Below are 144,179 nucleotides of genomic sequence, written 5' to 3' on the forward strand. Positions count from 1 at the left end.
ATGTGCGGGGATGCCCTGGGATGTACTGTGGAGGAACTAGGATGTACAGGCTTGTACTGGGTTGTACCGGGTGGAACTAGCAGGGATTTGGGATGTACCAGGATGTACTGGGATGTACTGGAATGTACTGGGAGGTAACTGTTATGTACTGGGAGTGAACTGGGAGGGAACTGGGACGTACTGGTAGGGAACTGGGATGTACTGGGAGGGAACTGGGACGTACTGTGAGGACACTGCGATGTACTGTTATGTACTGGGAGGGAAGTGTTATGTACAGAGGGGAACCGGTGCGTACTGGGATGTACTGGGATGGAACTGTGAAGTACTGGGATGTAGTGGGAGGGAACTGGGAGGGAACTGGTATGTGGTAGGATGTACTGGGTGGGAACTGGGATGTACCAGGATGTACTGGGATGTACTGGGAGGGAACTGGTATGTACTGGGAGGGAACTGGGATGTAGTGGGAGGGAACTGGGAGGGAACTGGTATGTGGTAGGATGTACTGGGTTGGAACTGGGATGTACCAGGATGTACTGGGATGTACTGGGAGGGAACTGGTATGTACTGGGAGGGAACTGGTATGTACTGGGAGGGAACTGGGATGTACTGGGACATACTGGCAGGGAACTGGGATGTACTGGGAGGGGATTGGGACGGACTGGGAGGGAACTGGGATGTACTGGGCTGCACTGGTAGGGAACTGAGATGTACTGGGAGGAAACTGGAATGTCCCAGTTGACACCCACTTCCCTCCCAATGCCTCCCAGTATATCCCAGTTTCCTCCCAGTATATCCCAGTTTCCTCCCAGTACATCCCAGTAAATCCCAGCTCGCTGCCAGTACATGCCAATACATCGCTGTACATTCCAGTTCTGTTCCTGTACATCCCAATACATCCCCGTTCCATGCCAGTACATCCCAGTTCCCTACCAGTTCATCCCCGTACATCCCAATTCCCTCCCGGTTCACTACCACTTCTTTCCCAGTTCCGTCCCATTACATCCCAGTTCCGTCCCATTACATCCCAGTACATCCCAGTTCCCTCCCAGTACATCCCAGGTCCCTCCCAGTACATCCCAGGTCCCTCCCAGTACTGGGAGGGAACTGGGATGTACTGGGAGGCACTACAATGTGCGAGGATGCCCTGGGATGTACTGTGGAGGAACTAGGATGTACAGGCTTGTACTGGGTTGTACCGGGTGGAACTGGCAGGGATTTGGGATGTACCAGGATCTACTGGGATGTACTGGGAGGTAACTGTTATGTACTGGGAGTGAACTGGGAGGTAACTGGGACGTACTGGTAGGGAACTGGGATGTACTGTGAGGGAACTGGGACGTACTGTGAGGACACTGGGATGTACTGTTATGTACTGGGAGGGAAGTGTTATGTACTGAGGGGAACTGGGACGTACTGGGATGTACTGGGAGGGAACTGTGAAGTACTGGGATGTACTGGGAGTGAACTGGGAGGGAACTGGTATGTAGTAGGATGTACTGGGTGGGAACTGGGATGTACCAGGATGTACTGGGATGTAGTGGGAGGGAACTGGTATGTACTGGGAGGGAACTGGGATGTACTGGGATGTAGTGGGAGGGAACTGGGAGGGAACTGGGATGTACTGGGAGGGAACTGGGATGTACTGGGACATACTGGCAGGGAACTGGGATGTACTGGGAGGGGATTGGGACGGACTGGGAGGGAACTGGGATGTACTGGGCTGCACTGGTAGGGAACTGGGATGTACTGGGAGGAAACTGGAATGTCCCAGTTGACACCCACTTCCCTCCCAATGCCTCCCAGTATATCCAAGTTTCCTCCCAGTATATCCCAGTTTCCTCCCAGTACATCCCAGTAAATCCCAGTTCGCTCCCAGTACATCCCAGTACATCGCAGTACATTCCAGTTCCATTCCTGTACATCCCAATACATCCCCGTTCCATGCCAGTACATCCCAGTTTCCTACCAGTTCATCCCCGTACATCCCAATTCCCTCCCGGTTCACTACCACTTCTTTCCCAGTGTCTCCCAATACATCCCAGTTCCGTCCCATTACATCCCAGTACATCCCAGTTCCCTCCCAGTACGTCCCAGTTCCCTCCCAGTACATCCCAGGTCCCTCCCAGTACTGGGAGGGACCTGGGATGTACTGGGAGGCACTACAATGTGCGGGGATGCCCTGGGATGTACTGTGGAGGAACTAGGATGTACAGGCTTGTACTGGGTTGTACCGGGTGGAACTGGCAGGGATTTGGGATGTACCAGGATCTACTGGGATGTACTGGGATGTACTGGGAGGTAACTGTTATGTACTGGGAGTGAACTGGGAGGGAACTGGGACGTACTGGTAGGGAACTGGGATGTACTGTGAGGGAACTGGGACGTACTGTGAGGACACTGGGATGTACTGTTATGTACTGGGAGGGAAGTGTTATGTACTGAGGGGAACTGGTGCGTACTGGGATGTACTGGGATGGAACTGTGAAGTACTGGGATGTACTGGGAGTGAACTGAGAGGGAACTGGTATGTAGTAGGATGTACTGGGTGGGAACTGGGATGTACCAGGATGTACTGGGATGTACTGGGAGGGAACTGGTATGTACTGGGAGGGAACTGGGATGTAGTGGGAGGGAACTGGGAGGGAACTGGGATGTACTGGGAGGGAACTGGTATGTACTGGGAGGGAACTGGGATGTACTGGGACATACTGGCAGGGAACTGGGATGTACTGGGAGGGGATTGGGATGTACTGGGAGGGAACTTGGATGTATTGGGAGGGAAGTGTTATGTACCAAGGGGGAACTGGGACGTACTGGGATGTAGTGGGAGTGAACTGTGAAGTACTGGGATGTACTGTGAGGGAACTGGGATGTACTGGGAGGGAACTTTAAAGTACTGGGATGTACTTAGAGGAAACTGGGAGGCAACTGGCATGTACTGGGATGTACTGGAATGGAACTGGGAGTGAACTGTGTGTGAACTGGGAGGGAACTGGGATGTACTGTGAGGGAACTGGGATGTACTGGGAGGGACTGGGAGGGATCTGGGATGTACTGGGCTGCACTGGTAGGGAACTGGGATGTACTGGGAGGAAACTGGAATGTCCCAGTTGACACCCACTTCCCTCCCAGTGCCTCCCAGTATATCCCAGTTTCCTCCCAGTACATCCCAGTAAATCCCAGTTTGCTCCCAGTACATCCCAGTACATCGCAGTACATTCCAGTTCCGTTCCTGTACATCCCAATACATCCCCGTTCCATGCCAGTACATCCCAGTTCCCTACCAGTTCATCCCCGTACATCCCAATTCCCTCCCGGTTCGCTACCACTTCTTTCCCATTGCCTCCAAATACATCCCAGTTCCGTCCCATTACATCCCAGTACATCCCAGCTCCCTCCCAGTACTGGGAGGGAACTGGGATGTACTGGGAGGCACTACAATGTGCGGGGATGCCCTGGGATGTACTGTGGAGGAACTAGGATGTACAGGCTTGTACTGGGTTGTACCGGGTGGAACTGGCAGGGATTTGGGGTGTACCAGGATGTACCAGGATGTACTGGGATGTACTGGGAGGTAACTGTTATGTACTGGGAGTGAACTGGGAGAAAACTGGGATGTACTGGGATGGAACTGGGACGTACTGTGAGGACACTGGGATGTACTGGTATGTACTGGGAGGGAAGTGTTATGTACTGAGGGGAACTGGGACGTACTGGGATGTACTGGGAGAGAACTGTGAAGTACTGGGATGTACTGGGAGTGAACTGGGAGGGAACTGGTATGTAGTAGGATGTACTGGGTGGGAACTGGGATGTACCAGGATGTACTGGGATGTAGTGGGAGGGAACTGGTATGTACTGGGAGGGAACTGGGATGTACTGGGATGTAGTGGGAGGGAACTGGGAGGGAACTGGGATGTACTGGGAGCGAACTGGTATGTACTGGGAGGGAACTGGGATGTACTGGGACATACTGGCAGGGAACTGGGATGTACTGGGAGGGGATTGGGACGGACTGGGAGGGAACTGGGATGTACTGGGCTGCACTGGTAGGGAACTGGGATGTACTGGGAGGAAACTGGAATGTCCCAGTTGACACCCACTTCCCTCCCAATGCCTCCCAGTATATCCCAGTTTCCTCCCAGTATATCCCAGTTTCCTCCCAGTACATCCCAGTAACTCCCAGCTCGCTACCAGTACATGCCAATACATCGCTGTACATTCCAGTTCCGTTCCTGTACATCCCAATACATCCCCGTTCCATGCCAGTACATCCCAGTTTCCTACCAGTTCATCCCCGTACATCCCAGTTCCCTCCCGGTTCGCTACCACTTCTTTCCCAGTGCCTCCCAATACATCCCAGTTCCGTCCCATTACATCCCAGTACATCCCAGTTCCCTCCCAGTACATCCCAGGTCCCTCCCAGTACATCCCAGGTCCCTCCCAGTACTGGGAGGGAACTGGGATGTACTGGGAGGCACTACAATGTGCGGGGATGCCCTGGGATGTACTGTGGAGGAACTAGGATGTACAGGCTTGTACTGGGTTGTACCGGGTGGAACTGGCAGGGATTTGGGATGTACCAGGATCTACTGGGATGTACTGGGATGTACTGGGAGGTAACTGTTATGTACTGGGAAGGAACAGGGAGGGAACTGGGATGTACTGGGAGGAAACTGGGATGTACTGTGAGGGAACTGGGACGTACTGTGAGGACACTGGGATGTACTGTTATGTACTGGGAGGGAAGTGTTATGTACTGAGGGGAACTGGGACGTACTGGGATGTACTGGGAGGGAACTGTGAAGTACTGGGATGTACTGGGAGTGAACTGGGAGGGAACTGGTATGTAGTAGGATGTACTGGGTGGGAACTGGGATGTACTGGGATGTACTGGGAGGGAACTGGTATGTACTGGGAGGGAACTGGTATGTACTGGGAGGGAACTGGGATGTACTGGGACATACTGGCAGGGAACTGGGATGTACTGGGAGGGGATTGGGACGGACTGGGAGGGAACTGGGATGTACTGGGCTGCACTGGTAGGGAACTGGGATGTACTGGGAGGAAACTGGAATGTCCCAGTTGACACCCACTTCCCTCCCAGTGCCTCCCAGTATATCCCAGTTTCCTCCCAGTATATCCCAGTTTCCTCCCAGTACATCCCAGTAAATCCCAGTTCGCTCCCAGTACATCCCAGTACATCGCAGTACATTCCAGTTCCGTTCCTGTACATCCCAATACATCCCAGTTCCCTACCAGTTCATCCCCATACATCCCAATTCCCTCCCGGTTCACTACCACTTCTTTCCCAGTTCCGTCCCATTACATCCCAGTTCCGTCCCATTACATCCCAGTACATCCCAGTTCCCTCCCAGTACATCCCGCCAGGCCCCGCGGCCGCCGGCCCCTTCCTCCTCTGCCCGCTCCCGTCGCAGACGGCTCGGTATGTGTCACGAGCGGCAGCCCCGTTCAGCAGCTCTCGGAGGGCGCGCGGCTCTGCCCGGCCGTGACCGGGGCCCGCAGGGGTTTCCCGCTCGCTCCGAGAAGGCGCTGGCCCCGAGCCGGGGCGTCCCGCCCCGCCCGGCCCTCGGCGCCCTCGCGAGCTGAGCGCGGCCCGGCCAGCAGGGGGCGCTGGCGCTCACCGGCTGGGCGCGGGGGCGGTCCGGCGCGGGGGCGGGGCCGGTGGGGGCCGTTCCTTCCGGCCGCCCTTTAAGGGCCGCCCCGCGGGGCTCGGGCTTCCGGTGGCGCGTGCGCGTCGGAGCGGGGGCGGGAGCGGTGCGTGTGGAGGCCGAAGGGCCGGTGCGTGTGGCGGCCGGGTCGCGAGGCGTCCCTGTGCGGTGCCGGGGCCCCTCTGCGGCCCGGCGTGGGAAGCCCGCGGCCGGCGGAGCCTGCTCGGAGCTGGGCGGGGAGCGCCGCGGCGGTCCGGCCGCCGGCAGCCATCCCCTGCGGTGTCCGGCAGCCCCTCGGGACGCCTGGAGGCCTGGCGGTGCCCGAGCCTCGCCTGCGGCAGCCGCCTGAGAGAGCAGCGCGGCCGTGTCCGGGGGCCGGAGAGCGCTGGTGGGTGAGTTCGGGCAGCGGGGGGCGGGTGTGTGTCTCCGGGCGGGGCCGGGGGGCTCCGTGCCCCGCAGAGGAGCCCCGGTCGGGCATCGTTCGCTTCCGAACAATGCAGGTCTGTCCCTGGTTATTTTCTGTGTACAGTGTTTCGGGCCACCTGAAAGCCTTTGGCCGGGTAGGTTTGGTGCGGGGCGATGGCAGGTGTGGACCCTGAAAGATCTCGGGTGGGGGGCGTGGGAGGTATTTCTTGCCTTAAAACTCTGAGCCCACCTCGCGTGTCATGTCGTGTTATCATGTCGTGAGTCTCGTGACTGTGGCAAATGGCTGAGTCGGGCGTTTTCTGATAACTAACTTCTGAACGTGTGCGTGTGTAGGCACGGGGAGATTTGTGCAGGGTGACGGAGCCCCTTGTGCTTCTGTGCTAATGTCTACCTGTTCTAGACCTCCAGTGTTGGAAAGCCTTTGTTTAGTGCCTAGTTGTGGCTGCGTAACTGCTGTTGCGCCTGCAGCTGTGCTCGCAGGGATGCTGGGTGGCTCCGCATCAAACCGGCCGCCGGGCGGCCGGGTTGTGCCGCAGAGCATGCCGGGAGCTGTAGTCCTTGCGGCTGCCGGGCGGCCGGGTTGTGCCGCAGAGCATGCCGGGAGCTGTATTCCTGGCGCAGTGGCTGCCGGCCCTGTCACGTGGTTCGCCGGGCATGGCGGGAGGCGCGGTCTTCCGGCGCTCGGGTGCCGGGCGGCCGTGGCGCGTACGGTACGCGAGGTGTATTTTTGGGGTTGGATTCGTGTTGATTACTGGGGGCTTGCGGGTGCGGCCGCTTCCCGAGAAGCGGTGAGTTCCCCGGGAGCTGACAGAAGGGAAGAGGGAAAGGAGGAGGACGATGACCTTTTCCCTGTGCCCAGGGCGCAGATGATGGCCGCCTCCCCGGCCCACCGGAGGTCCCGCTCAGCCTCCCCTGGCCCCCCTTGCCCCGTGCGCCTGCCCCCAGCTCCGGCACCTCCCCATAAGCGTGCTGCATAGCCTTAGGCCGCCCCCAGGCCCTGTCGTGAAGGCAGCAAGCCGTCCCTCAAGCGCACTGGATTCCCCCTTGGCGCAGGGGCCCTTAGCAGTAGCGTGGGGAGGGAGCGGTGTGTCCAGAAGCCCCTGCGGAAGGAGAGGCTTTGGCCAGGGTCGATCGACGGTAATGACGGTCGCTGTTTCTTCTTTCCCTCTCCCAGAGACCGTGCTGAGGACGTGGTTGTCTGTCCTTCCCCCGGGGATGCCGTTGCCTGCGGCCGTCTCAGGCTCGCGTGGCTTCTCTCTGCCCGTCCTCGCCGTCCTCGCAGCGCAGGGCCGAAAAGGGATAGACAAAGCCCTTCCCGGCTGCGGACAGGAGCTGCCTCGGCTGAAGCTGGAGATGCCAACGAAAGGTAAAGAAGAAGAAACTGAAGGTGCTCTGGCTGCCAGCTGCCTTCCTGCCGCAGGCAAGAGAGAGCCTGTCCATGCAGGTGGGGGAGGAAGGATCCCCCTTCATAGCCCGCAGCGGGCCAGGCCACCAACGTGCACCGTAGGGTCTGTACGCGTAACCCGGAGTTGGGTACGGGCGTGTAGTGCACGAGCAAGCTAGGCTACGTGCCTAGGAAGCCTCATCTGGTAAGAGCTGTAAGACACCCACGTATTCTCTTCAGGTGGAGGACGGCCTAGAGTCTGGAGCTGCAGAAGAGGCAGGGAGGAGAGGAGGGGAAAGAAGCATCTGAACGGCTAAATTGTGCCAGCAGCGCTGAGAGCGAGAGTCGCGGTGAGTCCTGGGCCACTGGGGCCCCGTTGCCTCTCTTGTACGTCCTGGGCCCTCCCTGTCTCTCCCCCGGCCCCCTCTCTTTCCTTACCTGCTGCAAAATTATTTTTTTTTGCGCCCCCCCCGCACCTTCTTTCTCCGTCTCGCTCTGAGTGTCTCCCTGCCTCCCCGTCTTTTCAGTCCTCCCTCTCTCTGTCCTGTAGCCTGTGGCTCCTTTTTCTTTCTCCGCCTCTCTCTGCCTGGCTCTGGCTCCTTTTTTTTTTTTTTTTTTTTTATTCCTCCTGCTCTGTCCTGTAGCCTGTCGGTGTTTTGTTGTTCTCTGGCTCTCTTGATCTGACTCCCTGTGTTACCGAAAAACGCGTTAAAATCGGAAACGACTCCTCAACACCAATTTAGTATTAAAGAGCAGGCATTCTTTATTCGCGGCGCCGGATGCACGGGGGATCGCTCCTCCTGGCGTGCGTACCTCACGCACCTTTCCCGTACAATTTATAGATGAAAATTTCACATACTCATACATAGTCATTATTGTCTTGTCTAGTGATGGGTACAAACTTGCTCGTTCCCTATGTCAGTCACTGCGCAGGCTCGGTTGTCCTCCCAATACAGTGCGGGGAACGGGGACGTACAGTGCGGGGAACGGGGACGTACCAGGATCTACTGGGTTGTACTGGGAGGGAACTGGGACGTACTGGGAGGCTCTACAATGTCCTGGGATGTCCTGGGATGTACCGTGGAGGAACTAGGATGTACAGGCTTGTACTGGGTTGTACCGGGTGGAACTGGCAGGAATTTGGGATGTACCAGGATGTACTGGGATGTACTGGGAGGTAACTGTTATGTACTGGGAAGGAACTGGGAGGGAACTGGGATGTACTGGTATGTACTGGGAGGGAAGTGTTATGTACTGAGGGTAACTGGGACGTACTGGGATGTGCTGGGAGGGAACTGTGAAGTACTGGGATGTACTGGGAGGGAACTGGGATGTACTGGGAGGGAACTGGGATGTACTGGGTGGAAAGTGTTGGGAATTGGGATTTACTGGGAGGGAACTGGGATGTAGTGGGACATACTGGGAGGGAACTGGGATGTACTGGGGTGTACTGGGAGGGGACTGTTATGTACCGAGGGGGAACTGGGATGTACTGGGAGTGAACTGTGAAGTACTGGGATGTACTTAGAGGGAAGTGGGAGGGAACTTGGATGTAGTGGGAGAGAACTGGGATTTACTTGGAGGAAAGTGGCATGTACTGGGCTGTACTGGAATGGAACTGGGAGTGAACTGTGTGTGAACTGTGAGGGAACTGGGATGTACTGGGATGTACTGGGACAGACTGGGAGGGATCTGGGATGTACTGGGATGCACTGGTAGGGAACTGGGATGTACTGGGAGGAATCTGGAATGTCCCAGTTGACACCCACTTCCCTCCCAGTGCCTCCCAGTATATCCCAGTCTCCTCCCAGTACATCCCAGTAAATCCCAGTTTGCTCCCAGTACATCCCAGTACATCGCAGTACATTCCAGTTCCGTGCCTGTACATCCCAATACATCCCTGTTCCATGCCAGTACATCCCAGTTCCCTACCAGTTCATCCCCGTACATCCCAATTCCCTCCCGGTTCACTACCACTTCTTTCCCAGTGCCTCCCAATACATCCCAGTTCCGTCCCATTACATCCCAGTATATCCCAGTTCCCTCCCAGTACATCCCAGGTCCCTCCCAGTACATCCCAGTTCCCTCCCAGTACTGGGAGGGAACTGGGATGTACTGGGAGGCACTACAATGTGCGGGGATGCCCTGGGATGTACCGTGGAGGAACTAGGATGTACAGGCTTGTACTGGGTTGTACCGGGTGGAACTGGCAGGGATTTGGGATGTACCAGGATGTACTGGGATGTACTGGGAGGTAACTGTTATGTACTGGGAAGGAACAGGGAGGGAACTGGGATGTACTGGTAGGGAACTGGAATGTACTGTGAGGGAACTGGGACGTACTGTGAGGACACTGGGATGTACTGTTATGTACTGGGAGGGAAGTGTTATGTACTGAGGGGAACTGGGACGTACTGGGATGTACTGGGAGGGAACTGTGAAGTACTGGGATGTACTGGGAGTAAACTGGGAGGGAACTGGTATGTAGTAGGATGTACTGGGTGGGAACTGGGATGTACCAGGATGTACTGGGATGTACTAGGAGGGAACTGGGAGGGAACTGGTATGTACTGGGAGGGAACTGGTATGTACTGGGAGGGAACTGGGATGTACTGGGAGGGAACTGGGATGTACTGGGGACATACTGGCAGGGAACTGGGATGTAGTGGGAGGGGATTGGGATGTACTGGGAGGGAACTTGGATGTATTGGGAGGGAAGTGTTATGTACCAAGGGGGAACTGGGACGTACTGGGATGTAGTGGGAGTGAACTGTGAAGTACTGGGATGTACTTAGAGGGAACTGGCATGTACTGGGAGGGAACTTTGAAGTACTGGGATGTACTTAGAGGAAACTGGGAGGCAACTGGGATGTAGTGGGACGTACTGGAATGGAACTGGGAGTGAACTGTGTGTGAACTGGGAGGGAACTGGGATGTACTGTGAGGGTACTGGGATGTACTGGGAGGGACTGGGAGGGATCTGGGATGTACTGGGCTGCACTGGTAGGGAACTGGGATGTACTGGGAGGACACTGGAATGTCCCAGTTGACACCCACTTCCCTCCCAGTTTCCTCCCAGTATATCCCAGTTTCCTCCCAGTAAATCCCAGTTTCCTCCCAGTACATCCCAGTAAATCCCAGTTCGCTCCCAGTACATCCCAATACATCGCCGTACATTCCAGTTCCGTTCCTGTACATCCCAATACATCCCCGTTCCATGCCAGTACATCCCAGTTCCCTCCCGGTTCACTACCACTTCTTTCCCAGTGCCTCCCAATACATCCCAGTTCCGTCCCATTACATCCCAGTACATCCCAGTTCCCTCCCAGTACATCCCAGGTCCCTCCCAGTACTGGGAGGGAACTGGGATGTACTGGGAGGCACTACAATGTGCGGGGATGCCCTGGGATGTACTGTGGAGGAACTAGGATGTACAGGCTTGTACTGGGTTGTACCGGGTGGAACTAGCAGGGATTTGAAATGTCCTAGGATCTACTGGGATGTACTGGGATGTACTGGGGGGTAACTGTTGTGTACTGGGAGGGAACTGGGAGGGAACTGGGATGTACTTGGAGGGAAATGGGAGAGAACTGAGATGTACTGGAGGGAACTGGAATGGAATAAGAGGGAACTAGGACGCACTGGTCGGAAACAGGGACGGAACTGGGATGTACTGGGACGTACTGGGAGGGAACTGGGACGTACTGGGTGGGAACTGGGATGTACTGGGAGGGAACTGTTGTGTACTGGGAGTGAACTGGGAGGGAACTGGTATGTAGTAGGATGTACTGGGAGGGAACTGGGATGTATTGGGACGGACTGGGAGGGAACTGGGATGGACTGGGATGCACTGGTGGGGAACTGGGATGTACTGGGAGGAAACTGGAATGTCCCAGTTGACACCCACTTTCCTCCCAGTTTTCTCCCAGTATATCCCAGTTACCTCCCAGTACATCCCAGTAAATCCCAGTTTGCTCCCAGTACATCCCAGTACATTCCAGTTCCGTTCCTGTACATCCCAATACATCCCCGTTCCATGCCAGTACATCCCAGTTCCCTACCAGTTCATCCCCGTACATCCCAATTCCCTCCCGGTTCGCTACCACTTCTTTCCCAGTGCCTCCCAATACATCCCAGTTCCGTCCCATTACATCCCAGTACATCCCAGTTCCCTCCCAGTACGTCCCAGTTCCCTCCCAGTACATCCCAGGTCCCTCCCAGTACTGGGTGGGAACTGGTATGTACCGGGAGGGAACTGGTATGTACCGGGAGGGAACTGGTATGTACCGGGAGGGAACTGGTATGTACTGGGAGGGAACTGGGAGGGACTGGGAGGGATCTGGGATGTACTGGGCTGCACTGGTAGGGAACTGGGATGTACTGGGAGGAAACTGGTATGTACTGGGAGGGAACTGGGATGTACTGGGACATACTGGCAGGGAACTGGGATGTACTGGGAGGGGATTGGGATGTACTGGGAGGGAACTTGGATGTATTGGGAGGGAAGTGTTATGTACCAAGGGGGAACTGGGACGTACTGGGATGTAGTGGGAGTGAACTGTGAAGTACTGGGATGTACTGTGAGGGAACTGGGATGTACTGGGAGGGAACTTTAAAGTACTGGGATGTACTTAGAGGAAACTGGGAGGCAACTGGCATGTACTGGGATGTACTGAAATGGAACTGGGAGTGAACTGTGTGTGAACTGGGAGGGAACTGGGATGTACTGTGAGGGAACTGGGATGTACTGGGATGTACTGGGAGGGACTGGGAGGGATCTGGGATGTACTGGGCTGCACTGGTAGGGAACTGGGATGTACTGGGAGGAAACTGGAATGTCCCAGTTGACACCCACTTCCCTCCCAGGTTCCTCCCAGTATATCCCAGTTTCCTCCCAGTATATCCCAGTTTCCTCCCAGTATATCCCAGTTTCCTCCCAGTACATCCCAGTAAATCCCAGTTCGCTCCCAGTACATCCCAATACATCGCCGTACATTCCAGTTCCGTTCCTGTCCATCCCAATACATCCCCGTTCCATGCCAGTACATCCCAGTTTCCTACCAGTTCATCCCCGTACATCCCAATTCCCTCCCGGTTCACTACCACTTCTTTCCCAGTGCCTCCCAATACATCCCAGTTCCGTCCCATTACATCCCAGTACATCCCAGTTCCCTCCCAGTACGTCCCAGTTCCCTCCCAGTACATCCCAGGTCCCTCCCAGTACTGGGAGGGAACTGGGATGTACTGGGAGGCACTACAATGTGCGGGGATGTCCTGGGATGTACCGTGGAGGAACTAGGATGTACAGGCTTGTACTGGGTTGTACCGGGTGGAACTGGCAGGGATTTGGGATGTACCAGGATGTACTGGGATGTACTGGGAGGTAACTGTTATGTACTGGGAAGGAACAGGGAGGGAACTGGGATGTACTAGTAGGGAACTGGGATGTACTGTGAGGGAACTGGGACGTACTGTGAGGACACTGGGATGTACTGTTATGTACTGGGAGGGAAGTGTTATGTACTGAGGGGAACTGGGACGTACTGGGATGTACTGGGAGGGAACTGTGAAGTACTGGGATGTACTGGGAGTGAACTGGGAGGGAACTGGTATGTAGTAGGATGTACTGGGTGGGAACTGGGATGTACTGGGTGGGAACTGGGATGTACTGGGAGGGAACTGGTATGTACTGGGAGGGAACTGGGATGTACTGGGACATACTGGCAGGGAACTGGGATGTACTGGGAGGGGATTGGGACGGACTGGGAGGGAACTGGGATGTACTGAGCTGCACTGGCAGGGAACTGGGATGTACTGGCAGGAAACTGGAATGTCCCAGTTGACAACCACTTCCCTCCCAATGCCTCCCAGTATATCCCAGTTTCCTCCCAGTATATCCCAGTTTCCTCCCAGTACATCCCAGTAAATCCCAGCTCGCTGCCAGTACATGCCAATACATCGCTGTACATTCCAGTTCTGTTCCTGTACATCCCAATACATCCCCGTTCCATGCCAGTACATCCCAGTTTCCTACCAGTTCATCCCCGTACATCCCAGTTCCCTCCCGGTTCACTACCACTTCTTTCCCAGTGCCTCCCAATACATCCCAGTTCCGTCCCATTACATCTCAGTACATCCCAGTTCCCTCCCAGTACATCCCAGTTCCGTCCCATTACATCCCAGTACATCCCAGTACATCCCAGTTCCCTCCCAGTACGTCCCAGTTCCCTTCCAGTACGTCCCAGTTCCCTCCCAGTACATCCCAGGTCCCTCCCAGTACTGGGAGGGAACTGGGATGTACTGGGAGGCACTACAATGTGCGGGGATGCCCTGGGATGTACTGTGGAGGAACTAGGATGTACAGGCTTGTACTGGGTTGTACCGGGTGGAACTGGCAGGGATTTGGGATGTACCAGGATCTACTGGGATGTACTGGGATGTACTGGGAGGTATCTGTTATGTACTGGGAGTGAACTGGGAGGGAACTGGGATGTACTGGGACGGACTGGGAGGGAACTGGGACGGACTGGGATGCACTGGTAGGGAACTGGGATGTACTGGGAGGAAACTGGAATGTCCCAGTTGACACCCACTTTCCTCCCAGTTTCCTCCCAGTACATCCCAGTAAATCCCAGTTTGCTCCCAGTACATCCCAGTACATTCCAGTTCCGTTCCTGTACATCCCAATACATCCCCGTTCCATGCCAGTACATCCCAGTTCCCTACCAGTTCATCCCCGTACATCCCAATTCCCTCCCGGTTCGCTACCACTTCTTTCCCAGTGCCTCCCAATACATCCCAGTTCCGTCCCATTACATCCCAGTACATCCCAGTTCCCTCCCAGTACGTCCCAGTTCCCTCCCAGTACATCCCAGGTCCCTCCCAGTACCGGGAGGGAACTGGTATGTACCGGGAGGGAACTGGTATGTACCGGGAGGGAACTGGTATGTACCGGGAGGGAACTGGTATGTACTGGGAGGGAACTGGGATGTACTGGGACATACTGGCAGGGAACTGGGATGTACTGGGAGGGGATTGGGACGGACTGGGAGGGAACTGGGATGTACTGGGCTGCACTGGTAGGGAACTGGGATGTACTGGGAGGAAACTGGAATGTCCCAGTTGACACCCACTTCCCTCCCAATGCCTCCCAGTATATCCCAGTTTCCTCCCAGTATATCCCAGTTTCCTCCCAGTACATCCCAGTAAATCCCAGCTCGCTGCCAGTACATCCCAATACATCGCTGTACATTCCAGTTCTGTTCCTGTACATCCCAATACATCCCCGTTCCATGCCAGTACATCCCAGTTTCCTACCAGTTCATCCCCGTACATCCCAATTCCCTCCCGGTTCACTACCACTTCTTTCCCAGTGCCTCCCTATACATCCCAGTTCCGTCCCATTACATCCCAGTACATCCCAGTTCCCTCCCAGTACTGGGAGGGACCTGGGATGTACTGGGAGGGAACTGGGACGTACTGGGAGGGAACTGGGATGTACTGGGAGGCACTACAATGTGCGGGGATGCCCTGGGATGTACCGTGGAGGAACTAGGATGTACAGGCTTGTACTGGGTTGTACCGGGTGGAACTGGCAGGGATTTGAAATGTCCTAGGATCTACTAGGATGTACTGGGAGGTAACTGTTATGTACTGGGAGTGAACTGGGAGGTACTGGGATGTACTGGGAGGGAACTGGGATGTACCGTGAGGACACTGGGATGTACTGGTATGTACTGGGAGGGAAGTGTTATGTACTGAGGGGAACTGGGACGTACTGGGATGTACTGGGAGGGAACTGTGAAGTACTGGGATGTACTGGGAGTGAACTGGGAGGGAACTGGTATGTAGTAGGATGTACTGGGTGGGAACTGGGATGTACCAGGATGTACTGGGATGTACTGGGAGGGAACTGGTATGTAGTGGGAGGGAACTGGGATGTACTGGGACATACTGGCAGGGAACTGGGATGTACTGGGAGGGGATTGGGACGGACTGGGAGGGAACTGGGATGTACTGGGCTGCACTGGTAGGGAACTGGGATGTACTGGGAGGAAACTGGAATGTCCCAGTTGACACCCACTTCCCTCCCAATGCCTCCCAGTATATCCCAGTTTCCTCCCAGTATATCCCAGTTTCCTCCCAGTACATCCCAGTAAATCCCAGCTCGCTCCCAGTACATCCCAGTACATCGCAGTACATTCCAGTTCCGTTCCTGTACATCCCAATACATCCCCGTTCCATGCCAGTACATCCCAGTTTCCTACCAGTTCATCCCCGTACATCCCAATTCCCTCCCGGTTCACTACCACTTCTTTCCCAGTGCCTCCCAATACATCCCAGTTCCGTCCCATTACATCCCAGTACATCCCAGTTCCCTCCCAGTACGTCCCAGTTCCCTCCCAGTACATCCCAGGTCCCTCCCAGTACTGGGAGGGAACTGGGATGTACTGGGAGGCACTACAATGTGCGGGGATGTCCTGGGATGTACCGTGGAGGAACTAGGATGTACAGGCTTGTACTGGGTTGTACCGGGTGGAACTGGCAGGGATTTGGGATGTACCAGGATCTACTGGGATGTACTGGGATGTACTGGGAGGTAACTGTTATGTACTGGGAAGGAACAGGGAGGGAACTGGGATGTACTGTGAGGGAACTGGGACGTACTGTGAGGACACTGGGATGTACTGTTATGTACTGGGAGGGAAGTGTTATGTACTGAGGGGAACTGGGACGTACTGGGATGTACTGGGAGGGAACTGTGAAGTACTGGGATGTACTGGGAGTGAACTGGGAGGGAACTGGTATGTAGTAGGATGTACTGGGTGGGAACTGGGATGTACCAGGATGTACTGAGATGTACTGGGAGGGAACTGGTATGTAGTGGGAGGGAACTGGGATGTACTGGGACATACTGGCAGGGAACTGGGATGTACTGGGAGGGGATTGGGACGGACTGGGAGGGAACTGGGATGTACTGGGCTGCACTGGTAGGGAACTGGGATGTACTGGGAGGAAACTGGAATGTCCCAGTTGACACCCACTTCCCTCCCAATGCCTCCCAGTATATCCCAGTTTCCTCCCAGTATATCCCAGTTTCCTCCCAGTACATCCCAGTAAATCCCAGCTCGCTGCCAGTACATGCCAATACATTGCTGTACATTCCAGTTCCGTTCCTGTACATCCCAATACATCCCCGTTCCATGCCAGTACATCCCAGTTTCCTACCAGTTCATCCCCGTACATCCCAATTCCCTCCCGGTTCACTACCACTTCTTTCCCAGTGCCTCCCAATACATACCAGTTCCGTCCCATTACATCCCAGTACATCCCAGTTCCCTCCCAGTACGTCCCAGTTCCCTCCCAGTACATCCCAGGTCCCTCCCAGTACTGGGAGGGACCTGGGATGTACTGGGAGGCACTACAATGTGCGGGGATGCCCTGGGATGTACTGTGGAGGAACTAGGATGTACAGGCTTGTACTGGGTTGTACCGGGTGGAACTGGCAGGGATTTGAAATGTCCTAGGATCTACTAGGATGTACTGGGAGGTAACTGTTATGTACTGGGAGTGAACAGGGAGGGAACTGGGATGTACTGTGAGGGAACTGGGACGTACCGTGAGGACACTGGGATGTACTGGTATGTACTGGGAGGGAAGTGTTATGTACTGAGGGGAACTGGGACGTACTGGGAGGGAACTGTGAAGTACTGGGATGTACTGGGAGTGAACTGGGAGGGAACTGGTATGTAGTAGGATGTACTGGGTGGGAACTGGGATGTACCAGGATGTACTGGGATGTACTGGGAGGGAACTGGTATGTACTGGGAGGGAACTGGGATGTAGTGGGAGGGAACTGGGAGGGAACTGGGATGTACTGGGAGGGAACTGGTATGTACTGGGAGGGAACTGGGATGTACTGGGACATACTGGCAGGGAACTGGGATGTACTGGGAGGGGATTGGGATGTACTGGGAGGGAACTTGGATGTATTGGGAGGGAAGTGTTATGTACCAAGGGGGAACTGGGACGTACTGGGATGTAGTGGGAGTGAACTGTGAAGTACTGGGATGTACTGTGAGGGAACTGGGATGTACTGGGAGGGAACTTTAAAGTACTGGGATGTACTTAGAGGAAACTGGGAGGCAACTGGCATGTACTGGGATGTACTGGAATGGAACTGGGAGTGAACTGTGTGTGAACTGGGAGGGAACTGGGATGTACTGTGAGGGAACTGGGATGTACTGGGATGTACTGGGAGGGACTGGGAGGGATCTGGGATGTACTGGGCTGCACTGGTAGGGAACTGGGATGTACTGGGAGGAAACTGGAATGTCCCAGTTGACACCCACTTCCCTCCCAGGTTCCTCCCAGTATATCCCAGTTTCCTCCCAGTATATCCCAGTTTCCTCCCAGTACATCCCAGTAAATCCCAGTTCGCTCCCAGTACATCCCAATACATCGCCGTACATTCCAGTTCCGTTCCTGTCCATCCCAATACATCCCCGTTCCATGCCAGTACATCCCAGTTTCCTACCAGTTCATCCCCGTACATCCCAATTCCCTCCCGGTTCACTACCACTTCTTTCCCAGTGCCTCCCAATACATCCCAGATCCGTCCCATTACATCCCAGTACATCCCAGTTCCCTCCCAGTACATCCCAGTTCCCTCCCAGTACTGGGAGGCACTACAATGTGCGGGGATGCCCTGGGATGTACTGTGGAGGAACTAGGATGTACAGGCTTGTACTGGGTTGTACCGGGTGGAACTGGCAGGAATTTGGGATGTACCAGGATGTACTGGGATGTACTGGGAGGTAACTGTTATGTACTGGGAAGGAACTGGTAGGGAACTGGGATGTACTGGTATGTACTGGGAGGGAAGTGTTATGTACTGAGGGTAACTGGGACGTACTGGGATGTGCTGGGAGGGAATTGTGAAGTACTGGGATGTACTGGGAGGGAACTGGGATGTACTGGGTGGAAAGTGTTGGGAATTGGGATTTACTGGGAGGGACCTGGGATGTACTGGGAGGCACTGCAATGTGCGGGGATGTCCTGGGATGTACCGTGGAGGAACTAGGATCTACAGGCTTGTACTGGGTTGTACCGGGTGGAACTGGCAGGGATTTGGGATGTACCAGGATGTACTGGGATGTTCTGGGATGTACTGGGAGGTAACTGTTATGTACTGGGAAGGAACAGGGAGGGAACTGGGATGTACTGTGAGGGAACTGGGACGTACTGTGAGGACACTGGGATGTACTGTTATGTACTGGGAGGGAAGTGTTATGTACTGAGGGGAACTGGGACGTACTGGGATGTACTGGGAGGGAACTGTGAAGTACTGGGATGTACTGGGAGTGAACTGGGAGGGAACTGGTATGTAGTAGGATGTACTGGGTGGGAACTGGGATGTACCAGGATGTACTGGGATGTACTGGGAGGGAACTGGTATGTACTGGGAGGGAACTGGTATGTACTGGGAGGGAACTGGGATGTAGTGGGAGGGAACTGGGATGTACTGGGAGGGAACTGGGATGTACTGGGACATACTGGCAGGGAACTGGGATGTACTGGGAGGGGATTGGGATGTACTGGGAGGGAACTTGGATGTATTGGGAGGGAAGTGTTATGTACCAAGGGGGAACTGGGACGTACTGGGATGTAGTGGGAGTGAACTGTGAAGTACTGGGATGTACTGTGAGGGAACTGGGATGTACTGGGAGGGAACTTTAAAGTACTGGGATGTACTTAGAGGAAACTGGGAGGCAACTGGCATGTACTGGGATGTACTGGAATGGAACTGGGAGTGAACTGTGTGTGAACTGGGAGGGAACTGGGATGTACTGTGAGGGAACTGGGATGTACTGGGATGTACTGGGAGGGACTGGGAGGGATCTGGGATGTACTGGGCTGCACTGGTAGGGAACTGGGATGTACTGGGAGGAAACTGGAATGTCCCAGTTGACACCCACTTCCCTCCCAGGTTCCTCCCAGTATATCCCAGTTTCCTCCCAGTATATCCCAGTTTCCTCCCAGTACATCCCAGTAAATCCCAGTTCGCTCCCAGTACATCCCAATACATCGCAGTACATTCCAGTTCCGTTCCTGTACATCCCAATACATCCCCGTTCCATGCCAGTACATCCCAGTTTCCTACCAGTTCATCCCCGTACATCCCAGTTCCCTCCCGGTTCACTACCACTTCTTTCCCAGTGCCTCCCAATACATCCCAGTTCCGTCCCATTACATCCCAGTACATCCCAGTTCCCTCCCAGTACATCCCAGTTCCCTCCCAGTACTGGGAGGCACTACAATGTGCGGGGATGCCCTGGGATGTACTGTGGAGGAACTAGGATGTACAGGCTTGTACTGGGTTGTACCGGGTGGAACTGGCAGGAATTTGGGATGTACCAGGATGTACTGGGATGTACTGGGAGGTAACTGTTATGTACTGGGAAGGAACTGGTAGGGAACTGGGATGTACTGGTATGTACTGGGAGGGAAGTGTTATGTACTGAGGGTAACTGGGACGTACTGGGATGTGCTGGGAGGGAACTGTGAAGTACTGGGATGTACTGGGAGGGAACTGGGATGTACTGGGTGGAAAGTGTTGGGAATTGGGATTTACTGGGAGGGACCTGGGATGTACTGGGAGGCACTGCAATGTGCGGGGATGTCCTGGGATGTACCGTGGAGGAACTAGGATCTACAGGCTTGTACTGGGTTGTACCGGGTGGAACTGGCAGGGATTTGGGATGTACCAGGATGTACTGGGATGTTCTGGGATGTACTGGGAGGTAACTGTTATGTACTGGGAAGGAACAGGGAGGGAACTGGGATGTACTGTGAGGGAACTGGGACGTACTGTGAGGACACTGGGATGTACTGTTATGTACTGGGAGGGAAGTGTTATGTACTGAGGGGAACTGGGACGTACTGGGATGTACTGGGAGGGAACTGTGAAGTACTGGGATGTACTGGGAGTGAACTGGGAGGGAACTGGTATGTAGTAGGATGTACTGGGTGGGAACTGGGATGTACCAGGATGTACTGGGATGTACTGGGAGGGAACTGGTATGTACTGGGAGGGAACTGGGATGTAGTGGGAGGGAACTGGGAGGGAACTGGGATGTACTGGGAGGGAACTGGGATGTACTGGGAGGGAACTGGGATGTACTGGGACATACTGGCAGGGAACTGGGATGTACTGGGAGGGGATTGGGATGTACTGGGAGGGAACTTGGATGTATTGGGAGGGAAGTGTTATGTACCAAGGGGGAACTGGGACGTACTGGGATGTAGTGGGAGTGAACTGTGAAGTACTGGGATGTACTGTGAGGGAACTGGGATGTACTGGGAGGGAACTTTAAAGTACTGGGATGTACTTAGAGGAAACTGGGAGGCAACTGGCATGTACTGGGATGTACTGGAATGGAACTGGGAGTGAACTGTGTGTGAACTGGGAGGGAACTGGGATGTACTGTGAGGGAACTGGGATGTACTGGGATGTACTGGGAGGGACTGGGAGGGATCTGGGATGTACTGGGCTGCACTGGTAGGGAACTGGGATGTACTGGGAGGAAACTGGAATGTCCCAGTTGACACCCACTTCCCTCCCAGGTTCCTCCCAGTATATCCCAGTTTCCTCCCAGTATATCCCAGTTTCCTCCCAGTACATCCCAGTAAATCCCAGTTCGCTCCCAGTACATCCCAATACATCGCCGTACATTCCAGTTCCGTTCCTGTCCATCCCAATACATCCCCGTTCCATGCCAGTACATCCCAGTTTCCTACCAGTTCATCCCCGTACATCCCAATTCCCTCCCGGTTCACTACCACTTCTTTCCCAGTGCCTCCCAATACATCCCAGTTCCGTCCCATTACATCCCAGTACATCCCAGTTCCCTCCCAGTACATCCCAGGTCCCTCCCAGTACTGGGAGGGAACTGGGATGTACTGGGAGGCACTACAATGTGCGGGGATGTCCTGGGATGTACCGTGGAGGAACTAGGATGTACAGGCTTGTACTGGGTTGTACCGGGTGGAACTGGCAGGGATTTGGGATGTACCAGGATGTACTGGGATGTACTGGGAGGTAACTGTTGTGTACTGGGAGTGAACTGGGAGGGAACTGGGATGTACTGGAAGGCACTACAATGTGCGGGGATGCACAGGGATGTACTGTGGAGGAACTAGGATGTACAGGCTTGTACTGGGTTGTACCGGGTGGAACTGGCAGGGATTTGGGATGTACCAGGATGTACTGGGATGTACTGGGATGTACTGGGAGGTAACTGTTATGTACTGGGAAGGAACAGGGAGGGAACTGGGATGTACTGGTAGGGAACTGGGATGTACTGTGAGGGAACTGGGACGTACTGTGAGGACACTGGGATGTACTGTTATGTACTGGGAGGGAAGTGTTATGTACTGAGGGGAACTGGGACGTACTGGGATGTACTGGGAGGGAACTGTGAAGTACTGGGATGTACTGGGAGTGAACTGGGAGGGAACTGGTATGTAGTAGGATGTACTGGGTGGGAACTGGGATGTACTGGGAGGGAACTGGTATGTACTGGGAGGGAACTGGTATGTACTGGGAGGGAACTGGGATGTACTGGGACATACTGGCAGGGAACTGGGATGTACTGGGAGGGGATTGGGACGGACTGGGAGGGAACTGGGATGTACTGGGCTGCACTGGTAGGGAACTGGGATGTACTGGGAGGAAACTGGAATGTCCCAGTTGACACCCACTTCCCTCCCAGTTTCCTCCCAGTATATCCCAGTTTCCTCCCAGTATATCCCAGTTTCCTCCCAGTACATCCCAGTAAATCCCAGCTCGCTCCCAGTACATGCCAGTACATCGCAGTACATTCCAGTTCCGTTCCTGTACATCCCAATACATCCCCGTTCCATGCCAGTACATCCCAGTTTCCTACCAGTTCATCCCCGTACATCCCAATTCCCTCCCGGTTCACTACCACTTCTTTCCCAGTGCCTCCCAATACATCCCAGTTCCGTCCCATTACATCCCAGTACATCCCAGTTCCCTCCCAGTACGTCCCAGTTCCCTCCCAGTACATCCCAGGTCCCTCCCAGTACTGGGAGGGAACTGGGATGTACTGGGAGGCACTACAATGTGCGGGGATGTCCTGGGATGTACCGTGGAGGAACTAGGATGTACAGGCTTGTACTGGGTTGTACCGGGTGGAACTGGCAGGGATTTGGGATGTACCAGGATGTACTGGGATGTACTGGGAGGTAACTGTTATGTACTGGGAAGGAACAGGGAGGGAACTGGGATGTACTAGTAGGGAACTGGGATGTACTGTGAGGGAACTGGGACGTACTGTGAGGACACTGGGATGTACTGTTATGTACTGGGAGGGAAGTGTTATGTACTGAGGGGAACTGGGACGTACTGGGATGTACTGGGAGGGAACTGTGAAGTACTGGGATGTACTGGGAGTGAACTGGGAGGGAACTGGTATGTAGTAGGATGTACTGGGTGGGAACTGGGATGTACTGGGTGGGAACTGGGATGTACTGGGAGGGAACTGGTATGTACTGGGAGGGAACTGGGATGTACTGGGACATACTGGCAGGGAACTGGGATGTACTGGGAGGGGATTGGGACGGACTGGGAGGGAACTGGGATGTACTGAGCTGCACTGGCAGGGAACTGGGATGTACTGGCAGGAAACTGGAATGTCCCAGTTGACAACCACTTCCCTCCCAATGCCTCCCAGTATATCCCAGTTTCCTCCCAGTATATCCCAGTTTCCTCCCAGTACATCCCAGTAAATCCCAGCTCGCTGCCAGTACATGCCAATACATCGCTGTACATTCCAGTTCTGTTCCTGTACATCCCAATACATCCCCGTTCCATGCCAGTACATCCCAGTTTCCTACCAGTTCATCCCCGTACATCCCAGTTCCCTCCCGGTTCACTACCACTTCTTTCCCAGTGCCTCCCAATACATCCCAGTTCCGTCCCATTACATCTCAGTACATCCCAGTTCCCTCCCAGTACATCCCAGTTCCGTCCCATTACATCCCAGTACATCCCAGTACATCCCAGTTCCCTCCCAGTACGTCCCAGTTCCCTTCCAGTACGTCCCAGTTCCCTCCCAGTACATCCCAGGTCCCTCCCAGTACTGGGAGGGAACTGGGATGTACTGGGAGGCACTACAATGTGCGGGGATGCCCTGGGATGTACTGTGGAGGAACTAGGATGTACAGGCTTTTACTGGGTTGTACCGGGTGGAACTGGCAGGGATTTGGGATGTACCAGGATCTACTGGGATGTACTGGGATGTACTGGGAGGTATCTGTTATGTACTGGGAGTGAACTGGGAGGGAACTGGGATGTACTGGGACGGACTGGGAGGGAACTGGGACGGACTGGGATGCACTGGTAGGGAACTGGGATGTACTGGGAGGAAACTGGAATGTCCCAGTTGACACCCACTTTCCTCCCAGTTTCCTCCCAGTACATCCCAGTAAATCCCAGTTTGCTCCCAGTACATCCCAGTACATTCCAGTTCCGTTCCTGTACATCCCAATACATCCCCGTTCCATGCCAGTACATCCCAGTTCCCTACCAGTTCATCCCCGTACATCCCAATTCCCTCCCGGTTCGCTACCACTTCTTTCCCAGTGCCTCCCAATACATCCCAGTTCCGTCCCATTACATCCCAGTACATCCCAGTTCCCTCCCAGTACGTCCCAGTTCCCTCCCAGTACATCCCAGGTCCCTCCCAGTACTGGGTGGGAACTGGTATGTACCGGGAGGGAACTGGTATGTACCGGGAGGGAACTGGTATGTACCGGGAGGGAACTGGTATGTACTGGGAGGGAACTGGTATGTACTGGGAGGGAACTGGGATGTACTGGGACATACTGGCAGGGAACTGGGATGTACTGGGAGGGGATTGGGACGGACTGGAGGGAACTGGGATGTACTGGGCTGCACTGGTAGGGAACTGGGATGTACTGGGAGGAAACTGGAATGTCCCAGTTGACACCCACTTCCCTCCCAATGCCTCCCAGTATATCCCAGTTTCCTCCCAGTATATCCCAGTTTCCTCCCAGTACATCCCAGTAAATCCCAGCTCGCTGCCAGTACATCCCAATACATCGCTGTACATTCCAGTTCTGTTCCTGTACATCCCAATACATCCCCGTTACATGCCAGTACATCCCACTTTCCTGCCAGTTCATCCCCGTACATCCCAATTCCCTCCCGGTTCACTACCACTTCTTTCCCAGTGCCTCCCTATACATCCCAGTTCCGTCCCATTACATCCCAGTACATCCCAGTTCCCTCCCAGTACTGGGAGGGACCTGGGACGTACTGGGAGGGAACTGGGACGTACTGGGAGGGAACTGGGATGTACTGGGAGGCACTACAATGTGCGGGGATGCCCTGGGATGTACCGTGGAGGAACTAGGATGTACAGGCTTGTACTGGGTTGTACCGGGTGGAACTGGCAGGGATTTGAAATGTCCTAGGATCTACTAGGATGTACTGGGAGGTAACTGTTATGTACTGGGAGTGAACTGGGAGGTACTGGGATGTACTGGGAGGGAACTGGGATGTACCGTGAGGACACTGGGATGTACTGGTATGTACTGGGAGGGAAGTGTTATGTACTGAGGGGAACTGGGACGTACTGGGATGTACTGGGAGGGAACTGTGAAGTACTGGGATGTACTGGGAGTGAACTGGGAGGGAACTGGTATGTAGTAGGATGTACTGGGTGGGAACTGGGATGTACCAGGATGTACTGGGATGTACTGGGAGGGAACTGGTATGTAGTGGGAGGGAACTGGGATGTACTGGGACATACTGGCAGGGAACTGGGATGTACTGGGAGGGGATTGGGACGGACTGGGAGGGAACTGGGATGTACTGGCCTGCACTGGTAGGGAACTGGGATGTACTGGGAGGAAACTGGAATGTCCCAGTTGACACCCACTTCCCTCCCAATGCCTCCCAGTATATCCCAGTTTCCTCCCAGTATATCCCAGTTTCCTCCCAGTACATCCCAGTAAATCCCAGCTCGCTCCCAGTACATCCCAGTACATCGCAGTACATTCCAGTTCCGTTCCTGTACATCCCAATACATCCCCGTTCCATGCCAGTACATCCCAGTTTCCTACCAGTTCATCCCCGTACATCCCAATTCCCTCCCGGTTCACTACCACTTCTTTCCCAGTGCCTCCCAATACATCCCAGTTCCGTCCCATTACATCCCAGTACATCCCAGTTCCCTCCCAGTACGTCCCAGTTCCCTCCCAGTACATCCCAGGTCCCTCCCAGTACTGGGAGGGAACTGGGATGTACTGGGAGGCACTACAATGTGCGGGGATGTCCTGGGATGTACCGTGGAGGAACTAGGATGTACAGGCTTGTACTGGGTTGTACCGGGTGGAACTGGCAGGGATTTGGGATGTACCAGGATCTACTGGGATGTACTGGGATGTACTGGGAGGTAACTGTTATGTACTGGGAAGGAACAGGGAGGGAACTGGGATGTACTGTGAGGGAACTGGGACGTACTGTGAGGACACTGGGATGTACTGTTATGTACTGGGAGGGAAGTGTTATGTACTGAGGGGAACTGGGACGTACTGGGATGTACTGGGAGGGAACTGTGAAGTACTGGGATGTACTGGGAGTGAACTGGGAGGGAACTGGTATGTAGTAGGATGTACTGGGTGGGAACTGGGATGTACCAGGATGTACTGAGATGTACTGGGAGGGAACTGGTATGTAGTGGGAGGGAACTGGGATGTACTGGGACATACTGGCAGGGAACTGGGATGTACTGGGAGGGGATTGGGACGGACTGGGAGGGAACTGGGATGTACTGGGCTGCACTGGTAGGGAACTGGGATGTACTGGGAGGAAACTGGAATGTCCCAGTTGACACCCACTTCCCTCCCAATGCCTCCCAGTATATCCCAGTTTCCTCCCAGTATATCCCAGTTTCCTCCCAGTACATCCCAGTAAATCCCAGCTCGCTCCCAGTACATCCCAGTACATCGCAGTACATTCCAGTTCCGTTCCTGTACATCCCAATACATCCCCGTTCCATGCCAGTACATCCCAGTTTCCTACCAGTTCATCCCCGTACATCCCAATTCCCTCCCGGTTCACTACCACTTCTTTCCCAGTGCCTCCCAATACATCCCAGTTCCGTCCCATTACATCCCAGTACATCCCAGTTCCCTCCCAGTACGTCCCAGTTCCCTCCCAGTACATCCCAGGTCCCTCCCAGTACTGGGAGGGAACTGGGATGTACTGGGAGGCACTACAATGTGCGGGGATGCCCTGGGATGTACTGTGGAGGAACTAGGATGTACAGGCTTGTACTGGGTTGTACCGGGTGGAACTGGCAGGGATTTGAAATGTCCTAGGATCTACTAGGATGTACTGGGAGGTAACTGTTATGTACTGGGAGTGAACAGGGAGGGAACTGGGATGTACTGTGAGGGAACTGGGACGTACCGTGAGGACACTGGGATGTACTGGTATGTACTGGGAGGGAAGTGTTATGTACTGAGGGGAACTGGGACGTACTGGGAGGGAACTGTGAAGTACTGGGATGTACTGGGAGTGAACTGGGAGGGAACTGGTATGTAGTAGGATGTACTGGGTGGGAACTGGGATGTACCAGGATGTACTGGGATGTACTGGGAGGGAACTGGTATGTACTGGGAGGGAACTGGGATGTAGTGGGAGGGAACTGGGAGGGAACTGGGATGTACTGGGAGGGAACTGGTATGTACTGGGAGGGAACTGGGATGTACTGGGACATACTGGCAGGGAACTGGGATGTACTGGGAGGGGATTGGGATGTACTGGGAGGGAACTTGGATGTATTGGGAGGGAAGTGTTATGTACCAAGGGGGAACTGGGACGTACTGGGATGTAGTGGGAGTGAACTGTGAAGTACTGGGATGTACTGTGAGGGAACTGGGATGTACTGGGAGGGAACTTTAAAGTACTGGGATGTACTTAGAGGAAACTGGGAGGCAACTGGCATGTACTGGGATGTACTGGAATGGAACTGGGAGTGAACTGTGTGTGAACTGGGAGGGAACTGGGATGTACTGTGAGGGAACTGGGATGTACTGGGATGTACTGGGAGGGACTGGGAGGGATCTGGGATGTACTGGGCTGCACTGGTAGGGAACTGGGATGTACTGGGAGGAAACTGGAATGTCCCAGTTGACACCCACTTCCCTCCCAGGTTCCTCCCAGTATATCCCAGTTTCCTCCCAGTATATCCCAGTTTCCTCCCAGTACATCCCAGTAAATCCCAGTTCGCTCCCAGTACATCCCAATACATCGCCGTACATTCCAGTTCCGTTCCTGTCCATCCCAATACATCCCCGTTCCATGCCAGTACATCCCAGTTTCCTACCAGTTCATCCCCGTACATCCCAATTCCCTCCCGGTTCACTACCACTTCTTTCCCAGTGCCTCCCAATACATCCCAGATCCGTCCCATTACATCCCAGTACATCCCAGTTCCCTCCCAGTACATCCCAGTTCCCTCCCAGTACTGGGAGGCACTACAATGTGCGGGGATGCCCTGGGATGTACTGTGGAGGAACTAGGATGTACAGGCTTGTACTGGGTTGTACCGGGTGGAACTGGCAGGAATTTGGGATGTACCAGGATGTACTGGGATGTACTGGGAGGTAACTGTTATGTACTGGGAAGGAACTGGTAGGGAACTGGGATGTACTGGTATGTACTGGGAGGGAAGTGTTATGTACTGAGGGTAACTGGGACGTACTGGGATGTGCTGGGAGGGAATTGTGAAGTACTGGGATGTACTGGGAGGGAACTGGGATGTACTGGGTGGAAAGTGTTGGGAATTGGGATTTACTGGGAGGGACCTGGGATGTACTGGGAGGCACTGCAATGTGCGGGGATGTCCTGGGATGTACCGTGGAGGAACTAGGATCTACAGGCTTGTACTGGGTTGTACCGGGTGGAACTGGCAGGGATTTGGGATGTACCAGGATCTACTGGGATGTTCTGGGATGTACTGGGAGGTAACTGTTATGTACTGGGAAGGAACAGGGAGGGAACTGGGATGTACTGTGAGGGAACTGGGACGTACTGTGAGGACACTGGGATGTACTGTTATGTACTGGGAGGGAAGTGTTATGTACTGAGGGGAACTGGGACGTACTGGGATGTACTGGGAGGGAACTGGGATGTACTGGGAGTGAACTGGGAGGGAACTGGTATGTAGTAGGATGTACTGGGTGGGAACTGGGATGTACCAGGATGTACTGGGATGTACTGGGAGGGAACTGGTATGTACTGGGAGGGAACTGGGATGTAGTGGGAGGGAACTGGGATGTACTGGGAGGGAACTGGGATGTACTGGGAGGGAACTGGGATGTACTGGGACATACTGGCAGGGAACTGGGATGTACTGGGAGGGGATTGGGATGTACTGGGAGGGAACTTGGATGTATTGGGAGGGAAGTGTTATGTACCAAGGGGGAACTGGGACGTACTGGGATGTAGTGGGAGTGAACTGTGAAGTACTGGGATGTACTGTGAGGGAACTGGGATGTACTGGGAGGGAACTTTAAAGTACTGGGATGTACTTAGAGGAAACTGGGAGGCAACTGGCATGTACTGGGATGTACTGGAATGGAACTGGGAGTGAACTGTGTGTGAACTGGGAGGGAACTGGGATGTACTGTGAGGGAACTGGGATGTACTGGGATGTACTGGGAGGGACTGGGAGGGATCTGGGATGTACTGGGCTGCACTGGTAGGGAACTGGGATGTACTGGGAGGAAACTGGAATGTCCCAGTTGACACCCACTTCCCTCCCAGGTTCCTCCCAGTATATCCCAGTTTCCTCCCAGTATATCCCAGTTTCCTCCCAGTACATCCCAGTAAATCCCAGTTCGCTCCCAGTACATCCCAATACATCGCAGTACATTCCAGTTCCGTTCCTGTACATCCCAATACATCCCCGTTCCATGCCAGTACATCCCAGTTTCCTACCAGTTCATCCCCGTACATCCCAATTCCCTCCCGGTTCACTACCACTTCTTTCCCAGTGCCTCCCAATACATCCCAGTTCCGTCCCATTACATCCCAGTACATCCCAGTTCCCTCCCAGTACATCCCAGTTCCCTCCCAGTACTGGGAGGCACTACAATGTGCGGGGATGCCCTGGGATGTACTGTGGAGGAACTAGGATGTACAGGCTTGTACTGGGTTGTACCGGGTGGAACTGGCAGGAATTTGGGATGTACCAGGATGTACTGGGATGTACTGGGAGGTAACTGTTATGTACTGGGAAGGAACTGGTAGGGAACTGGGATGTACTGGTATGTACTGGGAGGGAAGTGTTATGTACTGAGGGTAACTGGGACGTACTGGGATGTGCTGGGAGGGAACTGTGAAGTACTGGGATGTACTGGGAGGGAACTGGGATGTACTGGGTGGAAAGTGTTGGGAATTGGGATTTACTGGGAGGGACCTGGGATGTACTGGGAGGCACTGCAATGTGCGGGGATGTCCTGGGATGTACCGTGGAGGAACTAGGATCTACAGGCTTGTACTGGGTTGTACCGGGTGGAACTGGCAGGGATTTGGGATGTACCAGGATGTACTGGGATGTTCTGGGATGTACTGGGAGGTAACTGTTATGTACTGGGAAGGAACAGGGAGGGAACTGGGATGTACTGTGAGGGAACTGGGACGTACTGTGAGGACACTGGGATGTACTGTTATGTACTGGGAGGGAAGTGTTATGTACTGAGGGGAACTGGGACGTACTGGGATGTACTGGGAGGGAACTGTGAAGTACTGGGATGTACTGGGAGTGAACTGGGAGGGAACTGGTATGTAGTAGGATGTACTGGGTGGGAACTGGGATGTACCAGGATGTACTGGGATGTACTGGGAGGGAACTGGTATGTACTGGGAGGGAACTGGGATGTAGTGGGAGGGAACTGGGAGGGAACTGGGATGTACTGGGAGGGAACTGGGATGTACTGGGAGGGAACTGGGATGTACTGGGACATACTGGCAGGGAACTGGGATGTACTGGGAGGGGATTGGGATGTACTGGGAGGGAACTTGGATGTATTGGGAGGGAAGTGTTATGTACCAAGGGGGAACTGGGACGTACTGGGATGTAGTGGGAGTGAACTGTGAAGTACTGGGATGTACTGTGAGGGAACTGGGATGTACTGGGAGGGAACTTTAAAGTACTGGGATGTACTTAGAGGAAACTGGGAGGCAACTGGCATGTACTGGGATGTACTGGAATGGAACTGGGAGTGAACTGTGTGTGAACTGGGAGGGAACTGGGATGTACTGTGAGGGAACTGGGATGTACTGGGATGTACTGGGAGGGACTGGGAGGGATCTGGGATGTACTGGGCTGCACTGGTAGGGAACTGGGATGTACTGGGAGGAAACTGGAATGTCCCAGTTGACACCCACTTCCCTCCCAGGTTCCTCCCAGTATATCCCAGTTTCCTCCCAGTACATCCCAGTAAATCCCAGTTCGCTCCCAGTACATCCCAATACATCGCCGTACATTCCAGTTCCGTTCCTGTCCATCCCAATACATCCCCGTTCCATGCCAGTACATCCCAGTTTCCTACCAGTTCATCCCCGTACATCCCAATTCCCTCCCGGTTCACTACCACTTCTTTCCCAGTGCCTCCCAATACATCCCAGTTCCGTCCCATTACATCCCAGTACATCCCAGTTCCCTCCCAGTACATCCCAGTTCCCTCCCAGTACTGGGAGGGACCTGGGATGTACTGGGAGGCACTACAATGTGCGGGGATGCCCTGGGATGTACTGTGGAGGAACTAGGATGTACAGGCTTGTACTGGGTTGTACCGGGTGGAACTGGCAGGGATTTGGGATGTACCAGGATGTACTGGGATGTACTGGGATGTACTGGGAGGTAACTGTTATGTACTGGGAAGGAACAGGGAGGGAACTGGGATGTACTGGTAGGGAACTGGGATGTACTGTGAGGGAACTGGGACGTACTGTGAGGACACTGGGATGTACTGTTATGTACTGGGAGGGAAGTGTTATGTACTGAGGGGAACTGGGACGTACTGGGATGTACTGGGAGGGAACTGTGAAGTACTGGGATGTACTGGGAGTGAACTGGGAGGGAACTGGTATGTAGTAGGATGTACTGGGTGGGAACTGGGATGTACTGGGAGGGAACTGGTATGTACTGGGAGGGAACTGGGATGTACTGGGACATACTGGCAGGGAACTGGGATGTACTGGGAGGGGATTGGGACGGACTGGGAGGGAACTGGGATGTACTGGGCTGCACTGGTAGGGAACTGGGATGTACTGGGAGGAAACTGGAATGTCCCAGTTGACACCCACTTCCCTCCCAGTTTCCTCCCAGTATATCCCAGTTTCCTCCCAGTATATCCCAGTTTCCTCCCAGTACATCCCAGTAAATCCCAGCTCGCTCCCAGTACATGCCAGTACATCGCAGTACATTCCAGTTCCGTTCCTGTACATCCCAATACATCCCCGTTCCATGCCAGTACATCCCAGTTTCCTACCAGTTCATCCCCGTACATCCCAATTCCCTCCCGGTTCACTACCACTTCTTTCCCAGTGCCTCCCAATACATCCCAGTTCCGTCCCATTACATCCCAGTACATCCCAGTTCCCTCCCAGTACGTCCCAGTTCCCTCCCAGTACATCCCAGGTCCCTCCCAGTACTGGGAGGGAACTGGGATGTACTGGGAGGCACTACAATGTGCGGGGATGTCCTGGGATGTACCGTGGAGGAACTAGGATGTACAGGCTTGTACTGGGTTGTACCGGGTGGAACTGGCAGGGATTTGGGATGTACCAGGATGTACTGGGATGTACTGGGAGGTAACTGTTATGTACTGGGAAGGAACAGGGAGGGAACTGGGATGTACTAGTAGGGAACTGGGATGTACTGTGAGGGAACTGGGACGTACTGTGAGGACACTGTGAAGTACTGTTATGTACTGGGAGGGAAGTGTTATGTACTGAGGGGAACTGGGACGTACTGGGATGTACTGGGAGGGAACTGTGAAGTACTGGGATGTACTGGGAGTGAACTGGGAGGGAACTGGTATGTAGTAGGATGTACTGGGTGGGAACTGGGATGTACTGGGTGGGAACTGGGATGTACTGGGAGGGAACTGGTATGTACTGGGAGGGAACTGGGATGTACTGGGACATACTGGCAGGGAACTGGGATGTACTGGGAGGGGATTGGGACGGACTGGGAGGGAACTGGGATGTACTGAGCTGCACTGGCAGGGAACTGGGATGTACTGGCAGGAAACTGGAATGTCCCAGTTGACAACCACTTCCCTCCCAATGCCTCCCAGTATATCCCAGTTTCCTCCCAGTATATCCCAGTTTCCTCCCAGTACATCCCAGTAAATCCCAGCTCGCTGCCAGTACATGCCAATACATCGCTGTACATTCCAGTTCTGTTCCTGTACATCCCAATACATCCCCGTTCCATGCCAGTACATCCCAGTTTCCTACCAGTTCATCCCCGTACATCCCAGTTCCCTCCCGGTTCACTACCACTTCTTTCCCAGTGCCTCCCAATACATCCCAGTTCCGTCCCATTACATCTCAGTACATCCCAGTTCCCTCCCAGTACATCCCAGTTCCGTCCCATTACATCCCAGTACATCCCAGTACATCCCAGTTCCCTCCCAGTACGTCCCAGTTCCCTCCCAGTACATCCCAGGTCCCTCCCAGTACTGGGAGGGAACTGGGATGTACTGGGAGGCACTACAATGTGCGGGGATGCCCTGGGATGTACTGTGGAGGAACTAGGATGTACAGGCTTTTACTGGGTTGTACCGGGTGGAACTGGCAGGGATTTGGGATGTACCAGGATCTACTGGGATGTACTGGGATGTACTGGGAGGTATCTGTTATGTACTGGGAGTGAACTGGGAGGGAACTGGGATGTACTGGGACGGACTGGGAGGGAACTGGGACGGACTGGGATGCACTGGTAGGGAACTGGGATGTACTGGGAGGAAACTGGAATGTCCCAGTTGACACCCACTTTCCTCCCAGTTTCCTCCCAGTACATCCCAGTAAATCCCAGTTTGCTCCCAGTACATCCCAGTACATTCCAGTTCCGTTCCTGTACATCCCAATACATCCCCGTTCCATGCCAGTACATCCCAGTTCCCTACCAGTTCATCCCCGTACATCCCAATTCCCTCCCGGTTCGCTACCACTTCTTTCCCAGTGCCTCCCAATACATCCCAGTTCCGTCCCATTACATCCCAGTACATCCCAGTTCCCTCCCAGTACGTCCCAGTTCCCTCCCAGTACATCCCAGGTCCCTCCCAGTACTGGGTGGGAACTGGTATGTACCGGGAGGGAACTGGTATGTACCGGGAGGGAACTGGTATGTACTGGGAGGGAACTGGGATGTACTGGGACATACTGGCAGGGAACTGGGATGTACTGGGAGGGGATTGGGACGGACTGGAGGGAACTGGGATGTACTGGGCTGCACTGGTAGGGAACTGGGATGTACTGGGAGGAAACTGGAATGTCCCAGTTGACACCCACTTCCCTCCCAATGCCTCCCAGTATATCCCAGTTTCCTCCCAGTATATCCCAGTTTCCTCCCAGTACATCCCAGTAAATCCCAGCTCGCTGCCAGTACATCCCAATACATCGCTGTACATTCCAGTTCTGTTCCTGTACATCCCAATACATCCCCGTTACATGCCAGTACATCCCACTTTCCTGCCAGTTCATCCCCGTACATCCCAATTCCCTCCCGGTTCACTACCACTTCTTTCCCAGTGCCTCCCTATACATCCCAGTTCCGTCCCATTACATCCCAGTACATCCCAGTTCCCTCCCAGTACTGGGAGGGACCTGGGACGTACTGGGAGGGAACTGGGACGTACTGGGAGGGAACTGGGATGTACTGGGAGGCACTACAATGTGCGGGGATGCCCTGGGATGTACCGTGGAGGAACTAGGATGTACAGGCTTGTACTGGGTTGTACCGGGTGGAACTAGCAGGGATTTGAAATGTCCTAGGATCTACTAGGATGTACTGGGAGGTAACTGTTATGTACTGGGAGTGAACTGGGAGGTACTGGGATGTACTGGGAGGGAACTGGGATGTACCGTGAGGACACTGGGATGTACTGGTATGTACTGGGAGGGAAGTGTTATGTACTGAGGGGAACTGGGACGTACTGGGATGTACTGGGAGGGAACTGTGAAGTACTGGGATGTACTGGGAGTGAACTGGGAGGGAACTGGTATGTAGTAGGATGTACTGGGTGGGAACTGGGATGTACCAGGATGTACTGGGATGTACTGGGAGGGAACTGGTATGTAGTGGGAGGGAACTGGGATGTACTGGGACATACTGGCAGGGAACTGGGATGTACTGGGAGGGGATTGGGACGGACTGGGAGGGAACTGGGATGTACTGGGCTGCACTGGTAGGGAACTGGGATGTACTGGGAGGAAACTGGAATGTCCCAGTTGACACCCACTTCCCTCCCAATGCCTCCCAGTATATCCCAGTTTCCTCCCAGTATATCCCAGTTTCCTCCCAGTACATCCCAGTAAATCCCAGCTCGCTCCCAGTACATCCCAGTACATCGCAGTACATTCCAGTTCCGTTCCTGTACATCCCAATACATCCCCGTTCCATGCCAGTACATCCCAGTTTCCTACCAGTTCATCCCCGTACATCCCAATTCCCTCCCGGTTCACTACCACTTCTTTCCCAGTGCCTCCCAATACATCCCAGTTCCGTCCCATTACATCCCAGTACATCCCAGTTCCCTCCCAGTACGTCCCAGTTCCCTCCCAGTACATCCCAGGTCCCTCCCAGTACTGGGAGGGAACTGGGATGTACTGGGAGGCACTACAATGTGCGGGGATGTCCTGGGATGTACCGTGGAGGAACTAGGATGTACAGGCTTGTACTGGGTTGTACCGGGTGGAACTGGCAGGGATTTGGGATGTACCAGGATCTACTGGGATGTACTGGGATGTACTGGGAGGTAACTGTTATGTACTGGGAAGGAACAGGGAGGGAACTGGGATGTACTGTGAGGGAACTGGGACGTACTGTGAGGACACTGGGATGTACTGTTATGTACTGGGAGGGAAGTGTTATGTACTGAGGGGAACTGGGACGTACTGGGATGTACTGGGAGGGAACTGTGAAGTACTGGGATGTACTGGGAGTGAACTGGGAGGGAACTGGTATGTAGTAGGATGTACTGGGTGGGAACTGGGATGTACCAGGATGTACTGAGATGTACTGGGAGGGAACTGGTATGTAGTGGGAGGGAACTGGGATGTACTGGGACATACTGGCAGGGAACTGGGATGTACTGGGAGGGGATTGGGACGGACTGGGAGGGAACTGGGATGTACTGGGCTGCACTGGTAGGGAACTGGGATGTACTGGGGGGAAACTGGAATGTCCCAGTTGACACCCACTTCCCTCCCAATGCCTCCCAGTATATCCCAGTTTCCTCCCAGTATATCCCAGTTTCCTCCCAGTACATCCCAGTAAATCCCAGCTCGCTGCCAGTACATGCCAATACATTGCTGTACATTCCAGTTCTGTTCCTGTACATCCCAATACATCCCCGTTCCATGCCAGTACATCCCAGTTTCCTACCAGTTCATCCCCGTACATCCCAATTCCCTCCCGGTTCACTACCACTTCTTTCCCAGTGCCTCCCAATACATCCCAGTTCCGTCCCATTACATCCCAGTACATCCCAGTTCCCTCCCAGTACGTCCCAGTTCCCTCCCAGTACATCCCAGGTCCCTCCCAGTACTGGGAGGGACCTGGGATGTACTGGGAGGCACTACAATGTGCGGGGATGCCCTGGGATGTACTGTGGAGGAACTAGGATGTACAGGCTTGTACTGGGTTGTACCGGGTGGAACTGGCAGGGATTTGAAATGTCCTAGGATCTACTAGGATGTACTGGGAGGTAACTGTTATGTACTGGGAGTGAACAGGGAGGGAACTGGGATGTACTGTGAGGGAACTGGGACGTACCGTGAGGACACTGGGATGTACTGGTATGTACTGGGAGGGAAGTGTTATGTACTGAGGGGAACTGGGACGTACTGGGAGGGAACTGTGAAGTACTGGGATGTACTGGGAGTGAACTGGGAGGGAACTGGTATGTAGTAGGATGTACTGGGTGGGAACTGGGATGTACCAGGATGTACTGGGATGTACTGGGAGGGAACTGGTATGTACTGGGAGGGAACTGGGATGTAGTGGGAGGGAACTGGGAGGGAACTGGGATGTACTGGGAGGGAACTGGTATGTACTGGGAGGGAACTGGGATGTACTGGGACATACTGGCAGGGAACTGGGATGTACTGGGAGGGGATTGGGATGTACTGGGAGGGAACTTGGATGTATTGGGAGGGAAGTGTTATGTACCAAGGGGGAACTGGGACGTACTGGGATGTAGTGGGAGTGAACTGTGAAGTACTGGGATGTACTGTGAGGGAACTGGGATGTACTGGGAGGGAACTTTAAAGTACTGGGATGTACTTAGAGGAAACTGGGAGGCAACTGGCATGTACTGGGATGTACTGGAATGGAACTGGGAGTGAACTGTGTGTGAACTGGGAGGGAACTGGGATGTACTGTGAGGGAACTGGGATGTACTGGGATGTACTGGGAGGGACTGGGAGGGATCTGGGATGTACTGGGCTGCACTGGTAGGGAACTGGGATGTACTGGGAGGAAACTGGAATGTCCCAGTTGACACCCACTTCCCTCCCAGGTTCCTCCCAGTATATCCCAGTTTCCTCCCAGTATATCCCAGTTTCCTCCCAGTACATCCCAGTAAATCCCAGTTCGCTCCCAGTACATCCCAATACATCGCCGTACATTCCAGTTCCGTTCCTGTCCATCCCAATACATCCCCGTTCCATGCCAGTACATCCCAGTTTCCTACCAGTTCATCCCCGTACATCCCAATTCCCTCCCGGTTCACTACCACTTCTTTCCCAGTGCCTCCCAATACATCCCAGATCCGTCCCATTACATCCCAGTACATCCCAGTTCCCTCCCAGTACATCCCAGTTCCCTCCCAGTACTGGGAGGCACTACAATGTGCGGGGATGCCCTGGGATGTACTGTGGAGGAACTAGGATGTACAGGCTTGTACTGGGTTGTACCGGGTGGAACTGGCAGGAATTTGGGATGTACCAGGATGTACTGGGATGTACTGGGAGGTAACTGTTATGTACTGGGAAGGAACTGGTAGGGAACTGGGATGTACTGGTATGTACTGGGAGGGAAGTGTTATGTACTGAGGGTAACTGGGACGTACTGGGATGTGCTGGGAGGGAATTGTGAAGTACTGGGATGTACTGGGAGGGAACTGGGATGTACTGGGTGGAAAGTGTTGGGAATTGGGATTTACTGGGAGGGACCTGGGATGTACTGGGAGGCACTGCAATGTGCGGGGATGTCCTGGGATGTACCGTGGAGGAACTAGGATCTACAGGCTTGTACTGGGTTGTACCGGGTGGAACTGGCAGGGATTTGGGATGTACCAGGATCTACTGGGATGTTCTGGGATGTACTGGGAGGTAACTGTTATGTACTGGGAAGGAACAGGGAGGGAACTGGGATGTACTGTGAGGGAACTGGGACGTACTGTGAGGACACTGGGATGTACTGTTATGTACTGGGAGGGAAGTGTTATGTACTGAGGGGAACTGGGACGTACTGGGATGTACTGGGAGGGAACTGGGATGTACTGGGAGTGAACTGGGAGGGAACTGGTATGTAGTAGGATGTACTGGGTGGGAACTGGGATGTACTGGGAGGGAACTGGTATGTACTGGGAGGGAACTGGGATGTAGTGGGAGGGAACTGGGATGTACTGGGAGGGAACTGGGATGTACTGGGAGGGAACTGGGATGTACTGGGACATACTGGCAGGGAACTGGGATGTACTGGGAGGGGATTGGGATGTACTGGGAGGGAACTTGGATGTATTGGGAGGGAAGTGTTATGTACCAAGGGGGAACTGGGACGTACTGGGATGTAGTGGGAGTGAACTGTGAAGTACTGGGATGTACTGTGAGGGAACTGGGATGTACTGGGAGGGAACTTTAAAGTACTGGGATGTACTTAGAGGAAACTGGGAGGCAACTGGCATGTACTGGGATGTACTGGAATGGAACTGGGAGTGAACTGTGTGTGAACTGGGAGGGAACTGGGATGTACTGTGAGGGAACTGGGATGTACTGGGATGTACTGGGAGGGACTGGGAGGGATCTGGGATGTACTGGGCTGCACTGGTAGGGAACTGGGATGTACTGGGAGGAAACTGGAATGTCCCAGTTGACACCCACTTCCCTCCCAGGTTCCTCCCAGTATATCCCAGTTTCCTCCCAGTATATCCCAGTTTCCTCCCAGTACATCCCAGTAAATCCCAGTTCGCTCCCAGTACATCCCAATACATCGCAGTACATTCCAGTTCCGTTCCTGTACATCCCAATACATCCCCGTTCCATGCCAGTACATCCCAGTTTCCTACCAGTTCATCCCCGTACATCCCAATTCCCTCCCGGTTCACTACCACTTCTTTCCCAGTGCCTCCCAATACATCCCAGTTCCGTCCCATTACATCCCAGTACATCCCAGTTCCCTCCCAGTACATCCCAGTTCCCTCCCAGTACTGGGAGGCACTACAATGTGCGGGGATGCCCTGGGATGTACTGTGGAGGAACTAGGATGTACAGGCTTGTACTGGGTTGTACCGGGTGGAACTGGCAGGAATTTGGGATGTACCAGGATGTACTGGGATGTACTGGGAGGTAACTGTTATGTACTGGGAAGGAACTGGTAGGGAACTGGGATGTACTGGTATGTACTGGGAGGGAAGTGTTATGTACTGAGGGTAACTGGGACGTACTGGGATGTGCTGGGAGGGAACTGTGAAGTACTGGGATGTACTGGGAGGGAACTGGGATGTACTGGGTGGAAAGTGTTGGGAATTGGGATTTACTGGGAGGGACCTGGGATGTACTGGGAGGCACTGCAATGTGCGGGGATGTCCTGGGATGTACCGTGGAGGAACTAGGATCTACAGGCTTGTACTGGGTTGTACCGGGTGGAACTGGCAGGGATTTGGGATGTACCAGGATGTACTGGGATGTTCTGGGATGTACTGGGAGGTAACTGTTATGTACTGGGAAGGAACAGGGAGGGAACTGGGATGTACTGTGAGGGAACTGGGACGTACTGTGAGGACACTGGGATGTACTGTTATGTACTGGGAGGGAAGTGTTATGTACTGAGGGGAACTGGGACGTACTGGGATGTACTGGGAGGGAACTGTGAAGTACTGGGATGTACTGGGAGTGAACTGGGAGGGAACTGGTATGTAGTAGGATGTACTGGGTGGGAACTGGGATGTACCAGGATGTACTGGGATGTACTGGGAGGGAACTGGTATGTACTGGGAGGGAACTGGGATGTAGTGGGAGGGAACTGGGAGGGAACTGGGATGTACTGGGAGGGAACTGGGATGTACTGGGAGGGAACTGGGATGTACTGGGACATACTGGCAGGGAACTGGGATGTACTGGGAGGGGATTGGGATGTACTGGGAGGGAACTTGGATGTATTGGGAGGGAAGTGTTATGTACCAAGGGGGAACTGGGACGTACTGGGATGTAGTGGGAGTGAACTGTGAAGTACTGGGATGTACTGTGAGGGAACTGGGATGTACTGGGAGGGAACTTTAAAGTACTGGGATGTACTTAGAGGAAACTGGGAGGCAACTGGCATGTACTGGGATGTACTGGAATGGAACTGGGAGTGAACTGTGTGTGAACTGGGAGGGAACTGGGATGTACTGTGAGGGAACTGGGATGTACTGGGATGTACTGGGAGGGACTGGGAGGGATCTGGGATGTACTGGGCTGCACTGGTAGGGAACTGGGATGTACTGGGAGGAAACTGGAATGTCCCAGTTGACACCCACTTCCCTCCCAGGTTCCTCCCAGTATATCCCAGTTTCCTCCCAGTATATCCCAGTTTCCTCCCAGTACATCCCAGTAAATCCCAGTTCGCTCCCAGTACATCCCAATACATCGCCGTACATTCCAGTTCCGTTCCTGTCCATCCCAATACATCCCCGTTCCATGCCAGTACATCCCAGTTTCCTACCAGTTCATCCCCGTACATCCCAATTCCCTCCCGGTTCACTACCACTTCTTTCCCAGTGCCTCCCAATACATCCCAGTTCCGTCCCATTACATCCCAGTACATCCCAGTTCCCTCCCAGTACATCCCAGTTCCCTCCCAGTACTGGGAGGGAACTGGGATGTACTGGGAGGCACTACAATGTGCGGGGATGTCCTGGGATGTACCGTGGAGGAACTAGGATGTACAGGCTTGTACTGGGTTGTACCGGGTGGAACTGGCAGGGATTTGGGATGTACCAGGATGTACTGGGATGTACTGGGATGTACTGGGAGGTAACTGTTATGTACTGGGAAGGAACAGGGAGGGAACTGGGATGTACTGGTAGGGAACTGGGATGTACTGTGAGGGAACTGGGACGTACTGTGAGGACACTGGGATGTACTGTTATGTACTGGGAGGGAAGTGTTATGTACTGAGGGGAACTGGGACGTACTGGGATGTACTGGGAGGGAACTGTGAAGTACTGGGATGTACTGGGAGTGAACTGGGAGGGAACTGGTATGTAGTAGGATGTACTGGGTGGGAACTGGGATGTACTGGGAGGGAACTGGTATGTACTGGGAGGGAACTGGTATGTACTGGGAGGGAACTGGGATGTACTGGGACATACTGGCAGGGAACTGGGATGTACTGGGAGGGGATTGGGACGGACTGGGAGGGAACTGGGATGTACTGGGCTGCACTGGTAGGGAACTGGGATGTACTGGGAGGAAACTGGAATGTCCCAGTTGACACCCACTTCCCTCCCAGTTTCCTCCCAGTATATCCCAGTTTCCTCCCAGTATATCCCAGTTTCCTCCCAGTACATCCCAGTAAATCCCAGCTCGCTCCCAGTACATGCCAGTACATCGCAGTACATTCCAGTTCCGTTCCTGTACATCCCAATACATCCCCGTTCCATGCCAGTACATCCCAGTTTCCTACCAGTTCATCCCCGTACATCCCAATTCCCTCCCGGTTCACTACCACTTCTTTCCCAGTGCCTCCCAATACATCCCAGTTCCGTCCCATTACATCCCAGTACATCCCAGTTCCCTCCCAGTACGTCCCAGTTCCCTCCCAGTACATCCCAGGTCCCTCCCAGTACTGGGAGGGAACTGGGATGTACTGGGAGGCACTACAATGTGCGGGGATGTCCTGGGATGTACCGTGGAGGAACTAGGATGTACAGGCTTGTACTGGGTTGTACCGGGTGGAACTGGCAGGGATTTGGGATGTACCAGGATGTACTGGGATGTACTGGGAGGTAACTGTTATGTACTGGGAAGGAACAGGGAGGGAACTGGGATGTACTAGTAGGGAACTGGGATGTACTGTGAGGGAACTGGGACGTACTGTGAGGACACTGGGATGTACTGTTATGTACTGGGAGGGAAGTGTTATGTACTGAGGGGAACTGGGACGTACTGGGATGTACTGGGAGGGAACTGTGAAGTACTGGGATGTACTGGGAGTGAACTGGGAGGGAACTGGTATGTAGTAGGATGTACTGGGTGGGAACTGGGATGTACTGGGTGGGAACTGGGATGTACTGGGAGGGAACTGGTATGTACTGGGAGGGAACTGGGATGTACTGGGACATACTGGCAGGGAACTGGGATGTACTGGGAGGGGATTGGGACGGACTGGGAGGGAACTGGGATGTACTGAGCTGCACTGGCAGGGAACTGGGATGTACTGGCAGGAAACTGGAATGTCCCAGTTGACAACCACTTCCCTCCCAATGCCTCCCAGTATATCCCAGTTTCCTCCCAGTATATCCCAGTTTCCTCCCAGTACATCCCAGTAAATCCCAGCTCGCTGCCAGTACATGCCAATACATCGCTGTACATTCCAGTTCTGTTCCTGTACATCCCAATACATCCCCGTTCCATGCCAGTACATCCCAGTTTCCTACCAGTTCATCCCCGTACATCCCAGTTCCCTCCCGGTTCACTACCACTTCTTTCCCAGTGCCTCCCAATACATCCCAGTTCCGTCCCATTACATCTCAGTACATCCCAGTTCCCTCCCAGTACATCCCAGTTCCGTCCCATTACATCCCAGTACATCCCAGTACATCCCAGTTCCCTCCCAGTACGTCCCAGTTCCCTCCCAGTACATCCCAGGTCCCTCCCAGTACTGGGAGGGAACTGGGATGTACTGGGAGGCACTACAATGTGCGGGGATGCCCTGGGATGTACTGTGGAGGAACTAGGATGTACAGGCTTTTACTGGGTTGTACCGGGTGGAACTGGCAGGGATTTGGGATGTACCAGGATCTACTGGGATGTACTGGGATGTACTGGGAGGTATCTGTTATGTACTGGGAGTGAACTGGGAGGGAACTGGGATGTACTGGGACGGACTGGGAGGGAACTGGGACGGACTGGGATGCACTGGTAGGGAACTGGGATGTACTGGGAGGAAACTGGAATGTCCCAGTTGACACCCACTTTCCTCCCAGTTTCCTCCCAGTACATCCCAGTAAATCCCAGTTTGCTCCCAGTACATCCCAGTACATTCCAGTTCCGTTCCTGTACATCCCAATACATCCCCGTTCCATGCCAGTACATCCCAGTTCCCTACCAGTTCATCCCCGTACATCCCAATTCCCTCCCGGTTCGCTACCACTTCTTTCCCAGTGCCTCCCAATACATCCCAGTTCCGTCCCATTACATCCCAGTACATCCCAGTTCCCTCCCAGTACGTCCCAGTTCCCTCCCAGTACATCCCAGGTCCCTCCCAGTACTGGGTGGGAACTGGTATGTACCGGGAGGGAACTGGTATGTACCGGGAGGGAACTGGTATGTACTGGGAGGGAACTGGGATGTACTGGGACATACTGGCAGGGAACTGGGATGTACTGGGAGGGGATTGGGACGGACTGGAGGGAACTGGGATGTACTGGGCTGCACTGGTAGGGAACTGGGATGTACTGGGAGGAAACTGGAATGTCCCAGTTGACACCCACTTCCCTCCCAATGCCTCCCAGTATATCCCAGTTTCCTCCCAGTATATCCCAGTTTCCTCCCAGTACATCCCAGTAAATCCCAGCTCGCTGCCAGTACATCCCAATACATCGCTGTACATTCCAGTTCTGTTCCTGTACATCCCAATACATCCCCGTTACATGCCAGTACATCCCACTTTCCTGCCAGTTCATCCCCGTACATCCCAATTCCCTCCCGGTTCACTACCACTTCTTTCCCAGTGCCTCCCTATACATCCCAGTTCCGTCCCATTACATCCCAGTACATCCCAGTTCCCTCCCAGTACTGGGAGGGACCTGGGACGTACTGGGAGGGAACTGGGACGTACTGGGAGGGAACTGGGATGTACTGGGAGGCACTACAATGTGCGGGGATGCCCTGGGATGTACCGTGGAGGAACTAGGATGTACAGGCTTGTACTGGGTTGTACCGGGTGGAACTAGCAGGGATTTGAAATGTCCTAGGATCTACTAGGATGTACTGGGAGGTAACTGTTATGTACTGGGAGTGAACTGGGAGGTACTGGGATGTACTGGGAGGGAACTGGGATGTACCGTGAGGACACTGGGATGTACTGGTATGTACTGGGAGGGAAGTGTTATGTACTGAGGGGAACTGGGACGTACTGGGATGTACTGGGAGGGAACTGTGAAGTACTGGGATGTACTGGGAGTGAACTGGGAGGGAACTGGTATGTAGTAGGATGTACTGGGTGGGAACTGGGATGTACCAGGATGTACTGGGATGTACTGGGAGGGAACTGGTATGTAGTGGGAGGGAACTGGGATGTACTGGGACATACTGGCAGGGAACTGGGATGTACTGGGAGGGGATTGGGACGGACTGGGAGGGAACTGGGATGTACTGGGCTGCACTGGTAGGGAACTGGGATGTACTGGGAGGAAACTGGAATGTCCCAGTTGACACCCACTTCCCTCCCAATGCCTCCCAGTATATCCCAGTTTCCTCCCAGTATATCCCAGTTTCCTCCCAGTACATCCCAGTAAATCCCAGCTCGCTCCCAGTACATCCCAGTACATCGCAGTACATTCCAGTTCCGTTCCTGTACATCCCAATACATCCCCGTTCCATGCCAGTACATCCCAGTTTCCTACCAGTTCATCCCCGTACATCCCAATTCCCTCCCGGTTCACTACCACTTCTTTCCCAGTGCCTCCCAATACATCCCAGTTCCGTCCCATTACATCCCAGTACATCCCAGTTCCCTCCCAGTACGTCCCAGTTCCCTCCCAGTACATCCCAGGTCCCTCCCAGTACTGGGAGGGAACTGGGATGTACTGGGAGGCACTACAATGTGCGGGGATGTCCTGGGATGTACCGTGGAGGAACTAGGATGTACAGGCTTGTACTGGGTTGTACCGGGTGGAACTGGCAGGGATTTGGGATGTACCAGGATCTACTGGGATGTACTGGGAGGTAACTGTTATGTACTGGGAGGTAACTGTTATGTACTGGGAAGGAACAGGGAGGGAACTGGGATGTACTGTGAGGGAACTGGGACGTACTGTGAGGACACTGGGATGTACTGTTATGTACTGGGAGGGAAGTGTTATGTACTGAGGGGAACTGGGACGTACTGGGATGTACTGGGAGGGAACTGTGAAGTACTGGGATGTACTGGGAGTGAACTGGGAGGGAACTGGTATGTAGTAGGATGTACTGGGTGGGAACTGGGATGTACCAGGATGTACTGGGATGTACTGGGAGGGAACTGGTATGTACTGGGAGGGAACTGGGATGTACTGGGACATACTGGCAGGGAACTGGGATGTACTGGGAGGGGATTGGGACGGACTGGGAGGGAACTGGGATGTACTGGGCTGCACTGGTAGGGAACTGGGATGTACTGGGAGGAAACTGGAATGTCCCAGTTGACACCCACTTCCCTCCCAATGCCTCCCAGTATATCCCAGTTTCCTCCCAGTATATCCCAGTTTCCTCCCAGTACATCCCAGTAAATCCCAGCTCGCTGCCAGTACATGCCAATACATTGCTGTACATTCCAGTTCTGTTCCTGTACATCCCAATACATCCCCGTTCCATGCCAGTACATCCCAGTTTCCTACCAGTTCATCCCCGTACATCCCAATTCCCTCCCGGTTCACTACCACTTCTTTCCCAGTGCCTCCCAATACATCCCAGTTCCGTCCCATTACATCCCAGTACATCCCAGTTCCCTCCCAGTACGTCCCAGTTCCCTCCCAGTACATCCCAGGTCCCTCCCAGTACTGGGAGGGAACTGGGATGTACTGGGAGGCACTACAATGTGCGGGGATGCCCTGGGATGTACCGTGGAGGAACTAGGATGTACAGGCTTGTACTGGGTTGTACCGGGTGGAACTGGCAGGGATTTGAAATGTCCTAGGATCTACTAGGATGTACTGGGAGGTAACTGTTATGTACTGGGAGTGAACAGGGAGGGAACTGGGATGTACTGGGAGGGAACTGGGACGTACCGTGAGGACACTGGGATGTACTGGTATGTACTGGGAGGGAAGTGTTATGTACTGAGGGGAACTGGGACGTACTGGGAGGGAACTGTGAAGTACTGGGATGTACTGGGAGTGAACTGGGAGGGAACTGGTATGTAGTAGGATGTACTGGGTGGGAACTGGGATGTACCAGGATGTACTGGGATGTACTGGGAGGGAACTGGTATGTACTGGGAGGGAACTGGGATGTAGTGGGAGGGAACTGGGAGGGAACTGGGATGTACTGGGAGGGAACTGGTATGTACTGGGAGGGAACTGGGATGTACTGGGACATACTGGCAGGGAACTGGGATGTACTGGGAGGGGATTGGGATGTACTGGGAGGGAACTTGGATGTATTGGGAGGGAAGTGTTATGTACCAAGGGGGAACTGGGACGTACTGGGATGTAGTGGGAGTGAACTGTGAAGTACTGGGATGTACTGGGAGGGAACTGGGATGTACTGGGAGGGAACTTTAAAGTACTGGGATGTACTTAGAGGAAACTGGGAGGCAACTGGCATGTACTGGGATGTACTGGAATGGAACTGGGAGTGAACTGTGTGTGAACTGGGAGGGAACTGGGATGTACTGTGAGGGAACTGGGATGTACTGGGATGTACTGGGAGGGACTGGGAGGGATCTGGGATGTACTGGGCTGCACTGGTAGGGAACTGGGATGTACTGGGAGGAAACTGGAATGTCCCAGTTGACACCCACTTCCCTCCCAGGTTCCTCCCAGTATATCCCAGTTTCCTCCCAGTATATCCCAGTTTCCTCCCAGTACATCCCAGTAAATCCCAGTTCGCTCCCAGTACATCCCAATACATCGCCGTACATTCCAGTTCCGTTCCTGTCCATCCCAATACATCCCCGTTCCATGCCAGTACATCCCAGTTTCCTACCAGTTCATCCCCGTACATCCCAATTCCCTCCCGGTTCACTACCACTTCTTTCCCAGTGCCTCCCAATACATCCCAGATCCGTCCCATTACATCCCAGTACATCCCAGTTCCCTCCAGTACATCCCAGTTCCCTCCCAGTACTGGGAGGCACTACAATGTGCGGGGATGCCCTGGGATGTACTGTGGAGGAACTAGGATGTACAGGCTTGTACTGGGTTGTACCGGGTGGAACTGGCAGGAATTTGGGATGTACCAGGATGTACTGGGATGTACTGGGAGGTAACTGTTATGTACTGGGAAGGAACTGGTAGGGAACTGGGATGTACTGGTATGTACTGGGAGGGAAGTGTTATGTACTGAGGGTAACTGGGACGTACTGGGATGTGCTGGGAGGGAACTGGGACGTACTGGGATGTACTGGGAGGGAACTGGGATGTACTGGGAGGGAACTGGGATGTACTGGGTGGAAAGTGTTGGGAATTGGGATTTACTGGGAGGGACTGGGATGTACTGGGAGGCACTGCAATGTGCGGGGATGTCCTGGGATGTACTGTGGAGGAACTAGGATCTACAGGCTTGTACTGGGTTGTACCGGGTGGAACTGGCAGGGATTTGGGATGTACCAGGATGTACTGGGATGTTCTGGGATGTACTGGGAGGTAACTGTTATGTACTGGGAAGGAACAGGGAGGGAACTGGGATGTACTGTGAGGGAACTGGGACGTACTGTGAGGACACTGGGATGTACTGTTATGTACTGGGAGGGAAGTGTTATGTACTGAGGGGAACTGGGACGTACTGGGATGTACTGGAGGGAACTGTGAAGTACTGGGATGTACTGGGAGTGAACTGGGAGGGAACTGGTATGTAGTAGGATGTACTGGGTGGGAACTGGGATGTACCAGGATGTACTGGGATGTACTGGGAGGGAACTGGTATGTACTGGGAGGGAACTGGGATGTAGTGGGAGGGAACTGGGAGGGAACTGGGATGTACTGGGAGGGAACTGGGATGTACTGGGAGGGAACTGGGATGTACTGGGACATACTGGCAGGGAACTGGGATGTACTGGGAGGGGATTGGATGTACTGGGAGGGAACTTGGATGTATTGGGAGGGAAGTGTTATGTACCAAGGGGGAACTGGGACGTACTGGGATGTAGTGGGAGTGAACTGTGAAGTACTGGGATGTACTGTGAGGGAACTGGGATGTACTGGGAGGGAACTTTAAAGTACTGGGATGTACTTAGAGGAAACTGGGAGGCAACTGGCATGTACTGGGATGTACTGGAATGGAACTGGGAGTGAACTGTGTGTGAACTGGGAGGGAACTGGGATGTACTGTGAGGGAACTGGGATGTACTGGGATGTACTGGGAGGGACTGGGAGGGATCTGGGATGTACTGGGCTGCACTGGTAGGGAACTGGGATGTACTGGGAGGAAACTGGAATGTCCCAGTTGACACCCACTTCCCTCCCAGTTTCCTCCCAGTATATCCCAGTTTCCTCCCAGTATATCCCAGTTTCCTCCCAGTACATCCCAGTAAATCCCAGCTCGCTCCCAGTACATCCCAGTACATCGCAAGTACATTCCAGTTCCGTTCCTGTACATCCCAATACATCCCCGTTCCATGCCAGTACATCCCAGTTTCATACCAGTTCATCCCCGTACATCCCAATTCCCTCCCGGTTCACTACCACTTCTTTCCCAGTGCCTCCCAATACATCCCAGTTCCGTCCCATTACATCCCAGTACATCCCAGTTCCCTCCCAGTACATCCCAGTTCCCTCCCAGTACTGGGAGGGAACTGGGATGTACTGGGAGGCACTACAATGTGCGGGGATGCCCTGGGATGTACTGTGGAGGAACTAGGATGTACAGGCTTTTACTGGGTTGTACCGGGTGGAACTGGCAGGGATTTGGGATGTACCAGGATCTACTGGGATGTACTGGGAGGTAACTGTTATGTACTGGGAAGGAACAGGGAGGGAACTGGGATGTACTGGTAGGGAACTGGGATGTACTGGGAGGGAACTGGGACGTACCGTGAGGACACTGGGATGTACTGGTATGTACTGGGAGGGAAGTGTTATGTACTGAGGGGAACTGGGACGTACTGGGATGTACTGGGAGGGAACTGTGAAGTACTGGGATGTACTGGGAGTGAACTGGGAGGGAACTGGTATGTAGTAGGATGTACTGGGTGGGAACTGGGATGTACCAGGATGTACTGGGATGTACTGGGAGTGAACTGGTATGTACTGGGAGGGAACTGGGATGTACTGGGTTGTAGTGGGAGGGAACTGGGAGGCAACTGGTATGTACTGGGAGGGAACTGGTATGTACTGGGAGGGAACTGGGATGTACTGGGACATACTGGCAGGGAACTGGGATGTACTGGGAGGGGATTGGGACGGACTGGGAGGGAACGGGGATGTACTGGGCTGCACTGGTAGGGAACTGGGATGTACTGGGAGGAAACTGGAATGTCCCAGTTGACACCCACTTCCCTCCCAATGCCTCCCAGTACATCCCAGGTCCCTCCCAGTACATCCCAGGTCCCTCCCAGTACATCCCAGGTCCCTCCCAGTACTGGGAGGGAACTGGGATGTACTGGGAGGCACTACAATGTGCGGGGATGCCCTGGGATGTACCGTGGAGGAACTAGGATGTACAGGCTTGTACTGGGTTGTACCGGGTGGAACTGGCAGGGATTTGGGATGTACCAGGATCTACTGGGATGTACTGGGATGTACTGGGAGGTAACTGTTATGTACTGGGAAGGAACAGGGAGGGAACTGGGATGTACTGGGAGGGAACTGGGATGTACTGGGATGTAATGGGACGGAACTGGGATGTATTGGGAGGCACTGGGAAAGAAGTGGTAGTGAACCGGGAGGGAATTGGGATGTACGGGGATGAACTGGTATGAAACTGGGATGTACTGGCATGGAACGGGGATGTATTGGGATGTACAGGAACGGAACTGGAATGTACTGCGATGTACTGGGATGTACTGGGAGGAAACTGGGATATACTGGGAGGAAACTGGGATATACTGGGAGGCATTGGGAGGGAAGTGGGTGTCAACTGGGACATTCCAGTTTCCTCCAGTACATCCCAGTTCCCTACCAGTGCAGCCCAGTACATCCCAGTTCCCTCCCAGTCCGTCCCAATCCCCTCCCAGTACATCCCAGTTCCCTGCCAGTATGTCCCAGTACATCCCAGTTCCCTCCCAGTACATACCAGTTCCCTCCAGTACATCCCAGTTCCCACCCAGTACATCCTACTACATACCAGTTCCCTCCCAGTTCACTCCCAGTACATCCCAGTACTTCACAGTTCCCTCCCAGTACATCCCAGTACGTCCCAGTTCCCCTCAGTACATAACACTTCCCTCCCAGTACATAACAGTACATCCCAGTGTCCTCACAGTACGTCCCAGTTCCCTCTAAGTACATCCCAGTTCCCTCCCTGTTCCTTCCCAGTACATAACAGTTACCTCCCAGTACATCCCAGTACATCCCAGTAGATCCTGGTACATCCCAAATCCCTGCCAGTTCCACCCGGTACAACCCAGTACAAGCCTGTACATCCTAGTTCCTCCACGGTACATCCCAGGACATCCCCGCACATTGTAGTGCCTCCCAGTACATCCCAGGTCCCTCCCAGTACTGGGAGGGAACTGGGATGTACTGGGAGGGAACTGGGATGTACTGGGATGTAATGGGACGGAACTGGGATGTATTGGGAGGCACTGGGAAAGAAGTGGTAGTGAACCGGGAGGGAATTGGGATGTACGGGGATGAACTGGTATGAAACTGGGATGTACTGGCATGGAACGGGGATGTATTGGGATGTACAGGAACGGAACTGGAATGTACGGCGATGTATTGGGATGTACTGGGAGCGAACTGGGATTTACTGGGATGTACAGGGAGGGAACTGGGATGTACTGGTAGGGAACTGGGATGTACTGTGAGGGAACTGGGACGTACTGTGAGGACACTGGGATGTACTGTTATGTACTGGGAGGGAAGTGTTATGTACTGAGGGGAACTGGGACGTACTGGGATGTACTGGGAGGGAACTGTGAAGTACTGGGATGTACTGGGAGTGAACTGGGAGGGAACTGGTATGTAGTAGGATGTACTGGGTGGGAACTGGGATGTACTGGGATGTACTGGGAGGGAACTGGTATGTACTGGGAGGGAACTGGGATTTACTGGGAGGGAACTGGGATGTACTGGGACATACTGGCAGGGAACTGGGATGTACTGGGAGGGGATTGGGACGGACTGGGAGGGAACTGGGATGTACTGGGCTGCACTGGTAGGGAACTGGGATGTACTGGGAGGAAACTGGAATGTCCCAGTTGACACCCACTTCCCTCCCAATGCCTCCCAGTATATCCCAGTTTCCTCCCAGTATATCCAGTTTCCTCCCAGTACATCCCAGTAAATCCCAGCTCGCTGCCAGTACATGCCAATACATCGCTGTACATTCCAGTTCTGTTCCTGTACATCCCAATACATCCCCGTTCCATGCCAGTACATCCCAGTTCCCTACCAGTTCATCCCCGTACATCCCAATTCCCTCCCGGTTCACTACCACTTCTTTCCCAGTGCCTCCCAATACATCCCAGTTCCGTCCCATTACATCCCAGTACATCCCAGGTCCCTCCCAGTACGTCCCAGTTCCCTCCCAGTACATCCCAGGTCTCTCCCAGTACGTCCCAGTTCCCTCCCAGTACATCCCAGGTCCCTCCCAGTACTGGGAGGGAACTGGGATGTACTGGGAGGCACTACAATGTGCGGGGATGCCCTGGGATGTACTGTGGAGGAACTAGGATGTACAGGCTTGTACTGGGTTGTACCGGGTGGAACTGGCAGGGATTTGGGATGTACCAGGATCTACTGGGATGTACTGAGATGTACTGGGAGGTAACTGTTATGTACTGGGAGTGAACTGGGAGGGAACTGGGACGTACTGGTAGGGAACTGGGATGTACTGGGAGGGAACTGGGACGTACTGTGAGGACACTGGGATGTACTGTTATGTACTGGGAGGGAAGTGTTATGTACAGAGGGGAACCGGTGCGTACTGGGATGTACTGGGATGGAACTGTGAAGTACTGGGATGTACTGGGAGTGAACTGGGAGGGAACTGGTATGTGGTAGGATGTACTGGGTGGGAACTGGGATGTACCAGGATGTACTGGGATGTACTGGTAGGGAACTGGGATGTACTGGGAGGAAACTGGAATGTCCCAGTTGACACCCACTTCCCTCCCAATGCCTCCCAGTATATCCCAGTTTCCTCCCAGTATATCCCAGTTTCCTCCCAGTACATCCCAGTAAATCCCAGCTCGCTGCCAGTACATGCCAATACATCGCTGTACATTCCAGTTCTGTTCCTGTACATCCCAATACATCCCCGTTCCATGCCAGTACATCCCAGTTCCCTACCAGTTCATCCCCGTACATCCCAATTCCCTCCCGGTTCACTACCACTTCTTTCCCAGTTCCGTCCCATTACATCCCAGTTCCGTCCCATTACATCCCAGTACATCCCAGTTCCCTCCCAGTACATCCCAGGTCCCTCCCAGTACATCCCAGGTCCCTCCCAGTACTGGGAGGGAACTGGGATGTACTGGGAGGCACTACAATGTGCGGGGATGCCCTGGGATGTACTGTGGAGGAACTAGGATGTACAGGCTTGTACTGGGTTGTACCGGGTGGAACTGGCAGGGATTTGGGATGTACCAGGATCTACTGGGATGTACTGGGAGGTAACTGTTATGTACTGGGAGGTAACTGTTATGTACTGGGAAGGAACAGGGAGGGAACTGGGATGTACTGGGAGGGAACTGGGACGTACTGTGAGGACACTGGGATGTACTGGTATGTACTGGGAGGGGAGTGTTATGTACTGAGGGGAACTGGGACGTACTGGGATGTACTGGGAGGGAACTGTGAAGTACTGGGATGTACTGGGAGTGAACTGGGAGGGAACTGGTATGTAGTAGGATGTACTGGGTGGGAACTGGGATGTACTGGGATGTACTGGGAGGGAACTGGTATGTACTGGGAGGGAACTGGGATTTACTGGGAGGGAACTGGGATGTACTGGGACATACTGGCAGGGAACTGGGATGTACTGGGAGGGGATTGGGACGGACTGGGAGGGAACTGGGATGTACTGGGCTGCACTGGTAGGGAACTGGGATGTACTGGGAGGAAACTGGAATGTCCCAGTTGACACCCACTTCCCTCCCAATGCCTCCCAGTATATCCCAGTTTCCTCCCAGTATATCCCAGTTTCCTCCCAGTACATCCCAGTAAATCCCAGCTCGCTCCCAGTACATGCCAGTACATCGCAGTACATTCCAGTTCCGTTCCTGTACATCCCAATACATCCCCGTTCCATGCCAGTACATCCCAGTTTCCTACCAGTTCATCCCCGTACATCCCAATTCCCTCCCGGTTCACTACCACTTCTTTCCCAGTGCCTCCCAATACATCCCAGTTCCGTCCCATTACATCCCAGTACATCCCAGTTCCCTCCCAGTACATCCCAGGTCCCTCCCAGTACTGGGAGGGAACTGGGATGTACTGGGAGGCACTACAATGTGCGGGGATGTCCTGGGATGTACCGTGGAGGAACTAGGATGTACAGGCTTGTACTGGGTTGTACCGGGTGGAACTGGCAGGGATTTGGGATGTACCAGGATCTACTGGGATGTACTGGGAGGTAACTGTTATGTACTGGGAAGGAACAGGGAGGTAACTGGGATGTACTGGTAGGGAACTGGGATGTACTGGGAGGGAACTGGGACGTACTGTGAGGACACTGGGATGTACTGGTATGTACTGGGAGGGAAGTGTTATGTACTGAGGGGAACTGGGACGTACTGGGATGTACTGGGAGGGAACTGTGAAGTACTGGGATGTACTGGGAGTGAACTGGGAGGGAACTGGTATGTAGTAGGATGTACTGGGTGGGAACTGGGATGTACCGGGAGGGAACTGGGATGTACTGGGAGGGAACTGGTATGTACTGGGAGGGAACTGGGATGTACTGGGATGTAGTGGGAGGGAACTGGGAGGGAACTGGGATGTACTGGGAGGGAACTGGTATGTACTGGGAGGGAACTGGGATGTACTGGGACATACTGGCAGGGAACTGGGATGTACTGGGAGGGGATTGGGACGGACTGGGAGGGAACTGGGATGTACTGGGCTGCACTGGTAGGGAACTGGGATGTACTGGGAGGAAACTGGAATGTCCCAGTTGACACCCACTTCCCTCCCAATGCCTCCCAGTATATCCCAGTTTCCTCCCAGTATATCCCAGTTTCCTCCCAGTACATCCCAGTAAATCCCAGCTCGCTGCCAGTACATGCCAATACATCGCTGTACATTCCAGTTCTGTTCCTGTACATCCCAATACATCCCCGTTCCATGCCAGTACATCCCAGTTCCCTACCAGTTCATCCCCGTACATCCCAATTCCCTCCCGGTTCACTACCACTTCTTTCCCAGTGCCTCCCAATACATCCCAGTCCCGTCCCATTACATCCCAGTACATCCCAGTTCCCTCCCAGTACGTCCCAGTTCCCTCCCAGTACATCCCAGGTCCCTCCCAGTACTGGGAGGGAACTGGGATGTACTGGGAGGCACTACAATGTGCGGGGATGCCCTGGGATGTACTGTGGAGGAACTAGGATGTACAGGCTTGTACTGGGTTGTACCGGGTGGAACTGGCAGGGATTTGGGATGTACCAGGATCTACTGGGATGTACTGGGAGGTAACTGTTATGTACTGGGAAGGAACAGGGAGGGAACTGGGATGTACTGGTAGGGAACTGGGACGTACTGGGAGGGAACTGGGATGTACTGGTATGTACTGGGAGGGAAGTGTTATGTACTGAGGGGAACTGGGACGTACTGGGATGTGCTGGGAGGGAACTGTGAAGTACTGGGATGTACTGGGAGTGAACTGGGAGGGAACTGGTATGTAGTAGGATGTACTGGGTGGGAACTGGGATGTACCAGGATGTACTGGGATGTACTGGGAGGGAACTGGTATGTACTGGGAGGGAACTGGGATGTACTGGGATGTAGTGGGAGGGAACTGGGAGGGAACTGGTATGTACTGGGAGGGAACTGGTATGTACTGGGAGGGAACTGGGATGTACTGGGACATACTGGCAGGGAACTGGGATGTACTGGGAGGGGATTGGGACGGACTGGGAGGGAACTGGGATGTACTGGGCTGCACTGGTAGGGAACTGGGATGTACTGGGAGGAAACTGGAATGTCCCAGTTGACACCCACTTCCCTCCCAATGCCTCCCAGTATATCCCAGTTTCCTCCCAGTACATCCCAGTAAATCCCAGTTCGCTCCCAGTACATCCCAGTACATCGCAGTACATTCCAGTTCCGTTCCTGTACATCCCAATACATCCCCGTTCCATGCCAGTACATCCCAGTTTCCTACCAGTTCATCCCCGTACATCCCAATTCCCTCCCGGTTCACTACCACTTCTTTCCCAGTGCCTCCCAATACATCCCAGTTCCGTCCCATTACATCCCAGTACATCCCAGTTCCCTCCCAGTACATCCCAGGTCCCTCCCAGTACTGGGAGGGAGCTGGGATGTACTGGGAGGCACTACAATGTGCGGGGATGTCCTGGGATGTACTGTGGAGGAACTAGGATGTACAGGCTTGTACTGGGTTGTACCGGGTGGAACTGGCAGGGATTTGGGATGTACCAGGATCTACTGGGATGTACTGGGATGTACTGGGAGGTAACTGTTATGTACTGGGAAGGAACTGGTAGGGAACTGGGATGTACTGGTAGGGAACTGGGATGTACTGGGAGGGAACTGGGACGTAGTGTGAGGACACTGGGATGTACTGTTATGTACTGGGAGGGAAGTGTTATGTACTGAGGGGAACTGGGACGTACTGGGATGTGCTGGGAGGGAACGTGAAGTACTGGGATGTACTTAGAGGGAACTGGGATGTACTGGGAGGGAACTGTGAAGTACTGGGATGTACTGGGATGGAAGTGGGATGGAACTGGGATGGAACTGGGAGGGAACTGGTATGTAGTAGGATGTACTGGGTGGGAACTGGGATGTACCAGGATGTACTATGATGTACTGGGAGGGAACTGGTATGTACTGGGAGGGAACTGGGATGTAGTGGGATGTACTGGGAGGGAACTGGGATGTACTGTGAGGGAACTGGGATGTACTGGGACATACTGGGAGGGAACTGGATGTACTGGGAGGGAATCGGGATGTACTGGGAGGGAACTGGGATGTATTGGGAGGGAAGTGTTATGTACCAAGGGGGAACTGGGACGTACTGGGATGTAGTGGGAGTGAACTGTGAAGTACTGGGATGTACTGTGAGGGAACTGGGATGTACTGGGAGGGAATTTGAAGTACTGGGATGTACTTAGAGGAAACTGGGAGGCAACTGGCATGTACTGGGATGTACTGGAATGGAACTGGGAGTGAACTGTGTGTGAACTGGGAGGGAACTGGGATGTACTGTGAGGGAACTGGGATGTACTGGGACGGACTGGGAAGGAACTGGGACGGAGTGGGAGGGATCTGGGATGTACTGGGCTGCACTGGTAGGGAACTGGGATGTACTGGGAGGGAACTGGGATGTACTGGGCGTCGCTGGGAGGGAGCTGGGATGTACTGGGATCCATACTGTGTGGCATGTTGGTCATTACTGGGACGCACTGGTCTATACGCGCGGGCTGATGTCTGACCCCTCTGGCCCCACCCACCTTTGCGACAGGCCCCGCCCCCTGGCGAGGGCCTGGTGGGGTGGGGCCGTGCTCGTGTGCTCCCCAGCATCCCCAGTTAGCAACAGGTCCCGCCCCCTGGTGACAGCCTGGGGGTGTTGCTGGTGCTGCCTGGCCCCACCCTCCATAGCAACAGGCCCTGCCCTTGGTGATGGCTCCAGGGGCATTGCCAGCGTCCCTTTGGACACACCCCCTTAGTGACAGGCCCCACCCCCCGGCAACGGCCCGGGGGGCGGTGCCGGCTCTCTCCCCTTAGCGACAGGCCCCACCCCCCGGCAACGGCCCGGGGGGCGGTGCCGGCTCTCTCCCGTTAGCGACAGGCCCCGCCCCCCGGCAACGGCCCGGGGGGCGGTGCCGGCTCTCTCCCCTTAGCGACAGGCCCCGCCCCCCGGCAACGGCCCGGGGGGCGGTGCCGGCTCTCTCCCGTTAGCGACAGGCCCCGCCCCCCGGCAACAGCCCGAGCCTGTGTTTGCTCCGCTCGGGGGGCTCGGTTTGGGTGTTTTCTCTCCCCCCTCCCTCCCGTGCCGGGAACTCCAGGCGGCTCTCGTACGGCTCCCGGGGCCTTCACCCCCCGGGGGGCTCGGCCCGCCCCTTTCGCGGGGCGCTGTGGGAAGGGCGGGGGCGGGGCCCGGGGGTGGAAGAGCCCCGGCTCTGGCCCTGGGCTTCTCTGGCGTCGGTGCTCCCGTGTTCCCTCGGGCGGTCGCAGCTTTGGGGCTGTCTCAGCCCCCCGGGCAGGCGTGCTCTGGCGTTTAGAGAAGCGGAGGCGTTGCCTGAGGTAAGGATTCCAGAGCTTGGCACTCTTTGGCGGCATCTGTACTAGAAAGGTCCCTTGTGGCCTGCTTTGCTTTTTTTCTCCCAGGATGCTGTTTTGGGCGCTGAGGGGGCGGTGAGACGGGTTAGTGGTATGGTGTTCTGTTTGGGGTTTGGTTTTTGCTTTGCTGTTTTTTTTCCCCTCGTGAGATCATTTTATTGTGCTGCTGCAATTCCTGTCTTTACTGAACCCGGAACCTTGGGGGTTTTCACTAGTTGTGCCGTTCACTGTTTCAGGTGTTGCCTTGGCCTCTCAACAGCCGTGGCACAACCTGCAGCGATGCTGCCTCTCCAGGCCCCCGCAGGCCCCGCTTTCTTGTCCAGCCAGGCGGGAAAGCGTGGTTGTTGCAGAAACAGCTACGCCCTGCGACTCCTCCTCAGGTTGTTGGCTCGGCCCCAACAGCGTACAGGCTGCTGAGGTCACCGCCTCCGCGCGGGACGCAGGCGGCCCGGAGAGCTTTACCCCGCGCCATTTCCGTCCCCTCTGGGCAGCAGCGGAGCTGCCGCCGCTTCAGGCAGCCGCTTTCTCGAGGGCGAGGAGCTGGGATGACAACGGGCCGCTGCAGACTCTGGTCAGGGTAAGAGGCTGTTCCCTGGGGAGCCGGCGCAGGGGGAGCGGAGGTACGCACGGGCACTTGTCGGTGCCCCTGGCCGGTAAAGGGAAGGTTAAATTGTTAGAGTGCAAATAAATACATATTATTTAGGGAGGAGTCGTGACTAAATTTAATCACACCTATTACTGAACAAACCAGGCAGTCATTATTCCTAATCTGTAGTTAAAAAAAATAAAGGCAGTCCTTTTTTATGCCATAAATAGAGTTGCGAGTCATTAATAGCTCAATCTAAATACAGCCGTTACTAAATCAACTGCAGGCATTAATGACTCCTGATCAGAAACAAAATAAGGAAATTTTCGAATCTAGAATGAAAATCGACCCGGAAAGCTAAATTGGGAGCGGGTAGTACTGAAATTGTAACAGGGCTGTTAGAAAGTTCAGAGGCAGCGACAGCTCCTGCTTCCAACCCAAGCAGTAAACGAAGCTTTAGGTTCTTAAATGAAGAGAAATAAAGGTGAGCTGTTAAACAGTGGCTGGGGTCAAGCGTAGCTATTAAGAAAATTTGCAGGTACGGGTGATTCCTGAGCAGAACTAACAATTCCAGAAGATTTAGATTTAAAAACTACAGAGCTAATGGAGTGCCACAACCGCCCGGATGTAACTGCAGCCGCTTTGGGGGAATGCCCCAGCCCCCCCAGCCACCGCTATTAATTACTGCCAAGGAGAGCGAAAGTGAAAGTAGAAGCAGTGCAGGTGAAGTGTGAGCAGTACGCTTTTTCCTAAGTCATCTCTTCGTGTCAGGAGAGGAAAGAAAATGGAAAGAAGATGTTTGCAGGGGGTCTGTGCTGGGTTACCTGCGCGTCTCTTCCGTGCGTCCTTGAGGAGACATTTAGCTCCTGTTGGGCGCTCGCAGGTGGAGACAGGGCGAGCTGGAGGCAGGATCGGTGCCGGCACTGATAAAGGGATGGGCAACGAGCGGAGAGAAGAGGGGGCAAGGGCTGAAAAAGGGTCACCGGTTCTGCAGGGAAGGCAGCGGGATGTGACTCGGCAACCGCTCTGACGAGCGCAGGGTCATTCGCTGCGATGAAGTCAGGGTCTGCGGCTGGCCCGGAGAGGCAGCAGAAATCCCAAACTCTTTGCAGGGGTACCGGCCAGATTAGGGCAACACCTGAACAGTAAAACCATTTAGGGGAAGCAGAGCTGGGCTGCACCGCGTGGCCAACCTCCCTCTTCTCCGTGAGTCCCAAAGGGGCAGCTCCAAGAATGTGCTGAGAATTCATCCCTTGCGCTAAAAATGAGACGCAAGTAGCACCCACCCGTGAATTTTATTTTCTCTCTCGCTCTGCGGCTCCTGCCTGCTTGTCTCTCCTCAGTGCTCACCTGCACCTGTGCTCGGATGGGGCAGCTGAGGGAAGGTGCTGCCATCTCCCCAGCCCCGGCGGACCGCCCCTCAGCTGTGTCCTCTGTCAGGGAGCGTCGTCATCTCTCCTGCCTCCCAGAGCGTGTCCTGTAGTGGCAGACGCGCGGGCTTTTCCCTGCACGCGCATACGGGAAGGGAAGGGAAGGGAAGGGAAGCACAGTGAGAGCTGGGCTTGTCAAAGAGTAATGGGGGTGGTGGGAAGCGTAGCTAGAACCGGAGAGCTACAGCGCAAAAGCGAAGCGGACGGGACACAAAAGTAAAATGGTGCACAGGAATGCTGAGGAGAGAACTCCCGCAGCACACAGGAAATCAGTGTCAGAATCTATTGTCTTCTGACTGCCAAATTAAAAATAATGGCACGCTTTGCAACGCTAAGCTCGCTCTAATCGTCTGAACTGTTTCTTTCCAACCCCCACCGCCCCCAGCACACCGCTCAGCCTCCTCAGCCTGAAATGCCTTGTTTTCCTTCTTTTTTTTTTTTTTTATGACAGGGCAACTTCTGTTCCCGAGGTGGTGCCCACAGTACAGCTATCTCTTCGAAGACAGTTTGGTTTAGGTCAGAGAATGTTGAGCCTGGACTGAATCAGCCTCTGTTTCTATTTCTGGAAATCGTCGGTCCTGTGCATCAAGCCCGGAAAAAAGGAAATATGAACCAAAGGACGTGGGGCCTGCAGGGCTAGGAAATTATTTGAGAAGAGGTTCAGTGGGGAAATGACTCTTTGTCTGTGGGGCGTCCAGGCAAGCAACCCAGCTGCTAGAAAGCGGCGCTGTCCCCAGGATGGCCTCGGCGGTCCCGTTGGAGTCGGGGCAACAAGGACAAGGCAGGGTGAAGCATCTGGCCTGCCGCGTGGAACGTGACTGTACAAAGCACGTGTGATGCACTGCAAGTTTACTTGTTTAAACTGTGAGTTAAAGAAGGTGTGCGGTTGCTTTGTAAACAGCCGACGCTCTAAAGCTACACCCATCTAATTGCTAGCTGTATTAAATCTATCGTATTGCTGTTTCTGCATTAAAAAATAAAAAAGAAAAAAACCAACACACCTATGTAAGCACTTCTAAGTACAATGGAAAACCACTGTTTAACGCGTGGCATGTGTGGGTTGTTTTTTTGGGGTGGGAGGGTGGGGTGTATGACAAAAACCTGCGAGAGACACACGCACATACGCACATGTCATGTTTAGCACTCACCTAAACCCAAAAAAGAAAATCCACTCTTTATTTTGCAGCATTAGCATTAGCTTCCAGCGCACAGCCTGAGCGCACACCTCTGCTCTCACCGTCTGCTCCCTCTTCAACCGTGTGTGGCTGTCATCAGCTTGCACAGGCTTTGCTCGTGCAAGTTTCCGCGACAGCTTACGAGAAGGCAGGGAAACCAACCCAGCAAGACGCGTAGTGCCTTCCTCTATGGGCTCCGTCCAGCCTTTGTTAAAATGAGCAGAAAAGAAATCTGCTGCTGCCTTTACCCTGACTGACTCTTACAGAGAGCATCTGACTTGACCCGCAGCAAAGCGATGCCCCAGGCAGCAGCACGTATTGGCGCGGACCGCGGTTTCACCCACCTGTTTTACTGCGCCGGTCCTTTCCCACGGCCGATGCCGCAGATGTGGCGCGCCCCACCCCCAAACCTCTTTACGAGGGTTCCCTGGGCTCTGCAAGTCGCCTGCTGGACCTGTTGCTGATTCAGGCACGGGCAAAGTCAGCTTCTTCGCTGGCCTCGGGCCAGGGCAGCCACGTACTCGAGGGAAACTCAGAATATCTCCAGCGAGATCTCACCGGGAGGCTGGGACCTCGTCAGTAGGGGAGAAAGCCAAGCGACTGACACTGAAAGGGAGCTCTTTGCTAGGCTGTAGATCGTAAAGTTAACAAAGAAAACAAACCTGCCTTTTTAAAAATGCCCTCTTTTGAGTCTGCCACATTTGATACGGATTTTTTAAATTGCAGGGTATATCTCCTACAGGCCTCATGCAAAGGGAAGTGAGTACCTCTGGCTCTCAGGACAAGGGGGTCCCTCAGGAGCCCAGGCGCTCACGCCAGCCGGCATCTGGCACAGCACAGGGCAGGAGCTTTGGCAGTAGTACGTGAGCTGAGAATGAGAGTCAGGCAGCACTGCACGCTTCTCCTGTGAGCCGCCGAGGCTCGCGCGCTGTACCTTCCACAAATAAAAGGCCAGAAGAGTCAGCATTTCTGCTAGTTCCAGCCTCATCCGTACCCTCGTCGGTGTAGCTGTAAGCAAGCGTCCCGTAGCGACTGGGAGCGTGGCAGCTGGGCTTCCTGCGCTGCCTTAGGTTGTGCCCTTGGAGAGACCCTTCTCCGAGCCCCGTGAGCCCCGGGGTGGGTGGGCTGCGGTGCCGTTCAACGCTGAATAGGCACGAAGGCCTGTAAACAAAATGTATTTATATCGCACCCATACCCGGCAGCCAACCGCCGCTTTATTTACGTATTCTGCACCTCCTGCCAACGCTTTTAAACTTAGCCGATATTGCCGCAGTTTTCACTGACGGGGCAGGGGGCTGCCACGCTGCAGGGGGAGTGTCTGGGTGTCTCCCACGGACACAGACGTCCTCAGCTGGGTAGGGACAGGGTGAGAGCTGGAACAACTCTGCTGACATGTAAGGGCCGTCCCAGGGCAAGGCTCCTCGGTCTGGGGGCTGAAAGGCGAGCCGCGCTGGGTGGTTGGTGTGGGAGTTGTGGAGCAAGTAGGGGGAAAAAAAACCAACAAGAAAAAACCATCCAAATGTTTCACAGCAGGTAGAAAGCTAGGCAGAAAGCAAACTGAATGCTGTAAAGACAAAAGCCGAAAGCCGGCTATGGACTGTACGAAAAGAGTCAGTGCCACGGAAGGAGGTTATTTCTTCAACTGACCATAGGAGGCTTTTTGTGAGAAAACACAACACCTCTTCTTTCTGCTACAGCGCGGCACCGCAGCAGTAATGGGCCAGAGCGTGCGAGCGCCTTTGGCAGGATCGGTAACGGCCGGGGCACGGCCGAACGGCCAGCCCACCTTCCGCACAAGGAAAACACCATTCCCCTGGAACGCCACGCAGACCCAGGACAGGTAAGGCGGAGGCCGAGCCCAGGCGCCCCCATTGCCAAGGACCACCTTGGCCTTGCAGCGTCTCACGCTTCAGGGTGTTTTGCAGGCCGTGGCTAAGCTCAGGCCCCCTGCTCGTGGCGGCCCCCGGTCCCCCGGCGCCGGTCGGGCCCCAGCCCCCAGCGCGGTGCGGCGCAGGGCAGTGACCCAGCAGGGCGGCCCCCCGGGCCCCAGCCCCCCCCCCCGCCTGGGGCCAGGGCCCCGCGGCCGCCGGCCCCTTCCTCCTCTGCCCGCTCCCGTCGCAGACGGCTCGGTATGTGTCACGAGCGGCAGCCGCGTTCAGCAGCTCTCGGAGGGCGCGCGGCTCTGCCCGGCCGTGACCGGGGCCCGCAGGGGTTTCCCGCTCGCCCCGAGAAGGCGCTGGCCCCGAGCCGGCGCGTCCCGCCCCGCCCGGCCCTCGGCGCCCTCGCGAGCTGAGCGCGGCCCGGCCAGCAGGGGGCGCTGGCGCTCACCGGCTGGGCGCGGGGGCGGTCCGGCGCGGGGGCGGGGCCGGTGGGGGCCGTTCCTTCCGGCCGCCCTTTAAGGGCCGCCCCGCGGGGCTCGGGCTTCCGGTGGCGCGTGCGCGTCGGAGCGGGGGCGGGAGCGGTGCGTGTGGAGGCCGAAGGGCCGGTGCGTGTGGCGGCCGGGTCGCGAGGCGTCCCTGTGCGGTGCCGGGGCCCCTCTGCGGCCCGGCGTGGGAAGCCCGCGGCCGGCGGAGCCTGCTCGGAGCTGGGCGGGGAGCGCCGCGGCGGTCCGGCCGCCGGCAGCCATCCCCTGCGGTGGCCGGCAGCCCCTCGGGACGCCTGGAGGCCTGGCGGTGCCCGAGCCTCGCCTGCGGCAGCCGCCTGAGAGAGCAGCGCGGCCGTGTCCGGGGGCCGGAGAGCGCTGGTGGGTGAGTTCGGGCAGCGGGGGGCGGGTGTGTGTCTCCGGGCGGGGCCGGGGGGCTCCGTGCCCCGCAGAGGAGCCCCGGTCGGGCATCGTTCGCTTCCGAACAATGCAGGTCTGTCCCTGGTTATTTTCTGTGTACAGTGTTTCGGGCCACCTGAAAGCCTTTGGCCGGGTAGGTTTGGTGCGGGGCGATGGCAGGTGTGGACCCTGAAAGATCTCGGGTGGGGGGCGTGGGAGGTATTTCTTGCCTTAAAACTCTGAGCCCACCTCGTGTGTCATGTCGTGTTATCATGTCGTGAGTCTCGTGACTGTGGCAAATGGCTGAGTCGGGCGTTTTCTGATAACTAACTTCTGAACGTGTGCGTGTGTAGGCACGGGGAGATTTGTGCAGGGTGACGGAGCCCCTTGTGCTTCTGTGCTAATGTCTACCTGTTCTAGACCTCCAGTGTTGGAAAGCCTTTGTTTAGTGCCTAGTTGTGGCTGCGTAACTGCTGTTGCGCCTGCAGCTGTGCTCGCAGGGATGCTGGGTGGCTCCGCATCAAACCGGCCGCCGGGCGGCCGGGTTGTGCCGCAGAGCATGCCGGGAGCTGTAGTCCTTGCGGCTGCCGGGCGGCCGGGTTGTGCCGCAGAGCATGCCGGGAGCTGTATTCCTGGCGCAGTGGCTGCCGGCCCTGTCACGTGGTTCGCCGGGCATGGCGGGAGGCGCGGTCTTCCGGCGCTCGGGTGCCGGGCGGCCGTGGCGCGTACGGTACGCGAGGTGTATTTTTGGGGTTGGCTTCGTGTTGATTACTGGGGGCTTGCGGGTGCGGCCGCTTCCCGAGAAGCGGTGAGTTCCCCGGGAGCTGACAGAAGGGAAGAGGGAAAGGAGGAGGACGATGACCTTTTCCCCGTGCCCAGGGCGCAGATGATGGCCGCGTCCCCGGCCCACCGGAGGTCCCGCTCAGCCTCCCCTGGCCCCCCTTGCCCCGTGCGCCTGCCCCCAGCTCCGGCACCTCCCCATAAGCGTGCTGCATAGCCTTAGGCCGCCCCCAGGCCCTGTCGTGAAGGCAGCAAGCCGTCCCTCAAGCGCACTGGATTCCCCCTTGGTGCAGGGGCCCTTAGCAGTAGCGTGGGGAGGGAGCGGTGTGTCCAGAAGCCCCTGCGGAAGGAGAGGCTTTGGCCAGGGTCGATCGACGGTAATGACGGTCGCTGTTTCTTCTTTCCCTCTCCCAGAGACCGTGCTGAGGACGTGGTTGTCTGTCCTTCCCCCGGGGATGCCGTTGCCTGCGGCCGTCTCAGGCTCGCGTGGCTTCTCTCTGCCCGTCCTCGCCGTCCTCGCAGCGCAGGGCCGAAAAGGGATAGACAAAGCCCTTCCCGGCTGCGGACAGGAGCTGCCTCGGCTGAAGCTGGAGACGCCAACGAAAGGTAAAGAAGAAGAAACTGAAGGTGCTCTGGCTGCCAGCTGCCTTCCTGCCGCAGGCAAGAGAGAGCCTGTCCATGCAGGTGGGGGAGGAAGGATCCCCCTTCATAGCCCGCAGCGGGCCAGGCCACCAACGTGCACCGTAGGGTCTGTACGCGTAACCCGGAGTTGGGTACGGGCGTGTAGTGCACGAGCGAGCTAGGCTACGTGCCTAGGAAGCCTCATCTGGTAAGAGCTGTAAGACACCCACGTATTCTCTTCAGGTGGAGGACGGCCTAGAGTCTGGAGCTGCAGAAGAGGCAGGGAGGAGAGGAGGGGAAAGAAGCATCTGAACGGCTAAATTGTGCCAGCAGCGCTGAGAGCGAGAGTCGCGGTGAGTCCTGGGCCACTGGGGCCCCGTTGCCTCTCTTGTGCGTCCTGGGCCCTCCCTGTCTCTCCCCCGGCCCCCTCTCTTTCCTTACCTGCTGCAAAATTTACTTTTTTTTTTGCGCCCTCCCCCCCCCGCACCTTCTTTCTCCATCTCGCTCTGAGTGTCTCCCTGCCTCCCCGTCTTTTCAGTCCTCCCTCTCTCTGTCCTGTAGCCTGTGGCTCCTTTTTCTTTCTCCGCCTCTCTCTGCCTGGCTCTGGCTCCGTTTTTTTTTTTTTATTCCTCCTGCTCTGTCCTGTAGCCTGTCGGTGTTTTGTTGTTCTCTGGCTCTCTTGATCTGACTCCCTGTGTTACCGAAAAACGCGTTAAAATCGGAAACGACTCCTCAACACCAATTTAGTATTAAAGAGCAGGCATTCTTTATTCGCGGCGCCGGATGCACGGGGGATCGCTCCTCCTGGCGTGCGTACCTCACGCACCTTTCCCGTACAATTTGTAGATCAATGTTTTACGTATTCATACATATTCATTATTGTCCTGTCTGCTGATTGGTACAAACTTGCTCGTTCCGTATGTAAATCGCTGCGCAGGCTCGGTTGTCCTCTTCCGTTGTTCTCTTCTGTTACTTGGGTCGGTGGTGGTCTGTGAGTCGGTGGTCGCGATCTCCCCCTGCCGGAATTACCTTTTAGCTTCTCGGCTCTTACTCTTGGCAGTCTTGGCTAGTTTTCTCAGTCCGCTAAGCGAAACAGCGTTTTGTCATCCTTTTCTGACAGAAGCACGTTGTCTGTTGTTCTGTTCGCATTAATGATCGCCTACGGACTAAAATGCAGATCGACAGATACGCTGATTGGTACGCTCCATGTTCCCGTAATGGAACACCGTCTCTGGTTGATTTCATCACTTTGGTTACATTTCCCCTGTTTGGAAGTTCTGAAATAATAATTTTCTCAATACTTCCATCCTAGATCAATAATATTCCACTATGTCAGTTTAGTGTTTGCTTCATGTTCTGAAATTTTTCACTTGATTGTGGTCTCCAGGGTGTATGCAGGTCCCATTTTCTACCCAAAATTTTATTAAGTTGTTGAAGTACCTCTGCAAAAAAATGTGGTGCTCTATCAGAGGGCATTCCCGTTGGCACTCTAAATCTTGGTATTATTTCCTTCAGCAACGTCTTAACTACTACTCTAGCTTTGTCGGTGCAGCACGAGAAAGCTGCTGGCCATCTAGAAAATTTGTCAATCAGCACTGACAAATACTGCTCTATCTATTTTGTCTGGGTAACTCAGAGAACTTAATTTGCTAATAATTTCCGGGAGAATTTTTTGTTTTGTTACTCCTAAAGGTTGTTTCCTTTGGTTCAGGGGATTATTTCTAGGACAGATTGGACACTTAGCTACTATGGGTTTAACTATTCTTGTCGTGCCTACACACGCTACAGATGTTTTTAAACTCAAAACCGTAGCGCCTACAGCCTAATGTGTTTGCTCATGGTTTTCTTTTGCAAGTTCTGTCATAACTTGTGGGGTGGTTGTTGTTATTACTTGTTTTTCTGGTGTTACCTACCATCTCTCTGTGTTTTGTGATGCTTCCAATTGTTCTGCTAATTGCTCATCCAATTTATTATATCTCGGTTTCAACTTTGGAATTCTGATCTGTTTTACTGGTACTAGTGCAAGGATACCTTGCTCTGCAGTCCTCTTTGCAGCTTTATCGGTCAGTCGTTTGCTTATGTTTACAGCCGTCTGGCCAAATTGATGAGCTTTGCAACGCTTTACCGCCACTTCTTTTGGTTTCTGCACGTCTTCCGGAAGTTGGAGAATTTCTTCTTTATGCTGTATTGATGATTCTTGGGCTGATGGCAGTCCTTTCTCCTTCCCAATAGCTCCATGATCGTGGATCACACCAAATGCACGTTTGGAATCAGTCTAGATATTTATCCTTTGTCCTTCTGCCATTCGCAGAGCTCGCTTCAATGCTACCAATACTGCTTTCTGTGCTGAGGTGTTTGCAGGCAGCACCCCTGACTCCATTCCCTCGGCGGCGATAACGACAGCATATCCGGCCATTTGCTTCTCTTCTCGCCCAGAGCTTCTTCCATCTGTAAACAACTCCAGATCAGGATTTTCCCAGAGGTTTGTGTCTCAGGTCTGGTCTGCTGGAATAGACTTGTTCAATAGTTAGCAAGCGATCGTGTTCTAAATTGTCCGTAAGGTTTTCTGTTGTTAAAAACATAGCAGGATTCAGTATAGCAGTAGTCTTTGATTCCACATCGTCTTGTTCTAACAGAACAACTTGATATTTCAACATTCTGCTAAGGGATAGCCAACGACCCCCCTTTTGTTCTAAAACAGTCACCGCTATGTGCGGGACATATACTGTCATCTTCTGTCCCATTGTTAACTTTGGGGCTTCCCGGATTGGCAGCGCTGTTGTTGCTGCTGCCCGTAAACACCTAGGCCATCTTTTACTCGCGTGGTCAGGTTGTTTGGAGAAGTAGCCCACAGGTCTCTTCCAGGTTCCCAGTCGCTGTGTCAGCACTCCAAGGGCTAAATGTTGTCTTTCGTGGACAAACAACTCAAAAGGTTTAGCGAAATCAGGTAGGCCTAATGCAGGGGCCATCATCGAGGCTCTTTTCAGTTCTTTGAATGCCGTTTGGCATCCGGGCGTCCAGGTTAAATATTTATCCTTTTGAGTCTTTCAATGCCTCAAATAATGGTTTTACATACAGTCTATAGTTCAGAATCCAGAGCTGATGCTATTTCATTGTTTTCAGAAAAGCTCTCAGTTCCTTCGGGCTGCTAGGTTCGGGAATTTGACAAATAGTTTCTTTCTTTTCACTTTCTAATTGTCTTTGTCTTTGAGATATTTCAAATCCTAAATAAATGGCTGCTTCTTTTCCTATTTGGGTTTTGTTTCTGGAAACTCCGCATCTCCCTTGGCCCAGAAAATTTAAAAATTTCAAAACATTTTTCTTTACTTTGTGCCGCTATCAGAATGTCATCCGCATTCTGTAACAAGATGCCTCTCCCTGGGTTCTGTTTTTTCTATATCTCTAATTTTTTTTTGCCAGCTGAGTCTCAAGTATCGTAGGACTATTTTTAAATCCTTGTGGAAGTACGGTCCATGGTAGCTGTGTCTTTCATTCTGTGGTGGGGCTTTCCCATTCCAAAGCAAATAGGCTTTGACTTTTTATGCCTGGAGGTATGCAAAAGAAGGCGTCCTTCAAATCTAGTACAGTAAACCGTTTATGCTCCTCCTTTAAAAGAGGTCAGTAAAGTGTATGGATTAGCTACTACCGGATGTATATCTTGGACCACCTGATTTATAGCCCTTAAATCGTGAACTAGCTAATACTCTTTGCCTCTAGATTTCTTTACTGGCGACATAGGAGTACTATATTCTGATTCACATTCCACTAAAAGCTCATATTCTGAAAAATTTTATAATTAACTTCTGTAATCCTTTTCGAGCCTCTCGCTTAATAGGGTATTGTTTTTGTCTTACGGGCTTGGCTCCAGGCTTTAAGGTTACTTTTACCGGCTCTGCCCACTTAGATCGCTCCGGAGCTCCGCTCGCTCAAACCAAAGGAATTACTACGTTTTCCGCTTCCTTGGGAACCTGTTCCTCCCTGGAGGAATCCTGTAAAATAAACGCTCTCGCCTCTGTGGCTTTTGATTCTGGTATTAGTGATTTAATCTCTCCATCTTTAAAAGTTACTTGAGCATCTAATTGACTTAATAGATCTCGTCATAACAGAGGCAGTGGACATTCAGGCATAGACAGAAACTGGTGAGTTGCCCATTGCTTCTCCAATTTAAACTTTAATGGCTCTGAGAGGGGCTAATTTTTCTTTGCCCTGTTGCTCTAGCAACATCTACTGATTTATGATCAAATTTCTCTTCACGTGTATTCAATACCAAATAAGTGGCTCCCGTATCTACCAAAAATTCTATTTCTTCATTCCGTAGCTTCAGTGTAACCAGGTGTTCAGCTAGGGTTGATTCCCCTGGTCTCCTTCATGCCAAGCTACTTCAAGCATTTAACCCAGATCTCTGGATTCAGGTTGTTCTAGTTTCTGAAGGTTGTTTTCTCTCCCCCCGCCCCCATCTGGGGCTGATTGTCTTATGAATATAGAGACCAGCTGAATTGCTTTTTCTGGTTTTTCTGGGTTCAAATGAGTATATTTTCTGGTGGTCACCTTCAGTCTTTCCATAAAGGCTGAAGGGGACTCACTTAATTCTTGTCTCACTTCATAAATTTTGACCAATTTATTGCTTTTGGCATTGCTTGTCTTACTCCAAATAAAATCTCTCTCTGACATCTAGTCAACATTCCCCTGGGTCCTGGCTGATTAGGGTCCCACTCGGGATTTGTAGATGGAAAATTCTTATTCATTGTTCTCTGTAAATTCCTGTTAGCATGTGCTCCCTGCACCTGCCTTCTGGCTGTATTCCATACTATTTTCTTGTCAGTTTCATCAAGCGAAGTATCCAGTATCACAAGTAGAGCAACACTCTTTCAAGTTCTCACCACGTTTTCCTCTTTTCAGAAACATTGCCGTAGAATCTTGTGGACATACCTCACGCTGTTTCTGCTGCTCGGGATGATTCCACGGTGTAAAGAACAAATCAACATATGCCACTTCTTCCCATTTGCCTTCCCTTTTTACAAAACAACATTAATTGCAAGATGGTACGATATTGCAATGTCTCGTGTTCTGGCCATTTGTGCCCCACCTTCCAATTGATACGTTGGCCACCAATGATTGCAATATTCAATTAATGGTTTCCGAGTTAGTGGGTCACCGCCCCCGACGTCTTTCCAGTGCTTCAAAATACATCGCAAAGGTGTTCTCTGTGGGATAGGTTTCCTACTCAGTAATGCTCCCGTCTCCCAGTCGACTAGTAGTTGTGATAGTGCACTATCACAAATACTAGTCAGAGGGACTCCAACCCCCGTTGGAGGTCTCACTGGAAATCTGCCACTGGGATCTGTAGCCCCCTGCTAGATATCCCTGGAGACTTCAACCCCCTGTTGAAGACTCCCCTACCCTCGGGTCCCGCTCCACAGGCTTTCGCCTAGCAGAGACTTACCAACCGAGGCACCTCTTGGCCCCGACCCTGCGTGGCTTTCGCCGCGCCTTACGGGCAGGCCTGTGGGACTCAAACCCGCTATCCTATCCTATGTGGGAAACTAACCCCACGTATTATTCTACCTAAGTTTCTTCTTCAAAGAATGCCTTGTTTACCTCAATCCAGGGGATCTTGCTCAGAATTCTCTGGCCCGGGGATCGGAAGCTCTCCCGGAGAATTCCTCGGGGCCGGCTGCAGGTCCCACGATCCCACGGATCCGTCGAGATTCAAAAGCAGGTTCCCACCTGGGGTGCCAAAACTGTTACCGAAAAACGCGTTAAAATCGGAAACGACTCCTCAACACCAATTTAGTATTAAAGAGCAGGCATTCTATATTCACGGCGCCGGATGCACGGGGGATCGCTCCTCCTGGCGTGCGTACCTCACGCACCTTTCCTCTACAATTTGTAGATGAAAATTTTACATACTCATACATAGTCGTTATTGTCTTGTCTAGTGATGGGTACAAACTTGCTCGTTCCGTATGTCAATCACTGCGCAGGCTCGGTTGTCCTCTTCCGTTGTTCTCTTCTGAGTAGGTGGTGTTACTTGGGTCGGTGGTGGTCTGTGAGTCGGTGGTCGCGATCTCCCCCTGCCGGAATTACCTTTTAGCTTCTCGGCTCTTACTCTTGGCAGTCTTGGCTAGTTTTCTCAGTCCGCTAAGCGAAACCGCGTTTTGTCATCCTTTTCTGACAGAAGCACGTTGTCTGTTGTTCTGCTGACATTAACGATCGCCTAGGCACTAAAATGCAGATCGACAGGTGCGCTGATTGGTACGCTCCATGTTCCCGTAATGGAACACCGTCTCTGGTTGGTTGATTTCATCGCTTTGGTTACACCTGTTCCTGTTGTTCAGTTTCTTCTTTTTTGGCTTTGTGTGATTCTCTCTGTGATTCTGTTTTTCTCTGCCTCGCTTTTCCCAGCTCCCCGTCCCTCACTTTTAATGCCCGTTATCCTTCACCAGCACACTCTCCCTTGGTTCCCATCCTCGTTTCTGAATTCCTCCTGCTTTGCCACGTAGCCCGTGACTTTTTTCTTAATCTCTCTCTGTCTGCCTCAACGCTCCCCCCGTGCTTTTTAATTCGTCTTCTCGGCTCTGTACCCTGCTACTGTTCTTGCCTTTCTGAGTTCTTCTCTGTCCAGCTCCCTTTCCCTATTCATGAATTCCTGTTCTTCCTGCAGCCACCGCTGTTCCCTGTGACCTCCATCTCTCTCTGTCCAGCTCCCTGTCCCTAGGTTTTAATTCCTGCCTCTGCCCGCTGTAGCCTGTCTAGATGTTTCTCTCGGCCTCTCTCTCTGTCCGGCTCCCTCTCTCTGTGTTCTAATTCCACGTTCTCTGTCACGTGGACCCGTGCTATTTGTTTGTCCTCATCTCTCTCTGTCCAGCTCCTTGCTGCGATGTTTTATTTCCTCATTTCCTCCCTCTCTGTCTTTGTAGCCCATTGCTGTTGGTTTGTGTTTTTTTTTTTTTTCCACTTGTTTCTTCATGTGTCTCTGTCTGCCTCCCAGTCCCTGATCTTTAATTCCTCCTTCCCTGTAGGCCGCTGTTCCTTTTTTCCATTCTACATTGTGTTCTCTTTGGTCTCGTGTTCTTATTCATTGATTCCCTCCTCGCTGCCCTGTGGCTTGTCCCCATTTTATTGTTGCTTCTCTCTCCCCCTCTCTGGCTTCTTGCCCCTGTTTTTAAAATTCCTCCCTCTCTTCTCTCTTCCCTGTAGGCCGTGTGATCTTTAGCCTTTCTCCATGTCTTTCTGCCCATCTCTCTGTGTCTATTCATTAATTCTTCCCTCTCTGCCCTGTAGCCTGTAGCTTCTGTCCTTTCTCCATCTTGCTGTCCCTGGCTCCCCCGTGACCCTATGCTAGAATTGTTTCTCTCTTCTCTCCGTACGCATTGCGATTCCTTTTGCTCTCTGTCTCCCTTTGGTTTTTTTCTTTTTTTTTTTTCTGGCTCCCTGTCCCTAATTCTTAATTCTCTGCCTTCTCGTGCCCCATGGTTTGTTCTGTGGGGTTCTCTCGCGGTTCCCTCGCAGTTCCCTCCAGTCCATACTGGGCTATATTGGTCTAGTCCATACTGGGCTATATTGGTCTGTCCAGGCTTCCTCCCACTTCTTTCCCAGTGCCTCACAGTAGGTCCCGGTTCCGTCCATGGGATGAACTGTGAGGGAACTGTGAGGGAACTGTGAGGGAACTGTGAGGGAACTGTGAGGGAACTGTGAGGGAACTGTGAGGGAACTGTGAGGGAACTGTGAGGGAACTGTGAGGGAACTGTGAGGGAACTGTGAGGGAACTGTGAGGGAACTGTGAGGGAACTGTGAGGGAACTGTGAGGGAACTGTGAGGGAACTGTGAGGGAACTGTGAGGGAACTGTGAGGGAACTGTGAGGGAACTGTGAGGGAACTGTGAGGGAACTGTGAGGGAACTGTGAGGGAACTGTGAGGGAACTGTGAGGGAACTGTGAGGGAACTGTGAGGGAACTGTGAGGGAACTGTGAGGGAACTGTGAGGGAACTGTGAGGGAACTGTGAGGGAACTGTGAGGGAACTGTGAGGGAACTGTGAGGGAACTGTGAGGGAACTGTGAGGGAACTGTGAGGGAACTGTGAGGAGGGGGGCGGCCCCCCGGGCCCCAGCCCCCCCCCCCCCGCCTGGGGCCAGGCCCCGCGGCCGCCGGCCCCTTCCTCCTCTGCCCGCTCCCGTCGCAGACGGCTCGGTATGTGTCACGAGCGGCAGCCGCGTTCAGCAGCTCTCGGAGGGCGCGCGGCTCTGCCCGGCCGTGACCGGGGCCCGCAGGGGTTTCCCGCTCGCTCCGAGAAGGCGCTGGCCCCGAGCCGGCGCGTCCCGCCCCGCCCGGCCCTCGGCGCCCTCGCGAGCTGAGCGCGGCCCGGCCAGCAGGGGGCGCTGGCGCTCACCGGCTGGGCGCGGTGGCGGGGCCGGTGGGGGCCGTTCCTTCCGGCCGCCCTTTAAGGGCCGCCCCGCGGGGCTCGGGCTTCCGGTGGCGCGTGCGCGGCGCGGCGGAGCGGGGGCGGGAGCGGTGCGTGTGGCGGCCGGGTCGCGAGGCGTCCCTGTGCGGTGCCGGGGCCCCTCTGCGGCCCGGCGTGGGAAGCCCGCGGCCGGCGGAGCCTGCTCGGAGCTGGGCGGGGAGCGCCGCGGCGGTCCGGCCGCCGGCAGCCATCCCCTGCGGTGTCCGGCAGCCCCTCGGGACGCCTGGAGGCCTGGCGGTGCCCGAGCCTCGCCTGCGGCAGCCGCCTGAGAGAGCAGCGCGGCCGTGTCCGGGGGCCGGAGAGCGCTGGTGGGTGAGTTCGGGCAGCGGGGGGCGGGTGTGTGTCTCCGGGCGGGGCCGGGGGGCTCCGTGCCCCGCAGAGGAGCCCCGGTCGGGCATCGTTCGCTTCCGAACAATGCAGGTCTGTCCCTGGTTATTTTCTGTGTACAGTGTTTCGGGCCACCTGAAAGCCTTTGGCCGGGTAGGTTTGGTGCGGGGCGATGGCAGGTGTGGACCCTGAAAGATCTCGGGTGGGGGGCGTGGGAGGTATTTCTTGCCTTAAAACTCTGAGCCCACCTCGTGTGTCATGTCGTGTTATCATGTCGTGAGTCTCGTGACTGTGGCAAATGGCTGAGTCGGGCGTTTTCTGATAACTAACTTCTGAACGTGTGCGTGTGTAGGCACGGGGAGATTTGTGCAGGGTGACGGAGCCCCTTGTGCTTCTGTGCTAATGTCTACCTGTTCTAGACCTCCAGTGTTGGAAAGCCTTTGTTTAGTGCCTAGTTGTGGCTGCGTAACTGCTGTTGCGCCTGCAGCTGTGCTCGCAGGGATGCTGGGTGGCTCCGCATCAAACCGGCCGCCGGGCGGCCGGGTTGTGCCGCAGAGCATGCCGGGAGCTGTAGTCCTTGCGGCTGCCGGGCGGCGGCGCAGAGCATGCCGGGAGCTGTATTCCTGGCGCAGTGGCTGCCGGCCCTGTCACGTGGTTCGCCGGGCATGGCGGGAGGCGCGGTCTTCCGGCGCTCGGGTGCCGGGCGGCCGTGGCGCGTACGGTACGCGAGGTGTATTTTTGGGGTTGGCTTCGTGTTGATTACTGGGGGCTTGCGGGTGCGGCCGCTTCCCGAGAAGCGGTGAGTTCCCCGGGAGCTGATAGAAGGGAAGAGGGAAAGGAGGAGGACGATGACCTTTTCCCCGTGCCCAGGGCGCAGATGATGGCCGCGTCCCCGGCCCACCGGAGGTCCCGCTCAGCCTCCCCTGGCCCCCCTTGCCCCGTGCGCCTGCCCCCAGCTCCGGCACCTCCCCATAAGCGTGCTGCATAGCCTTAGGCCGCCCCCAGGCCCTGTCGTGAAGGCAGCAAGCCGTCCCTCAAGCGCACTGGATTCCCCCTTGGCGCAGGGGCCCTTAGCAGTAGCGTGGGGAGGGAGCGGTGTGTCCAGAAGCCCCTGCGGAAGGAGAGGCTTTGGCCAGGGTCGATCGACGGTAATGACGGTCACTGTTTCTTCTTTCCCTCTCCCAGAGACCGTGCTGAGGACGTGGTTGTCTGTCCTTCCCCCGGGGATGCCGTTGCCTGTGGCCGTCTCAGGCTCGCGTGGCTTCTCTCTGCCCGTCCTCGCAGCGCAGGGCCGAAAAGGGATAGACAAAGCCCTTCCCGGCTGCGGACAGGAGCTGCCTCAGCTGAAGCTGGAGACGCCAACGAAAGGTAAAGAAGAAGAAACTGAAGGTGCTCTGGCTGCCAGCTGCCTTCCTGCCGCAGGCAAGAGAGAGCCTGTCCATGCAGGTGGGGGAGGAAGGATCCCCCTTCATAGCCCGCAGCGGGCCAGGCCACCAACGTGCACCGTAGGGTCTGTACGCGTAACCCGGAGTTGGGTACGGGCGTGTAGTGCACGAGCGAGCTAGGCTACGTGCCTAGGAAGCCTCATCTGGTAAGAGCTGTAAGACACCCACGTATTCTCTTCAGGTGGAGGACGGCCTAGAGTCTGGAGCTGCAGAAGAGGCAGGGAGGAGAGGAGGGGAAAGAAGCATCTGAACGGCTAAATTGTGCCAGCAGCGCTGAGAGCGAGAGTCGCGGTGAGTCCTGGGCCACTGGGGCCCCGTTGCCTCTCTTGTGCGTCCTGGGCCCTCCCTGTCTCTCCCCCGGCCCCCTCTCTTTCCTTACCTGCTGCAAAATTTACTTTTTTTTTTGCGCCCTCCCCCCCCCGCACCTTCTTTCTCCATCTCGCTCTGAGTGTCTCCCTGCCTCCCCGTCTTTTCAGTCCTCCCTCTCTCTGTCCTGTAGCCTGTGGCTCCTTTTTCTTTCTCCGCCTCTCTCTGCCTGGCTCTGGCTCCGTTTTTTTTTTTTATTCCTCCTGCTCTGTCCTGTAGCCTGTCGGTGTTTTGTTGTTCTCTGGCTCTCTTGATCTGACTCCCTGTGTTACCGAAAAACGCGTTAAAATCGGAAACGACTCCTCAACACCAATTTAGTATTAAAGAGCAGGCATTCTTTATTCGCGGCGCCGGATGCACGGGGGATCGCTCCTCCTGGCGTGCGTACCTCACGCACCTTTCCTCTACAATTTGTAGATGAAAATTTTACATACTCATACATAGTCGTTATTGTCTTGTCTAGCGATGGGTACAAACTTGCTCGTTCCGTATGTCAATCGCTGCGCAGGCTCGGTTGTCCTCTTCCGTTGTTCTCTTCTGTTACTTGGGTCGGTGGTGGTCTGTGAGTCGGTGGTCGCGATCTCCCCCTGCCGGAATTACCTTTTAGCTTCTCGGCTCTTACTCTTGGCAGTCTTGGCTAGTTTTCTCAGTCCGCTAAGCGAAACCGCGTTTTTTCATCCTTTTCTGACAGAAGCACGTTGTCTGTTGTTCTGTTCGCATTAACGATCGCCTAGGGACTAAAATGCAGATCGACAGGTGCGCTGATTGGTACGCTCCATGTTCCCGTAATGGAACACCGTCTCTGGTTGATTTCATCACTTTGGTTACATTTCCCCTGTTTGGAAGTTCTGAAATAATAATTTTCTCAATACTTCCATCCTAGATCAATAATATTCCACTATGTCAGTTTAGTGTTTGCTTCATGTTCTGAAATTTTTCACTTGATTGTGGTCTCCAGGGTGTATGCAGGTCCCATTTTCTACCCAAAATTTTATTAAGTTGTTGAAGTACCTCTGCAAAAAAATGTGGTGCTCTATCAGAGGGCATTCCCGTTGGCACTCTAAATCTTGGTATTATTTCCTTCAGCAACGTTTTAACTACTACTCTAGCTTTGTCGGTGCAGCACGAGAAAGCTGCTGGCCTTCTAGAAAATTTGTCAATCAGCACTGACAAATACTGCTCTATCTATTTTGTCTGGGTAACTCAGAGAACTTAATTTGCTAATAATTTCCGGGAGAATTTTTTGTTTTGTTACTCCTAAAGGTTGTTTCCTTTGGTTCAGGGGATTATTTCTAGGACAGATTGGACACTTAGCTACTATGGGTTTAACTATTCTTGTCGTGCCTACACACGCTACAGATGTTTTTAAACTCAAAACCGTAGCGCCTACAGCCTAATGTGTTTGCTCATGGTTTTCTTTTGCAAGTTCTGTCATAACTTGTGGGGTGGTTGTTGTTATTACTTGTTTTTCTGGTGTTACCTACCATCTCTCTGTGTTTTGTGATGCTTCCAATTGTTCTGCTAATTGCTCATCCAATTTATTATATCTCGGTTTCAACTTTGGAATTCTGATCTGTTTTACTGGTACTAGTGCAAGGATACCTTGCTCTGCAGTCCTCTTTGCAGCTTTATCGGTCAGTCGTTTGCTTATGTTTACAGCCGTCTGGCCAAATTGATGAGCTTTGCAACGCTTTACCGCCACTTCTTTTGGTTTCTGCACGTCTTCCGGAAGTTGGAGAATTTCTTCTTTATGCTGTATTGATGATTCTTGGGCTGATGGCAGTCCTTTCTCCTTCCCAATAGCTCCATGATCGTGGATCACACCAAATGCACGTTTGGAATCAGTCTAGATATTTATCCTTTGTCCTTCTGCCATTCGCAGAGCTCGCTTCAATGCTACCAATACTGCTTTCTGTGCTGAGGTGTTTGCAGGCAGCACCCCTGACTCCATTCCCTCGGCGGCGATAACGACAGCATATCCGGCCATTTGCTTCTCTTCTCGCCCAGAGCTTCTTCCATCTGTAAACAACTCCAGATCAGGATTTTCCCAGAGGTTTGTGTCTCAGGTCTGGTCTGCTGGAATAGACTTGTTCAATAGTTAGCAAGCGATCGTGTTCTAAATTGTCCGTAAGGTTTTCTGTTGTTAAAAACATAGCAGGATTCAGTATAGCAGTAGTCTTCGATTCCACATCGTCTTGTTCTAACAGAACAACTTGATATTTCAACATTCTGCTAAGGGATAGCCAACGACCCCCCTTTTGTTCTAAAACAGTCACCGCTATGTGCGGGACATATACTGTCATCTTCTGTCCCATTGTTAACTTTGGGGCTTCCCGGATCGGCAGCGCTGTTGTTGCTACTGCCCGTAAACACCTAGGCCATCTTTTACTCGCGTGGTCAGGTTGTTTGGAGAAGTAGCCCACAGGTCTCTTCCAGGTTCCCAGTCGCTGTGTCAGCACTCCAAGGGCTAAATGTTGTCTTTCGTGGACAAACAACTCAAAAGGTTTAGCGAAATCAGGTAGGCCTAATGCAGGGGCCATCATCGAGGCTCTTTTCAGTTCTTTGAATGCCGTTTGGCATCCGGGCGTCCAGGTTAAATATTTATCCTTTTGAGTCTTTCAATGCCTCAAATAATGGTTTTACATACAGTCTATAGTTCAGAATCCAGAGCTGATGCTATTTCATTGTTTTCAGAAAAGCTCTCAGTTCCTTCGGGCTGCTAGGTTCGGGAATTTGACAAATAGTTTCTTTCTTTTCACTTTCTAATTGTCTTTGTCTTTGAGATATTTCAAATCCTAAATAAATGGCTGCTTCTTTTCCTATTTGGGTTTTGTTTCTGGAAACTCCGCATCTTCCTTGGCCCAGAAAATTTAAAAATTTCAAAACATTTTTCTTTACTTTGTGCCGCTATCAGAATGTCATCCGCATTCTGTAACAAGATGCCTCTCCCTGGGTTCTGTTTTTTCTATATCTCTAATTTTTTTTTGCCAGCTGAGTCTCAAGTATCGTAGGACTATTTTTAAATCCTTGTGGAAGTACGGTCCATGGTAGCTGTGTCTTTCATTCTGTGGTGGGGCTTTCCCATTCCAAAGCAAATAGGCTTTGACTTTTTATGCCTGGAGGTATGCAAAAGAAGGCGTCCTTCAAATCTAGTACAGTAAACCGTTTATGCTCCTCCTTTAAAAGAGGTCAGTAAAGTGTATGGATTAGCTACTACCGGATGTATATCTTGGACCACCTGATTTATAGCCCTTAAATCGTGAACTAGCTAATACTCTTTGCCTCTAGATTTCTTTACTGGCGACACAGGAGTACTATATTCTGATTCACATTCCACTAAAAGCTCATATTCTGAAAAATTTTATAATTAACTTCTGTAATCCTTTTCGAGCCTCTCGCTTAATAGGGTATTGTTTTTGTCTTACGGGCTTGGCTCCAGGCTTTAAGGTTACTTTTACCGGCTCTGCCCACTTAGATCGCTCCGGAGCTCCGCTCGCTCAAACCAAAGGAATTACTACGTTTTCCGCTTCCTTGGGAACCTGTTCCTCCCTGGAGGAATCCTGTAAAATAAACGCTCTCGCCTCTGTGGCTTTTGATTCTGGTATTAGTGATTTAATCTCTCCATCTTTAAAAGTTACTTGAGCATCTAATTGACTTAATAGATCTCGTCATAACAGAGGCAGTGGACATTCAGGCATAGACAGAAACTGGTGAGTTGCCCATTGCTTCTCCAATTTAAACTTTAATGGCTCTGAGAGGGGCTAATTTTTCTTTGCCCTGTTGCTCTAGCAACATCTACTGATTTATGATCAAATTTCTCTTCACGTGTATTCAATACCAAATAAGTGGCTCCCGTATCTACCAAAAATTCTATTTCTTCATTCCGTAGCTTCAGTGTAACCAGGTGTTCAGCTAGGGTTGATTCCCCTGGTCTCCTTCATGCCAAGCTACTTCAAGCATTTAACCCAGATCTCTGGATTCAGGTTGTTCTAGTTTCTGAAGGTTGTTTTCTCTCCCCCCGCCCCCATCTGGGGCTGATTGTCTTATGAATATAGAGACCAGCTGAATTGCTTTTTCTGGTTTTTCTGGGTTCAAATGAGTATATTTTCTGGTGGTCACCTTCAGTCTTTCCATAAAGGCTGAAGGGGACTCACTTAATTCTTGTCTCACTTCATAAATTTTGACCAATTTATTGCTTTTGGCATTGCTTGTCTTACTCCAAATAAAATCTCTCTCTGACATCTAGTCAACATTCCCCTGGGTCCTGGCTGATTAGGGTCCCACTCGGGATTTGTAGATGGAAAATTCTTATTCATTGTTCTCTGTAAATTCCTGTTAGCATGTGCTCCCTGCACCTGCCTTCTGGCTGTATTCCATACTATTTTCTTGTCAGTTTCATCAAGCGAAGTATCCAGTATCACAAGTAGAGCAACACTCTTTCAAGTTCTCACCACGTTTTCCTCTTTTCAGAAACATTGCTGTAGAATCTTGTGGACATACCTCACGCTGTTTCTGCTGCTCGGGATGATTCCACGGTGTAAAGAACAAATCAACATATGCCACTTCTTCCCGTTTGCCTTCCCTTTTTACAAAACAACATTAATTGCAAGATGGTACGATATTGCAATGTCTCGTGTTCTGGCCATTTGTGCCCACCTTCCAATTGATACGTTGGCCACCAATGATTGCAATATTCAATTAATGGTTTCCGAGTTAGTGGGTCACCGCCCCCGACGTCTTTCCAGTGCTTCAAAATACATCGCAAAGGTGTTCTCTGTGGGATAGGTTTCCTACTCAGTAATGCTCCCGTCTCCCAGTCGACTAGTAGTTGTGATAGTGCACTATCACAAATACTAGTCAGAGGGACTCCAACCCCCGTTGGAGGTCTCACTGGAAATCTGCCACTGGGATCTGTAGCCCCCTGCTAGATATCCCTGGAGACTTCAACCCCCTGTTGAAGACTCCCCTACCCTCGGGTCCCGCTCCACAGGCTTTCGCCTAGCAGAGACTTACCAACCGAGGCACCTCTTGGCCCCGACCCTGCGTGGCTTTCGCCGCGCCTTACGGGCAGGCCTGTGGGACTCAAACCCGCTATCCTATCCTATGTGGGAAACTAACCCCACGTATTATTCTACCTAAGTTTCTTCTTCAAAGAATGCCTTGTTTACCTCAATCCAGGGGATCTTGCTCAGAATTCTCTGGCCCGGGGATCGGAAGCTCTCCCGGAGAATTCCTCGGGGCCGGCTGCAGGTCCCACGATCCCACGGATCCGTCGAGATTCAAAAGCAGGTTCCCACCTGGGGTGCCAAAACTGTTACCGAAAAACGCGTTAAAATCGGAAACGACTCCTCAACACCAATTTAGTATTAAAGAGCAGGCATTCTATATTCACGGCGCCGGATGCACGGGGGATCGCTCCTCCTGGCGTGCGTACCTCACGCACCTTTCCTCTACAATTTGTAGATGAAAATTTTACATACTCATACATAGTCGTTATTGTCTTGTCTAGTGATGGGTACAAACTTGCTCGTTCCGTATGTCAATCACTGCGCAGGCTCGGTTGTCCTCTTCCGTTGTTCTCTTCTGAGTAGGTGGTGTTACTTGGGTCGGTGGTGGTCTGTGAGTCGGTGGTCGCGATCTCCCCCTGCCGGAATTACCTTTTAGCTTCTCGGCTCTTACTCTTGGCAGTCTTGGCTAGTTTTCTCAGTCCGCTAAGCGAAACCGCGTTTTTTCATCCTTTTCTGACAGAAGCACGTTGTCTGTTGTTCTGCTGACATTAACGATCGCCTAGGCACTAAAATGCAGATCGACAGGTGCGCTGATTGGTATGCTCCATGTTCCCGTAATGGAACACCGTCTCTGGTTGGTTGATTTCATCGCTTTGGTTACACCTGTTCCTGTTGTTCAGTTTCTTCTTTTTTGGCTTTGTGTGATTCTCTCTGTGATTCTGTTTTTCTCTGCCTCGCTTTTCCCAGCTCCCCGTCCCTCACTTTTAATGCCCGTTATCCTTCACCAGCACACTCTCCCTTGGTTCCCATCCTCGTTTCTGAATTCCTCCTGCTTTGCCACGTAGCCCGTGACTTTTTTCTTAATCTCTCTCTGTCTGCCTCAACGCTCCCCCCGTGCTTTTTAATTCGTCTTCTCTGCTCTGTACCCTGCTACTGTTCTTGCCTTTCTGAGTTCTTCTCTGTCCAGCTCCCTTTCCCTATTCATGAATTCCTGTTCTTCCTGCAGCCACCGCTGTTCCCTGTGACCTCCATCTCTCTCTGTCCAGCTCCCTGTCCCTAGGTTTTAATTCCTGCCTCTGCCCGCTGTAGCCTGTCTAGATGTTTCTCTCGGCCTCTCTCTCTGTCCGGCTCCCTCTCTCTGTGTTCTAATTCCACGTTCTCTGTCACGTGGACCCGTGCTATTTGTTTGTCCTCATCTCTCTCTGTCCAGCTCCTTGCTGCGATGTTTTATTTCCTCATTTCCTCCCTCTCTGTCTTTGTAGCCCATTGCTGTTGGTTTGTGTTTTTTTTTTTTTTCCACTTGTTTCTTCATGTGTCTCTGTCTGCCTCCCAGTCCCTGATCTTTAATTCCTCCTTCCCTGTAGGCCGCTGTTCCTTTTTTCCATTCTACATTGTGTTCTCTTTGGTCTCGTGTTCTTATTCATTGATTCCCTCCTCGCTGCCCTGTGGCTTGTCCCCATTTTATTGTTGCTTCTCTCTCCCTCTCTCTGGCTTCTTGCCCCTGTTTTTAAAATTCCTCCCTCTCTTCTCTCTTCCCTGTAGGCCGTGTGATCTTTAGCCTTTCTCCATGTCTTTCTGCCCATCTCTCTGTGTCTATTCATTAATTCTTCCCTCTCTGCCCTGTAGCCTGTAGCTTCTGTCCTTTCTCCATCTTGCTGTCCCTGGCTCCCCCGTGACCCTATGCTAGAATTGTTTCTCTCTTCTCTCCGTACGCATTGCGATTCCTTTTGCTCTCTGTCTCCCTTTGGTTTTTTTCTTTTTTTTTTTTCTGGCTCCCTGTCCCTAATTCTTAATTCTCTGCCTTCTCGTGCCCCATGGTTTGTTCTGTGGGGTTCTCTCGCGGTTCCCTCGCAGTTCCCTCCAGTCCATACTGGGCTGTATTGGTCTAGTCCATACTGGGCTATATTGGTCTGTCCAGGCTTCCTCCCACTTCTTTCCCAGTGCCTCACAGTAGGTCCCGGTTCCGTCCATGGGATGAACTGTGAGGGAACTGTGAGGGAACTGTGAGGGAACTGTGAGGGAACTGTGAGGGAACTGTGAGGGAACTGTGAGGGAACTGTGAGGGAACTGTGAGGGAACTGTGAGGGAACTGTGAGGGAACTGTGAGGGAACTGTGAGGGAACTGTGAGGGAACTGTGAGGGAACTGTGAGGGAACTGTGAGGGAACTGTGAGGGAACTGTGAGGGAACTGTGAGGGAACTGTGAGGGAACTGTGAGGGAACTGTGAGGGAACTGTGAGGGAACTGTGAGGGAACTGTGAGGGAACTGTGAGGGAACTGTGAGGGAACTGTGAGGGAACTGTGAGGGAACTGTGAGGGAACTGTGAGGGAACTGTGAGGGAACTGTGAGGGAACTGTGAGGGAACTGTGAGGGAACTGTGAGGGAACTGTGAGGGAACTGTGAGGGAACTGTGAGGGAACTGTGAGGGAACTGTGAGGGAACTGTGAGGGAACTGTGAGGGAACTGTGAGGGAACTGTGAGGGAACTGTGAGGGAACTGTGAGGGAACTGTGAGGGAACTGTGAGGGAACTGTGAGGGAACTGTGAGGGAACTGTGAGGGAACTGTGAGGGAACTGTGAGGGAACTGTGAGGGAACTGTGAGGGAACTGTGAGGGAACTGTGAGGGAACTGTGAGGGAACTGTGAGGGAACTGTGAGGGAACTGTGAGGGAACTGTGAGGAGGGGGGCGGCCCCCCGGGCCCCAGCCCCCCCCCCCCGCCTGGGGCCAGGCCCCGCGGCCGCCGGCCCCTTCCTCCTCTGCCCGCTCCCGTCGCAGACGGCTCGGTATGTGTCACGAGCGGCAGCCGCGTTCAGCAGCTCTCCGAGGGCGCGCGGCTCTGCCCGGCCGTGACCGGGGCCCGCAGGGGTTTCCCGCTCGCTCCGAGAAGGCGCTGGCCCCGAGCCGGCGCGTCCCGCCCCGCCCGGCCCTCGGCGCCCTCGCGAGCTGAGCGCGGCCCGGCCAGCAGGGGGCGCTGGCGCTCACCGGCTGGGCGCGGTGGCGGGGCCGGTGGGGGCCGTTCCTTCCGGCCGCCCTTTAAGGGCCGCCCCGCGGGGCTCGGGCTTCCGGTGGCGCGTGCGCGGCGCGGCGGAGCGGGGGCGGGAGCGGTGCGTGTGGCGGCCGGGTCGCGAGGCGTCCCTGTGCGGTGCCGGGGCCCCTCTGCGGCCCGGCGTGGGAAGCCCGCGGCCGGCGGAGCCTGCTCGGAGCTGGGCGGGGAGCGCCGCGGCGGTCCGGCCGCCGGCAGCCATCCCCTGCGGTGGCCGGCAGCCCCTCGGGACGCCTGGAGGCCTGGCGGTGCCCGAGCCTCGCCTGCGGCAGCCGCCTGAGAGAGCAGCGCGGCCGTGTCCGGGGGCCGGAGAGCGCTGGTGGGTGAGTTCGGGCAGCGGGGGGCGGGTGTGTGTCTCCGGGCGGGGCCGGGGGGCTCCGTGCCCCGCAGAGGAGCCCCGGTCGGGCATCGTTCGCTTCCGAACAATGCAGGTCTGTCCCTGGTTATTTTCTGTGTACAGTGTTTCGGGCCACCTGAAAGCCTTTGGCCGGGTAGGTTTGGTGCGGGGCGATGGCAGGTGTGGACCCTGAAAGATCTCGGGTGGGGGGCGTGGGAGGTATTTCTTGCCTTAAAACTCTGAGCCCACCTCGCGTGTCATGTCGTGTTATCATGTCGTGAGTCTCGTGACTGTGGCAAATGGCTGAGTCGGGCGTTTTCTGATAACTAACTTCTGAACGTGTGCGTGTGTAGGCACGGGGAGATTTGTGCAGGGTGACGGAGCCCCTTGTGCTTCTGTGCTAATGTCTACCTGTTCTAGACCTCCAGTGTTGGAAAGCCTTTGTTTAGTGCCTAGTTGTGGCTGCGTAACTGCTGTTGCGCCTGCAGCTGTGCTCGCAGGGATGCTGGGTGGCTCCGCATCAAACCGGCCGCCGGGCGGCCGGGTTGTGCCGCAGAGCATGCCGGGAGCTGTAGTCCTTGCGGCTGCCGGGCGGCCGGGTTGTGGCGCAGAGCATGCCGGGAGCTGTATTCCTGGCGCAGTGGCTGCCGGCCCTGTCACGTGGTTCGCCGGGCATGGCGGGAGGCGCGGTCTTCCGGCGCTCGGGTGCCGGGCGGCCGTGGCGCGTACGGTACGCGAGGTGTATTTTTGGGGTTGGCTTCGTGTTGATTACTGGGGGCTTGCGGGTGCGGCCGCTTCCCGAGAAGCGGTGAGTTCCCCGGGAGCTGACAGAAGGGAAGAGGGAAAGGAGGAGGACGATGACCTTTTCCCCGTGCCCAGGGCGCAGATGATGGCCGCGTCCCCGGCCCACCGGAGGTCCCGCTCAGCCTCCCCTGGCCCCCCTTGCCCCGTGCGCCTGCCCCCAGCTCCGGCACCTCCCCATAAGCGTGCTGCATAGCCTTAGGCCGCCCCCAGGCCCTGTCGTGAAGGCAGCAAGCCGTCCCTCAAGCGCACTGGATTCCCCCTTGGTGCAGGGGCCCTTAGCAGTAGCGTGGGGAGGGAGCGGTGTGTCCAGAAGCCCCTGCGGAAGGAGAGGCTTTGGCCAGGGTCGATCGACGGTAATGACGGTCACTGTTTCTTCTTTCCCTCTCCCAGAGACCGTGCTGAGGACGTGGTTGTCTGTCCTTCCCCCGGGGATGCCGTTGCCTGCGGCCGTCTCAGGCTCGCGTGGCTTCTCTCTGCCCGTCCTCGCAGCGCAGGGCCGAAAAGGGATAGACAAAGCCCTTCCCGGCTGCGGACAGGAGCTGCCTCGGCTGAAGCTGGAGACGCCAACAAAAGGTAAAGAAGAAGAAACTGAAGGTGCTCTGGCTGCCAGCTGCCTTCCTGCCGCAGGCAAGAGAGAGCCTGTCCATGCAGGTGGGGGAGGAAGGATCCCCCTTCATAGCCCGCAGCGGGCCAGGCCACCAACGTGCACCGTAGGGTCTGTACGCGTAACCCGGAGTTGGGTACGGGCGTGTAGTGCACGAGCAAGCTAGGCTACGTGCCTAGGAAGCCTCATCTGGTAAGAGCTGTAAGACACCCACGTATTCTCTTCAGGTGGAGGACGGCCTAGAGTCTGGAGCTGCAGAAGAGGCAGGGAGGAGAGGAGGGGAAAGAAGCATCTGAACGGCTAAATTGTGCCAGCAGCGCTGAGAGCGAGAGTCGCGGTGAGTCCTGGGCCACTGGGGCCCCGTTGCCTCTCTTGTACGTCCTGGGCCCTCCCTGTCTCTCCCCCGGCCCCCTCTCTTTCCTTACCTGCTGCAAAATTATTTTTTTTTGCGCCCCCCCCGCACCTTCTTTCTCCGTCTCGCTCTGAGTGTCTCCCTGCCTCCCCGTCTTTTCAGTCCTCCCTCTCTCTGTCCTGTAGCCTGTGGCTCCTTTTTCTTTCTCCGCCTCTCTCTGCCTGGCTCTGGCTCCGTGTTTTTTTTTTTTTTTTTATTCCTCCTGCTCTGTCCTGTAGCCTGTCGGTGTTTTGTTGTTCTCTGGCTCTCTTGATCTGACTCCCTGTGTTACCGAAAAACGCGTTAAAATCGGAAACGACTCCTCAACACCAATTTAGTATTAAAGAGCAGGCATTCTTTATTCGCGGCGCCGGATGCACGGGGGATCGCTCCTCCTGGCGTGCGTACCTCACGCACCTTTCCCGTACAATTTATAGATGAAAATTTCACATACTCATACATAGTCATTATTGTCTTGTCTAGTGATGGGTACAAACTTGCTCATTCCCTATGTCAGTCACTGCGCAGGCTCGGTTGTCCTCCCAGTACAGTGCGGGGAACGGGGACGTACAGTGCGGGGAACGGGGACGTACAGTGCGGGGAACGGGGACGTACCAGGATCTACTGGGTTGTACTGGGAGGCTCTACAATGTCCTGGGATGTCCTGGGATGTAGTGTGGAGGAACTAGGATGTACAGGCTTGTACTGGGTTGTACCGGGTGGAACTGGCAGGAATTTGGGATGTACCAGGATGTACTGGGAAGGAACTGGTAGGGAACTGGGATGTACTGGTATGTACTGGGAGGGAAGTGTTATGTATAGAGGGTAACTGGGACGTACTGGGATGTGCTGGGAGGGAACTGTGAAGTACTGGGATGTACTTAGAGGGAACTGGTATGTACTGGGAGGGAACTGGTATGTACTGGGAGGGAACTGGGATGTACTGGGAGGGAACTGTGAAGTACTGGGATGTACTGGGAGGGAACTGTGAAGTACTGGGATGTACTGGGAGGGAACTGTGAAGTACTGGGATGTACTGGGAGTGAACTGTGAAGTACTGGGATGTACTGGGAGGGAACTGTGAAGTACTGGGATGTACTGGGAGGGAACTGTGAAGTACTGGGATGGAACTGGGATGGAACTGGGATGTACTGGGATGTACTGGGAGGGCACTGGAATGTAATGGGATGTACTGGGAGGGAACTGGGGTGTACTGGGAGGCACTACAATGTGCTGGGATGTCCTGGGATGTACCGTGGAGGAAGTAGGATGTACAGGCTTGTACTGGGTTGTACCGGGTGGAACTAGCAGGGATTTGGGATGTACCAGGATCTACTGGGATGTACTGGGATGTACTGGGAGGGAAGTGTTATGTACTGAGGGGAACTGGGACGTACTGGCATGTGCTGGGAGGGAACTTTGAAGTACTGGGATGTACTTAGAGGGAATTGGGATGTACTGGGAGGGAACTGGGATGGACTGGGAGGGAACTGGGATGTAGTGGGACATACTGGGAGGGAACTGGGATGTACTGGGGTGTACTGGGAGGGGACTGTTATGTACCGAGGGGGAACTGGGATGTACTGGGAGTGAACTGTGAAGTACTGGGATGTACTTAGAGGGAAGTGGGAGGGAACTTGGATGTAGTGGGAGAGAACTGGGATTTACTTGTAGGAAAGTGGCATGTACTGGGATGTACTGGAATGGAAGTGGGAGTGAACTGTGTGTGAACTGTGAGGGAACTGGGATGTACTGTGAGGGAACTGGGATGTACTGTGAGGGAACTGGGATGTACTGGGATGTACTGGGACAGACTGGGAGGGATCTGGGATGTACTGGGCTGCACTGGTAGGGAACTGGGATGTACTGGGAGGAATCTGGAATGTCCCAGTTGACACCCACTTCCCTCCCAGTGCCTCCCAGTATATACCAGTCTCCTCCCAGTACATCCCAGTAAATCCCAGTTTGCTCCCAGTACATCCCAGTACATCGCAGTACATTCCAGTTCCGTGCCTGTACATCCCAATACATCCCCGTTCCATGCCAGTACATCCCAGTTCCCTAACAGTTCATCCCCGTACATCCCAATTCCCTCCCGGTTCACTACCACTTCTTTCCCAGTGCCTCCCAATACATCCCAGTTCCGTCCCATTACATCCCAGTATATCCCAGTTCCCTCCCAGTACATCCCAGGTCCCTCCCAGTACATCCCAGGTCCCTCCCAGTACATCCCAGGTCCCTCCCAGTACTGGGAGGGAACTGGGATGTACTGGGAGGCACTACAATGTGCGGGGATGCCCTGGGATGTACTGTGGAGGAACTAGGATGTACAGGCTTGTACTGGGTTGTACCGGGTGGAACTGGCAGGGATTTGGGATGTACCAGGATGTACTGGGATGTACTGGGAGGTAACTGTTATGTACTGGGAAGGAACTGGGAGGGAACTGGGACGTACTGGTAGGGAACTGGGATGTACTGGGAGGGAACTGGGACGTACTGTGAGGACACTGGGATGTACTGGTATGTACTGGGAGGGAAGTGTTATGTACTGGGAGGGAACTGGGACGTACTGGGATGTACTGGGAGGGAACTGTGAAGTACTGGGATGTACTGGGAGTGAACTGGGAGGGAACTGGTATGTAGTAGGATGTACTGGGTGGGAACTGGGATGTACCAGGATGTACTGGGATGTAGTGGGAGGGAACTGGTATGTACTGGGAGGGAACTGGGATGTACTGGGAGGGAACTGGGATGTACTGGGGACATACTGGCAGGGAACTGGGATGTACTGGGAGAGGATTGGGATGTACTGGGAGGGAACTTGGATGTATTGGGAGGGAAGTGTTATGTACCAAGGGGGAACTGGGACGTACTGGGATGTAGTGGGAGTGAACTGTGAAGTACTGGGATGTACTGTGAGGGAACTGGGATGTACTGGGAGGGAACTTTAAAGTACTGGGATGTACTTAGAGGAAACTGGGAGGCAACTGGGATGTAGTGGGACGTACGGGAATGGAACTGGGAGTGAACTGTGTGTGAACTGGGAGGGAACTGGGATGTACTCTGAGGGAACTGTGAGGGGACTGGGAGGGACTGGGAGGGATCTGGGATGTACTGGGCTGCACTGGTAGGGAACTGGGATGTACTGGGAGGACACTGGAATGTCCCAGTTGACACCCACTTCCCTCCCAGTTTCCTCCCAGTAAATCCCAGTTTCCTCCCAGTAAATCCCAGTTTCCTCCCAGTAAATCCCAGTTTCCTCCCAGTAAATCCCAGTTTCCTCCCAGTAAATCCCAGTTTCCTCCCAGTACATCCCAGTAAATCCCAGTTCGCTCCCAGTACATCCCAATACATCGCCGTACGTTCCAGTTCCGTTCCTGTCCATCCCAATACATCCCCGTTCCATGCCAGTACATCCCAGTTCCCTACCAGTTCATCCCCGTACATCCCAATTCCCTCCCGGTTCACTACCACTTCTTTCCCAGTGCCTCCCAATACATCCCAGATCCGTCCCATTACATCCCAGTACATCCCAGTTCCCTCCCAGTACATCCCAGATCCCTCCCAGTACTGGGAGGGAACTGGGATGTGCTGGGAGGCACTACAATGTGCGGGGATGCCCTGGGATGTACCGTGGAGGAACTAGGATGTACAGGCTTGTACTGGGTTGTACCGGGTGGAACTGGCAGGGATTTGAAATGTCCTAGGATCTACTAGGATGTACTGGGATGTACTGGGAGGTAACTGTTGTGTACTGGGAGGGAACTGGGATGTACTTGGAGGGAAATGGGAGAGAACTGAGATGTACTGGAGGGAACTGGAATGGAATAAGAGGGAACTAGGACGCACTGGTCGGAAACAGGGACGGAACTGGGATGTACTGGGACGTACTGGGAGGGAACTGGGACGTACTGGGAGGGAACTGTTGTGTACTGGGAGTGAACTGGGAGGGAACTGGTATGTAGTAGGATGTACTGGGAGGGAACTGGGACGGACTGGGATGCACTGGGAGGGAACTGGGACGGACTGGGATGCACTGGTAGGGAACTGGGATGTACTGGGAGGAAACTGGAATGTCCCAGTTGACACCCACTTTCCTCCGAGTTTCCTCCCAGTATATCCCAGTTACCTCCCAGTACATCCCAGTAAATCCCAGTTTGCTCCCAGTACATCGCAGTACATTCCAGTTCCGTTCCTGTACATTCCAATACATCCCCGTTCCATGCCAGTACATCCCAGTTTCCTACCAGTTCATCCCCGTACATCCCAATTCCCTCCCGGTTCACTACCACTTCTTTCCCAGTGCCTCCCAATACATCCCAGTTCCGTCCCATTACATCCCAGTACATCCCAGTTCCCTCCCAGTACATCCCAGTTCCCTCCCAGTACTGGGAGGGACCTGGGATGTACTGGGAGGCACTACAATGTGCGGGGATGCCCTGGGATGTACCGTGGAGGAACTAGGATGTACAGGCTTGTACTGGGTTGTACCGGGTGGAACTGGCAGGGATTTGGGATGTACCAGGATCTACTGGGATGTACTGGGAGGTAACTGTTGTGTACTGGGAGTGAACTGGGAGGGACCTGGGATGTACTGGAAGGCACTACAATGTGCGGGGATGCACAGGGATGTACTGTGGAGGAACTAGGATGTACAGGCTTGTACTCGGTTGTACCGGGTGGAACTGGCAGGGATTTGAAATATCCTAGTATCTACTAGGATGTACTGGGATGTACTGGGAGGTAACTGTTGTGTACTGGGAGTGAACTGGGAGGGAACTGTGAAGTACTGGGATGTACTTAGAGGGAACTGGGATGTACTGGGAGGGAACTGGGATGTACTGGGTGGAAAGTGTTGGGAATTGGGATTTACTGGGAGGGAACTGGGATGGACTGGGAGGGAACTGGGATGTAGTGGGACATACTGGGATGGAACTGGGATGTACTGGGGTGTACTGGGAGGGAATTGTTATGTACCGAGGGGGAACTGGGATGTACTGGGAGTGAACTGTGAAGTACTGGGATGTACTTAGAGGGAAGTGGGAGGGAACTTGAATGTAGTGGGAGGGTACTGGGATTTACTTGGAGGAAAGTGGCATGTACTGGGCTGTACTGGAATGGAAGTGGGAGTGAACTGTGTGTGAACTGTGAGGGAACTGGGATGTACTGTGAGGGAACTGGGATGTACTGGGACGTACTGGGACAGACTGGGAGGGATCTGGGATGTACTGGGAGGGATCTGGGATGTACTGGGAGGCACTACAATGTGCGGGGATGCCCTGGGATGTACTGTGGAGGAACTAGGATGTACAGGCTTGTACTGGGTTGTACCGGGTGGAACTGGCAGGGATTTGGGATGTACCAGGATCTACTGGGATGTACTGGGATGTACTGGGAGGTAACTGTTATGTACTGGGAAGGAACAGGGAGGGAACTGGGATGTACTGGGAGGGAACTGGGACGTACTGTGAGGACACTGGGTTGTACTGTTATGTACTGGGAGGGAAGTGTTATGTACTGAGGGGAACTGGGATGTACTGGGATGTACTGGGAGGGAACTGGTATGTACTGGGAGGGAACTGGGATTTACTGGGAGGGAACTGGGATGTACTGGGACATACTGGCAGGGAACTGGGATGTACTGGGAGGGGATTGGGACGGACTGGGAGGGAACTGGGATGTACTGGGCTGCACTGGTAGGGAACTGGGATGTACTGGGAGGAAACTGGAATGTCCCAGTTGACACCCACTTCCCTCCCAATGCCTCCCAGTATATCCCAGTTTCCTCCCAGTACATCCCAGTAAATCCCAGCTCGCTGCCAGTACATGCCAATACATCGCTGTACATTCCAGTTCTGTTCCTGTACATCCCAATACATCCCCGTTCCATGCCAGTACATCCCAGTTCCCTACCAGTTCATCCCCGTACATCCCAATTCCCTCCCGGTTCATTACCACTTCTTTCCCAGTTCCGTCCCATTACATCCCAGTTCCGTCCCATTACATCCCAGTACATCCCAGGTCCCTCCCAGTACATCCCAGGTCCCTCCCAGTACATCCCAGGTCCCTCCCAGTACTGGGAGGGAACTGGGATGTACTGGGAGGCACTACAATGTGCGGGGATGCCCTGGGATGTACTGTGGAGGAACTAGGATGTACAGGCTTGTACTGGGTTGTACCGGGTGGAACTGGCAGGGATTTGGGATGTACCAGGATCTACTGGGATGTACTGGGTGGTAACTGTTATGTACTGGGAAGGAACAGGGAGGTAACTGGGATGTACTGGTAGGGAACTGGGATGTACTGGGAGGGAACTGGGACGTACCGTGAGGACACTGGGATGTACTGGTATGTACTGGGAGGGAAGTGTTATGTACTGAGGGGAACTGGGACGTACTGGGATGTACTGGGAGGGAACTGTGAAGTACTGGGATGAACTGGTAGTGAACTGGGAGGGAACTGGTATGTAGTAGGATGTACTGGGTGGGAACTGGGATGTACCGGGAGGGAACTGGTATGTACTGGGAGGGAACTGGTATGTACTGGGAGGGAACTGGGATGTACTGGGATGTAGTGGGAGGGAACTGGGAGGAAACTGGGATGTACTGGGAGGGAACTGGTATGTACTGGGAGGGAACTGGGATGTACTGGGACATACTGGCAGGGAACTGGGATGTACTGGGAGGGGATTGGGACGGACTGGGAGGGAACTGGGATGTACTGGGCTGCACTGGTAGGGAACTGGGATGTACTGGGAGGAAACTGGAATGTCCCAGTTGACACCCACTTCCCTCCCAATGCCTCCCAGTATATCCCAGTTTCCTCCCAGTATATCCCAGTTTCCTCCCAGTATATCCCAGTTTCCTCCCAGTACATCCCAGTAAATCCCAGCTCGCTGCCAGTACATGCCAATACATCGCTGTACATTCCAGTTCTGTTCCTGTACATCCCAATACATCCCCGTTCCATGCCAGTACATCCCAGTTCCCTACCAGTTCATCCCCGTACATCCCAATTCCCTCCCGGTTCACTACCACTTCTTTCCCAGTGCCTCCCAATACATCCCAGTTCCGTCCCATTACATCCCAGTACATCCCATTACATCCCAGTTCCCTCCCAGTACGTCCCAGTTCCCTCCCAGTACGTCCCAGTTCCCTCCCAGTACATCCCAGGTCCCTCCCAGTACTGGGAGGGAGCTGGGATGTACTGGGAGGCACTACAATGTGCGGGGATGCCCTGGGATGTACTGTGGAGGAACTAGGATGTACAGGCTTGTACTGGGTTGTACCGGGTGGATCTGGCAGGGATTTGAAATGTCCTAGGATCTACTAGGATGTACTGGGAGGTAACTGTTATGTACTGGGAGTGAACTGGGAGGGAACTGGGATGTACTGGGAGGGAACTGGGACGTACTGTGAGGACACTGGGATGTACTGGTATGTAATGGGAGGGAAGTGTTATGTACTGAGGGGAACTGGGACGTACTGGGATGTACTGGGAGGGAACTGTGAAGTACTGGGATGTACTGGGAGTGAACTGGGAGGGAACTGGTATGTATTAGGATGTACTGGGTGGGAACTGGGATGTACCAGGATGTACTGGGATGTACTGGGAGGGAACTGGTATGTACTGGGAGGGAACTGGGATGTACTGGGATGTAGTGGGAGGGAACTGGGAGGGAACTGGGATGTAGTGGGAGGGAACTGGTATGTACTGGGAGGGAACTGGGATGTACTGGGACATACTGGCAGGGAACTGGGATGTACTGGGAGGGGATTGGGACGGACTGGGAGGGAACTGGGATGTACTGGGCTGCACTGGTAGGGAACTGGGATGTACTGGGAGGAAACTGGAATGTCCCAGTTGACACCCACTTCCCTCCCAGTGCCTCCCAGTATATCCCAGTTTCCTCCCAGTACATCCCAGTAAATCCCAGTTTGCTCCCAGTACATCGCAGTACATTCCAGTTCCGTTCCTGTACATCCCAATACATCCCCGTTCCATGCCAGTACATCCCAGTTCCCTACCAGTTCATCCCCGTACATCCCAATTCCCACCCGGTTCACTACCACTTCTTTCCCAGTTCCGTCCCATTACATCCCAGTTCCGTCCCATTACATCCCAGTACATCCCAGTTCCCTCCCAGTACATCCCAGGTCCCTCCCAGTACATCCCAGGTCCCTCCCAGTACTGGGAGGGAACTGGGATGTACTGGGAGGCACTACAATGTGCGGGGATGCCCTGGGATGTACTGTGGAGGAACTAGGATGTACAGGCTTGTACTGGGTTGTACCGGGTGGAACTGGCAGGGATTTGGGATGTACCAGGATCTACTGGGATGTACTGGGAGGGAACTGTTATGTACTGGGATGTACTGGGAGGGAACTGGGATGTACTGGGAGGGAACTGGGATGTACTGGGAGGGAACTGGGACGTACTGTGAGGACACTGGGATGTACTGGTATGTACTGGGAGGGAAGTGTTATGTACTGAGGGGAACTGGGACGTACTGGGATGTACTGGGAGGGAACTGTGAAGTACTGGGATGTACTGGGAGTGAACTGGGAGGGAACTGGTATGTAGTAGGATGTACCGGGAGGGAACTGGGATGTACCGGGAGGGAACTGGTATGTACCGGGAGGGAACTGGGATGTAGTGGGAGGGAACTGGGAGGGAACTGGGATGTACTGGGAGGGAACTGGGATGTACTGGGAGCGAACTGGGATGTACTGGGAGGGAAGTGTTATGTACTGAGGGGAACTGGGACGTACTGGGATGTACTGGGAGGGAACTGTGAAGTACTGGGATGTACTGGGAGTGAACTGGGAGGGAACTGGTATGTAGTAGGATGTACTGGGTGGGAACTGGGATGTACTGGGTGGGAACTGGGATGTACTGGGAGGGAACTGGTATGTACTGGGAGGGAACTGGGATGTACTGGGACATACTGGCAGGGAACTGGGATGTACTGGGAGGGGATTGGGACGGACTGGGAGGGAACTGGGATGTACTGGGCTGCACTGGTAGGGAACTGGGATGTACTGGGAGGAAACTGGAATGTCCCAGTTGACACCCACTTCCCTCCCAATGCCTCCCAGTATATCCCAGTTTCCTCCCAGTATATCCCAGTTTCCTCCCAGTACATCCCAGTAAATCCCAGTTCGCTCCCAGTACATCCCAGTACATCGCAGTACATTCCAGTTCCGTTCCTGTACATCCCACTACATCCCCGTTCCATGCCAGTACATCCCAGTTCCCTACCAGTTCATCCCCGTACATCCCAATTCCCTCCCGGTTCACTACCACTTCTTTCCCAGTGCCTCCCAATACATCCCAGTTCCGTCCCATTACATCCCAGTACATCCCAGTTCCCTCCCAGTACGTCCCAGTTCCCTCCCAGTACATCCCAGGTCCCTCCCAGTACTGGGAGGGAACTGGGATGTACTGGGAGGCACTACAATGTGCGGGGATGCCCTGGGATGTACTGTGGAGGAACTAGGATGTACAGGCTTGTACTGGGTTGTACCGGGTGGAACTGGCAGGGATTTGGGATGTACCAGGATGTACTGGGATGTACTGGGAGGTAACTGTTATGTACTGGGAGTGAACTGGGAGGTAACTGGGACGTACTGGTAGGGAACTGGGATGTACTGGGAGGGAACTGGGATGTAGTGGGAGGGAACTGGTAGGGAACTGGGATGTACTGGGAGGGAACTGGTATGTACTGGGAGGGAACTGGGATGTACTGGCAGGGAACTGGGATGTACTGGGAGGGGATTGGGATGTACTGGGAGGGAACTTGGATGTATTGGGAGGGAAGTGTTATGTACCAAGGGGGAACTGGGACGTACTGGGATGTAGTGGGAGTGAACTGTGAAGTACTGGGATGTACTGTGAGGGAACTGGGATGTACTGGGAGGGAACTTTAAAATACTGGGATGTACTTAGAGGAAACTGGGAGGCAACTGGCATGTACTGGGATGTACTGGAATGGAACTGGGAGTGAACTGTGTGTGAACTGGGAGGGAACTGGGATGTACTGTGAGGGAACTGGGATGTACTGGGATGTACTGGGAGGGACTGGGAGGGATCTGGGATATACTGGGCTGCACTGGGAGGGAACTGGGATGTACTGGGAGGGAACTGGTATGTACTGGGAGGGAACTGGTATGTACTGGGAGGGAACTGGGATGTACTGGGATGTAGTGGGAGGGAACTGGGAGGGAACTGGGATGTACTGGGAGGGAACTGGTATGTACTGGGAGGGAACTGGGATGTACTGGGACATACTGGCAGGGAACTGGGATGTATTGGGAGGGGATTGGGACGGACTGGGAGGGAACTGGGATGTACTGGGCTGCACTGGTAGGGAACTGAGATGTACTGGGAGGAAACTGGAATGTCCCAGTTGACACCCACTTCCCTCCCAGTGCCTCCCAGTATATCCCAGTTTCCTCCCAGTATATCCCAGTTTCCTCCCAGTACTGGGAGGGAACTGGGATGTACTGGGAGGCACTACAATGTGCGGGGATGCCCTGGGATGTACTGTGGAGGAACTAGGATGTACAGGCTTGTACTGGGTTGTACCGGGTGGAACTGGCAGGGATTTGGGATGTACCAGGATCTACTGGGATGTACTGGGATGTACTGGGAGGGTACTGGGATGTACTGGGTGGAAAGTGTTGGGAATTGGGATTTACTGTGAGGGAACTGGGACGTACTGTGAGGACACTGGGATGTACTGGTATGTACTGGGAGGGAAGTGTTATGTACTGAGGGGAACTGGGACGTACTGGGGCGTGCTGGGAGGGAACTATGAAGTATTGGGATGTACTTAGAGGGAACTGGGATGTACTGGGAGGGAACTGGGAGTGAACTGGGAGGGAACTGTGAAGTACTGGGATGTACTTAGAGGGAACTGGGATGTACTGGGAGGGAACTGGGAGGGAACTGGGACGTACTGGTAGGGAACTGGGATGTACTGTGAGGGAACTGGGACGTACTGTGAGGACACTGGGATGTACTGTTATGTACTGGGAGGGAAGTGTTATGTACAGAGGGTAACCGGTGCGTACTGGGATGTACTGGGATGGAACTGTGAAGTACTGGGATGTACTGGGAGTGAACTGGGAGGGAACTGGTATGTGGTAGGATGTACTGGGTGGGAACTGGGATGTACCAGGATGTACTGGGATGTACTGGGAGGGAACTGGTATGTACTGGGAGGGAACTGGGATGTAGTGGGAGGGAACTGGGATGTACTGGGACATACTGGCAGGGAACTGGGATGTACTGGGAGGGGATTGGGACGGACTGGGAGGGAACTGGGATGTACTGGGCTGCACTGGTAGGGAACTGGGATGTACTGGGAGGAAACTGGAATGTCCCAGTTGACACCCACTTCCCTCCCAATGCCTCCCAGTATATCCCAGTTTCCTCCCAGTATATCCCAGTTTCCTCCCAGTATATCCCAGTTTCCTCCCAGTACATCCCAGTAAATCCCAGCTCGCTGCCAGTACATGGCAATACATCGCTGTACATTCCAGTTCTGTTCCTGTACATCCCAATACATCCCCGTTCCATGCCAGTACATCCCAGTTCCCTACCAGTTCATCCCCGTACATCCCAAATCCCTCCCGGTTCACTACCACTTCTTTCCCAGTTCCGTTCCATTACATCCCAGTTCCGTCCCATTACATCCCAGTACATCCCAGTTCCCTCCCAGTACATCCCAGGTCCCTCCCAGTACATCCCAGTTCCCTCCCAGTACTGGGAGGGAACTGGGATGTACTGGGAGGCACTACAATGTGCGGGGATGCCCTGGGATGTACTGTGGAGGAACTAGGATGTACAGGCTTGTACTGGGTTGTACCGGGTGGAACTGGCAGGGATTTGGGATGTACCAGGATCTACTGGGATGTACTGGGAGGTAACTGTTATGTACTGGGAAGAACAGGGAGGTAACTGGGATGTACTGGTAGGGAACTGGGATGTACTGGGAGGGAACTGGGACGTACTGTGAGGACACTGGGATGTACTGGTATGTACTGGGAGGGAAGTGTTATGTACTGAGGGGAACTGGGACGTACTGGGATGTACTGGGAGGGAACTGTGAAGTACTGGGATGTACTGGGAGTGAACTGGGAGGGAACTGGTATGTAGTAGGATGTACTGGGTGGGAACTGGGATGTACCAGGATGTACTGGGATGTACTGGGAGGGAACTGGTATGTACTGGAAGGGAACTGGGATGTACTGGGACATACTGGCAGGGAACTGGGATGTACTGGGAGGGGATTGGGACGGACTGGGAGGGAACTGGGATGTACTGGGCTGCACTGGTAGGGAACTGGGATGTACTGGGAGGAAACTGGAATGTCCCAGTTGACACCCACTTCCCTCCCAATGCCTCCCAGTATATCCCAGTTTCCTCCCAGTATATCCCAGTTTCCTCCCAGTACATCCCAGTAAATCCCAGTTTGCTCCCAGTACATCGCAGTACATTCCAGTTCCGTTCCTGTACATCCCAATACATCCCCGTTCCATGCCAGTACATCCCAGTTTCCTACCAGTTCATCCCCGTACATCCCAGTTCCCTCCCGGTTCACTACCACTTCTTTCCCAGTGCCTCCCAATACATCCCAGTTCCGTCCCATTACATCTCAGTACATCCCAGTTCCCTCCCAGTACGTCCCAGTTCCCTCCCAGTACATCCCAGTTCCCTCCCAGTACGTCCCAGTTCCCTCCCAGTACATCCCAGTTCCCTCCCAGTACTGGGAGGGAACTGGGATGTACTGGGAGGCACTACAATGTGCGGGGATGCCCTGGGATGTACTGTGGAGGAACTAGGAAGTACAGGCTTGTACTCGGTTGTACCGAGTGGAACTGGCAGGGATTTGGGATGAACCAGGATCTACTGGGATCTACTGGGAGGTAACTGTTTTGTACTGGGAGTGAACTGGGAGAGAACTGGGATGTACTGGGAGGGAACTGGGATGTACTGTGAGGACACTGGGATGTACTGGTATGTACTGGGAGGGAAGTGTTATGTACTGAGGGGAACTGGGACGTACTGGGACGTGCTGGGAGGGAACTATGAAGTATTGGGATGTACTTAGAGGGAACTGGGATGTACTGGGAGGGAACTGTGAAGTACTGGGATGTACTGGGAGGGAACTGGTATGTACTGGGAGGGAACTGGGATGTACTGGGTGGAAAGTGTTGGGAATTGGGATTTACTGGGAGGGAACTGGGATGGACTGGGAGGGAACTGGGATGTAGTGGGACATACTGGGAGGGAACTGGGATGTACTGGGGTGTACTGGGAGGGAACTGTTATGTACCGAGGGGGAACTGGGATGTACTGGGAGTGAACTGTGAAGTACTGGGATGTACTAAGAGGGAAGTGGGAGGGAACTTGGATGTAGTGGGAGGGAACTGGGGTTTACTTGGAGGAAAGTGGCATGTACTGGGATGTACTGGAATGGAAGTGGGAGTGAACTGTGTGTGAACTGTGAGGGAACTGGGATGTACTGTGAGGGAACTGGGATGTACTGGGATGTACTGGGACGGACTGGGAGGGACCTGGGATGTACTGGGAGGCACTACAATGTGCGGGGATGCCCTGGGATGTACTGTGGAGGAACTAGGATGTACAGGCTTGTACTGGGTTGTACCGGGTGGAACTGGCAGGGATTTGGGATGTACTGGGATGTACTGGGAGGTATCTGTTATGTACTGGGAGTGAACTGGGAGGGAACTGGGATGTACTGGGACGGACTGGGAGGGAACTGGGACGGACTGGGATGCACTGGTAGGGAACTGGGATGTACTGGGAGGAAACTGGAATGTCCCAGTTGACACCCACTTTCCTCCCAGTTTCCTCCCAGTATATCCCAGTTTCCTCCCAGTACATCCCAGTAAATCCCAGTTTGCTCCCAGTACATCGCAGTACATTCCAGTTCCGTTCCTGTACATCCCAATACATCCCCGTTCCATGCCAGTACATCCCAGTTTCCTACCAGTTCATCCCCGTACATCCCAATTCCCTCCCGGTTCACTACCACTTCTTTCCCAGTGCCTCCCAATACATCCCAGTTCCGTCCCATTACATCCCAGTACATCCCAGGTCCCTCCCAGTACATCCCAGGTCCCTCCCAGTTAATCCCAGGTCCCTCCCAGTTAATCCCAGGTCCCTCCCAGTACTGGGAGGGACCTGGGATGTACTGGGAGGCACTACAATGTGCGGGGATGCCCTGGGATGTACTGTGGAGGAACTAGGATGTACAGGCTTGTACTGGGTTGTACCGGGTGGAACTAGCAGGGATTTGGGATGTACCAGGATCTACTGGGATGTACTGGGAGGTAACTGTTATGTACTGGGAGTGAACTGGGAGGGAACTGGGACGTACTGGTAGGGAACTGGGATGTACTGGGAGGGAACTGGGACGTACTGTGAGGACACTGGGATGTACTGTTATGTACTGGGAGGGAAGTGTTATGTACAGAGGGGAACCGGTGCGTACTGGGATGTACTGGGATGGAACTGTGAAGTACTGGGATGTACTGGGAGTGAACTGGGAGGGAACTGGTATGTGGTAGGATGTACTGGGTGGGAACTGGGATGTACCAGGATGTACTGGTATGTACTGGGAGGGAACTGGGATGTACTGGGAGGGAACTGGGATGTACTGGGACATACTGGCAGGGAACTGGGATGTACTGGGAGGGGATTGGGACGGACTGGGAGGGAACTGGGTTGTACTGGGAGGGATCTGGGATGTACTGGGCTGCACTGGTAGGGAGCTGGGATGTACTGGGAGGAAACTGGAATGTCCCAGTTGACACCCACTTCCCTCCCAGTGCCTCCCAGTATATCCCAGTTTCCTCCCAGTACATCCCAGTAAATCCCAGCTCGCTGCCAGTACATCCCAATACATCGCCGTACATTCCAGTTCCGTTCCTGTACATCCCAATACATCCCCGTTCCATGCCAGTACATCCCAGTTTCCTACCAGTTCATCCCCGTACATCCCAATTCCCTCCCGGTTCACTACCACTTCTTTCCCAGTTCCGTCCCATTACATCCCAGTTCCGTCCCATTACATCCCAGCACATCCCAGTTCCCTCCCAGTACATCCCAGGTCCCTCCCAGTACATCCCAGGTCCCTCCCAGTACTGGGAGGGAACTGGGATGTACTGGGAGGCACTACAATGTGCGGGGATGCCCTGGGATGTACTGTGGAGGAACTAGGATGTACAGGCTTGTACTGGGTTGTACCGGGTGGAACTGGCAGGGATTTGGGATGTACCAGGATCTACTGGGATGTACTGGGAGGTAACTGTTATGTACTGGGAAGGAACAGGGAGGTAACTGGGATGTACTGGTAGGGAACTGGGATGTACTGGGAGGGAACTGGGACGTACTGTGAGGACACTGGGATGTACTGGTATGTACTGGGAGGGAAGTGTTATGTACTGAGGGGAACTGGGAGGGAACTGGGATGTACTGGGAGGGAACTGTGAAGTAGTGGGATGTACTGGGAGTGAACTGGGAGGGAACTGGTATGTAGTAGGATGTACTGGGTGGGAACTGGGATGTACCGGGAGGGAACTGGTATGTACTGGGAGGGAACTGGGATGTACTGGGATGTAGTGGGAGGGAACTGGGAGGGAACTGGGAGGGAACTGGGAGGGAACTAGTATGTACTGGGAGGGAACTGGGATGTACTGGGAGGGGATTGGGACGGACTGGGAGGGAACTGGGATGTACTGGGCTGCACTGGTAGGGAACTGGGATGTACTGGGAGGAAACTGGAATGTCCCAGTTGACACCCACTTCCCTCCCAATGCCTCCCAGTATATCCCAGTTTCCTCCCAGTATATCCCAGTTTCCTCCCAGTACATCCCAGTAAATCCCAGTTTGCTCCCAGTACATCGCAGTACATTCCAGTTCCGTTCCTGTACATCCCAATACATCCCCGTTCCATGCCAGTACATCCCAGTTCCCTACCAGTTCATCCCCGTACATCCCAATTCCCTCCCGGTTCACTACCACTTCTTTCCCAGTGCCTCCCAATACATCCCAGTTCCGTCCCATTACATCCCAGTACATCCCAGTTCCGTCCCAGTACGTCCCAGTTCCCTCCCAGTACATCCCAGGTCCCTCCCAGTACTGGGAGGGAACTGGGATGTACTGGGAGGCACTACAATGTGCGGGGATGCCCTGGGATGTACTGTGGAGGAACTAGGATGTACAGGCTTGTACTGGGTTGTACCGGGTGGAACTGGCAGGGATTTGGGATGTACCAGGATCTACTGGGATGTACTGGGATGTACTGGGAGGGTACTGGGATGTACTGGGTGGAAAGTGTTGGGAATTGGGATTTACTGGTAGGGAACTGGGACGTACTGTGAGGACACTGGGATGTACTGTTATGTACTGGGAGGGAAGTGTTATGTACTGAGGGGAACTGGGACGTACTGGGGCGTGCTGGGAGGGAACTATGAAGTATTGGGATGTACTTAGAGGGAACTGAGATGTACTGGGAGGGAACTGGGAGTGAACTGGGAGGGAACTGTGAAGTACTGGGATGTACTTAGAGGGAACTGGGATGTACTGGGAGGGAACTGGGATGGACTGGGAGGGAACTGGGATGTAGTGGGACATACTGGGAGGGAACTGGGATGTACTGGGGTGTACTGGGAGGGAACTGTTATGTACCGAGGGGGAACTGGGATGTAGTGGGAGTGAACTGTGAAGTACTGGGATGTACTTAGAGGGAAGTGGGAGGGAACTTGGATGTAGTGGGAGGGAACTGGGATTTACTTGGAGGAAAGTGGCATGTACTGGGATGTACTGGAATGGAAGTGGGAGTGAACTGTGTGTGAACTGTGAGGGAACTGGGATGTACTGTGAGGGAACTGGGATGTACTGGGATGTACTGGGACGGACTGGGAGGGAACTGGGATGTACTGGGAGGGACCTGGGATGTACTGGGAGGCACTACAATGTGCGGGGATGCCCAGGGATGTACTGTGGAGGAACTAGGATGTACAGGCTTGTACTGGGTTGTACCGGGTGGAACTGGCAGGGATTTGGGATGTACCAGGATCTACTGGGATGTACTGGGATGTACTGGGAGGTAACTGTTATGTACTGGGAAGGAACAGGGAGGGAACTGGGATGTACTGGAACTGGGATGTACTGGGAGGGAACTGGGACGTACTATGAGGACACTGGGATGTACTGGTATGTACTGGGAGGGAAGTGTTATGTACTGAGGGGAACTGGGACGTACTGGGATGTACTGGGAGGGAACTGTTAAGTACTGGGATGTACTGGGAGGGAACTGGGAGGGAACTGGTATGTACTGGGAGGGAACTGGTATGTACTGGGAGGGAACTGGGATGTACTGGGACATACTGGCAGGGAACTGGGATGTACTGGGAGGGGATTGGGACGGACTGGGAGGGAACTGGGATGTACTGGGCTGCACTGGTAGGGAACTGGGATGTACTGGGAGGAAACTGGAATGTCCCAGTTGACACCCACTTCCCTCCCAATGCCTCCCAGTATATCCCAGTTTCCTCCCAGTATATCCCAGTTTCCTCCCAGTACATCCCAGTAAATCCCAGCTCGCTGCCAGTAAATGCCAATACATCGCTGTACATTCCAGTTCCGTTCCTGTACATCCCAATACATCCCCGTTCCATGCCAGTACATCCCAGTTTCCTACCAGTTCATCCCCGTACATCCCAGTTCCCTCCCGGTTCACTACCACTTCTTTCCCAGTGCCTCCCAATACATCCCAGTTCCGTCCCATTACATCTCAGTACATCCCAGTTCCCTCCCAGTACGTCCCAGTTCCCTCCCAGTACATCCCAGGTCCCTCCCAGTTAATCCCAGGTCCCTCCCAGTACTGGGAGGGACCTGGGATGTACTGGGAGGCACTACAATGTGCGGGGATGCCCTGGGATGTACTGTGGAGGAACTAGGATGTACAGGCTTGTACTGGGTTGTACCGGGTGGAACTAGCAGGGATTTGGGATGTACCAGGATGTACTGGGATGTACTGGGATGTACTGGGAGGTAACTGTTATGTACTGGGAGTGAACTGGGAGGGAACTGGGACGTACTGGTAGGGAACTGGGATGTACTGGGAGGGAACTGGGACGTACTGTGAGGACACTGGGATGTACTGTTATGTACTGGGAGGGAAGTGTTATGTACAGAGGGTAACCGGTGCGTACTGGGATGTACTGGGATGGAACTGTGAAGTACTGGGATGTACTGGGAGTGAACTGGGAGGGAACTGGTATGTAGTAGGATGTACTGGGTGGGAACTGGGATGTACCGGGAGGGAACTGGTATGTACCGGGAGGGAACTGGTATGTACTGGGAGGGAACTGGGATGTACTGGGATGTAGTGGGAGGGAACTGGGAGGGAACTGGGATGTAGTGGGAGGGAACTGGTATGTACTGGGAGGGAACTGGGATGTACTGGGACATACTGGGAGGGAACTTGGATGTACTGGGAGGGGATTGGGACGGACTGGGAGGGAACTGGGATGTACTGGGCTGCACTGGTAGGGAACTGAGATGTACTGGGAGGAAACTGGAATGTCCCAGTTGACACCCACTTCCCTCCCAATGCCTCCCAGTATATCCCAGTTTCCTCCCAGTATATCCCAGTTTCCTCCCAGTACATCCCAGTAAATCCCAGTTTGCTCCCAGTACATCGCAGTACATTCCAGTTCTGTTCCTGTACATCCCAATACATCCCCGTTCCATGCCAGTACATCCCAGTTCCCTACCAGTTCATCCCCGTACATCCCAATTCCCTCCCGGTTCGCTACCACTTCTTTCCCAGTGCCTCCCAATACATCCCAGTTCCGTCCCATTACATCCCAGTACATCCCAGGTCCCTCCCAGTACATCCCAGGTCCCTCCCCGTTAATCCTAGGTCCCTCCCCGTTAATCCTAGGTCCCTCCCAGTACTGGGAGGGAACTGGGATGTACTGGGAGGCACTACAATGTGCGGGGATGCCCTGGGATGTACTGTGGAGGAACTAGGATGTACAGGCTTGTACTGGGTTGTACCGGGTGGAACTGGCAGGGATTTGGGATGTACCAGGATCTACTAGGATGTACTGGGAGGTAACTGTTATGTACTGGGAGTGAACTGGGAGGGAACTGGGATGTACTGGGAGGGAACTGGGACGTACCGTGAGGACACTGGGATGTACTGGTATGTACTGGGAGGGAAGTGTTATGTACTGAGGGGAACTGGGACGTACTGGGATGTACTGGGAGGGAACTGTGAAGTACTGGGATGTACTGGGAGTGAACTGGGAGGGAAGTGGTATGTAGTGGGATGTACCAGGATGTACTGGGAGGGAACTGGTATGTACTGGGAGGGAACTGGGATGTACTGGGAGGGAACTGGGATGTACTGGGATGTAGTGGGAGGGAACTGGGAGGGAACTGGGATGTACTGGGAGGGAACTGGTATGTACTGGGAGGGAACTGGGATGTACTGGGACATACTGGCAGGGAACTGGGATGTACTGGGAGGGGATTGGGACGGACTGGGAGGGAACTGGGATGTACTGGGCTGCACTGATAGGGAACTGGGATGTACTGGGAGGAAACTGGAATGTCCCAGTTGACACCCACTTCCCTCCCAATGCCTCCCAGTATATCCCAGTTTCCTCCCAGTATATCCCAGTTTCCTCCCAGCACATCCCAGTAAATCCCAGCTCGCTGCCAGTACATGCCAATACATCGCTGTACATTCCAGTTCTGTTCCTGTACATCCCAATACATCCCCGTTCCATGCCAGTACATCCCAGTTTCCTACCAGTTCATCCCCGTACATCCCAGTTCCCTCCCGGTTCACTACCACTTCTTTCCCAGTGCCTCCCAATACATCCCAGTTCCGTCCCATTACATCCCAGTACATCCCAGTTCCCTCCCAGTACATCCCAGTTCCCTCCCAGTACTGGGAGGGACCTGGGATGTACTGGGAGGCACTACAATGTGCGGGGATGCCCTGGGATGTACTGTGGAGGAACTAGGATGTACAGGCTTGTACTGGGTTGTACCGGGTGGAACTGGCAGGGATTTGGGATGTACCAGGATCTACTGGGATGTACTGGGAGGTAACTGTTATGTACTGGGAAGGAACAGGGAGGGAACTGGGATGTACTGGGAGGGAACTGGGACGTACTGTGAGGACACTGGGATGTACTGGGATGTACTGGGAGGGAACTGTGAAGTACTGGGATGTACTGGGAGTGAACTGGGAGGGAACTGGTATGTAGTAGGATGTACTGGGTGGGAACTGGGATGTACCGGGAGGGAACTGGGATGTACTGGGAGGGAACTGGTATGTACTGGCAGGGAACTGGGATGTACTGGGATGTAGTGGGAGGGAACTGGGAGGGAACTGGGATGGACTGGGAGGGAACTGGTATGTACTGGGAGGGAACTGGGATGTACTGGGACATACTGGCAGGGAACTGGGATGTACTGGGAGGGGATTGGGACGGACTGGGAGGGAACTGGGATGTACTGGGCTGCACTGGTAGGGAACTGGGATGTACTGGGAGGAAACTGGAATGTCCCAGTTGACACCCACTTCCCTCCCAATGCCTCCCAGTATATCCCAGTTTCCTCCCAGTATATCCCAGTTTCCTCCCAGTACATCCCAGTAAATCCCAGCTCGCTGCCAGTACATCCCAATACATCGCCGTACATTCCAGTTCCGTTCCTGTACATCCCAATACATCCCCGTTCCATGCCAGTACATCCCAGTTTCCTACCAGTTCATCCCCGTACATCCCAATTCCCTCCCGGTTCACTACCACTTCTTTCCCAGTTCCGTCCCATTACATCCCAGTTCCGTCCCATTACATCCCAGCACATCCCAGTTCCCTCCCAGTACATCCCAGGTCCCTCCCAGTACATCCCAGGTCCCTCCCAGTACTGGGAGGGAACTGGGATGTACTGGGAGGCACTACAATGTGCGGGGATGCCCTGGGATGTACTGTGGAGGAACTAGGATGTACAGGCTTGTACTGGGTTGTACCGGGTGGAACTGGCAGGGATTTGGGATGTACCAGGATCTACTGGGATGTACTGGGAGGTAACTGTTATGTACTGGGAAGGAACAGGGAGGTAACTGGGATGTACTGGTAGGGAACTGGGATGTACTGGGAGGGAACTGGGACGTACTGTGAGGACACTGGGATGTACTGGTATGTACTGGGAGGGAAGTGTTATGTACTGAGGGGAACTGGGACGTACTGGGATGTACTGGGAGGGAACTGTGAAGTACTGGGATGTACTGGGAGTGAACTGGGAGGGAACTGGTATGTAGTAGGATGTACTGGGTGGGAACTGGGATGTACCGGGAGGGAACTGGTATGTACTGGGAGGGAACTGGGATGTACTGGGATGTAGTGGGAGGGAACTGGGAGGGAACTGGGATGTACTGGGAGGGAACTAGTATGTACTGGGAGGGAACTGGGATGTACTGGGAGGGGATTGGGACGGACTGGGAGGGAACTGGGATGTACTGGGCTGCACTGGTAGGGAACTGGGATGTACTGGGAGGAAACTGGAATGTCCCAGTTGACACCCACTTCCCTCCCAATGCCTCCCAGTATATCCCAGTTTCCTCCCAGTATATCCCAGTTTCCTCCCAGTACATCCCAGTAAATCCCAGTTTGCTCCCAGTACATCGCAGTACATTCCAGTTCTGTTCCTGTACATCCCAATACATCCCCGTTCCATGCCAGTACATCCCTGTTCCCTACCAGTTCATCCCCGTACATCCCAATTCCCTCCCGGTTCGCTACCACTTCTTTCCCAGTGCCTCCCAATACATCCCAGTTCCGTCCCATTACATCCCAGTACATCCCAGTTCCCTCCCAGTACATCCCAGGTCCCTCCCAGTACATCCCAGGTCCCTCTCAGTACTGGGAGGGACCTGGGATGTACTGGGAGGCACTACAATGTGCGGGGATGCCCTGGGATGTACTGTGGAGGAACTAGGATGTACAGGCTTGTACTGGGTTGTACCGGGTGGAACTGGCAGGGATTTGGGATGTACCAGGATCTACTAGGATGTACTGGGAGGGAAGTGTTATGTACTGAGGGGAACTGGGAGGGAACTGGGATGTACTGGGAGGGAACTGTGAAGTACTGGGATGTACTGGGAGTGAACTGGGAGGGAACTGGTATGTAGTAGGATGTACTGGGTGGGATCTGGGATGTACCAGGATGTACTGGGATGTACTGGGAGGGAACTGGTATGTAGTGGGAGGGAACTGGGAGGGAACTGGGATGTAGTGGGAGGGAACTGGGAGGGAACTGGGATGTACTGGGAGGGAACTGGTATGTACTGGGAGGGAACTGGGATGTACTGGGACATACTGGCAGGGAACTGGGATGTACTGGGAGGGGATTGGGACGGACTGGGAGGGAACTGGGATGTACTGGGCTGCACTGGTAGGGAACTGAGATGTACTGGGAGGAAACTGGAATGTCCCAGTTGACACCCACTTCCCTCCCAATGCCTCCCAGTATATCCCAGTTTCCTCCCAGTATATCCCAGTTTCCTCCCAGTACATCCCAGTAAATCCCAGTTTGCTCCCAGTACATCCCAGTACATCGCAGTACATTCCAGTTCCGTTCCTGTACATCCCAATACATCCCCGTTCCATGCCAGTACATCCCAGTTTCCTCCCAGTACATCCCAGGTCCCTCCCAGTACTGGGAGGAAGCTGGGATGTACTGGGAGGCACTACAATGTGCGGGGATGCCCTGGGATGTACTGTGGAGGAACTAGGATGTACAGGCTTGTACTGGGTTGTACCGGGTGGAACTGGCAGGGATTTGGGATGTACCAGGATCTACTGGGATGTACTGGGATGTACTGGGAGGTAACTGTTATGTACTGGGAAGGAACAGGGAGGGAACTGGGATGTACTGGTAGGGAACTGGGATGTACTGGGAGGGAACTGGGACGTACTGTGAGGACACTGGGATGTACTGTTATGTACTGGGAGGGAAGTGTTATGTACTGAGGGGAACTGGGACGTACTGGGATGTACTGGGATGGAACTGTGAAGTACTGGGATGTACTGGGAGTGAACTGGGAGGGAACTGGTATGTAGTAGGATGTACTGGGTGGGAACTGGGATGTACCGGGAGGGAACTGGTATGTACTGGGAGGGAACTGGGATGTACTGGGATGTAGTGGGAGGGAACTGGGAGGGAACTGGGATGTAGTGGGAGGGAACTGGTATGTACTGGGAGGGAACTGGGATGTACTGGGACATACTGGCAGGGAACTGGGATGTACTGGGAGGGGATTGGGACGGACTGGGAGGGAACTGGGATGTACTGGGCTGCACTGGTAGGGAACTGAGATGTACTGGGAGGAAACTGGAATGTCCCAGTTGACACCAACTTCCCTCCCAATGCCTCCCAGTATATCCCAGTTTCCTCCCAGTATATCCCAGTTTCCTCCCAGTACATCCCAGTAAGTCCCAGTTTGCTCCCAGTACATCGCAGTACATTCCAGTTCTGTTCCTGTACATCCCAATACATCCCCGTTCCATGCCAGTACATCCCAGTTTCCTACCAGTTCATCCCCGTACATCCCAATTCCCTCCCGGTTCACTACCACTTCTTTCCCAGTGCCTCCCAATACATCCCAGTTCCGTCCCATTACATCCCAGTACATCCCAGTTCCCTCCCAGTACGTCCCAGGTCCCTCCCAGTGCATCCCAGGTCCCTCCCAGTACTGGGAGGGAACTGGGATGTACTGGGAGGCACTACAATGTGCGGGGATGCCCTGGGATGTACTGTGGAGGAACTAGGATGTACAGGCTTGTACTAGGTTGTACCGGGTGGAACTGGCATGGATTTGGGATGTACCAGGATCTACTGGGATGTACTGGAATGTACTGGGAGGTAACTGTTATGTACTGGGAGTGAACTGGGAGGTAACTGGGACGTACTGGTAGGGAACTGGGATGTACTGGGAGGGAACTGGGACGTACTGTGAGGACACTGGGATGTACTGTTATGTACTGGGAGGGAAGTGTTATGTACAGAGGGGAACCGGTGCGTACTGGGATGTACTGGGATGGAACTGTGAAGTACTGGGATGTAGTGGGAGGGAACTGGGAGGGAACTGGTATGTGGTAGGATGTACTGGGTGGGAACTGGGATGTACCAGGATGTACTGGGATGTACTGGGAGGGAACTGGTATGTACTGGGAGGGAACTGGTATGTACTGGGAGGGAACTGGGATGTACTGGGACATACTGGCAGGGAACTGGGATGTACTGGGAGGGGATTGGGACGGACTGGGAGGGAACTGGGATGTACTGGGCTGCACTGGTAGGGAACTGGGATGTACTGGGAGGAAACTGGAATGTCCCAGTTGACACCCACTTCCCTCCCAATGCCTCCCAGTATATCCCAGTTTCCTCCCAGTATATCCCAGTTTCCTCCCAGTACATCCCAGTAAATCCCAGCTCGCTGCCAGTACATGCCAATACATCGCTGTACATTCCAGTTCTGTTCCTGTACATCCCAATACATCCCCGTTCCATGCCAGTACATCCCAGTTCCCTACCAGTTCATCCCCGTACATCCCAATTCCCTCCCGGTTCACTACCACTTCTTTCCCAGTTCCGTCCCATTACATCCCAGTTCCGTCCCATTACATCCCAGTACATCCCAGTTCCCTCCCAGTACATCCCAGGTCCCTCCCAGTACATCCCAGGTCCCTCCCAGTACTGGGAGGGAACTGGGATGTACTGGGAGGCACTACAATGTGCGAGGATGCCCTGGGATGTACTGTGGAGGAACTAGGATGTACAGGCTTGTACTGGGTTGTACCGGGTGGAACTGGCAGGGATTTGGGATGTACCAGGATCTACTGGGATGTACTGGGAGGTAACTGTTATGTACTGGGAGTGAACTGGGAGGTAACTGGGACGTACTGGTAGGGAACTGGGATGTACTGTGAGGGAACTGGGACGTACTGTGAGGACACTGGGATGTACTGTTATGTACTGGGAGGGAAGTGTTATGTACTGAGGGGAACTGGGACGTACTGGGATGTACTGGGAGGGAACTGTGAAGTACTGGGATGTACTGGGAGTGAACTGGGAGGGAACTGGTATGTAGTTGGATGTACTGGGTGGGAACTGGGATGTACCAGGATGTACTGGGATGTAGTGGGAGGGAACTGGTATGTACTGGGAGGGAACTGGGATGTACTGGGATGTAGTGGGAGGGAACTGGGAGGGAACTGGGATGTACTGGGAGGGAACTGGGATGTACTGGGACATACTGGCAGGGAACTGGGATGTACTGGGAGGGGATTGGGACGGACTGGGAGGGAACTGGGATGTACTGGGCTGCACTGGTAGGGAACTGGGATGTACTGGGAGGAAACTGGAATGTCCCAGTTGACACCCACTTCCCTCCCAATGCCTCCCAGTATATCCCAGTTTCCTCCCAGTATATCCCAGTTTCCTCCCAGTACATCCCAGTAAATCCCAGTTCGCTCCCAGTACATCCCAGTACATCGCAGTACATTCCAGTTCCGTTCCTGTACATCCCAATACATCCCCGTTCCATGCCAGTACATCCCAGTTTCCTACCAGTTCATCCCCGTACATCCCAATTCCCTCCTGGTTCACTACCACTTCTTTCCCAGTTCCGTCCCATTACATCCCAGTTCCGTCCCATTACATCCCAGTACATCCCAGTTCCCTCCCAGTACATCCCAGGTCCCTCCCAGTACTGGGAGGAAGCTGGGATGTACTGGGAGGCACTACAATGTGCGGGGATGCCCTGGGATGTACTGTGGAGGAACTAGGATGTACAGGCTTGTACTGGGTTGTACCGGGTGGAACTGGCAGGGATTTGGGATGTACCAGGATCTACTGGGATGTACTGGGAGGTAACTGTTATGTACTGGGAAGGAACAGGGAGGGAACTGGGATGTACTGGGAGGGAACTGGGACGTACTGTGAGGACACTGGGATGTACTGGGATGTACTGGGAGGGAAGTGTTATGTACTGAGGGGAACTGGGACGTACTGGGATGTACTGGGAGGGAACTGTGAAGTACTGGGATGTACTGGGAGTGAACTGGGAGGGAACTGGTATGTAGTAGGATGTACTGGGTGGGAACTGGGATGTACCAGGATGTACTGGGATGTACTGGGAGGGAACTGGTATGTACTGGGAGGGAACTGGGATGTACTGGGATGTAGTGGGAGGGAACTGGGAGGGAACTGGTATGTACTGGGAGGGAACTGGGATGTACTGGGAGGGAACTGGGATGTACTGTGACATACTGGCAGGGAACTGGGATGTACTGGGAGGGGATTGGGACGGACTGGGAGGGAACTGGGATGTACTGGGCTGCACTGGTAGGGAACTGAGATGTACTGGGAGGAAACTGGAATGTCCCAGTTGACACCCACTTCCCTCCCAATGTCTCCCAGTATATCCCAGTTTCCTCCCAGTATATCCCAGTTTCCTCCCAGTACATCCCAGTAAATCCCAGTTTGCTCCCAGTACATCGCAGTACATCGTAGTACATTCCAGTTCCGTTCCTGTACATCCCAATACATCCCCGTTCCATGCCAGTACATCCCAGTTTCCTACCAGTTCATCCCCGTACATCCCAATTCCCTCCCGGTTCACTACCACTTCTTTCCCAGTGACTCCCAATACATCCCAGTTCCGTCCCATTACATCCCAGTACATCCCAGTTCCCTCCCAGTACGTCCCAGTTCCCTCCCAGTACATCCCAGGTCCCTCCCAGTACTGGGAGGGAACTGGGATGTACTGGGAGGCACTACAATGTGCGGGGATGCCCTGGGATGTACTGTGGAGGAACTAGGATGTACAGGCTTGTACTGGGTTGTACTGGGTGGAACTGGCAGGGATTTGGGATGTACTAGGATCTACTGGGATGTACTGGGATGTACTGGGAGGTAACTGTTATGTACTGGGAGTGAACTGGGAGGGAACTGGGACGTACTGGTAGGGAACTGGGATGTACTGTGAGGGAACTGGGACGTACTGTGAGGACACTGGGATGTACTGTTATGTACTGGGAGGGAAGTGTTATGTACTGAGGGGAACTGGTGCGTACTGGGATGTACTGGGATGGAACTGTGAAGTACTGGGATGTACTGGGAGTGAACTGGGAGGGAACTGGTATGTAGTAGGATGTACTGGGTGGGAACTGGGATGTACCAGGATGTACTGGGATGTACTGGGAGGGAACTGGTATGTACTGGGAGGGAACTGGGATGTAGTGGGAGGGAACTGGGAGGGAACTGGTATGTACTGGGAGGGAACTGGGATGTACTGGGACATACTGGCAGGGAACTGGGATGTACTGGGAGGGGATTGGGATGTACTGGGAGGGAACTTGGATGTATTGGGAGGGAAGTGTTATGTACCAAGGGGGAACTGGGACGTACTGGGATGTAGTGGGAGTGAACTGTGAAGTACTGGGATGTACTTAGAGGAAACTGGGAGGCAACTGGCATGTACTGGGATGTACTGGAATGGAACTGGGAGTGAACTGTGTGTGAACTGGGAGGGAACTGGGATGTACTGTGAGGGAACTGGGATGTACTGGGAGGGACTGGGAGGGATCTGGGATGTACTGGGCTGCACTGGTAGGGAACTGGGATGTACTGGGAGGAAACTGGAATGTCCCAGTTGACACCCACTTCCCTCCCAGTGCCTCCCAGTATATCCCAGTTTCCTCCCAGTACATCCCAGTAAATCCCAGTTTGCTCCCAGTACATCCCAGTACATCGCAGTACATTCCAGTTCCGTTCCTGTACATCCCAATACATCCCCGTTCCATGCCAGTACATCCCAGTTCCCTACCAGTTCATCCCCGTACATCCCAATTCCCTCCCGGTTCGCTACCACTTCTTTCCCATTGCCTCCAAATACATCCCAGTTCCGTCCCATTACATCCCAGTACATCCCAGCTCCCTCCCAGTACTGGGAGGGAACTGGGATGTACTGGGAGGCACTACAATGTGCGGGGATGCCCTGGGATGTACTGTGGAGGAACTAGGATGTACAGGCTTGTACTGGGTTGTACCGGGTGGAACTGGCAGGGATTTGGGATGTACCAGGATGTACCAGGATGTACTGGGATGTACTGGGAGGTAACTGTTATGTACTGGGAGTGAACTGGGAGAAAACTGGGATGTACTGGGATGGAACTGGGACGTACTGTGAGGACACTGGGATGTACTGGTATGTACTGGGAGGGAAGTGTTATGTACTGAGGGGAACTGGGACGTACTGGGATGTACTGGGAGGGAACTGTGAAGTACTGGGATGTACTGGGAGTGAACTGGGAGGGAACTGGTATGTAGTAGGATGTACTGGGTGGGAACTGGGATGTACCAGGATGTACTGGGATGTACTGGGAGGGAACTGGTATGTACTGGGAGGGAACTGGGATGTACTGGGATGTAGTGGGAGGGAACTGGGAGGGAACTGGGATGTACTGGGAGCGAACTGGTATGTACTGGGAGGGAACTGGGATGTACTGGGACATACTGGCAGGGAACTGGGATGTACTGGGAGGGGATTGGGACGGACTGGGAGGGAACTGGGATGTACTGGGCTGCACTGGTAGGGAACTGGGATGTACTGGGAGGAAACTGGAATGTCCCAGTTGACACCCACTTCCCTCCCAATGCCTCCCAGTATATACCAGTTTCCTCCCAGTATATCCCAGTTTCCTCCCAGTACATCCCAGTAACTCCCAGCTCGCTGCCAGTACATGCCAATACATCGCTGTACATTCCAGTTCCGTTCCTGTACATCCCAATACATCCCCGTTCCATGCCAGTACATCCCAGTTTCCTACCAGTTCATCCCCGTACATCCCAGTTCCCTCCCGGTTCGCTACCACTTCTTTCCCAGTGCCTCCCAATACATCCCAGTTCCGTCCCATTACATCCCAGTACATCCCAGTTCCCTCCCAGTACATCCCAGGTCCCTCCCAGTACATCCCAGGTCCCTCCCAGTACTGGGAGGGAACTGGGATGTACTGGGAGGCACTACAATGTGCGGGGATGCCCTGGGATGTACTGTGGAGGAACTAGGATGTACAGGCTTGTACTGGGTTGTACCGGGTGGAACTGGCAGGGATTTGGGATGTACCAGGATCTACTGGGATGTACTGGGATGTACTGGGAGGTAACTGTTATGTACTGGGAGTGAACTGGGAGGGACCTGGGATGTACTGGAAGGCACTACAATGTGCGGGGATGCACAGGGATGTACTGTGGAGGAACTAGGATGTACAGGCTTGCACTGGGTTGTACCGGGTGGAACTGGCAGGGATTTGAAATGTCCTAGTGTCTACTAGGATGTACTGGGATGTACTGGGAGGTAACTGTTGTGTACTGGGAGTGAACTTGGAGGGAACTGTGAAGTACTGGGATGTACTTAGAGGGAACTGGGATGTACTGGGAGGGAACTGGGATGTACTGGGTGGAAAGTGTTGGGAATTGGGATTTACTGGGAGGGAACTGGGATGGACTGGGAGGGAACTGGGATGTAGTGGGACATACTGGGAGGGAACTGGGATGTACTGGGGTGTACTGGGAGGTAATTGTTATTTACCGAGGGGGAACTGGGATGTACTGGGAGTGAACTGTGGAGTACTGGGATGTACTTAGAGGGAAGTGGGAGGGAACTTGAATGTAGTGGGAGGGTACTGGGATTTACTTGGAGGAAAGTGGCATGTACTGGGCTGTACTGGAATGGAACTGGGAGTGAACTGTGTGTGAACTGTGAGGGAACTGGGATGTACTGTGAGGGAACTGGGATGTACTGGGACGTACTGGGACAGACTGGGAGGGATCTGGGATGTACTGGGAGGGATCTGGGATGTACTGGGAGGCACTACAATGTGCGGGGATGCCCTGGGATGTACTGTGGAGGAACTAGGATGTACAGGCTTGTACTGGGTTGTACCGGGTGGAACTGGCAGGGATTTGGGATGTACCAGGATCTACTGGGATGTACTGGGATGTACTGGGAGGTAACTGTTATGTACTGGGAAGGAACAGGGAGGGAACTGGGATGTACTGGGAGGAAACTGGGATGTACTGTGAGGGAACTGGGACGTACTGTGAGGACACTGGGATGTACTGTTATGTACTGGGAGGGAAGTGTTATGTACTGAGGGGAACTGGGACGTACTGGGATGTACTGGGAGGGAACTGTGAAGTACTGGGATGTACTGGGAGTGAACTGGGAGGGAACTGGTATGTAGTAGGATGTACTGGGTGGGAACTGGGATGTACTGGGATGTACTGGGAGGGAACTGGTATGTACTGGGAGGGAACTGGTATGTACTGGGAGGGAACTGGGATGTACTGGGACATACTGGCAGGGAACTGGGATGTACTGGGAGGGGATTGGGACGGACTGGGAGGGAACTGGGATGTACTGGGCTGCACTGGTAGGGAACTGGGATGTACTGGGAGTAAACTGGAATGTCCCAGTTGACACCCACTTCCCTCCCAGTGCCTCCCAGTATATCCCAGTTTCCTCCCAGTATATCCCAGTTTCCTCCCAGTACATCCCAGTAAATCCCAGTTCGCTCCCAGTACATCCCAGTACATCGCAGTACATTCCAGTTCCGTTCCTGTACATCCCAATACATCCCAGTTCCCTACCAGTTCATCCCCATACATCCCAATTCCCTCCCGGTTCACTACCACTTCTTTCCCAGTTCCGTCCCATTACATCCCAGTTCCGTCCCATTACATCCCAGTACATCCCAGTTCCCTCCCAGTACATCCCGCCAGGCCCCGCGGCCGCCGGCCCCTTCCTCCTCTGCCCGCTCCCGTCGCAGACGGCTCGGTATGTGTCACGAGCGGCAGCCCCGTTCAGCAGCTCTCGGAGGGCGCGGGGCTCTGCCCGGCCGTGACCGGGGCCCGCAGGGGTTTCCCGCTCGCCCCGAGAAGGCGCTGGCCCCGAGCCGGCGCGTCCCGCCCCGCCCGGCCCTCGGCGCCCTCGCGAGCTGAGCGCGGCCCGGCCAGCAGGGGGCGCTGGCGCTCACCGGCTGGGCGCGGTGGCGGGGCCGGTGGGGGCCGTTCCTTCCGGCCGCCCTTTAAGGGCCGCCCCGCGGGGCTCGGGCTTCCGGTGGCGCGTGCGCGTCGGAGCGGGGGCGGGAGCGGTGCGTGTGGAGGCCGAAGGGCCGGTGCGTGTGGCGGCCGGGTCGCGAGGCGTCCCTGTGCGGTGCCGGGGCCCCTCTGCGGCCTGGCGTGGGAAGCCCGCGGCCGGCGGAGCCTGCTCGGAGCTGGGCGGGGAGCGCCGCGGCGGTCCGGCCGCCGGCAGCCATCCCCTGCGGTGTCCGGCAGCCCCTCGGGACGCCTGGAGGCCTGGCGGTGCCCGAGCCTCGCCTGCGGCAGCCGCCTGAGAGAGCAGCGCGGCCGTGTCCGGGGGCCGGAGAGCGCTGGTGGGTGAGTTCGGGCAGCGGGGGGCGGGTGTGTGTCTCCGGGCGGGGCCGGGGGGCTCCGTGCCCCGCAGAGGAGCCCCGGTCGGGCATCGTTCGCTTCCGAACAATGCAGGTCTGTCCCTGGTTATTTTCTGTGTACAGTGTTTCGGGCCACCTGAAAGCCTTTGGCCGGGTAGGTTTGGTGCGGGGCGATGGCAGGTGTGGACCCTGAAAGATCTCGGGTGGGGGGCGTGGGAGGTATTTCTTGCCTTAAAACTCTGAGCCCACCTCGCGTGTCATGTCGTGTTATCATGTCGTGAGTCTGGTGACTGTGGCAAATGGCTGAGTCGGGCGTTTTCTGATAACTAACTTCTGAACGTGTGCGTGTGTAGGCACGGGGAGATTTGTGCAGTGTGACGGAGCCCCTTGTGCTTCTGTGCTAATGTCTACCTGTTCTAGACCTCCAGTGTTGGAAAGCCTTTGTTTAGTGCCTAGTTGTGGCTGCGTAACTGCTGTTGCGCCTGCAGCTGTGCTCGCAGGGATGCTGGGTGGCTCCGCATCAAACCGGCCGCCGGGCGGCCGGGTTGTGCCGCAGAGCATGCCGGGAGCTGTAGTCCTTGCGGCTGCCGGGCGGCCGGGTTGTGCCGCAGAGCATGCCGGGAGCTGTATTCCTGGCGCAGTGGCTGCCGGCCCTGTCACGTGGTTCGCCGGGCGTGGCGGGAGGCGCGGTCTTCCGGCGCTCGGGTGCCGGGCGGCCGTGGCGCGTACGGTACGCGAGGTGTATTTTTGGGGTTGGATTCGTGTTGATTACTGGGGGCTTGCGGGTGCGGCCGCTTCCCGAGAAGCGGTGAGTTCCCCGGGAGCTGACAGAAGGGAAGAGGGAAAGGAGGAGGACGATGACCTTTTCCCTGTGCCCAGGGCGCAGATGATGGCCGCCTCCCCGGCCCACCGGAGGTCCCGCTCAGCCTCCCCTGGCCCCCCTTGCCCCGTGCGCCTGCCCCCAGCTCCGGCACCTCCCCATAAGCGTGCTGCATAGCCTTAGGCCGCCCCCAGGCCCTGTCGTGAAGGCAGCAAGCCGTCCCTCAAGCGCACTGGATTCCCCCTTGGCGCAGGGGCCCTTAGCAGTAGCGTGGGGAGGGAGCGGTGTGTCCAGAAGCCCCTGCGGAAGGAGAGGCTTTGGCCAGGGTCGATCGACGGTAATGACGGTCGCTGTTTCTTCTTTCCCTCTCCCAGAGACCGTGCTGAGGACGTGGTTGTCTGTCCTTCCCCCGGGGATGCCGTTGCCTGCGGCCGTCTCAGGCTCGCGTGGCTTCTCTCTGCCCGTCCTCGCCGTCCTCGCAGCGCAGGGCCGAAAAGGGATAGACAAAGCCCTTCCCGGCTGCGGACAGGAGCTGCCTCGGCTGAAGCTGGAGACGCCAACGAAAGGTAAAGAAGAAGAAACTGAAGGTGCTCTGGCTGCCAGCTGCCTTCCTGCCGCAGGCAAGAGAGAGCCTGTCCATGCAGGTGGGGGAGGAAGGATCCCCCTTCATAGCCCGCAGCGGGCCAGGCCACCAACGTGCACCGTAGGGTCTGTACGCGTAACCCGGAGTTGGGTACGGGCGTGTAGTGCACGGGCGAGCTAGGCTACGTGCCTAGGAAGCCTCATCTGGTAAGAGCTGTAAGACACCCACGTATTCTCTTCAGGTGGAGGACGGCCTAGAGTCTGGAGCTGCAGAAGAGGCAGGGAGGAGAGGAGGGGAAAGAAGCATCTGAACGGCTAAATTGTGCCAGCAGCGCTGAGAGCGAGAGTCGCGGTGAGTCCTGGGCCACTGGGGCCCCGTTGCCTCTCTTGTACGTCCTGGGCCCTCCCTGTCTCTCCCCCGGCCCCCTCTCTTTCCTTACCTGCTGCAAAATTATTTTTTTTTGCGCCCCCCCCGCACCTTCTTTCTCCGTCTCGCTCTGAGTGTCTCCCTGCCTCCCCGTCTTTTCAGTCCTCCCTCTCTCTGTCCTGTAGCCTGTGGCTCCTTTTTCTTTCTCCGCCTCTCTCTGCCTGGCTCTGGCTCCTTTTTTTTTTTTTTTTTTTTTATTCCTCCTGCTCTGTCCTGTAGCCTGTCGGTGTTTTGTTGTTCTCTGGCTCTCTTGATCTGACTCCCTGTGTTACCGAAAAACGCGTTAAAATCGGAAACGACTCCTCAACACCAATTTAGTATTAAAGAGCAGGCATTCTTTATTCGCGGCGCCGGATGCACGGGGGATCGCTCCTCCTGGCGTGCGTACCTCACGCACCTTTCCCGTACAATTTATAGATGAAAATTTCACATACTCATACATAGTCATTATTGTCTTGTCTAGTGATGGGTACAAACTTGCTCGTTCCCTATGTCAGTCACTGCGCAGGCTCGGTTGTCCTCCCAATACAGTGCGGGGAACGGGGACGTACAGTGCGGGGAACGGGGACGTACCAGGATCTACTGGGTTGTACTGGGAGGGAACTGGGACGTACTGGGAGGCTCTACAATGTCCTGGGATGTCCTGGGATGTACCGTGGAGGAACTAGGATGTACAGGCTTGTACTGGGTTGTACCGGGTGGAACTGGCAGGAATTTGGGATGTACCAGGATGTACTGGGATGTACTGGGAGGTAACTGTTATGTACTGGGAAGGAACTGGGAGGGAACTGGGATGTACTGGTATGTACTGGGAGGGAAGTGTTATGTACTGAGGGTAACTGGGACGTACTGGGATGTGCTGGGAGGGAACTGTGAAGTACTGGGATGTACTGGGAGGGAACTGGGATGTACTGGGAGGGAACTGGGATGTACTGGGTGGAAAGTGTTGGGAATTGGGATTTACTGGGAGGGAACTGGGACGGACTGGGAGGGAACTGGGATGTAGTGGGACATACTGGGAGGGAACTGGGATGTACTGGGGTGTACTGGGAGGGGACTGTTATGTACCGAGGGGGAACTGGGATGTACTGGGAGTGAACTGTGAAGTACTGGGATGTACTTAGAGGGAAGTGGGAGGGAACTTGGATGTAGTGGGAGAGAACTGGGATTTACTTGGAGGAAAGTGGCATGTACTGGGCTGTACTGGAATGGAACTGGGAGTGAACTGTGTGTGAACTGTGAGGGAACTGGGATGTACTGGGATGTACTGGGACAGACTGGGAGGGATCTGGGATGTACTGGGATGCACTGGTAGGGAACTGGGATGTACTGGGAGGAATCTGGAATGTCCCAGTTGACACCCACTTCCCTCCCAGTGCCTCCCAGTATATCCCAGTCTCCTCCCAGTACATCCCAGTAAATCCCAGTTTGCTCCCAGTACATCCCAGTACATCGCAGTACATTCCAGTTCCGTGCCTGTACATCCCAATACATCCCCGTTCCATGCCAGTACATCCCAGTTCCCTACCAGTTCATCCCCGTACATCCCAATTCCCTCCTGGTTCACTACCACTTCTTTCCCAGTGCCTCCCAATACATCCCAGTTCCGTCCCATTACATCCCAGTATATCCCAGTTCCCTCCCAGTACATCCCAGGTCCCTCCCAGTACATCCCAGTTCCCTCCCAGTACTGGGAGGGAACTGGGATGTACTGGGAGGCACTACAATGTGCGGGGATGCCCTGGGATGTACCGTGGAGGAACTAGGATGTACAGGCTTGTACTGGGTTGTACCGGGTGGAACTGGCAGGGATTTGGGATGTACCAGGATGTACTGGGATGTACTGGGAGGTAACTGTTATGTACTGGGAAGGAACAGGGAGGGAACTGGGATGTACTGGTAGGGAACTGGAATGTACTGTGAGGGAACTGGGACGTACTGTGAGGACACTGGGATGTACTGTTATGTACTGGGAGGGAAGTGTTATGTACTGAGGGGAACTGGGACGTACTGGGATGTACTGGGAGGGAACTGTGAAGTACTGGGATGTACTGGGAGTAAACTGGGAGGGAACTGGTATGTAGTAGGATGTACTGGGTGGGAACTGGGATGTACCAGGATGTACTGGGATGTACTAGGAGGGAACTGGGAGGGAACTGGTATGTAGTGGGAGGGAACTGGTATGTACTGGGAGGGAACTGGGATGTACTGGGGACATACTGGCAGGGAACTGGGATGTAGTGGGAGGGGATTGGGATGTACTGGGAGGGAACTTGGATGTACTGGGAGGGAACTTGGATGTATTGGGAGGGAAGTGTTATGTACCAAGGGGGAACTGGGACGTACTGGGATGTAGTGGGAGTGAACTGTGAAGTACTGGGATGTACTTAGAGGGAACTGGCATGTACTGGGAGGGAACTTTGAAGTACTGGGATGTACTTAGAGGAAACTGGGAGGCAACTGGGATGTAGTGGGACGTACTGGAATGGAACTGGGAGTGAACTGTGTGTGAACTGGGAGGGAACTGGGATGTACTGTGAGGGAACTGGGATGTACTGGGATGTACTGGGAGGGACTGGGAGGGATCTGGGATGTACTGGGCTGCACTGGTAGGGAACTGGGATGTACTGGGAGGACACTGGAATGTCCCAGTTGACACCCACTTCCCTCCCAGTTTCCTCCCAGTATATCCCAGTTTCCTCCCAGTATATCCCAGTTTCCTCCCAGTAAATCCCAGTTTCCTCCCAGTACATCCCAGTAAATCCCAGTTCGCTCCCAGTACATCCCAATACATCGCCGTACATTCCAGTTCCGTTCCTGTACATCCCAATACATCCCCGTTCCATGCCAGTACATCCCAGTTCCCTCCCGGTTCACTACCACTTCTTTCCCAGTGCCTCCCAATACATCCCAGTTCCGTCCCATTACATCCCAGTACATCCCAGTTCCCTCCCAGTACATCCCAGGTCCCTCCCAGTACTGGGAGGGAACTGGGATGTACTGGGAGGCACTACAATGTGCGGGGATGCCCTGGGATGTACTGTGGAGGAACTAGGATGTACAGGCTTGTACTGGGTTGTACCGGGTGGAACTAGCAGGGATTTGAAATGTCCTAGGATCTACTGGGATGTACTGGGATGTACTGGGAGGTAACTGTTGTGTACTGGGAGGGAACTGGGAGGGAACTGGGATGTACTTGGAGGGAAATGGGAGAGAACTGAGATGTACTGGAGGGAACTGGAATGGAATAAGAGGGAACTAGGACGCACTGGTCGGAAACAGGGACGGAACTGGGATGTACTGGGACGTACTGGGAGGGAACTGGGACGTACTGGGTGGGAACTGGGATGTACTGGGAGGGAACTGTTGTGTACTGGGAGTGAACTGGGAGGGAACTGGTATGTAGTAGGATGTACTGGGAGGGAACTGGGATGTATTGGGACGGACTGGGAGGGAACTGGGACGGACTGGGATGCACTGGTGGGGAACTGGGATGTACTGGGAGGAAACTGGAATGTCCCAGTTGACACCCACTTTCCTCCCAGTTTCCTCCCAGTATATCCCAGTTACCTCCCAGTACATCCCAGTAAATCCCAGTTTGCTCCCAGTACATCCCAGTACATTCCAGTTCCGTTCCTGTACATCCCAATACATCCCCGTTCCATGCCAGTACATCCCAGTTCCCTACCAGTTCATCCCCGTACATCCCAATTCCCTCCCGGTTCGCTACCACTTCTTTCCCAGTGCCTCCCAATACATCCCAGTTCCGTCCCATTACATCCCAGTACATCCCAGTTCCCTCCCAGTACGTCCCAGTTCCCTCCCAGTACATCCCAGGTCCCTCCCAGTACTGGGTGGGAACTGGTATGTACCGGGAGGGAACTGGTATGTACCGGGAGGGAACTGGGATGTACTGGGAGGGAACTGGGATGTACTGGGAGGGAACTGGGATGTACTGGGACATACTGGCAGGGAACTGGGATGTACTGGGAGGGGATTGGGACGGACTGGGAGGGAACTGGGATGTACTGGGCTGCACTGGTAGGGAACTGGGATGTACTGGGAGGAAACTGGAATGTCCCAGTTGACACCCACTTCCCTCCCAATGCCTCCCAGTATATCCCAGTTTCCTCCCAGTATATCCCAGTTTCCTCCCAGTACATCCCAGTAAATCCCAGCTCGCTCCCAGTACATCCCAGTACATCGCAGTACATTCCAGTTCCGTTCCTGTACATCCCAATACATCCCCGTTACATGCCAGTACATCCCAGTTTCCTACCAGTTCATCCCCGTACATCCCAATTCCCTCCCGGTTCACTACCACTTCTTTCCCAGTGCCTCCCAATACATCCCAGTTCCGTCCCATTACATCCCAGTACATCCCAGTTCCCTCCCAGTACGTCCCAGTTCCCTCCCAGTACATCCCAGGTCCCTCCCAGTACTGGGAGGGAACTGGGATGTACTGGGAGGCACTACAATGTGCGGGGATGCCCTGGGATGTACTGTGGAGGAACTAGGATGTACAGGCTTGTACTGGGTTGTACCGGGTGGAACTGGCAGGGATTTGGGATGTACCAGGATCTACTGGGATGTACTGGGATGTACTGGGAGGTAACTGTTATGTACTGGGAGTGAACAGGGAGGGAACTGGGATGTACTGGGAGGGAACTGGGATGTACTGTGAGGGAACTGTGACGTACTGTCAGGACACTGGGATGTACTGGTATGTACTGGGAGGGAAGTGTTATGTACTGAGGGGAACTGGTGCGTACTGGGAAGTACTGGGATGGAACTGTGAAGTACTGGGATGTACTGGGAGTGAACTGGGAGGGAACTGGTATGTAGTAGGATGTACTGGGAGGGAACTGGGATGTACTGGGAGGGAACTGGGATGTACTGGGAGGGAACTGGTATGTACTGGGAGGGAACTGGGATGTAGTGGGAGGGAACTGGGAGGGAACTGGGATGTACTGGGAGGGAACTGGTATGTACTGGGAGGGAACTGGGATGTACTGGGACATACTGGCAGGGAACTGGGATGTACTGGGAGGGGATTGGGATGTACTGGGAGGGAACTTGGATGTATTGGGAGGGAAGTGTTATGTACCAAGGGGGAACTGGGACGTACTGGGATGTAGTGGGAGTGAACTGTGAAGTACTGGGATGTACTGTGAGGGAACTGGGATGTACTGGGAGGGAACTTTAAAGTACTGGGATGTACTTAGAGGAAACTGGGAGGCAACTGGCATGTACTGGGATGTACTGGAATGGAACTGGGAGTGAACTGTGTGTGAACTGGGAGGGAACTGGGATGTACTGTGAGGGAACTGGGATGTACTGGGAGGGACTGGGAGGGACTGGGAGGGATCTGGGATGTACTGGGCTGCACTGGTAGGGAACTGGGATGTACTGGGAGGAAACTGGAATGTCCCAGTTGACACCCACTTCCCTCCCAGGTTCCTCCCAGTATATCCCAGTTTCCTCCCAGTATATCCCAGTTTCCTCCCAGTACATCCCAGTAAATCCCAGTTCGCTCCCAGTACATCCCAATACATCGCCGTACATTCCAGTTCCGTTCCTGTCCATCCCAATACATCCCCGTTCCATGCCAGTACATCCCAGTTTCCTACCAGTTCATCCCCGTACATCCCAATTCCCTCCCGGTTCACTACCACTTCTTTCCCAGTGCCTCCCAATACATCCCAGTTCCGTCCCATTACATCCCAGTACATCCCAGGTCCTCCCAGTACGTCCCAGTTCCCTCCCAGTACTGGGAGGCACTACAATGTGCGGGGATGTCCTGGGATGTACCGTGGAGGAACTAGGATGTACAGGCTTGTACTGGGTTGTACCGGGTGGAACTGGCAGGGATTTGGGATGTACCAGGATGTACCGGGATGTACTGGGATGTACTGGGAGGTAACTGTTATGTACTGGGAAGGAACAGGGAGGGAACTGGGATGTACTGTGAGGGAACTGGGACGTACTGTGAGGACACTGGGATGTACTGTTATGTACTGGGAGGGAAGTGTTATGTACTGAGGGGAACTGGGACGTACTGGGATGTACTGGGAGGGAACTGTGAAGTACTGGGATGTACTGGGAGTGAACTGGGAGGGAACTGGTATGTAGTAGGATGTACTGGGTGGGAACTGGGATGTACCAGGATGTACTGGGATGTACTGGGAGGGAACTGGTATGTACTGGGAGGGAACTGGGATGTACTGGGACATACTGGCAGGGAACTGTTATGTACTGGGAGGGGATTGGGACGGACTGGGAGGGAACTGGGATGTACTGGGCTGCACTGGTAGGGAACTGGGATGTACTGGGAGGAAACTGGAATGTCCCAGTTGACACCCACTTCCCTCCCAATGCCTCCCAGTATATCCCAGTTTCCTCCCAGTATATCCCAGTTTCCTCCCAGTACATCCCAGTAAATCCCAGCTCGCTGCCAGTACATGCCAATACATCGCTGTACATTCCAGTTCTGTTCCTGTACATCCCAATACATCCCCGTTCCATGCCAGTACATCCCAGTTTCCTACCAGTTCATCCCCGTACATCCCAATTCCCTCCCGGTTCACTACCACTTCTTTCCCAGTGCCTCCCAATACATCCCAGTTCCGTCCCATTACATCCCAGTACATCCCAGTTCCCTCCCAGTACGTCCCAGTTCCCTCCCAGTACATCCCAGGTCCCTCCCAGTACTGGGAGGGAACTGGGATGTACTGGGAGGCACTACAATGTGCGGGGATGCCCTGGGATGTACCGTGGAGGAACTAGGATGTACAGGCTTGTACTGGGTTGTACCGGGTGGAACTGGCAGGGATTTGAAATGTCCTAGGATCTACTAGGATGTACTGGGAGGTAACTGTTATGTACTGGGAGTGAACAGGGAGGGAACTGGGATGTACTGGGAGGGAACTGGGACGTACCGTGAGGACACTGGGATGTACTGGTATGTACTGGGAGGGAAGTGTTATGTACTGAGGGGAACTGGGACGTACTGGGATGTACTGGGAGGGAACTGTGAAGTACTGGGATGTACTGGGAGTGAACTGGGAGGGAACTGGTATGTAGTAGGATGTACTGGGTGGGAACTGGGATGTACCAGGATGTACTGGGATGTACTGGGAGGGAACTGGTATGTACTGGGAGGGAACTGGGATGTAGTGGGAGGGAACTGGGAGGGAACTGGGATGTACTGGGAGGGAACTGGTATGTACTGGGAGGGAACTGGGATGTACTGGGACATACTGGCAGGGAACTGGGATGTACTGGGAGGGGATTGGGATGTACTGGGAGGGAACTTGGATGTATTGGGAGGGAAGTGTTATGTACCAAGGGGGAACTGGGACGTACTGGGATGTAGTGGGAGTGAACTGTGAAGTACTGGGATGTACTGTGAGGGAACTGGGATGTACTGGGAGGGAACTTTAAAGTACTGGGATGTACTTAGAGGAAACTGGGAGGCAACTGGCATGTACTGGGATGTACTGGAATGGAACTGGGAGTGAACTGTGTGTGAACTGGGAGGGAACTGGGATGTACTGTGAGGGAACTGGGATGTACTGGGATGTACTGGGAGGGACTGGGAGGGATCTGGGATGTACTGGGCTGCACTGGTAGGGAACTGGGATGTACTGGGAGGAAACTGGAATGTCCCAGTTGACACCCACTTCCCTCCCAGGTTCCTCCCAGTATATCCCAGTTTCCTCCCAGTATATCCCAGTTTCCTCCCAGTACATCCCAGTAAATCCCAGTTCGCTCCCAGTACATCCCAATACATCGCCGTACATTCCAGTTCCGTTCCTGTCCATCCCAATACATCCCCGTTCCATGCCAGTACATCCCAGTTTCCTACCAGTTCATCCCCGTACATCCCAATTCCCTCCCGGTTCACTACCACTTCTTTCCCAGTGCCTCCCAATACATCCCAAATCCGTCCCATTACATCCCAGTACATCCCAGTTCCCTCCCAGTACTGGGAGGCACTACAATGTGCGGGGATGCCCTGGGATGTACTGTGGAGGAACTAGGATGTACAGGCTTGTACTGGGTTGTACCGGGTGGAACTGGCAGGAATTTGGGATGTACCAGGATGTACTGGGATGTACTGGGAGGTAACTGTTATGTACTGGGAAGGAACTGGTAGGGAACTGGGATGTACTGGTATGTACTGGGAGGGAAGTGTTATGTACTGAGGGTAACTGGGACGTACTGGGATGTGCTGGGAGGGAACTGTGAAGTACTGGGATGTACTGGGAGGGAACTGGGATGTACTGGGTGGAAAGTGTTGGGAATTGGGATTTACTGGGAGGGACCTGGGATGTACTGGGAGGCACTGCAATGTGCGGGGATGTCCTGGGATGTACCGTGGAGGAACTAGGATCTACAGGCTTGTACTGGGTTGTACCGGGTGGAACTGGCAGGGATTTGGGATGTACCAGGATGTACTGGGATGTTCTGGGATGTACTGGGAGGTAACTGTTATGTACTGGGAAGGAACAGGGAGGGAACTGGGATGTACTGTGAGGGAACTGGGACGTACTGTGAGGACACTGGGATGTACTGTTATGTACTGGGAGGGAAGTGTTATGTACTGAGGGGAACTGGGACGTACTGGGATGTACTGGGAGGGAACTGTGAAGTACTGGGATGTACTGGGAGTGAACTGGGAGGGAACTGGTATGTAGTAGGATGTACTGGGTGGGAACTGGGATGTACCAGGATGTACTGGGATGTACTGGGAGGGAACTGGTATGTACTGGGAGGGAACTGGGATGTAGTGGGAGGGAACTGGGAGGGAACTGGGATGTACTGGGAGGGAACTGGGATGTACTGGGAGGGAACTGGGATGTACTGGGACATACTGGCAGGGAACTGGGATGTACTGGGAGGGGATTGGGATGTACTGGGAGGGAACTTGGATGTATTGGGAGGGAAGTGTTATGTACCAAGGGGGAACTGGGACGTACTGGGATGTAGTGGGAGTGAACTGTGAAGTACTGGGATGTACTGTGAGGGAACTGGGATGTACTGGGAGGGAACTTTAAAGTACTGGGATGTACTTAGAGGAAACTGGGAGGCAACTGGCATGTACTGGGATGTACTGGAATGGAACTGGGAGTGAACTGTGTGTGAACTGGGAGGGAACTGGGATGTACTGTGAGGGAACTGGGATGTACTGGGATGTACTGGGAGGGACTGGGAGGGATCTGGGATGTACTGGGCTGCACTGGTAGGGAACTGGGATGTACTGGGAGGAAACTGGAATGTCCCAGTTGACACCCACTTCCCTCCCAGGTTCCTCCCAGTATATCCCAGTTTCCTCCCAGTATATCCCAGTTTCCTCCCAGTACATCCCAGTAAATCCCAGTTCGCTCCCAGTACATCCCAATACATCGCCGTACATTCCAGTTCCGTTCCTGTCCATCCCAATACATCCCCGTTCCATGCCAGTACATCCCAGTTTCCTACCAGTTCATCCCCGTACATCCCAATTCCCTCCCGGTTCACTACCACTTCTTTCCCAGTGCCTCCCAATACATCCCAGTTCCGTCCCATTACATCCCAGTACATCCCAGTTCCCTCCCAGTACATCCCAGTTCCCTCCCAGTACTGGGAGGGAACTGGGATGTACTGGGAGGCACTACAATGTGCGGGGATGTCCTGGGATGTACCGTGGAGGAACTAGGATGTACAGGCTTGTACTGGGTTGTACCGGGTGGAACTGGCAGGGATTTGGGATGTACCAGGATGTACTGGGATGTACTGGTATGTACTGGGAGGTAACTGTTATGTACTGGGAAGGAACAGGGAGGGAACTGGGATGTACTGGTAGGGAACTGGGATGTACTGTGAGGGAACTGGGACGTACTGTGAGGACACTGGGATGTACTGTTATGTACTGGGAGGGAAGTGTTATGTACTGAGGGGAACTGGGACGTACTGGGATGTACTGGGAGGGAACTGTGAAGTACTGGGATGTACTGGGAGTGAACTGGGAGGGAACTGGTATGTAGTAGGATGTACTGGGAGGGAACTGGGATGTACTGGGAGGGAACTGGTATGTACTGGGAGGGAACTGGGATGTACTGGGACATACTGGCAGGGAACTGGGATGTACTGGGAGGGGATTGGGACGGACTGGGAGGGAACTGGGATGTACTGGGCTGCACTGGTAGGGAACTGGGATGTACTGGGAGGAAACTGGAATGTCCCAGTTGACACCCACTTCCCTCCCAATGCCTCCCAGTATATCCCAGTTTCCTCCCAGTATATCCCAGTTTCCTCCCAGTACATCCCAGTAAATCCCAGTTCGCTCCCAGTACATCCCAATACATCGCAGTACATTCCAGTTCCGTTCCTGTACATCCCAATACATCCCCGTTCCATGCCAGTACATCCCAGTTTCCTACCAGTTCATCCCCGTACATCCCAATTCCCTCCCGGTTCACTACCACTTCTTTCCCAGTGCCTCCCAATACATCCCAGTTCCGTCCCATTACATCCCAGTACATCCCAGTTCCCTCCCAGTACGTCCCAGTTCCCTCCCAGTACATCCCAGGTCCCTCCCAGTACTGGGAGGGAACTGGGATGTACTGGGAGGCACTACAATGTGCGGGGATGCCCTGGGATGTACCGTGGAGGAACTAGGATGTACAGGCTTGTACTGGGTTGTACCGGGTGGAACTGGCAGGGATTTGAAATGTCCTAGGATCTACTAGGATGTACTGGGAGGTAACTGTTATGTACTGGGAGTGAACAGGGAGGGAACTGGGATGTACTGGGAGGGAACTGGGACATACCGTGAGGACACTGGGATGTACTGGTATGTACTGGGAGGGAAGTGTTATGTACTGAGGGGAACTGGGACGTACTGGGATGTACTGGGAGGGAACTGTGAAGTACTGGGATGTACTGGGAGTGAACTGGGAGGGAACTGGTATGTAGTAGGATGTACTGGGTGGGAACTGGGATGTACCAGGATGTACTGGGATGTACTGGGAGGGAACTGGTATGTACTGGGAGGGAACTGGGATGTAGTGGGAGGGAACTGGGAGGGAACTGGGATGTACTGGGAGGGAACTGGTATGTACTGGGAGGGAACTGGGATGTACTGGGACATACTGGCAGGGAACTGGGATGTACTGGGAGGGGATTGGGATGTACTGGGAGGGAACTTGGATGTATTGGGAGGGAAGTGTTATGTACCAAGGGGGAACTGGGACGTACTGGGATGTAGTGGGAGTGAACTGTGAAGTACTGGGATGTACTGTGAGGGAACTGGGATGTACTGGGAGGGAACTTTAAAGTACTGGGATGTACTTAGAGGAAACTGGGAGGCAACTGGCATGTACTGGGATGTACTGGAATGGAACTGGGAGTGAACTGTGTGTGAACTGGGAGGGAACTGGGATGTACTGTGAGGGAACTGGGATGTACTGGGATGTACTGGGAGGGACTGGGAGGGATCTGGGATGTACTGGGCTGCACTGGTAGGGAACTGGGATGTACTGGGAGGAAACTGGAATGTCCCAGTTGACACCCACTTCCCTCCCAGGTTCCTCCCAGTATATCCCAGTTTCCTCCCAGTATATCCCAGTTTCCTCCCAGTATATCCCAGTTTCCTCCCAGTACATCCCAGTAAATCCCAGTTCGCTCCCAGTACATCCCAATACATCGCCGTACATTCCAGTTCCGTTCCTGTCCATCCCAATACATCCCCGTTCCATGCCAGTACATCCCAGTTTCCTACCAGTTCATCCCCGTACATCCCAATTCCCTCCCGGTTCACTACCACTTCTTTCCCAGTGCCTCCCAATACATCCCAGATCCGTCCCATTACATCCCAGTACATCCCAGTTCCCTCCCAGTACTGGGAGGCACTACAATGTGCGGGGATGCCCTGGGATGTACTGTGGAGGAACTAGGATGTACAGGCTTGTACTGGGTTGTACCGGGTGGAACTGGCAGGAATTTGGGATGTACCAGGATGTACTGGGATGTACTGGGAGGTAACTGTTATGTACTGGGAAGGAACTGGTAGGGAACTGGGATGTACTGGTATGTACTGGGAGGGAAGTGTTATGTACTGAGGGTAACTGGGACGTACTGGGATGTGCTGGGAGGGAACTGTGAAGTACTGGGATGTACTGGGAGGGAACTGGGATGTACTGGGTGGAAAGTGTTGGGAATTGGGATTTACTGGGAGGGACCTGGGATGTACTGGGAGGCACTGCAATGTGCGGGGATGTCCTGGGATGTACCGTGGAGGAACTAGGATGTACAGGCTTGTACTGGGTTGTACCGGGTGGAACTGGCAGGGATTTGGGATGTACCAGGATGTACTGGGATGTTCTGGGATGTACTGGGAGGTAACTGTTATGTACTGGGAAGGAACAGGGAGGGAACTGGGATGTACTGTGAGGGAACTGGGACGTACTGTGAGGACACTGGGATGTACTGTTATGTACTGGGAGGGAAGTGTTATGTACTGAGGGGAACTGGGACGTACTGGGATGTACTGGGAGGGAACTGTGAAGTACTGGGATGTACTGGGAGTGAACTGGGAGGGAACTGGTATGTAGTAGGATGTACTGGGTGGGAACTGGGATGTACCAGGATGTACTGGGATGTACTGGGAGGGAACTGGTATGTACTGGGAGGGAACTGGGATGTAGTGGGAGGGAACTGGGAGGGAACTGGGATGTACTGGGAGGGAACTGGGATGTACTGGGAGGGAACTGGGATGTACTGGGACATACTGGCAGGGAACTGGGATGTACTGGGAGGGGATTGGGATGTACTGGGAGGGAACTTGGATGTATTGGGAGGGAAGTGTTATGTACCAAGGGGGAACTGGGACGTACTGGGATGTAGTGGGAGTGAACTGTGAAGTACTGGGATGTACTGTGAGGGAACTGGGATGTACTGGGAGGGAACTTTAAAGTACTGGGATGTACTTAGAGGAAACTGGGAGGCAACTGGCATGTACTGGGATGTACTGGAATGGAACTGGGAGTGAACTGTGTGTGAACTGGGAGGGAACTGGGATGTACTGTGAGGGAACTGGGATGTACTGGGATGTACTGGGAGGGACTGGGAGGGATCTGGGATGTACTGGGCTGCACTGGTAGGGAACTGGGATGTACTGGGAGGAAACTGGAATGTCCCAGTTGACACCCACTTCCCTCCCAGGTTCCTCCCAGTATATCCCAGTTTCCTCCCAGTATATCCCAGTTTCCTCCCAGTATATCCCAGTTTCCTCCCAGTACATCCCAGTAAATCCCAGTTCGCTCCCAGTACATCCCAATACATCGCCGTACATTCCAGTTCCGTTCCTGTCCATCCCAATACATCCCCGTTCCATGCCAGTACATCCCAGTTTCCTACCAGTTCATCCCCGTACATCCCAATTCCCTCCCGGTTCACTACCACTTCTTTCCCAGTGCCTCCCAATACATCCCAGTTCCGTCCCATTACATCCCAGTACATCCCAGTTCCCTCCCAGTACATCCCAGTTCCCTCCCAGTACTGGGAGGGAACTGGGATGTACTGGGAGGCACTACAATGTGCGGGGATGTCCTGGGATGTACCGTGGAGGAACTAGGATGTACAGGCTTGTACTGGGTTGTACCGGGTGGAACTGGCAGGGATTTGGGATGTACCAGGATGTACTGGGATGTACTGGGATGTACTGGGAGGTAACTGTTATGTACTGGGAAGGAACAGGGAGGGAACTGGGATGTACTGGTAGGGAACTGGGATGTACTGTGAGGGAACTGGGACGTACTGTGAGGACACTGGGATGTACTGTTATGTACTGGGAGGGAAGTGTTATGTACTGAGGGGAACTGGGACGTACTGGGATGTACTGGGAGGGAACTGTGAAGTACTGGGATGTACTGGGAGTGAACTGGGAGGGAACTGGTATGTAGTAGGATGTACTGGGTGGGAACTGGGATGTACTGGGAGGGAACTGGTATGTACTGGGAGGGAACTGGTATGTACTGGGAGGGAACTGGGATGTACTGGGACATACTGGCAGGGAACTGGGATGTACTGGGAGGGGATTGGGACGGACTGGGAGGGAACTGGGATGTACTGGGCTGCACTGGTAGGGAACTGGGATGTACTGGGAGGAAACTGGAATGTCCCAGTTGACACCCACTTCCCTCCCAGTTTCCTCCCAGTATATCCCAGTTTCCTCCCAGTATATCCCAGTTTCCTCCCAGTACATCCCAGTAAATCCCAGCTCGCTCCCAGTACATGCCAGTACATCGCAGTACATTCCAGTTCCGTTCCTGTACATCCCAATACATCCCCGTTCCATGCCAGTACATCCCAGTTTCCTACCAGTTCATCCCCGTACATCCCAATTCCCTCCCGGTTCACTACCACTTCTTTCCCAGTGCCTCCCAATACATCCCAGTTCCGTCCCATTACATTCCAGTACGTCCCAGTTCCCTCCCAGTACGTCCCAGTTCCCTCCCAGTACGTCCCAGTTCCCTCCCAGTACATCCCAGGTCCCTCCCAGTACTGGGAGGGAACTGGGATGTACTGGGAGGCACTACAATGTGCGGGGATGCCCTGGGATGTACCGTGGAGGAACTAGGATGTACAGGCTTGTACTGGGTTGTACCGGGTGGAACTGGCAGGGATTTGAAATGTCCTAGGATCTACTAGGATGTATTGGGATGTACTGGGAGGTAACTGTTGTGTACTGGGAAGGAACAGGGAGGGAACTGGGATGTACTGGTAGGGAACTGGGATGTACTGGGAGGGAACTGGGACGTACCGTGAGGACACTGGGATGTACTGGTATGTACTGGGAGGGAAGTGTTATGTACTGAGGGGAACTGGGACGTACTGGGATGTACTGGGAGGGAACTGTGAAGTACTGGGATGTACTGGGAGTGAACTAGGAGGGAACTGGTATGTAGTAGGATGTACTGGGTGGGAACTGGGATGTACCAGGATGTACTGGGATGTACTGGGAGGGAACTGGTATGTACTGGGAGGGAACTGGGATGTACTGGGACATACTGGCAGGGAACTGGGATGTACTGGGAGGGGATTGGGACGGACTGGGAGGGAACTGGGATGTACTGGGCTGCACTGGTAGGGAACTGGGATGTACTGGGAGGAAACTGGAATGTCCCAGTTGACACCCACTTCCCTCCCAATGCCTCCCAGTATATCCCAGTTTCCTCCCAGTATATCCCAGTTTCCTCCCAGTACATCCCAGTAAATCCCAGCTCGCTCCCAGTACATCCCAGTACATCGCAGTACATTCCAGTTCCGTTCCTGTACATCCCAATACATCCCCGTTCCATGCCAGTACATCCCAGTTTCCTACCAGTTCATCCCCGTACATCCCAATTCCCTCCCGGTTCACTACCACTTCTTTCCCAGTGCCTCCCAATACATCCCAGTTCCGTCCCAATACATCCCAGTTCCGTCCCATTACATCCCAGTACATCCCAGTTCCCTCCCAGTACATCCCAGTTCCCTCCCAGTACTGGGAGGGAACTGGGATGTACTGGGAGGCACTACAATGTGCGGGGATGTCCTGGGATGTACCGTGGAGGAACTAGGATGTACAGGCTTGTACTGGGTTGTACCGGGTGGAACAGGCAGGGATTTGGGATGTACCAGGATGTACTGGGATGTACTGGGATGTACTGGGAGGTAACTGTTATGTACTGGGAAGGAACAGGGAGGGAACTGGGATGTACTGTGAGGGAACTGGGACGTACTGTGAGGACACTGGGATGTACTGTTATGTACTGGGAGGGAAGTGTTATGTACTGAGGGGAACTGGGACGTACTGGGATGTACTGGGAGGGAACTGTGAAGTACTGGGATGTACTGGGAGTGAACTGGGAGGGAACTGGTATGTAGTAGGATGTACTGGGTGGGAACTGGGATGTACTGGGAGGGAACTGGTATGTACTGGGTGGGAACTGGGATGTACTGGGACATACTGGCAGGGAACTGGGATGTACTGGGAGGGGATTGGGACGGACTGGGAGGGAACTGGGATGTACTGGGAGGGGATTGGGACGGACTGGGAGGGAACTGGGATGTACTGGGCTGCACTGGTAGGGAACTGGGATGTACTGGGAGGAAACTGGAATGTCCCAGTTGACACCCACTTCCCTCCCAGTTTCCTCCCAGTATATCCCAGTTTCCTCCCAGTATATCCCAGTTTCCTCCCAGTACATCCCAGTAAATCCCAGCTCGCTCCCAGTACATGCCAGTACATCGCAGTACATTCCAGTTCCGTTCCTGTACATCCCAATACATCCCCGTTCCATGCCAGTACATCCCAGTTTCCTACCAGTTCATCCCCGTACATCCCAATTCCCTCCCGGTTCACTACCACTTCTTTCCCAGTGCCTCCCAATACATCCCAGTTCCGTCCCATTACATCCCAGTACATCCCAGTTCCCTCCCAGTACGTCCCAGTTCCCTCCCAGTACATCCCAGGTCCCTCCCAGTACTGGGAGGGAACTGGGATGTACTGGGAGGCACTACAATGTGCGGGGATGTCCTGGGATGTACTGTGGAGGAACTAGGATGTACAGGCTTGTACTGGGTTGTACCGGGTGGAACTGGCAGGGATTTGGGATGTACCAGGATGTACTGGATGTACTGGAGGTAACTGTTATGTACTGGGAAGGAACAGGGAGGGAACTGGGATGTACTAGTAGGGAACTGGGATGTACTGTGAGGGAACTGGGACGTACTGTGAGGACACTGGGATGTACTGTTATGTACTGGGAGGGAAGTGTTATGTACTGAGGGGAACTGGGACGTACTGGGATGTACTGGGAGGGAACTGTGAAGTACTGGGATGTACTGGGAGTGAACTGGGAGGGAACTGGTATGTAGTAGGATGTACTGGGTGGGAACTGGGATGTACCAGGATGTACTGGGATGTACTGGGAGGGAACTGGTATGTACTGGGAGGGAACTGGGATGTACTGGGATGTAGTGGGAGGGAACTGGGAGGGAACTGGGATGTACTGGGAGCGAACTGGTATGTACTGGGAGGGAACTGGGATGTACTGGGACATACTGGCAGGGAACTGGGATGTACTGGGAGGGGATTGGGACGGACTGGGAGGGAACTGGGATGTACTGGGCTGCACTGGTAGGGAACTGGGATGTACTGGGAGGAAACTGGAATGTCCCAGTTGACACCCACTTCCCTCCCAATGCCTCCCAGTATATACCAGTTTCCTCCCAGTATATCCCAGTTTCCTCCCAGTACATCCCAGTAACTCCCAGCTCGCTGCCAGTACATGCCAATACATCGCTGTACATTCCAGTTCCGTTCCTGTACATCCCAATACATCCCCGTTCCATGCCAGTACATCCCAGTTTCCTACCAGTTCATCCCCGTACATCCCAGTTCCCTCCCGGTTCGCTACCACTTCTTTCCCAGTGCCTCCCAATACATCCCAGTTCCGTCCCATTACATCCCAGTACATCCCAGTTCCCTCCCAGTACATCCCAGGTCCCTCCCAGTACATCCCAGGTCCCTCCCAGTACTGGGAGGGAACTGGGATGTACTGGGAGGCACTACAATGTGCGGGGATGCCCTGGGATGTACTGTGGAGGAACTAGGATGTACAGGCTTGTACTGGGTTGTACCGGGTGGAACTGGCAGGGATTTGGGATGTACCAGGATCTACTGGGATGTACTGGGATGTACTGGGAGGTAACTGTTATGTACTGGGAGTGAACTGGGAGGGACCTGGGATGTACTGGAAGGCACTACAATGTGCGGGGATGCACAGGGATGTACTGTGGAGGAACTAGGATGTACAGGCTTGCACTGGGTTGTACCGGGTGGAACTGGCAGGGATTTGAAATGTCCTAGTGTCTACTAGGATGTACTGGGATGTACTGGGAGGTAACTGTTGTGTACTGGGAGTGAACTTGGAGGGAACTGTGAAGTACTGGGATGTACTTAGAGGGAACTGGGATGTACTGGGAGGGAACTGGGATGTACTGGGTGGAAAGTGTTGGGAATTGGGATTTACTGGGAGGGAACTGGGATGGACTGGGAGGGAACTGGGATGTAGTGGGACATACTGGGAGGGAACTGGGATGTACTGGGGTGTACTGGGAGGTAATTGTTATTTACCGAGGGGGAACTGGGATGTACTGGGAGTGAACTGTGGAGTACTGGGATGTACTTAGAGGGAAGTGGGAGGGAACTTGAATGTAGTGGGAGGGTACTGGGATTTACTTGGAGGAAAGTGGCATGTACTGGGCTGTACTGGAATGGAACTGGGAGTGAACTGTGTGTGAACTGTGAGGGAACTGGGATGTACTGTGAGGGAACTGGGATGTACTGGGACGTACTGGGACAGACTGGGAGGGATCTGGGATGTACTGGGAGGGATCTGGGATGTACTGGGAGGCACTACAATGTGCGGGGATGCCCTGGGATGTACTGTGGAGGAACTAGGATGTACAGGCTTGTACTGGGTTGTACCGGGTGGAACTGGCAGGGATTTGGGATGTACCAGGATCTACTGGGATGTACTGGGATGTACTGGGAGGTAACTGTTATGTACTGGGAAGGAACAGGGAGGGAACTGGGATGTACTGGGAGGAAACTGGGATGTACTGTGAGGGAACTGGGACGTACTGTGAGGACACTGGGATGTACTGTTATGTACTGGGAGGGAAGTGTTATGTACTGAGGGGAACTGGGACGTACTGGGATGTACTGGGAGGGAACTGTGAAGTACTGGGATGTACTGGGAGTGAACTGGGAGGGAACTGGTATGTAGTAGGATGTACTGGGTGGGAACTGGGATGTACTGGGATGTACTGGGAGGGAACTGGTATGTACTGGGAGGGAACTGGTATGTACTGGGAGGGAACTGGGATGTACTGGGACATACTGGCAGGGAACTGGGATGTACTGGGAGGGGATTGGGACGGACTGGGAGGGAACTGGGATGTACTGGGCTGCACTGGTAGGGAACTGGGATGTACTGGGAGTAAACTGGAATGTCCCAGTTGACACCCACTTCCCTCCCAGTGCCTCCCAGTATATCCCAGTTTCCTCCCAGTATATCCCAGTTTCCTCCCAGTACATCCCAGTAAATCCCAGTTCGCTCCCAGTACATCCCAGTACATCGCAGTACATTCCAGTTCCGTTCCTGTACATCCCAATACATCCCAGTTCCCTACCAGTTCATCCCCATACATCCCAATTCCCTCCCGGTTCACTACCACTTCTTTCCCAGTTCCGTCCCATTACATCCCAGTTCCGTCCCATTACATCCCAGTACATCCCAGTTCCCTCCCAGTACATCCCGCCAGGCCCCGCGGCCGCCGGCCCCTTCCTCCTCTGCCCGCTCCCGTCGCAGACGGCTCGGTATGTGTCACGAGCGGCAGCCCCGTTCAGCAGCTCTCGGAGGGCGCGGGGCTCTGCCCGGCCGTGACCGGGGCCCGCAGGGGTTTCCCGCTCGCCCCGAGAAGGCGCTGGCCCCGAGCCGGCGCGTCCCGCCCCGCCCGGCCCTCGGCGCCCTCGCGAGCTGAGCGCGGCCCGGCCAGCAGGGGGCGCTGGCGCTCACCGGCTGGGCGCGGTGGCGGGGCCGGTGGGGGCCGTTCCTTCCGGCCGCCCTTTAAGGGCCGCCCCGCGGGGCTCGGGCTTCCGGTGGCGCGTGCGCGTCGGAGCGGGGGCGGGAGCGGTGCGTGTGGAGGCCGAAGGGCCGGTGCGTGTGGCGGCCGGGTCGCGAGGCGTCCCTGTGCGGTGCCGGGGCCCCTCTGCGGCCCGGCGTGGGAAGCCCGCGGCCGGCGGAGCCTGCTCGGAGCTGGGCGGGGAGCGCCGCGGCGGTCCGGCCGCCGGCAGCCATCCCCTGCGGTGTCCGGCAGCCCCTCGGGACGCCTGGAGGCCTGGCGGTGCCCGAGCCTCGCCTGCGGCAGCCGCCTGAGAGAGCAGCGCGGCCGTGTCCGGGGGCCGGAGAGCGCTGGTGGGTGAGTTCGGGCAGCGGGGGGCGGGTGTGTGTCTCCGGGCGGGGCCGGGGGGCTCCGTGCCCCGCAGAGGAGCCCCGGTCGGGCATCGTTCGCTTCCGAACAATGCAGGTCTGTCCCTGGTTATTTTCTGTGTACAGTGTTTCGGGCCACCTGAAAGCCTTTGGCCGGGTAGGTTTGGTGCGGGGCGATGGCAGGTGTGGACCCTGAAAGATCTCGGGTGGGGGGCGTGGGAGGTATTTCTTGCCTTAAAACTCTGAGCCCACCTCGCGTGTCATGTCGTGTTATCATGTCGTGAGTCTGGTGACTGTGGCAAATGGCTGAGTCGGGCGTTTTCTGATAACTAACTTCTGAACGTGTGCGTGTGTAGGCACGGGGAGATTTGTGCAGTGTGACGGAGCCCCTTGTGCTTCTGTGCTAATGTCTACCTGTTCTAGACCTCCAGTGTTGGAAAGCCTTTGTTTAGTGCCTAGTTGTGGCTGCGTAACTGCTGTTGCGCCTGCAGCTGTGCTCGCAGGGATGCTGGGTGGCTCCGCATCAAACCGGCCGCCGGGCGGCCGGGTTGTGCCGCAGAGCATGCCGGGAGCTGTATTCCTGGCGCAGTGGCTGCCGGCCCTGTCACGTGGTTCGCCGGGCGTGGCGGGAGGCGCGGTCTTCCGGCGCTCGGGTGCCGGGCGGCCGTGGCGCGTACGGTACGCGAGGTGTATTTTTGGGGTTGGATTCGTGTTGATTACTGGGGGCTTGCGGGTGCGGCCGCTTCCCGAGAAGCGGTGAGTTCCCCGGGAGCTGACAGAAGGGAAGAGGGAAAGGAGGAGGACGATGACCTTTTCCCTGTGCCCAGGGCGCAGATGATGGCCGCCTCCCCGGCCCACCGGAGGTCCCGCTCAGCCTCCCCTGGCCCCCCTTGCCCCGTGCGCCTGCCCCCAGCTCCGGCACCTCCCCATAAGCGTGCTGCATAGCCTTAGGCCGCCCCCAGGCCCTGTCGTGAAGGCAGCAAGCCGTCCCTCAAGCGCACTGGATTCCCCCTTGGCGCAGGGGCCCTTAGCAGTAGCGTGGGGAGGGAGCGGTGTGTCCAGAAGCCCCTGCGGAAGGAGAGGCTTTGGCCAGGGTCGATCGACGGTAATGACGGTCGCTGTTTCTTCTTTCCCTCTCCCAGAGACCGTGCTGAGGACGTGGTTGTCTGTCCTTCCCCCGGGGATGCCGTTGCCTGCGGCCGTCTCAGGCTCGCGTGGCTTCTCTCTGCCCGTCCTCGCCGTCCTCGCAGCGCAGGGCCGAAAAGGGATAGACAAAGCCCTTCCCGGCTGCGGACAGGAGCTGCCTCGGCTGAAGCTGGAGACGCCAACGAAAGGTAAAGAAGAAGAAACTGAAGGTGCTCTGGCTGCCAGCTGCCTTCCTGCCGCAGGCAAGAGAGAGCCTGTCCATGCAGGTGGGGGAGGAAGGATCCCCCTTCATAGCCCGCAGCGGGCCAGGCCACCAACGTGCACCGTAGGGTCTGTACGCGTAACCCGGAGTTGGGTACGGGCGTGTAGTGCACGGGCGAGCTAGGCTACGTGCCTAGGAAGCCTCATCTGGTAAGAGCTGTAAGACACCCACGTATTCTCTTCAGGTGGAGGACGGCCTAGAGTCTGGAGCTGCAGAAGAGGCAGGGAGGAGAGGAGGGGAAAGAAGCATCTGAACGGCTAAATTGTGCCAGCAGCGCTGAGAGCGAGAGTCGCGGTGAGTCCTGGGCCACTGGGGCCCCGTTGCCTCTCTTGTACGTCCTGGGCCCTCCCTGTCTCTCCCCCGGCCCCCTCTCTTTCCTTACCTGCTGCAAAATTATTTTTTTTTGCGCCCCCCCCGCACCTTCTTTCTCCGTCTCGCTCTGAGTGTCTCCCTGCCTCCCCGTCTTTTCAGTCCTCCCTCTCTCTGTCCTGTAGCCTGTGGCTCCTTTTTCTTTCTCCGCCTCTCTCTGCCTGGCTCTGGCTCCTTTTTTTTTTTTTTTTTTTTTATTCCTCCTGCTCTGTCCTGTAGCCTGTCGGTGTTTTGTTGTTCTCTGGCTCTCTTGATCTGACTCCCTGTGTTACCGAAAAACGCGTTAAAATCGGAAACGACTCCTCAACACCAATTTAGTATTAAAGAGCAGGCATTCTTTATTCGCGGCGCCGGATGCACGGGGGATCGCTCCTCCTGGCGTGCGTACCTCACGCACCTTTCCCGTACAATTTATAGATGAAAATTTCACATACTCATACATAGTCATTATTGTCTTGTCTAGTGATGGGTACAAACTTGCTCGTTCCCTATGTCAGTCACTGCGCAGGCTCGGTTGTCCTCCCAATACAGTGCGGGGAACGGGGACGTACAGTGCGGGGAACGGGGACGTACCAGGATCTACTGGGTTGTACTGGGAGGGAACTGGGACGTACTGGGAGGCTCTACAATGTCCTGGGATGTCCTGGGATGTACCGTGGAGGAACTAGGATGTACAGGCTTGTACTGGGTTGTACCGGGTGGAACTGGCAGGAATTTGGGATGTACCAGGATGTACTGGGATGTACTGGGAGGTAACTGTTATGTACTGGGAAGGAACTGGGAGGGAACTGGGATGTACTGGTATGTACTGGGAGGGAAGTGTTATGTACTGAGGGTAACTGGGACGTACTGGGATGTGCTGGGAGGGAACTGTGAAGTACTGGGATGTACTGGGAGGGAACTGGGATGTACTGGGAGGGAACTGGGATGTACTGGGTGGAAAGTGTTGGGAATTGGGATTTACTGGGAGGGAACTGGGACGGACTGGGAGGGAACTGGGATGTAGTGGGACATACTGGGAGGGAACTGGGATGTACTGGGGTGTACTGGGAGGGGACTGTTATGTACCGAGGGGGAACTGGGATGTACTGGGAGTGAACTGTGAAGTACTGGGATGTACTTAGAGGGAAGTGGGAGGGAACTTGGATGTAGTGGGAGAGAACTGGGATTTACTTGGAGGAAAGTGGCATGTACTGGGCTGTACTGGAATGGAACTGGGAGTGAACTGTGTGTGAACTGTGAGGGAACTGGGATGTACTGGGATGTACTGGGACAGACTGGGAGGGATCTGGGATGTACTGGGATGCACTGGTAGGGAACTGGGATGTACTGGGAGGAATCTGGAATGTCCCAGTTGACACCCACTTCCCTCCCAGTGCCTCCCAGTATATCCCAGTCTCCTCCCAGTACATCCCAGTAAATCCCAGTTTGCTCCCAGTACATCCCAGTACATCGCAGTACATTCCAGTTCCGTGCCTGTACATCCCAATACATCCCCGTTCCATGCCAGTACATCCCAGTTCCCTACCAGTTCATCCCCGTACATCCCAATTCCCTCCTGGTTCACTACCACTTCTTTCCCAGTGCCTCCCAATACATCCCAGTTCCGTCCCATTACATCCCAGTATATCCCAGTTCCCTCCCAGTACATCCCAGGTCCCTCCCAGTACATCCCAGTTCCCTCCCAGTACTGGGAGGGAACTGGGATGTACTGGGAGGCACTACAATGTGCGGGGATGCCCTGGGATGTACCGTGGAGGAACTAGGATGTACAGGCTTGTACTGGGTTGTACCGGGTGGAACTGGCAGGGATTTGGGATGTACCAGGATGTACTGGGATGTACTGGGAGGTAACTGTTATGTACTGGGAAGGAACAGGGAGGGAACTGGGATGTACTGGTAGGGAACTGGAATGTACTGTGAGGGAACTGGGACGTACTGTGAGGACACTGGGATGTACTGTTATGTACTGGGAGGGAAGTGTTATGTACTGAGGGGAACTGGGACGTACTGGGATGTACTGGGAGGGAACTGTGAAGTACTGGGATGTACTGGGAGTAAACTGGGAGGGAACTGGTATGTAGTAGGATGTACTGGGTGGGAACTGGGATGTACCAGGATGTACTGGGATGTACTAGGAGGGAACTGGGAGGGAACTGGTATGTACTGGGAGGGAACTGGTATGTACTGGGAGGGAACTGGGATGTACTGGGGACATACTGGCAGGGAACTGGGATGTAGTGGGAGGGGATTGGGATGTACTGGGAGGGAACTTGGATGTATTGGGAGGGAAGTGTTATGTACCAAGGGGGAACTGGGACGTACTGGGATGTAGTGGGAGTGAACTGTGAAGTACTGGGATGTACTTAGAGGGAACTGGCATGTACTGGGAGGGAACTTTGAAGTACTGGGATGTACTTAGAGGAAACTGGGAGGCAACTGGGATGTAGTGGGACGTACTGGAATGGAACTGGGAGTGAACTGTGTGTGAACTGGGAGGGAACTGGGATGTACTGTGAGGGAACTGGGATGTACTGGGATGTACTGGGAGGGACTGGGAGGGATCTGGGATGTACTGGGCTGCACTGGTAGGGAACTGGGATGTACTGGGAGGACACTGGAATGTCCCAGTTGACACCCACTTCCCTCCCAGTTTCCTCCCAGTATATCCCAGTTTCCTCCCAGTATATCCCAGTTTCCTCCCAGTAAATCCCAGTTTCCTCCCAGTACATCCCAGTAAATCCCAGTTCGCTCCCAGTACATCCCAATACATCGCCGTACATTCCAGTT

This window comes from Phalacrocorax aristotelis, unplaced genomic scaffold (genome assembly GCF_949628215.1).
Source record: "Phalacrocorax aristotelis unplaced genomic scaffold, bGulAri2.1 scaffold_50, whole genome shotgun sequence".
Classification (NCBI taxonomy): Eukaryota; Metazoa; Chordata; class Aves; order Suliformes; family Phalacrocoracidae; genus Phalacrocorax; species Phalacrocorax aristotelis.